Source organism: Triplophysa rosa, linkage group LG2 (genome assembly GCF_024868665.1).
Source record: "Triplophysa rosa linkage group LG2, Trosa_1v2, whole genome shotgun sequence".
Classification (NCBI taxonomy): domain Eukaryota; kingdom Metazoa; phylum Chordata; class Actinopteri; order Cypriniformes; family Nemacheilidae; genus Triplophysa; species Triplophysa rosa.
Genome location: NC_079891.1, coordinates 23455759 through 23573503, shown reverse-complemented (window position 1 = coordinate 23573503; position 117745 = coordinate 23455759). Strand labels below are relative to the sequence as shown.

The 117745-nt window shown below is 40.7% G+C and overlaps 5 protein-coding genes across 7 annotated transcripts; 3 read left to right on the top strand and 2 right to left on the bottom strand.

Moving 5' to 3' along the window:
• Positions 1 to 18044: 18044 nt before the first annotated feature.
• LOC130549183 (protein spinster homolog 3-like) lies at positions 18045 to 33430 on the bottom strand. 2 transcript variants are annotated; one of them, XM_057326396.1, is made up of 13 exons: positions 32935 to 33430; positions 31030 to 31258; positions 30881 to 30946; positions 30304 to 30440; positions 29680 to 29831; positions 29446 to 29512; positions 21866 to 22008; positions 21632 to 21784; positions 21065 to 21254; positions 20433 to 20498; positions 20039 to 20137; positions 19735 to 19906; positions 18045 to 18440 (listed from the first exon to the last, which is right to left on the bottom strand). In XM_057326396.1, exons 2-13 carry the CDS (start codon positions 31235 to 31237, stop codon positions 18394 to 18396), a joined length of 1500 nt encoding a protein of 499 aa, XP_057182379.1. In that variant the 5' UTR covers positions 31238 to 31258; positions 32935 to 33430; the 3' UTR covers positions 18045 to 18393. The 2 variants fall into 2 exon arrangements, with proteins under 2 accessions (XP_057182379.1, XP_057182388.1); XM_057326405.1 differs by lacking the exons at positions 31030 to 31258; positions 32935 to 33430 and having other exon boundaries at positions 30304 to 30427; positions 30881 to 30930.
• Positions 33431 to 36164: 2734 nt separating this feature from the next.
• Positions 36165 to 48489, top strand: ube2g1a (ubiquitin-conjugating enzyme E2G 1a (UBC7 homolog, yeast)). The gene is made up of 6 exons (XM_057356445.1): positions 36165 to 36456; positions 40673 to 40775; positions 41406 to 41503; positions 41792 to 41970; positions 42086 to 42209; positions 48376 to 48489. The coding sequence occupies exons 1-5, from the start codon at positions 36411 to 36413 to the stop codon at positions 42170 to 42172; spliced, it is 513 nt and encodes a 170-aa protein (XP_057212428.1). The 5' UTR covers positions 36165 to 36410; the 3' UTR covers positions 42173 to 42209; positions 48376 to 48489.
• A 399-nt stretch (positions 48490 to 48888) lies between these two features.
• On the top strand, positions 48889 to 64091 carry ankfy1 (ankyrin repeat and FYVE domain containing 1). 2 transcript variants are annotated; one of them, XM_057356398.1, is made up of 25 exons: positions 48889 to 48969; positions 52924 to 53128; positions 53537 to 53655; positions 55091 to 55226; positions 55328 to 55451; positions 55984 to 56133; positions 56588 to 56753; positions 56927 to 57131; positions 57227 to 57295; positions 57378 to 57577; positions 57660 to 57757; positions 57964 to 58174; positions 58434 to 58532; positions 58652 to 58805; positions 58945 to 59113; positions 59241 to 59359; positions 59735 to 59891; positions 59985 to 60185; positions 60326 to 60502; positions 61016 to 61163; positions 61273 to 61363; positions 61530 to 61654; positions 61773 to 61919; positions 62015 to 62105; positions 62230 to 64091. In XM_057356398.1, the coding sequence occupies exons 1-25, from the start codon at positions 48927 to 48929 to the stop codon at positions 62360 to 62362; spliced, it is 3537 nt and encodes a 1178-aa protein (XP_057212381.1). In that variant the 5' UTR covers positions 48889 to 48926; the 3' UTR covers positions 62363 to 64091. The 2 variants fall into 2 exon arrangements, with proteins under 2 accessions (XP_057212381.1, XP_057212371.1); XM_057356388.1 differs by lacking the exon at positions 48889 to 48969 and adding an exon at positions 50782 to 50830.
• A 31-nt stretch (positions 64092 to 64122) lies between these two features.
• LOC130567916 (neuferricin) lies at positions 64123 to 65497 on the bottom strand. The gene is made up of 4 exons (XM_057356432.1): positions 65016 to 65497; positions 64793 to 64933; positions 64505 to 64691; positions 64123 to 64429 (listed from the first exon to the last, which is right to left on the bottom strand). Exons 1-4 carry the CDS (start codon positions 65311 to 65313, stop codon positions 64252 to 64254), a joined length of 804 nt encoding a protein of 267 aa, XP_057212415.1. The 5' UTR covers positions 65314 to 65497; the 3' UTR covers positions 64123 to 64251.
• Positions 65498 to 65608: 111 nt separating this feature from the next.
• zzef1 (zinc finger, ZZ-type with EF hand domain 1) lies at positions 65609 to 105366 on the top strand. The gene is given in 54 exon segments (XM_057356375.1): positions 65609 to 66261; positions 67849 to 67993; positions 68171 to 68365; positions 69511 to 69694; positions 69914 to 70113; positions 70348 to 70558; positions 72694 to 72810; positions 73405 to 73583; positions 73829 to 73927; positions 74039 to 74130; positions 74254 to 74399; positions 74569 to 74674; positions 74822 to 75040; positions 75217 to 75308; positions 75542 to 75744; positions 75909 to 76042; positions 76776 to 76846; positions 76930 to 77044; positions 79133 to 79292; positions 79454 to 79575; positions 80476 to 80598; positions 81113 to 81282; positions 81395 to 81476; positions 81819 to 82020; positions 82184 to 82314; positions 82402 to 82645; positions 82732 to 82811; positions 82902 to 82992; positions 83078 to 83585; positions 83702 to 83866; positions 83954 to 84073; positions 84194 to 84355; positions 85378 to 85507; positions 86308 to 86446; positions 86860 to 87025; positions 87353 to 87615; positions 87732 to 87901; positions 88226 to 88367; positions 88930 to 89093; positions 89231 to 89511; positions 90201 to 90375; positions 90901 to 91033; positions 91159 to 91388; positions 91646 to 91963; positions 93446 to 93546; positions 93702 to 93837; positions 93917 to 94276; positions 94365 to 94508; positions 94625 to 94793; positions 96272 to 96370; positions 97191 to 97356; positions 98091 to 98241; positions 101197 to 101268; positions 103172 to 105366. Coding segments are annotated over 54 exon segments (9096 nt in total). The 5' UTR covers positions 65609 to 65823; the 3' UTR covers positions 103253 to 105366.
• Positions 105367 to 117745: the final 12379 nt, after the last annotated feature.

Below are 117745 nucleotides of genomic sequence, written 5' to 3'. Positions count from 1 at the left end.
AAATAATGACATGATAAGCATTACAAGACGGAAGGGACTAGTCCTGTTTGACTTCCACTGTATCATTTATCTGCATTTACATTCGTCACTGTTAAGAGGCTGAACCTCTGACTTGAGGTCCAGAGTACCAAAAGTGTGTTTTTAAAGTCATTTCTTTGACGTAACACACTAAATATTTCACTAAATTCAGCTACATTTGCAGCAATTTAAAAAAAGCAAGCTGTTCGATAATGATTTGATCAACTAACACAGTATTGTGGATGGCCTTTTAAAATCAGTCGTTTTAAATTTTTGTATTGTATAAAAGAGTATTGAATGAGTTTCAGTCTCGTCTGATCTTGACGGAGGTCATCACACTTCAGCTATTTGGTATGAATTTCCATTACAAGGGAACAAACAGATGATGTTTGAAACATGAGGAGCTGCTCCATGCAATGCTATGATCAATGGATCAAATATGTAGTGACTGCACAGGGAGAAAGACAAAGAGAAAGTGACTTTTTATAAAGAAAATAATAGAAAAAACAGACCTAATGGAAAAAAGTCAAAAAGAATATATGTAAATATATATATATATTGTTATCTTGTTGATGGAGGCTGTAGGAGAGGGACAGATGGAGATGTGCTATGACCTGCTGGTTTATAAACATGCTATTAGTCTACACACCACAAGCAAAAAGGAAAGAAATGTGTGAGAAAGGTTATAATTCAGTTTTATTAATGCATCCAACCACTGTGTAAACCACTTGTTTTTCTATTGGTAGTTTTCTTATGGAATCATATGATTTGTCAGGCTTGGCTTAGATCTCCGAATGTGAAGTTTCTGAATCTTCAGAAAGTGAATCAAATAGTTATTTTATGATTGTAATAGTTATTATGTTGTCAAAAAGATGTGTTTTGTGTTCTGCGGAATAAAGAAAGTCATACAGGTTTGAAATGACAAGAGGGTGAGTAAATGATGACAGAATCTTTTCATTTTTGGGTGAACTATCAATTTAATAGATTTAATATTACAGACATTGCATGTAATTTTATTGTAAAATAATGTAAAATTTCATTTTTGAAAGTAAAGTATTAATTTTTATATACTTTGATGCGTGTATTGTTTACCATATATTTTGAATATGGTACATGCATTTTTACAGTAAAAGTTTGTTGTATAAAAGGTCATAAAAAGTTGTTTAAAAAGCACAAATCGAGCCCTCTTTTTCTCCTTATATCTGATGATGTTATACTTAAATTATGTTTCTTCAGTAACTGCAGACGTAGATCTTGGTTCAGCTTTCTAAGCTCTCAGTGCCAACTCGTAAAAAGATAGAATGTCTTAATAGATGTAATAATAGAATTAATAGATGATAAATGAGCCACCATCATAATTCAAACAGCACTCGTGTGTCAAATTGTCTGAAAACAGGGATTTGACAGGGGCCCGGCTGCCCGGCATTCAGAAGATCTACCATTTAGTGGATAGTGTCAGAGCAGTTTAATTCCCTGTAACAACACTGTATTTTTAACTTGCTCAATTAAAAGAATCAAAGTTAATAGTTCTTATCCACAGTGCCGGGTCGAGGTCAAGTCGTGCAGAACTCCGGCTAATGATGCTTGTGGTGACTGTAGCCGTGGCGAGAGCAGCGGAGGGGGGTCAGCAATAATGCACTGAATAAGAGGGTTCTGGCAGGCTGGAGACTACAGGCTTTTTAGCTGTCACACAGTGTTATGGCCTCAAGTGGTGAATGGCCTCTGACTCAGCTAAAAAGGCCTGTGCATAAAAATTGAGGTGAGAGAGATAGAGAGAGAGAGACTGACTGATTAAGAAAGGGAAATCAAAGAGATACGTTGTGTAACAGTGATAAAATAAAGCAGAATGTATCATTCTTAAATGTGTATTTTATTTGTTTTCTAGTTTCTCATTAATCTTACTCATAACTTGCATAAGATATTTAGACTTGTTTTCAGAGGATGTATTTTAAGTTGTTTTTTAAGCAAAAACAGATACCAAAGTCAAGTTACTAAATCTTCCAGGGCATTAGACAAAGTACTAAGACTTACTATATATCTTCTGATAACAAGTCTTATGCAGTGTTTCTTTCACATTTATCTTGTTTTAGGGATTTTTAGATATATGTACTGGAAAACACTGTAAAAATACTGATAGGACTGTCGCTTCAATGCCCTCATATACAATTCACTCTTTTTCCATTACTTATGTATCATTCCCATAATAATGTCATGTTTATCTGTTTTATCTTCTCTGTATTTTTCTCATTGGTCATTCTTCTCTTGCTGATCTTGTTTCTGTTACTGTTTCTGTGTTGGCAGATCAAACTCAAGATCACAGAAATGTCTTTGAGTTCTCAGTCTGTTTGATCTCTTCTCTCTTTTTACAACTTTTTCTCTTCACACCTTCTCATCATTCTTTATTGATTCCAGCATGTTTCACCCTGTTGTGCAGCAAGCCAATACACACAGACAGTTGTGGTCACTTTCCTTGCATACACAAAATGTACATTTTCAATTCAAATACTGACCTCACAACAACGTTCAAAAAACCTATATTCTATTCTCGGGAAAGGATGACATCTGCATCTCATAGTACATATGAGCACAAAAGCACGTTTTTTTGCTTGGCGAGGGACTGAAGCATGCTGGGAGATTTACTGAAGGAATTATCTAGTTTCTTGATGGCAAGAGGGCTGGCATCAGGAATGGCTTGTTTTGGAGCATGTCTGTTCCTTAGATTAATGTTCCTCTTGTCACAACTTGAGGTGGAAATATATTTCATAAGGCAAACCTGCTTTTATTGGGAACTGTTGTAATATGTTTGGCTGTTTTGTATGCTTTTCAGTTTTATCGTGCCTGATGACAAATAAGACAAAGATTAGTTAGTATTACTGAAAAATAACAGGGGCTTTGAAATGTCTTTTTTGGCTGAAAGCCGTCTTGGTGGACATCCCTCAAATAGCTGGCAAGCTTACTGATGCCTTCCTTCCTGTGTATAGGAGCCGCAAGGCTGTATTGCAGATAATACGTTATCATTCCACCAATGTGGTTTTGAATGATAAATTAGGCTCTTTCTAAACAGGGCGCTGACATGTTCTAGAACGCTCAGCCTGCACCGGGCGTTTTCAGCGAAGCACCTTATGTTTTCAGCTGCGTAAAAACGCCTCGATGGACACAGCCCCTTACAATAAACAGTGTGTTAGTAGTTCTGTTGACACTGTGGCAACTGATAACTTCATACACACTTTCTATTGATCACCATTTTAAATAAACATACAGATACAGTATACTGTCCACAGCAGATGAACTTCAATTAGGAGCATACGCTTTGGCTGAGGTTTAGGAAGCACCTGTTTTCTGGGAAGGCATTCCATGGATTCCACTGTGAAGATATACTGTATGTGGTGGAGAACATCTCTTTCAAAGCCAGGACGTAAAAGCTCATTCGAACATGATGGAAATACCATTTCATTAGCCAAGTTATTTTGTTCTTGCCACAACAGCCTACTGAAATTCTCCGCTGTTAAATTGAAACCCACATTTTATCTATGGTCTCCCTGGCTCCGTGCTTGTACATTCCGTCCAGGCGTTCACACTGTTTTTTGGGGAGCAGGAAAAACTTGTGCCAACCTCTGGAGTCAGTGAAGATAGTTTGTCCGGCGGAGATGCATATAAAATTTCAACCTTAAAGCCTGCGTTTTAACGTCTATAGTTAAAGAGAATCAAACTTTTCTTTAACATCAATCTGTATGGTTCTACCAGGTTGTGTATTTCTGGTCTTATGGATGTCGTCTATACTTATTGAGATGGAAATAGCTGATCTGAGATGAGTTGTAGCTCCTTCCACAGCCACTTCCTGTTTGTCATTCGGACACAAGAAACCTCGAGCTGTTTTTATTCCATCTTCATCATCGTGATGTGGGAAGTTATTCTTGCCGTAGACCATGCACACAAATGCAGTGACACAGATAACTGCCTGAATATAATGTTTAGTTGAGGCACTTCAGTCCAGGCCACTTATTTTCAGACCGCAAAGACACAGAGTGGCAAAAGAAAATAGAACTTCTGGCTGTGGGCTTTACAATGTCCATCTGATGTGGCTTGGGCTTTTTGTCTTTTTTTCTTTCTTTCCCCTGATCTCCCTTCGCTTCTTGAAATAGAAGATTTATTACTCAATTATAAGTGCCGTTAGAGAAAACATGCCCTTTGTGATGCCCTGCTGGCGTTTGAGTGGTTTACTGGAGCTCTCGTGTTAAATAAGGTAACAACTTAAAGCTAAAATCATTGTTTAAAAAACAAACAAATATTAATATTTAATATTAAATTGAATGTCTACCTCAAAAGAAAAAAAGGGTTTATAAAATGCCAATAGTACTAGCTATATTATAGTGACTAATATATTGAGTTGCTGAAATATAACATGAAGTTTCATTTATTTTTATTTTTTTATTCCATTTTGTAGAATTTGCTATTGTTCTAAAATGTGGAAAATGAAGTAGTGATTTAAGTTGTAGTAACCTGCAATTTAAAGTTTTAAACAGAGATGGTGATATAAAGACAACATTTACAGATGACAGTTTTAATGTTTTAGTTTGCATATGTTTATACAGCCTACTGTACATCGCTGCAGTACTTGCGTATAGGCAATATCAGTTCTCCGGTATTGTACTTAGTAAAATGCTACATCACACACCCATTTGTTAACTTGAACATAGCCACAATTTGTCTGTAATTGCAGTATTGGTGACTGTATTTATTTTTCTGTGAAGCACAGTACTTATTACCTGTGTAAAGACATTTTATATGTTGAATATTTTCAGATTCTAAAATCTGAATCACGGTTTAACCTAACTGGAAATATGCAAAATGTTGTCAAAACAAGTGTGTACTGTATGCAAATGCTTTGTTTTGCATACAGCACTGGTTCACCCATTACATGCCTTAAGCTTCTGTTAATAAAATTTCATTCTGTTTATTAGTCTCACATAGCCAGAACATTGACTGCTGGTGCTTTTTTGCACTTAAAACCCACTAAAAACACATATATTATACCACAGGCAATAAGATTAGTTGTCACTAGCAAGTATTCCACAGTTTTATAGCATCAGGCAGTTAGCGACAGGCTGTGGGTGGTCTGTGCTCACTGAGGAGAGAAAGCTACAACTGTCTGCCTTCAAAACGGAAATGTGCGTAACATACAGCCATGTCATTTACAAGCTTGAGGCTTCAGAAGCACGTAAATATGCACATGCGCATTTTTGTTCATGTTTTTGGAGCCGAAGGGACGTCTGGAGCGTGCTTTGCAGGAAGGTAAAATCATGTCGCTGTTGACCTCTGTGACCTTTTGACCCCACTGTTTTAGGATTTGTATGTGACCATATCAATAGGCAACAGGAGGTACAATGGGGAAGAACGTCAGACTGTCAGAACATGAATCGCAGAACAGCAGGGTACTTACATGAAACACGTTCATGGTCAAAGTGTGGTCGAAACATGGACACACAAACACAGTCATATTTTATACGCTGTTACGACATTGCTTTCAAATGTGTATTAAAAACATACAACCTGTGTTTGCACTGCTGTAAAACCGATTCATTCAGATGTATCAGAGCTGACATTTCTCTCCCCAGACGCCTATCTGGAGTATCTGCATTTCCACTAGAACAAAGACACTACATTTAGACAGCAGAATGAGAAAGAAATGCATAGCTGATAAAAATAGAGAGTCTTTTATCACAGAGTTTAATAATGCATCACGCATCGTTCCTTACAGTCTGCGTCTGTAGACAGTGACACTGTCTGTCCTGCTCTGACCCTGCAGTCACACTCACAGTCTGTGTGCTGAATCCTGATTCCTACCTCTATATTTAACCCATCAGGTTCACCATGCAGGGCCACTGATGAAATAAAAATAAAGTTGGAGCCATTTCTGAAAAGTTTGGGCAGGTCAGAGGTGTGGTGCAGTTATAATGCATGAGCTTTTGATGCATTCGAGCTGTAGTGCTTACGTGGATGACGCAGGTTTGAGTCTGGCTGTGACATGGCCCGTTCCTTTCTGTCCTCTCTAAATTTATGCCCTCTCACTATAACCCACTTTGGAGAACATAAGCAACGTGGATCCTACGCTTGTCCTGAACAACATACAACATTTATAACCGAATCAAAATGTTTTCCAAAAGAAGTAATTATATATGTAGGATTTTAAAATAAAAGAATTAAAAATGAATCTGGAAGTGCTTCTGGACCAGTGTAAATATTATATTGTGACCATGAATAAGTATGATGTATCATAAGAATAAGAACGTTTTGCTATAATTCCTTGCTATGATTTATTGATAGGCCTATGTGAGCACAATTTATTTCTTATTGCTCACGTTTTGTTAATTTGTTGCTTTGTTTAAGATAAATCTGTTAGTTCTTAAACTCAAAGTTTGCTGTCCATAACAGCAGCTATGTCTCTTATTATGCAGTGTAATGTGGTATTTTGCAGTGATGGTTTTATTAAAAAAACCTGAAAAGCAGTTTGTAGGCGTCTGTAAGTTAAATGTCAGTGAGAGGGAAAATGCTCCTGAAGATGTTTACCTCAAGAGTAAAAAGTACACAGAGGCTGTAGCGCGTTCGCTGTTAGTAGGAAGGAAGAGGACAAGGTTGGCGAGTCTGACACAGCTTTTATTCCACAGAAACCAAACGAAACAGAGCACCCAAAGTAAACAGTATAAACGTCCCCGGCTTCTCTCTCAGCCTGGCTTGTGTCGCTCGGAAGTCAGCGCAGGTCCTCCTGGCTGACTGGAAGGTTTGGGTCCGTGGCAGCTCGTGTGGAGTCCGTCTCTTCTTCCCCATTGTGCCTTCCTCTGGTGCTTATATCCTCTCTCCGCGCCCTTACTGGAACGAGACACAGGTGTTGGTCGTCTGTAATTACTCCATTCACTTACCGCTCGTCTCCCGGCTCTCTCTCCTGCTGCACACCTCGCTACTCCACGCTCCCCTCGCCACAGAGGCCAATACACCTATAACCGCAGAAACAAGCATCTCTCTCTCTCTCTCTCTCTCTCTCTCTCTCTCTCTCTCTCTCTGTCTCTCTCTCTCTCTCTCTCTCTCTCTCTCTCATATTTTGCTTGCATTGTTTTTGTCTGGCGGGCTCTAGTAGAAGCACTGAGGGGAACTGCTTTGAAATCATAATCCCTTGGACGAACGAGAGGAGGATGATCGATAAGGCTGTAATGAAAGTGTTTGTGTGTATGATTCATTTGTATGATTGTGTATGTGTATGATTTGTGTGTGCGTGCGTGCCTGTGTGTGTGCACGATTTGTATGTGCCAAAGGCTGCAAACACAGAGCTGGTAAAAACTTGGAGTAAGCTTTACTGTGCAAAAAGCAACTCCTTGTATTATTGAGTGTGTTTAGTTTACACCGTTTAAAGACACTCTTAAAATAAAAACTGTGTAAAAGAAAGAAACATTTCAGTTTAGCTGAAGCTCAAAACTGAAGCACAGTTCCCTTTCTGTCAGTCTCTCGATGATGTGTCGACACAGAATGGGGAACAGAGCATATGTCGATCAAGGTGTTGCAGTCACGGGTGGCTGTGTTCTCTTTGGACGCAGCCATGACATCGTATGCTTCCCGTTCCACGCAGCAGCTGATGCCACGGACCGTCCAATCCCTGCCACGCTCACCAAACCCGTCTCCGCAGGTGCGTGATCAGGATGAGATTTCCGTCGCAGCATCGGAAGATGACGCGGAGATGTCAGCCATGCTTGCTCGGGCTGCCGCGAGCATCGGGTCCACACATCCACACATCGCTCACGGCTTGATTCCCGGAGGTGCATGAGAAGCTCACCAAGACCTGGAATGCCCCCTTCTCGGCGCGTTCAAGTCAAACGAGTTCCGTTGCCCTAACTTCCCTTGACATGGGGGCAGCTAAGGGATACGTCGACGTACCCCAGGTCGAGCGTGCCGTCACGTTACATCTTTGCCAGCAGACCGCCGCCACCTGGAGGTGGTCAAAGGCTTACACTGCTGCGGGCAAGCTGCCTCAGCTCTTCACGCCATGGCTATCCTGCAAGCCCAGGCTGTGAAGCAGTTGGACGAGGGAAGCCACAAAGTGTCACCAGAGTGGACATCGTACAGCTGGGTCGTACGCAACTCGACGTTGCATCATGCCTATCTCGTCAGTACTCTCCACTCGACGGTGCGTTGTGCAGCAGGCAGGTAAGACAGCAGAACCGCCAGCTTCCCTGGGGCCCCGCCCCCAGCGAGACAGCCGTTCTGCCAACCACAGAACCTCGCGTTGGCTATTGAGGACGATCAGTCTCAGCTACGCGATCCAGTTCGCCAATTGCCCGCCCAGGTTTCGGGGCATTTTGTTTACCTAGGAGAATGCTCCCGTGCTTCGGGCCGAGGTCACCACCCTTCTGGCGAAAGGTGTGATCGAGCCCGTCCCTCAAGCCGAGATGTTTTCGGGGTTTACAGCCTCTACTTCATCATCCCAAAGTAAGGTGGGGGACTGTGCCCCATCGTGCACTCTGAACAAGGCCATTCAAGCTCCCGTTCAGAATGTTGATGCAGAAGCGCATCCTGACATCCGCCTGACATCAGGATTGGTTTGTAGCTATCGACTTGAAGGTCGCGTACTTTCATGTCTGCATTCTCCCACGTCACAGACCATTCCTTCAGTTTGCCTGCGAGGGTCGAGAATACCAGTACAAAGTCCTGCCCTTCGGTCTGGCCCTGTCTCCTCGTGTCTTTACCAAAGTCGCGGAGGCTGCTCTCGCTCCCCTCAGGACCCGTCCCTGTGCAAGGTCAGGGAAGAGGAGCATCATGTCCTGTTAGTTGCACCCAATTGGCCCAACCAGACTTGGTTCTCAGAGCTGACGCTTCTTATGATCACTCCCTCCTGGCCGATTCCCCTGATGAAGGACCTTCTTTCTCAGGGGAAGGGTACGGTCTGGCACCCGTGACCAGACCTCTCGAACCTCCACGTCGGGCTCATGGACGGGACGAGGAGATCCTGAGTGACCTGTCTCCTGGCAGTCATGAGCACGATCACTCAGGCCAAAGCACCAGCCACTAGGCAACTGTATGCCTACAAGTGGCGCCTCTTCTCATCCTGGTGTTCTTCCCGCGGGGAAGATCTGCAGAGTTGTGCGATCGGTGTCATGCTGTCCTTCCTCCAGGATAGGTTAGAGAGCAACCTCTCCCCTTCTATGCTCGGTTTATGTCGCCGCCATCGCTGCACGCTTGTGGCCGGTAAGTTTCTCTGACAGCACGACCTGGTCATCAGATTCCTGAGGGGCATGAGGAGGATGAATCCTCCCCGTCCGCGCTCCGTACCCTCTTGGGACCTCAATGTGGTTCTCGTGGGCCTGGGAAGGGCCCCATTTGAGCCCCAAGGAGAGTGCACGCACTCTCTGTGTCCAACGAGTGGCTAGAGTTCGGGCCGGGCGACTCCAGCGTGGTTCTGGGCCTGGCTACGTGACTCCCTTCAGGGATCAGGTGATAAACTTGCAGGCGCTCCCCCCTGGGGAGGAAGACGTAAACCTGCTGTGTTGTGTCCAGTACGAGCCCTGCGCCTCTACTTGGTACACGCAGAGCTTCAGAAGCTCTGAGCAGCTTTTTGTCTGTTTTGGAGGACAGCAGAAGGGGAGAGCTGTCTCCTAACAAAGATTGGAGCACTGGATCGTGGATGCCATCAGTCTGGCGTACCGGTTCCAAGATCTCCCGTGCCCTCTGGCAGTGAGAGCTCAGTCCACCCGGGGTGTAGCCTCCTCGTGGGCACTGGCTCAGGGCGCCTCTCTGGCAGACATCTGCAGAACTGCGGGTTGGGCTACGCCCAACATTTGTAGATTTCACAACCTTCGTGTAGAGCCGATGTCTGCCCAGGTCTTGCAGTACGTCCGGCAGCCGGCTGGGCATACGCCTGCGAAGTGCCTTCTCCCCTTCATCAGGTAAGTCAGTGCCCTATTCCAGCTTACCTACTCCCCCCATCGGGTGAAGTACAAGCATCCCATCCATCACTAAGCACCTCTCTGGTTTACGAGCCGGGCGGAACGGCACGTATTCCAAGCCCAGTATAGGTAGAGTTTCCCTCACGAGGTGAACCCCTATACCTGAGCTAGTGCTCCACACGTAGTGACTCCCCCCTTGGGTCATCCTGTCTGACGTTTCCTCACTCTTGGTTCCCCTGCTGGTGAACCTGTGACCTCACCTCGGTGGACTCCACCGCTTCTGTGAACCCCTGGTTGAGGCCCCGCACTACTACTCCCATGAGATCTCCCCCACTGGTGAGACCATGTAGATATTCCACGTATTATCTCCCTACGGCAGATGTGGTCTCCGTAGCGCCGCCCGGCCGGTGTGGGGGTAGCGCTTCCCAGTGTTCCTTACAGTGCCGGGCGGCTATCTCATCTCTAGAGTAGGAAGGACTGGTGCCTTACTACACCACTGGAGGGTTACGATTCGCGGTAACACTCACTTGTGACTCGCCCAGGCCAGTCAGTGTCACTCCGCTGGAAGTCGTGACGAGGCTCAGCACCGTGGCACTTCGTATAGGGACCCCATTCTGTCTTGACACAACGTCGAGAGACCGACAGAAAGGGAACATCTCTGTTACGGATGTAACCTCTGTTCTCTGATGGAGGGAACGAGACGTTGTGTCCTTCATGACACAACGCTTAGTCGTCCACTGCAACGTCCGAGAATGCCTCTCAGGTTCCTCAGCCCAAAAGGTGAATGAATGGTCATGCCATCTTCCTTTTATACCAGTATGCACGGGGGCGGAGTCTGGCATGCCATGCCATTAGCCAAGTTCATTGGCCTTTTAAAGTACAATCAGAGATGATAGGTTCTCAAGTTCAAACCCCATTCTGTGTCGACACAACGTCTCGTTCCCTCCATCAAACGTCCCTGTGAAACGAGACGCTTCACAGAGACATACCATAAACAGTTTTTTTTTTTTCATAAGTTCATGCTTCAGCAAATTTACAGAGAGCTACATTTAGTAATGAAATGAAGGCACAGCGCAACCCGACCTCAGTGGTGGTCAATATTTTTAGTCACTGTGTCCTTTGTAATTACTCCCCGTGTTTATGTGTTTGTATTTTGGATGGCGGCACGAACACAGAGAAAGAGAGTGATACAGAAAGGAGAAAGGCTACTTGGATGCAGGAATGCTAAATACATGGGAGAACACACACCACAGTTATACTGTGTGATTAAGGGCTTGACCTCAGTTTTGGCCTCATTCTTTTGGGTTTCGGCTTTTTTAATGTGCTCTGCACAAAATGTAAAAGAAAGTAGCGAATACGCCTGAGGGGACACCAAAGATTGGCAATTGGAAGACTGAAGAGTGATATGTAAGATTAGATGGTTACACAAAAAGTGCATTTGTGGAATTCATATGAAAGTGCAGCATTGTTCTGCCAGATCATAAAGTTTTGTCAGAGAGCCTTTAATAGATCAAGCAAGTTTCTAAAAGGGAGTTCAAGGTGAATATAAAATTAAGAGAGATGTCTACAATATTGAGTTTGGAAATTGGGTGTGATGGTTAATTCTGACTATCACACCTCAGTTCAAAACTTAACAAAACTTAAACATTTTGACTCAGATATAATTTGTGACTATGGTTCAGTTTGAATAATATTTTTGATTTTCATACATGATAAAATCAACAAAAATGTATTATAATTGATATGCACTGTAATAAATACCTACACAACCAGTTTAAACCCATAATTATGCATAATGCAGTATTTATACAGTATATAATTAGACATACCCAACCTCTCTTGTCTTTGTTTGTATTCAATTTCCTTTCCAGTTATTATTAACAAACATCATTATGCGGCGTACACAGTGTGTGTTGGCAGGCTGTGCTTTTTTTTGCATATATTTGCAAATTATATGTTATTGCAGTAAACATGAACGTCACTGAAACCTTTCATTCTGAGAACAGTTTCCTTCAGCTGCCGTCGCAGCAGTAATGGGAATCCACATGCTGATAGCTGATCAGAGATCAGCACTGTTGAAGTGAATCCTGTCAGGAGTTTTAGGCATCCGCCGTTCATTAGCAGACGGTAAGCAACCTAATCAACGCATTCACAGCAGGTCTTAGTAGCAGAATAGAAACTAACACATACAAGCAGAGCTAAAAATAGCTTAATACAGAATGAAGTAAAAAACCAGATGCCATGTTTGAATCATTGAGAAAATGGACAAATGTGAAATACTGTGATGCTAAAATGTATGAGATCGTTTTTAGCAACTGTATTGTATGAAAAGAAATGTACATGTTCTTCATACAGTATATGATATAAAGTCAGTGCACAATTTAAATTATGTAATGGAACTTATTTCCAAGGGAAACAGAATTTTCAGTGAGTAAAAGATATAGGGTGGGTTTTGCATGTGTCTAATAGAAGTTAAATGGATTGTGAAAAGTGTTCTTTATGTGAAAGGTGAGAAGAAGAGGACTTAATGATGTCAGATGAAAGGTTATTACATTTTCGTGAACTTTTCACAGTCCATCACAAAATCATTCTACATAATGTGCAGAACATTCTGTGAAACTACATAACCTTGAGATCTTTAATATTGTCTGACTAATGCCATGTGAAACATTGAAATTACAGTGAAATCAATGGATAAAATCAAACTTTGATGCTTGTTATCTCAAAATTAGATTTTGAGACCTAAGCCTGGTTTTCACAGACAGGGACACATACAATGCTTGAATTGGGGGGTGGCTGGGGGGATGCGGAACCCCTGTAAGGCATTAGAGACCCCCTATAAAAGGTAAAAAATAGACTTGGGGGTCCCCCGTTAAATAATAATAATGACAAATCTAACATTTGTGAAGATGAGACGTTGTATTTCCATTTGTGCCCTTGTTGGGTTTGACCCCATGCATAATTGCTGCCTGCAGCTATATTTTATTTATGTGTTTATTATTGTTTTAACTTTTAACGCAGAGAGGTCACAATGTGTGATTTATCTCTGTGTGTGTGTGTTATTCGATATTTTTATGTATATACAGTACATGCCATATGCAACAAACTCTTCCTCTGTGTTAGCCTTTACGTGTAGCCTGTTTGATTTACCCACACAACTGTGTGCTATTAACATAGTTATAAAAATAGATACTGAAATTGGCATTGGCATTACTCTATGTCCTCTGCATTGCACAGACAGGACAGTGTGATTAGTGTTACAGGGAAACGCGTGTACAGGACTTCTGTGATGTCATTGGCCTCTCCGGACGAGGGTGATAAGACAGGGAGTGGCCTTTTCCTCCCTGGCACAAGACACACTGATAAAGGCCCTTTCATCTTGTGCCATCTGGGGCCTATCTGGCTGGATATAGAACCCTTAAACTTGTCTGAGATCAGGAAGGATATGCGGTACTATGAGCCAGCATATATTAAGCTGGATAGGTTATGGAAGCACAGCAAAATGCAATTCAACAAGAATTCCAGCATTGTAAAGCAAAATGTGAGTTATGACCACCACATATCATCATAATACTACATAAGCAAAGCTAAGGGCAGTGGAATAAACAACACAGCAAATTACAAAGGGAAACATAGTGGCCTAGGCTGCCACGAACAAATTACATTGATAAAAGGGTACGAATGGAATATATGTGGACATCCTTTATGATGAGCTTTTAAAAGCAGTTAAAAAAAGTTACAGTAAACCACAATTGAAGTGCTTATAACTTCGGACAAATAGGTGGCACTGTGGTCAAATTACAGTTTTTCTGAATTGCTAAAACACTAAACCCCATTCGCCTATTTCACAAAATGGCTACAGAGACCGGAAGTAGGGGAAACCTTTTCCCGGCCCTACTGCTGTCATAGCCATTCATTCATTCAGCTTGTTTTCTCACAGGCATTCATTTTATTTACCAAAAACAAAAGTAGCACATGTTGCCCGATTTATTCATGGTTTACTGGGAGATGTAAAAATAGGGAAAACAAACACATTTTTTTTTGAGCGATTTATTTATTATCAAGGTCCGATATATGTTAAACAAATCAGCATAAAGTGAGCGCTACATGCCTATTCTTCTGGTCTCCGCAACTGTTCTGTGTAGTGAATGGAGCTAGAGCATTGACCGGACAAGAGTTTACCCTACTTCCGGTTTATACACGTCATGCTGTGAAATAGGTCTATTCTCTGAACCAAATTCTCAATAGCCTAAACCAATCTGTCACTCTTTCTGCAAAACCTTAAACAAGTTTGGGCACTTAGACACTGTTTGCAAATCTCATGCACTCTTTTTGCAAAACTCAAAACATTTTTACACTGGATTTTCATCATTTCAATGATAAAAACTAAAGAAAAGCTGTCCAAACACACACTTTATATTTGGAAGTAATTTCCATCATATGTTTACTACATGTACGTTTTTTTGTAATCATTTTGTTGAATTGCAAGACTAGCACATCAGGGTGGAAGAGCTGTATGTTCTCCCAAGAGCAAGAGGTTATCATTGTTGATACAATGGTCCGTTAAAACAATGCCATCCGACTCCGTGAAGTTCAGCAAAGAGTTATTGAAGACAATTTAAATTTTGAAGGAATCAACAGTGTAAGCCTTTCTACCATTGACCGTGTCCTCCAACGTAACTGTATACGCATGAAACAAGTATACAGAGTACCCTTTGAGCGCAACTCCGAAAGGGTCAAAGATCTACGGCATCAGTATGTTCAAGTAAGTAAACACTCAGACATTTTCAGCGCTGATGCTTAGTACACTTCTGAGTTTCTAGCCTACAGTTACTGTAAAGTGCAATAGGTTGTAGTGGATGTAAATCAGGAGTGCATACAAAAAGACTATTGTAAAAGTCTTTATTTTCATTTACAGAGAGTGTTTGAATTGGATTATATTGAAAGGCTATGAATGGATTTTTGTTGATGAAGCAGGATAGGGAGAGGGAGAAATGTGATTGACCAACATGCAATAATGCAAGTCCCCTGGTCAGCGTGGTGGCAATATCACCCTTTGTGCTGCCATTAGCAATCATGGAGTTCTCAGTGCACATGCAACCCTTGGACCATACAATACTGAACATCTTCTCACATTTCTGTATGGTCTAAGAAATGCTTCGGTTGACCGAGAGCAGCAGAATCATCAGCATGAAGTGCAACCTGTTTATGTCGTGGTTTGGGACTATGTGAGCTTTCACCGTGGTGTCCAAATACGTCAGTGGTTCAACAACAACCAGCAATTTATAAATGTGATCCTTCCACCATACAGCCCTTTCCTCAACCCAATAGAAGAGTTTTTCTCTGCATGGCGGTGGAAAGTCTATGACCGAAACCCGTATACCAGGGAAAATCTCTTACAGGCAATGGAACTGGCCTGTGGTGACATAGACGTGCAGTCTTGTCAAGGCTGGATCCACCACACCAGAGGGTTTTTTGCCCGTTGTCTGGCAAGGGACAACATTGCATGCAATGTAGATGAAGTCCTCTGGCCAGACCCAGCTCAAAGACATGATCCTGAGGAAGAATAATCTTTCTAATATTTTCTTTTCTTCTTTTCGATAGTAACATCTACAGAATTCAACATACTTAAGTCTGATTTACTTTGTTTTGTGTGCTTTTTACTAAATGCAATACATTTTTTTGTAAATAGATGCCCTGGATGCTGTGTTCTCCATTTTTCTCTGTAGTGTCTGATGAATGCTCTGTAGTGTTTGTTTTTGACTCGTGTGTGTGTGTGTGTGTGTGTGTGTGTGTGTTCATGTTTGTATATCCCGGTGGGGACCTAAACCTGAATACACACCAACACATGGGGACTCGTGTCACCGTGGGGACCAAAATTGAGGTCCCCATGGGCAAAAAAGCTAATAAATTGTACAGAACAATATATTTTTTTAATCTAAAAATGCAAAAAGTGTTCTATGATCTTTAGGTTTAGGGGTAGGGTTAGGGATAGGGGATAGAATATACAGTTTGTACAGTATAAAAACATTACGCCTATGGACTGTCCCCACGGGGATAGTCAACCAAAGCCTGTGTGTGTGTGTGTGTGTAATATGAAAATTTTTGTTCATTCTCAATTTTCCTGCATTCCTCATGAGCCAGCGATCCAGAGGATTACGCTTACTGCACAACAGAATTCTGAATATATTTATTTGCAGTGTGTAAAGTAGCATACTCAGCTTTTTATTCATTATTTGTTACATCATAGTGAAAAAACAGGCACATCATTAAATTTATTGTTTGTGTAACTGTCAGCTTGTAGACAATAATGTGTGTTCATATTTCACCGTATGCTTACCTCACCATGTGCTAATCTATGCTTATGAAACGCACTAAACTAAACACTGACCGTGTCCGATCTTTCCCTCTCCTCCTGGCTCACCACAGCACTTCTCATCGATCGGCCCGTAAATGTATCAGCCATTGTGACAGTTTCCTGCCAGGTTCAGCAGGCAATCAAGGGAAACGCACAAACGCTCAGATAAAGTCGGCAGAAACCGGGAGGGCGCACAATACCTATTGTGTCCTAATTAAAGGTCGAGCTATTAAACCAATGGAATGTTTATCAGGAGAGATTGTAGGCATGTGCACGAGTCTGCGTCCATGTCTGTCTGTGGGCACGTTTCCTCGTTTTCATGGTTGTTCTGGTTACGTATGTACGTCCTCATCCTCGGCAGCTGAAGAATAGAGGTTGGCGCTAGAACGTCTTAAAAATTCCAACCACAAGGTCAGAAAAACAGTTCAGAACAAAACAAGGTGAAGGAAGTGTGTTCTAGCCAAAGAAAAACAAATGGCTCGACAATGGCTTTAAATGAGCTACCTTGACCTTTTGTAGTCAATAGCATGAGTTTAAGTTCAGTGTTATGAAAGGATTTGGAAGGTTGTGTGAAGTTACACGGAAAATAACGCTGTTCTTTCCTAACGTTCATGCAGGAAAAGAGTACCATTGCAAGGTGTCAGAGATAATTCTGAAAGCTTCACCATTAAGTTAAACTTGGAACTAAATTTAAATCCAGAGAATGAGGTTTAAGCACGCTGTAGATGTTGTCACAGGTCTATTTGTAATGCAATACAACTCTATAACTGTATAGAGTGTCTCAGATTATGTTTGGAAGTCTGTGTTTATATAGTTACACTTATTTTAATAGATTTATTTTATGGTTTAAATGTGTCAGTAGGGTTTGAGGCTTAGCGTGTCAGGGCTTGTTTGTGTGCGAGTTTAGATGTAACATGCCATTAGACACTGACCCTGATGACACCGGGTTTACCCGGATGACTGACAGCTCCCAGTTTCAAAACAGGCAGTGTGACTTACAGGCATAGAAATACACACACAACATGCCTTCTTATGCCTTCACACCATCTTATGTCACTTCAGTGGAGTTGAGGTCATGAGAGGAAGGTTACTAAAGAGGGTTTCTATGTTGTGTAATCCTGAGGCTTATGTAGGGGCTATCATGTTATAACATATCAAAAGTGGTTATTCAGCACCACTTTAGAAATAAATCAATAAATGAAACATTCTGAATGTTGAATACTGGTATCAGCTGATATGATAGCTGGTACAGCTCATGACACTGTTTAACATACAATACAGGACTTTGCTAACGACAGGGGGGATTTTTAATTACTTTGATCAGATTTACTAATGAGCACGTGTTGCTGGTCTCCCAAAGGTGATTCATGTGGGTTTTGAAGCCACGGTAACATTAAAGATGCCAGTCTAATGAGGAAAAGAGCATTAAGAAATGATATTGGGCGCATTAATAAAGCATTACTCTTTTTTTTCCTATTTGTTTTGGTTTCTGTAAAAGAAAGAGGTAAAAAATGTACTCCATACTGCAGTGTGGCATTAGTAGTGTAAAGATTCTGGGTTTGATTCCCTGAGAACACATATAATAAAACATGTAGCCTATACATTGACTGCATTAGAAGTCTAGAAAATGTATGAACGTAACGCTATTATTAAAAACTGGTTCGTTAAATCGTACGCATATACTGCCACCTAATGGTTCTTCACGGGAATGACAACATTTACCAACAATGGAAATGATATGAGGTAAAAAGCATACACACATTTATTTATAAAAGATACAAAGTAAAAAATATAATATTAAAATATCCTAATAATTCTTGCACATTTTCTGTTTTTGTAGTTTGGCACATACAGTATTTTAACTCCAATGTACTTCAAAAACGGTTCAAAATGGTGACAACCTTTTGCTTAAAATAAATCTGTAAAAATTAATACATTTTTTTAATATATAAAAAATCATAGAAGGCAGATTTTTGGAAAGGACGTTCAAGACTCATGCACACACACATTGATTCATTGTCATTTGAACTTCTCTCAAATTTGTCCATTGATCCATCGTTTGGTGGTGGAAATGAACTGTTTGACTGTTTAAGTCACGGTGACTCTGGATGTTGTCTGTTGTCCAGTAGACTGTCCTGAATTACACAAAATAGAAAGAAAGGACATTCATTTCTATATGCAGACCTTAGAACATCTGTGACTTTCGTCTTTATACAACCTAGCTGACCAAAATGATGAAAAGATGAAACTGTTGACAGGATTGTAAGCAACAAAAACAACTGCAGTAAAAATGTTTTACCTCAGCAAGTAGGAAACCGGTGTGTAACTAATCTCTGGATAATCTCACTGTTTTTCTCTCAAAGCATGCCTCGTCTCTTTATACATAATCTATAATGGAATTAAACTAGAATATATACACTTCCTGCAGGATTATGCTCTGTACATTTATTCCCCATCAATGGAAGATGTTCTGCAGACAACAGAGGCTTTGGTCTGAGACTCAACCTTGAACTTTGTGTGAAGATCCCATCCGTTTACGTCATAGATTTGGTCACATTTGAATCTTTTGTCAGGTCAGAGATAATGTGATCATCTGTGCTAGGTGTGTTAGGTAATAGGTGTGTTTAGAATAAATATACATTGCATCTTATACCTGGCTTCTTTTTAAATGTATTAATGGGTGTTTCTGCAACTGCGGGCACTTTTGAGTCCCAGCAGTGACATTTTTGATTTATGTCAAAAATTTGTCATATCACGCTATTTATAAATATATTCACAGTGTCACTGTCACTAAAATAAATATAATTAATGAATAATGTGATTTAATATAAAATTATATAGCATTTATAGGTCCAAACACCGTTTTTGTTCATGTCCCACAACTCTGGTCACAATATTAAGATATTTAAAATAAGATAATTGAATTGCAATTTGACATTATTTCAAATGGAATTGTTTAATATCCATATTAATTTACAGCATCGTAAATGTTTTATATTTTACTGATCATTTTTATAATTTTATGAAGCAAATGTGCCTGTCCCATACCTTTGAGTAATAGTTTTCTATTTGTTTTCTCAAAGACAAACAAGTCTAGTTTCTTTCTATGGAAACAGAAATTACCACATGAGCACATTGCTGACAGATTAGCCCACCTCACTACCTCAATCACAAGATCCCAAAAACATAAGGTAAATATCATCTTTGATTTTTTTTTATTTTAGTCAAAAGTGCCCATAGTTGCAGAAACACCCTAATACTTTTTTCCAGATATATCTACAGTTGGATTTCTATCTTCAAGAAATGCTATTAAATAATAGTTTATAACAAATTTAAATTGAACCAGATTATTATGTCTGTAAACATACGGCTGTTACAAGAAAAAGAATATGTCTAGGGAGTCTGTAGTTATAATGCTTTCATTGTTACCTGACACAAGCATCTCTGCTGCTTTTCTGTCCTCTTTGATATACAGAGAGGTCATTAGAAAAAACAGGCCACCCAGGATCCCAATGAAAGGGCAAACATAAACACTATATTCCAGTCGATGGAATTCCCAGCTTGGAGAATCTGGATTATATTTACGTAGAGCATCTGAGATCTGAAGAAAAACAGTGCTTTTTTAGCCAGAGGTGATGTGTTCTAAGCATTTCTGGATAATGAGAATACTTGCACAAGTAGAGCTTATGAACCCAATTTATGTTTTATATTAAAATGATGAAAATAAACTCACCAAACCAATAAGGTATGGACTTCCTGCATCTCCAAGTAAATGACAGACCAAAATCTGTAAGGCTTCAGCCGTCGCTCTTCTAGTTGGCACAACAACATACTACAAGATGTAGGATACAAAAATGGCCTTTTATATATATTTTTCAATTTTATGATAATATATTTTTGTACTTTTTAAGCATTTAAAAAATGAATTTTAATAATCACAATGTGTAAAATGTAGAATATTTAATTAAACAATACATCAAAGTTATAGACGACTAAATTACGGTGTATATTACATTTCACTTTTATGCAGATTTATTCAATTGCTTCAACCAAGTTTGTCGTATAGTATATACATGTGTCATTTCCGCACTTAAAGTGCAGAACATGGTGCATACAGTATGTCTTACCAGCAGAATATCAGCCAGAATAGCCCAGTTAAGTGACAGCAAAGTCTCTCCAATAGCAATGAAGGTCTGTATGCAGCACAAACATCAAAACATCAAAAGAGACAAATGTTTAGATCGTAACCTACAGTAGAAAACCAACCTGGATGCATAACACATCCCAATGTCACATTGTGCTATGCTGGTGGTTATTTGGACAAAAAATGTTTCTTGGATCTACTGTATGTTAAAGGAGTAGTTCACTTTCAAAATGAAAATTCTGTCATCATTTACTCACCCTCTTGACATTTCAAACCTGTATGAACACAAAAGAAGATATTTTGAAAATGTTGGTAACGGCACAGCCCCCTATTCACTTCTATTGTAACCAATGCAAGTGAATGGGGGGCCGTTAACAACATTCTTCAAAATATCTTCTTTTGTGATCTGCTGAAGAAAGAAAGTCATACAGGTTTGAAATGACAAGAGGGTGAGTAAATGATGACAGAATTTTCATTTTGAAGGTGAACTACTCCTTTAATATTCTTGTTGCTCCAGCATGGCACTAGTAGCCTAATTGTATTGTCATGGGTACGAATCCCACTAACATCCATCTGTTAGAAATCAGTCCAGTAAAGAACTGTCACAGGAATTACATATGTGACCGGGATGCTTTTGGATGCCAGGATGACGGCGATGAAGAAGCAGGGGGAGGAACTGAGCATGCCCACAGCACATATAAGAGGGTCTGCATTAGGCACTCTGTCTCTCAGCATCTTTGATATCCAGGTGCCAAGAAAAACTCCCACAATCCCTGTCACCACTGTGATTGTGCCAAAGATATAACTGACAAGAGGGAAAAACATTCTACGGTAAGGGAATAGCTGGTTGAAACAGTTTTATTTTTAATGTGTTATATTTTTCTTTATAACTTAACTAAATACATCAAAATAAATACAATTATAGTACACCTAGTGCCCAAAAGTGGTGTATTTTGTTGTAAAAACAAATTTAACTGCTAGTTTTTGTTTGGTGTAAAAGTGATGTCAGGTTTGATAATAAACCATTCAAATATGAGGTTGGTACAGAATACTAAAATAAACATTAAACTGTTACCAAACTAGCTTGTGATGAACCTTGACAATGTTACGTGACAGTGTTGCACAATGTTTTACAATGTGACAATAAACCCTGAGAATTAAAAAGCAGGAGACTTGCTCTACCTGTCTGAAGGGTCACAAGGCTCCACTTTGCAAGGTTCCCTGAGGCCTTGTGTAACCTGTGCACGTGACAGGAAGGTGGGGGTCCAGAAAGCCAGAGCCCCTGTGACAAAAGCCATGGCAGTCACACCAAAAGAAGACCAGACAAAACTCCGACTAGAGGGGCACAGATGTAAAATATAAGTATCATTAATGTAGAAGATACAATTACTAAGACAAGAAAAAACAGTAACGCACTTCTTCAGAAGGTACTTGATGTCCTCAATGTAGGAGGTGTTCTCCATGGGTGTTTCTGTGTATCCATCCGCGGCTCCGCGAGGAGGATTGGGAATCAGAAAAACCAGGAGGAGCAGACCCAGTGCTCCCAGAGCAGGATTGACCTAGCAATAAACACAGACAATTCAATTCCTCTAGCTGAGAGATGGATTTGAGTGAATTCACAATGGTTCAAATTTTGTTAAGGAGTTGCAAAAAACTCCAAGGATTTGCAATACTTTTCTTTTTTTTGTTAATAACTTTTCAGTTATTACTAGGGGTTTTCAGGTATTAAGCAGGGACCTGGGCCTTATCTGGAGTAAAGATCTTCATTAATGATACTTTAGACTTTAAAGCCAAAAATGAAAATTCCGTTTTTATATACTCATCCTCATGTCAATCCAAACCTGTATGACTTTCTTCTGCAGAACACACAAGAAGATATTTTGAAGAATGTTGGTAACCAAACAACATTTGACCCCATTGACTGCCATCATATGGACACAAAACCACTAAGACATTTCTCAAAATATCTTATTTTGTGTTCCACAGAAGCAAGAGTTACATACATGTTTTAAACCAGTGTTTCCCAACCCTGGTCCTCGGGGCACACCTTCCAGAATGTTTTAGTTCTCTCCCTATATGAAACACCTGACTGATGAGTTGATTCAGGTGTTTTATATAGGGAGAGATCTAAAACATTCTGGAAGGTGTGCCCCGAGGACCAGCGTTGGGAAACGTCTCGGTTACGTTTGTAACCTCGGTTCCCTGATGGAGGGAACGAGACGTTGTGTCGAACCGACAGATGGGGTTCGTCCTTGAGAACCAATCACTTCCGACTTCTTAGAAAAGGCCAATGAAAATTGGCGAATGAAATTTGCATGCCGGACTCCGCCCCCGGATATCCGGGTATAAAAGGGAGACGGCGTGCCTCATCATTCACCTAAGTTCTGAGGAGCCTGAGACCTCTCACGACTGCTGCAGTGGACAGCACGTGTTGTGGCAAGAGGACACAACGTCTCGTTACCTCCATCAGGGAACCGAGGTTACAAACGTAACCGAGACGTTCCCTCTCTGTCGGTCTCTCGATGTTGTGTCGAACCGACAGATGGGGTTCCAATGGAAAACGCCATAACACTGTGCCCTGTCACAATCTCAACGAAGCGACGGTGACTGGCCTGGGCGTGTCAGCCGTGATGCTACCGTGAAATTGTAACCTACCAGTGGGTAGGTAGGGGGTCCCAGAGCTTTCTTGAAAGGTGGGAAGGCCCCTACCTTCGGCCTCACAGGCGGCGGCCTTGTTTCTCTAACAGCGAGAAGCCGCCCGGAACCGTAAGGCCACTGGGTAAGCGCTACTTCCTCAAGCGGGGGATGCGCTACAGAGACCACTTCCTACCACAGGGAGGAGACTAGTGGAGATACCAACATGGTCTCACCGATGGGGGAGAACTCATGGGAAGAAAGTGCGGACTGAAGGAGTTAACCGCGAGGTGGAGGTCCACCTAAGGAGGTCATGGGTTACCAAGGTGGGAACCAGCATGAGGATACATCAGACGGAACCGCCCTGCTGGGGGGTTGCAACGTCTGGTAGCACTAGGTCCGGTTAGAGCTATGTTGCGAATAACTCAGGTGATACCCGGCCTAAGGGGCAGGGCTGCTCTGCCCAGCCCGCCCAAAGGAGGTGCTTGCTAGTGATGGATAGAGTGCCTGTTCTTCACCCAGTGGGGGAAGAAGGGAGGCTAATAGTATGCTGACCCCCTAGGGTCAGATACTGTCATAGGCGTACACCCTACCGGTCGCCGGTCTTGCCTGATGCCCACAAGACTCGCCGACCGGTTTTACGCGAAGGCTGTAGGACCTCGCGAAGGTGATGGGTGTAGCCCAACCCGCAGCTCTGCAGATGTCTGCCAGAGAGGCGCCAGCCAGTGCCCAAGAGGAGGCTGTACTCAGTGTGGAGAGAGCTCTCACCCAGTGGGCGTAGGCGAACTAGGACAGGTACGCCATAGTGACGGCGTCCATGATCCAATGCGCCAAACTCTGTTTGAGACAGCCCTCCCAGCTGATCTCCAAAACAGACAAAGAGCTGCTCAGAGCTACTGCGGCTCTGCGTGCGGTCCAAGCAGAGGCACAATGCGCGTACTGGACACAACACAGATGGGGTTGGGTCTTCCTCCCCGGTGGGGAGCGCCTGTAAGTTCACCACCTGGTGTCTCGGGGGAGTGGTGGGAACTTTGGGCACGTAGCCGGGCCGGGGTCTCAGGATAGCGTGAGAATAACCGGGCCCGAGTTCTAGGCAATCTGTGGACACGGAGAATGCTTGTAGGTCCGCTACCCTCTTGAGCGTCCTCCCTAGAGCCGTCTTCATCGTGAAGTGAGAAAGAGCGGCATCTCCGAGGGGCTCCAGGACCGCATCAAGGTCGTAAGAGGGTACGGAGCGTGGGTGAGGTGGTAGCCTTCCCGCGCCCCTTAGGAACCAAATGATCAGGTTGTGCTGTCCTAGAGACTACCAGCAACTGGGTCGTGATGAGAGGCAACAGCGGCTACATACACGTTCAGTGTGGAAGGGGAGAGATTATTCTAGAGTCTCTGGAAGGACCGCACCCACTTGATCAAGCAACTCCGCAGGTCTTCTCTTCGAGAAGAGCACCAGAATGAGAAGAGGCACCACTAGGCGAATCGTCACCTAGTGGCCAGGGCCCTAGCCTGAGTAGTGGTCTTAACCGCCGCAGGGGTTAGGCCACTCAGGATCTCCTCGTTCCGTCCAGGGGCCAGACATGGAGGTTCCAGAGGTCTGGCCAGTGATGCCATAACGTGCCCTTCCCCTGGGAAAGCAGGTCCTTCGTCAGGGGAATCGGCCAGGGGGTAGCTGTCATCAAGAGCATTAGCTCCAAGAACCAAGTCCGGTTGGGCCAGTATGGCGCAACTAGTAAACTTGATGCTCCTTTACCCTGACCTTGCACAGGGTCTGTGCAATGAGGCTCACTGGGGGAAGACGTACTTCCGCTTGTCCCACGGCCAGCTGTGCGCTAGAGCTTCCGTGCCGCAGCAAGGAGTACCTTAGCGGCAATGGGTGGTGTCCAGGGAGGCGAAGGGGTCTACCTGAGCCCGCCCTGACTGTCCCCAATGAGCTGGCTACGCGGGGGTGGAGTCGCCACTCTCCGCGAGGCGTCAACTGACGAGAGAGCACATCGGCTGTCTGGTTCAGGTCACCTGGGATATGTGTGGCCCTGCGGACTCCACAGGAGGAGGCGTCGGGCGAGTCGTGTTAGCTGCCATAAGCAAACGCCACCCTGGCGGTAAAAAACGCTACGGCAGTTGTGCAGTCCGACCGGACCAGCACGTGCTTGTTCTGCACGAGAGGTAGTAACCCCTACAGTGCGGGTAGCACATCCAACAACTCTAGGCAATTGATATGCCTGCGCAGGCAGGGACCCCCGTCCGTAGAAAAGGTAATTGAAGACCAAGGGGTTAGAGTGCTTCGGCAGAAAAGCGTAATCACCATCCGCCTGCTGCCGGTGTGCCACGCCTCCAGGGAACTCGACTCTGTAGCCAGTGTTGGAGCGGTCTCATGTGCATCAACCTGAGGGGTATCACCACCGTCAAGGATGCCATGTACCCAGGAGCCTCCACCCGCTGACTGCTTGAAATATTCCAGGCAGTTCAACACTGACTGAGCGCAGTGGCGCTGTAATGGAGACAGAGTTGAGTTCCATACCAAAAAAGAGTATGCTCTGCACAGAGGAGAGCCTGCTCCTTTTCGGTTGACCTGTGGTCCCAATCGATCTAGGTGCCGAAGCCCTAGGTCCCTGTGTGTACATAACAGATCTCACGAGTGTGTCAAATGAGCCAGTCGTCGAGATAGTTTAGTACCCGCACACCTCTCTCCCTGAGGGGAGTGAGGGAGGCTTCCAAGATCTTCGTGAAGACTAGTGGGGACAGGGACAGACCGAAGGGGAGGACTCTGTACTAATATGCCTGACCCTCGAAAGCGAACCGTAGGAACGGGCGATGACGAGGGGGAAAGAGACATGAGAGTAAGCATCCTTCAGGTCGATTGCCATGAATCCATCTTGACATCTGACAGATGCCAGGATGCGCTTCTGCGTGAGCATCCTGAACGGCAGCTTGAGTAGGTGCCTGTTCAGGGTACGCAGATCTAGCGACCCCCGCTCTTTTGGGGACGATGAAGTACGGGCTGTAAAACCCGTTGAACATCTCGGCTAGAGGGACGAGCACGATCGCTTCCTCACCAGAGGGGTGGCGACCTCGGCCCGAAGCACGGGGCATCCTTGCCTCTGCTGAGGTTAAGAGGATGCCCCGAAACTTGGGCGGGCGTCCGGGGAGTGGATCGCGTAGCCGAGACGGACCGTATTCCGTAGTCACCGTGACGGTTTGGGAAGCTCTTGACAGGCTCCTAGGGACCGACAGGGAGGCTAGGGGTACGTTCTGCTTCATCGACCTCCCGGGGGTGGTTCGATGGCTGGCAGTACGGATCCCTCGCCGTGGGGGGGACCCCCGGGGAGGAGATCGGCTCTGCAGTTTTACCTGTCTGGCGAAGATGTAGCACAACGCACCATCGAATGAGAGTGCTTAGGCTGATGATTATCCTTGACATTGGGTCTTGCCGCAACGTCGAGTTGCCGAACACCGTCGTGCAGAGGGTGAGAGCGGCTGTGATAATACCCAGACGATGATGTGGCACAAAGCACCGTCGATTGAGAGTGCTTAGGCTGCTGATTATCCTCGACATTGGGTCTTGCCGCAACGTCGAGTTGCCGAACACCGTCGTGTAGAGGGTGAGAGCGGCTGTGATAATACCCAGACGATGATGTGGCACAAAGCACCGTCGATTGAGAGTGCTTAGGCTGCTGATTATCCTCGACATTGGGTCTTGCCGCAACGTCGAGTTGCCGAACACCGTCGTGCAGAGGGTGAGAGCGGCTGTGATAATACCCAGACGATGATGTGGCACAAAGCACCGTCGATTGAGAGTGCTTAGGCTGCTGATTATCCTCGACATTGGGTCTTGCCGCAACGTCGAGTTGCCGAACACCGTCGTGCAGAGGGTGAGAGCGGCTGTGATAATACCCAGACGATGATGTGGCACAAAGCACCGTCGATTGAGAGTGCTTAGGCTGCTGATTATCCTCGACATTGGGTCTTGCCGCAACGTCGAGTTGCCGAACACCGTCGTGCAGAGGGTGAGAGCGGCTGTGATAATACCCAGACGATGATGTGGCACAAAGCACCGTCGATTGAGAGTGCTTAGGCTGCTGATTATCCTCGACATTGGGTCTTGCCGCAACGTCGAGTTGCCGAACACCGTCGTGCAGAGGGTGAGAGCGGCTGTGATAATACCCAGACGATGATGTGGCACAAAGCACCGTCGATTGAGAGTGCTTAGGCTGCTGATTATCCTCGACATTGGGTCTTGCCGCAACGTCGAGTTGCCGAACACCGTCGTGCAGAGGGTGAGAGCGGCTGTGATAATACCCAGACGATGATGTGGCACAAAGCACCGTCGATTGAGAGTGCTTAGGCTGCTGATTATCCTCGACATTGGGTCTTGCCGCAACGTCGAGTTGCCGAACACCGTCGTGTAGAGGGTGAGAGCGGCTGTGATAAACGCCCAGAGAGGGAGAAAACTTTTAGAAAGGTATTCTCGAACTCCCTGGGGTCTTCCCATGAGGGCCGCATTGGCTTTCACCGCGGCTGCTGATGGGGTGGTGGTCTCCTCTTCGATGTCTCGAAGAGGACCAGGGCTGCTGGGAAGCAGACGGTGCACGGGATCTCGGCGGCCAGAGGGCGGTCGAGTCGTGGCTGGGGAGGACATACGTGATATCCTCTGTCTGCTCCCTAACTGTCGAACTCGACAGTATCACCAAACAGCCCCCCCTTGCGAGATGGGTGCATCGAGAAAGCGGACTTTCTCAGAGTTACTCACCTGTGCAAGGTTCAGCCAGAGGTGTCTCTCCTGGACCATAAGTGTGGACATCGCCCGACCCAGGGCCCGCGCGATCACCTTGTTCGCCCGAGAGCGAGGTCGGTGAAGCCGCGGAGTTCCTGCATAAGCGCTGGGTCGGTCTTACCCTCGTGGAGCTCTCTCCGCGCATTGGCCTGCAGGAAGGCCATAGCATGGAGAGAGGGGACAGCTTGGCCCGCAGCAGAGTAAGCTCTCGACACCTCAGATGCCGAAAAGCCTACGTGCTTTGGACGGGAGTTTAGGTCGAGCCCCGGGGGGACATCGACGTATCCTCTAGCTGCCCCACCATCGAGGGAAGAAAGGGTGATGGAACTAGTTGACGTGTACGCGCCGAAGGGGGCGTTCCAGGTCGTACTAGGTTCCTCATGCACTTCCGGGGGAACACGGCACTGAGGGCGAGTGCGGCTTGGAGCCGCTCTCAAGCCCGATGTACCGTGTATCCAGCCGCGAGCGTTGGGAGAGGCAGTGCGGTGCACCGCAACCCAAAGCCGGCGGCCCGGGAAAGCATGGCTGACATTTCGACATCCGCTTCTTCCTGATCTCGACCCCCCGAGGGAGGGAGCTTCAAGGAATCGTCGGAGTCTGATGCCAGTAAGTCACCCTCCGATGCTGCAACAGACATCTCATCATCACGTACCGTGTCCGATACGTGATTGAGGAATAAGACGGCGGACCGTCTTATGGGGAACGGTCAGACGAGCAAGGCGAGGTGCGAACGGTCCGCGAGCCAGTGGCTGACGGATTAGCGCTCACAGTAATCCTCATATCACCCTCGCTGCTCGCCGTAGCGGACGGCAGGGCCGTAGTCCTGCCGTCACGGAACGGGAAGCAGACAAGGTGGTGGCTGAGTCCCGTGGGAACACAGCCACCCGTGACGCAACGTCTGAATCGTCAGCCGCCCGCAGTGCGGGCAGGACGTATCCACAACATCTGCCCCAGCGTACTGGAAGCAGACATCGTGTCCGTCCCCCTCCTCGATGAGTGTGTTGCACCCACGAGAACAGCGGGACATGCCACGCTGGAGAAATTTGCTCTTTTAGAGAAAAAACTCGAACACTTCTGGAACCGCTGAGACGCCCAGGGGAAGTCGCTGCAGGAAGGGACAGTCCGCTGCACCACGTCGTAGAGCCGGCAGTCTTGTAGCGAAGTCTGTTGATCACGAGCGAAGGCTCCGAAGAACAAAAGGTGAATGAATGAGGCACGCCGTCTCCCTTTTATACCCGGATATCCGGGGGCGGAGTCCGGCATGCAAATTTCATTCGCCAATTTTCATTGGCCTTTTCTAAGAAGTCGGAAGTGATTGGTTCTCAGGGACGAACCCCATCTGTCGGTTCGACACAACGTCGAGAGACCGACAGAAAGGGAACACTGTTTTAAACGACATGAAACTATCCCTTTAACTTAAATGTTCTAGCCACAGCTAACAGTGAGTTCTGAACACTCACAAATCATATTGTAGTGGAAAAAAAAGATTGGGAAAACTGCAATAAATCTTTACATGCACATTTAAGCATTCCTTCAAGTTCAAATAAGGTCGAAAATATGCAGAAGTAGTTTTAGGAAATCTAAGAATGCTTACCCTGAGTGCCCATCGCCAGTCTACTGTTGCACTGGCTATTGTTGCCCCCATTATATAGCCCAGACCACTGTGAATAAAAATACCAGAAATAAAAAAACAGTCATTGCACAGAGAAAGTAGAAAATATGAAACAAAATATTGATTATATATTGCAAATCATACGCATTTGTTTGTTACATCAGATCAAAAATTCAAAACTACATAGGACATCTATGTTGAGTGTAAGGACTTCACCTCCCAACTGGTATAAAGATATAAAAGAAAGAAATCATGAGGGTTCTCTTTGTGCCAGTGAACAAGTCGCCAATGATGGTAGGAGCTATGGTAGAGTAACTGGCCTCTCCTGTTCCAACCAATGCCCTTGTCAGGACCAGAACCCAGAAGTGCTGTGGGGAGATTTAAAGGGATAGTTCACCCAAAAAATTCTGTCATCATTTACTCGCCTCCGTGTTGTTCCAAATCTGTATAAATGTATTGTATGTATGTAACACCATTGACTACCATAGTGGGGAAAAATAACTTAAATTGTTTTGTTCTGTTGAACACAAAAGAAGATATTTTGAAGAATGTAGGACAGCAGTTCTGGGGGCACTTTTGACTACCATTGTCATTTTTCCTACCATGGTAGTCAATGGGTTCCAAAAACTGTTTGGCTACAAGCATTCTTCCAAATTCTTTCTCTGTGTTCAACCAAACAAAGACATTTATACAGATTTGGAACAACTGGAAAGTGAGTAATTCATGACATAAGGTGAACCCTCCTTTTAAAGAGATGTATTGAGTGGTTTATAGAACAAGGAGATTGGACAGTTAAAAATGAGAATCAAAGCATCTCAGACAGACATTGTTTTACTGTACCTCCCGTCCAGCGAATGAGCTGCCCAGGGTTGTGACAAGCCACACGATCAACCCAGCAATCATGATATACTTCCTGTTATAACGGTCCCCAAGATAACCAAAAACTGGTGCCAAGAACATAAAGCTACAGATAAACACTGTAAATATGTTAATATATGTCCAACGTTTTATTCATATTTCAGGCTTTGTAACAATTAAACTGATACATAATAAAGCCATGTAATATACGCTGTAAGCAGAATAACCAGCAATTTCAGTAACTGGTGAAATGCAGCTCACTTGAAAAAACAGAGAGACTGACTAAACATGAAACTGCAAACAGATTCATATCAACGTGAGATAGATAAATCTGCTGGTGCTTTCAGAAAAGGACAGATTGCATCTTTTGCAACGTATTTTACATGTCTGCTTGTGTTTTACACTGGGCTTGTCAGTGGTGCAAGCTAACAAAATTACAGAAAAATCTATTAGTTCCCTGAGGATGCACGGAAGTGCTATTGTCAAATCAAATTTTGCAACGTTCTCTTCCTTTTTGCTGTCACGTCTGTCGCAATGTACAACAAAATCAAACCGATACCTGTCTGCAGGAGGCCTGATGTGCTGTCACTAATTTGAAAGTACTTCTGGATGCTAAGCAGCACACCTGGAACCAGAACAAAGATTGACTTTAGTCATGATGAAGGGATTTTTGAAGCTTCTGTGAACGGTTATCATTGATGAGCTCACCTGCTATGGTATAACGGTCCATGTAGTTGAGCAGATTAATATAGCAGAGAACTGCCACCATGATGTACGAGCGTCTTCGAGAGATGCCGGTTGGCTGTGTGGAGGATGTATCGCCATCTGGAAACTCACAGCTTATGGAACCATAACGTACACTTAAGTGGGTTTTTGGTCTGTGTTGATCGGAAGACATGATTTCCCCCGTATCCATGGCTACTGGATGTCTTTGACTCTGTAGAAAAACAGACTTGTGTGCACTTTACAGAACTTTATAATATTAAAGCCATTTGTGTTGACTCACATGACTTCCATGTGATTCCAGGCTATCAGACAATGTTGTAGGTTTGAGGTAACCATGGCAACAATGAATAGGATAGGTCTGTTGTCACAACCAACTAATCCTATAGAATCCTAGACACAGAAGCTATTCACAGCCAATAGACAGTCAGTTAAATGCCACTTTTGGAAATAAATGTAGTATGGCTGATTTGTCTTCTTCACAGTTTTTTGAGCAAGCTGTAATTAAATCTTGTAAATTTAGGTATTAAGGTTGTTATTTTGTGCAAAACGACATTCTGATATTGTGTAGTTCGAAGATTGCATTTACATTAGTGTTGGAGGTGTTGCCAGTTTTACATATACTACAGTACTTTTATACACTAATTGTGACTATAGTTTCTCATTTAATGGAATAGTTTACCCCAAAATTAAAATTCTTTCATTATTTATTCCCCCTTATGTCATTCCAAATCTGTTTGACTTTCTTCCTTATGCAGAACACAAAAGAGGATATTTCGAAGAATGGTGGTAACCGAAAAACACTGGCCCACATTGACTTCCATTGTGTGGACACAAAAGCACAGAGACATTTCTTCTTTTGTGTCTTAGAAAAGAAAGAGTGAATAAATGATGACAGAATTTTATTTTTGGGTGAACTATCCTTTTAATACAATAAAAACAGGACAGCAACTCTTAAACCATTATCTCTAAACCAAAAAGCTGGTTGCACTAAATGATAAATTAAGCAATGAGATTTGAGTATTTCCGAAAGACATTCTGAAAGACATTTCTGCTTTAAATATAAGCAGGACCATTTCAGAGGTAACAGGAAGCACTAAAAAAGGGGTGGGACCAGGAAATGACCCAAGTCATTTTCAAACTCAGGTTGCCCAAAGACAAACGTGACCGTGCAGCATGTCAGAGTTTGGCTATGCCTTTTGACATGAAGTATAGACATTAATGCAGTTTAAATTACAAACCTGTTCTACACCATTTCCCTGCATCAGTGAATTAAGTTGCAGGTTAGGTCTCAGGTCATAGTCTACCACACTGTTTCTATGGCTGGTTATTATTAGTGACTTGCTATGCTTGCTGTTTAGTTTGCTGTAGTATTTCACAAAGATATTTTGCTGTTTATGTTTGAGCATTTGACATACATCATTGTTAGTTCTGTATTACACTCACCAACATGTTGTGAAAATGAAATGTAAACCGGAACTTCTATCTTAAAGATGATTGTGGTTAAAGTATTTACATACTGTATGAGTTAATCACAAGATAATCTTGTCTTTGTCAACTAACATGCTTGAGATTGTATAAATGAAATAAAAGTGTTTATATGCTATATCATGAAAAAATCATTTGTTTAATCACAAATCATATATATTTCAGTCCTACAAATTGTTGAATTAGTGTACGTGTTCAGGAATGAGTTCCTAAGCAGACTGACAACAATGGCACTGTTGTAGTGCAAAACCGTGTATAACTACAACAAAAATGTTCAGCGGATGCAGCTTGAAAGTTTTCATTTAGTCATTAACTTTGTATTTCACTTTACACATTCATGGTTTTGTTCCATTGAATATAAAAGTTAATTTTGCATAACAATAATTTGACAAAGTTTCTTACTTCTAAACTAATGTGCTCCAATGTCCTGTGTGCCTTTAATCCATGTTGGTTTTTGGTCCTTTTCTATTTCTTTACATTTCTTGATGCATTTGTTAAGCTGTCAGTGTTTTAGAAACAGAAGAGCATTCCCCTGTGAATCCTGCACACTGCAGGGCTATCATGTCAGAATCAAGCCCTGCCCCTTTTTAGTCACACGTCTCAGAACAGTTCCTCCTTGTGTTGCGATATAAACCACAAACCAGAAGGCTTTCAAACCCCATTTTCACATACCCGAACCGTTTCCAGGATATGACAGTCACGGCCTTTGGCATGATATGTGTTTGAGACTTTGAACAGAAACAACACTTATAATAATTTAAATGAAAAACCAAATCTTGTATTGTCTGCTTAACTGATTGAATTGTACAACCCATTTTAGTTTTACAATTCATACTGTTATGGATGAATGATTTTAGGTAAACATGATTATGTTTAGGCCTACTTCTGTCTTAAGATTTGGCAGTGAGTGATAAGCAGTTGGTTAGAATCTCTCATTTCTTCATAATTTTGGTTATTACTTATATTTATGTATTATTAATTTGTTGCTTAAACTAGAGTTGTGAAACTTGGGCTGTGTTGTCCAGATGATGAAGTCTTTCCTGTGACGTTATCTTGGTAGCAACTTTTTTGGAAAACCACTTCTGTGAAACACAAGACATTTTGAGAAATGTCTCAGTGGTTTTGTGTCCATACAATAAAAGTCAATAGGTTCCATGTTTGGTTACCAGCGAACTTCAAAATATATTATTTTGTTTTCTGCAGAAGAAAGAAAGTAATACAGGTTTAGATTGACACGAGGGTAAATGAAGAAAGAACTTTCATTTTTAGGAGAACTATGCCTTTAAATTGTATCAATAATATAGCAATAAAACTGAGATGAAACCAGTAAACTACTTTTCGTTTGTAAAACTCATTTGTAGTAAATGTAAAATCAGATTTACTCACACCTGCAAAATAAAACTATTAAACAGGTGTATCATATTTATTTAAATACTCTATACTATCGCCTAGTGGCTGAACTTGACCCATTTGAGACAGACCCTCCGTTCCATTTCGAAGGGCTCATCCCTATGCCCTAAGCCCTTCGACTAGTTTACCCTCCGGAGTGAGAGCTTTGAAGGGTTAAAGGGTGTAGGGGACCAAACAACTGTTTCTTGAAGTGCCCTTCTGCGTCATCATCCCGCGCCCATAAGGAGGCGGCATCACCACGCAAAGAATCTGCGCAAAGAATCATGGGAGCCCGAAGTGACCATCAGTTGTACCCTTCGAAATCCTTCATTCTGAAGGGCCCTTTGAAGTGGCCAGTTATGAGCACTTCGGTTTGGAACGACCCTTCAGTATGGCGGCCATGATTGTCGTCACTCCGAAGGGCCCTTCGGAGGGCGATATATCCCAGTTGGAACGCAGGGTGTCTCTCCAGGTCAGAGAATTGGGCGTGCCAAAAGGTGGAGGCGTGCCGAAAAATAGGGGAGTGCTTTTCAATTGGTTGCAAAAGCTGCCTGTTTCCCATCCGCTTAAGCGCTATTTGCCCACATCCAAAGCCATCTTTTCATTGTGGTGTTTTTGTATCGAAGATTTTAAATATGAAACCAAGAATCTGCAGTTGATTTACAAAGATACTGCAAAGGGTATCTATACTCTTTGGATACTAGGGACTATTTTAAAATTGGCCTCGACGTGTTCTGAGGTGTGAGTTCACCGTGATCACCGGGCTGTCAGCGCCCCCGAGAACAGCTTGATGTCAGCAAATACACCTAAAACTGCCCGTTGGCTCTAAGGTCACTTTAGTGGTAACATAGGATAATATTAGTTTTGGTTACATTTCATAATGGGCAATGGTTGGTCTGATGAATCTATTTGTTCCCAGACTAATCATTTTGACTGAGGTCAGAGTTTCATAACTATACATACACAGCCTAGCTGTGGGCTATGTATTTATTAGTTAAACTGTATAGTCTTGGAGCACTGCCTGTGTATTGTTTTCTCCTATTGTACAAACGTCTTATATTTTACAATAAAATATTGTGTTTTGTATCATATTTCATTTAATTAAAAATAAAAATAATCACATCAGATTCCCTAAACCACATTTAAAATGAAAACGAAAAGAAGCAGGATAGGGTTGTGTTAATATCATATTGCGTTTTATTGTAAATGTAAAATGAAGGTATGGGGATTGCATATATTGGAGTTGAACTTTTTTAGAAATAAGTGATATTTAAGGAACAGCTGATAAGTGTCACAATCAAAAGCAAATTACAATAATTATTTAAAGGGTGGTACAAATGTCTCTAAAATAACACTTACAACTGCACTAGCTGTACATTTACATTTAGCAGACGCTTTGATGCAAAGTGACTTACAGAGAGTTCAGGGAGCAATAAGCGATGTCATACAGGAGCAATAATACAATAGGTGCTAATACAAAGTTACTAGTTTCAGCAAAAGCTAGACCAATACCTGTAGAGAGAAAGAGAGAAGGTTAGTGTTTTTTTTCCTAAAAAAAATAGCTTTTTAATATAATAATTTGCTTTCCTTGGTGTCATGATAAAATAGCAACAACATAGCTGTCATACAGTAAAAGGCATTTCTACCGTTTTAGTACAACTATGATTTAGTAGCCTACATGTAAATAAAAACGTGCAGAAAGACTGAAATACTCATAAAACAAAACGACAGCTGCTTCTAAAAGAGTAAGAGCTGTTTAGTTACCTTCTGTGATCTATTATTAAACAATTTAGCAAAAAGATGACTTATCTGATACAATTTTTAGGTTTTAAGGGCTTATGTTTACAAATTCACGAGTTTGCAAACTTTGCATTACACACACCTTGCTTATTGCGACCTTCTTCCTGTTTAAAAGAAATGACGTACGTGTGTGGTTAACGCTGATTGGTCAACTCAGTTGCCGAGGAAGAACACCTTTGACCAACGAGAAACCTTTCGGCACGCCCCCTACCTTAAACCTACCCATTTCTCCAACCTGCAGAGACCCCTACTTGACCCATTTGGCAATATATTATCAGTTTACAAATAAGCAAGCCTAGCAACAAACAATAAACCTCGGAACATAAATGAATGAAATTTAATTGCTTATGCAAATCTTTCATATCTGATTCTTCAGGTTCACAAGTCTGCACTTTAAATAGCTCTGATTTCCCTCTCATCATTTTCTGCACCTATCGTACCTAGTCGTTGCTCTATGCCTTCATGTGTTGGTGGCATGCGCGTATCCGTCGCCTATAGTCCTCTCGCTCTCGGGCGCGCTTTCCTTTCGGCCTCACGGACAGTATGGCGCATGCGCACACCGGAACACAATGTTGAGCAAAACGGACTAGAGCAGAGACGGAAAGACGTGCAAGAAATCGCAAACATTTTTTTCTCCCTAGTGAAGTAAACGACTGTCGACTTAGAATATATATATACTTCTAAAAAACATGACGGAGCCCCAATCAGCACTGTTACTCAGGAGACAGCTAGCAGGTAATTTTTGGCTTTTGGCAACCAAGCTCAATGGCTAACCAGCGCTTGGAAATGCGCCGGTGCTGCTACCGAAGCAGCAGCGGAGGAGTTAGCCGCTAGTTTAGCAGCTAGCGAGCGTTTGCTTTCCTCTGCATACGTTGTTAGCATGTTAGCAGCGAAATTAGCCGAGTAGCGGCTAACTCCTCCGCTCTTTCTGCCCCGCGGACTAGCGCGATACCTCTTTGTTACTTTAACATGTTATTTTCATACATTTTTTTAACCGTGTAATAAACTACAAGCTGGTCGGTTATTGTATCAGCAGTAACGAACATATTTACACGAGTCTCGTTTTTCAGGTTTGTTGACGTGAGCGTAAAAATGTCAGGCAATTTTGAAGATGGGACCGGTTGGCCGGTTGGGCTGCTCGCAAGTCGGCTAACCCATGTTTTGACATCTGTACCCGGACGCTATTTGCACTTTAGCATCCGTCGCTATTATCGTCAGGAAAGTATGTCATTTGTCCAGTTTCAGCTTACCGCCTTATCTCGACCAATCGAGACACTGTAGTTTGCACTAGGGAGAAAGGCGATGTCAAAAAGTGGTAGATTGTGCGCATCTTCCCCGCAGCGGGGTGATCAAATCCCTTTGTTTTTCTATGACGGCTAACCGGCTAAGCTAAAAGACAGTAGACAGATGGCTGCTGTTTGAGAACCACCTTACCGGTACAGAAAGAACAAGAGACCCCCAGCCCTACTCGTGTACAGATTTACATTTATGATCCTGTTGAATTTTTTAGACTAAAGAAAATAGTCTGTTATTGGTGTCATCATTGTTCTCATTTCTTTGTCTACTATACATGCAGCCTACGCAACATGATATGCGAGTGTCAGCTTTAGCGAGCTCGAGCCAGTGGAGGATTTCTCCACGGGGCCCCATTTGCGCAGTGCAGTTAGTTGTAAAGGGTCAAACTAAGCAGATGACACGCATTCTGTTTAAATCTTAAAGATCATGTTTTATGTTAGTCCTGATCATGACAGCTGTCTCTTTGGGGACATAGAGAACAGAAGAAGCAACCCCACCCCCCTCAAATTACTCGTTTTACACTAACACGCATACACAAACAGTGGCAGCTCGCCTATTTCTTTCCGATGGTCGACAGGGAGTAGCACACCAGCCTGTCATGGGGTCAGGTTCTGCAGTGGCACTCCGGATGATTGACTGATTCAGGAATCAGTGCTGTTTTGGTTGTCTCTTTTCAGCTGGACCAGGGCGGTGAACTCACTGTAAACTCTGTGAACCCTCTGCAGGAGTTAGAGAACAAAAGCCCCAAAACATCCATTTATGTGGGATTGTAAAGATACCAGCCTGGATAAATATGGGCACAACTCAGTAGGATGTGAGATTTTAACTGCATCAGGGTTTTTCCTGGCTCAAAATGAGGCTGAGGTGGTGCCATCCTGATCTTGTACACACACGTAGGCCTACCGTACCTTTAAGTGGCTTAACCAAAGTGACTTTGAGTTTGATATATTAAAAGTTCTAACAAAATTAGATAAAAATGATTTATTTTTATTTGATTTTTTTTAATCAGCTAACTTTTCAGCCCATACATATGGGCTGAAAAGTTATATCCAACTGAATTAACGATATCCAACTGAATTAACCAGTCTTTCTAAATGAGCAAAGCTCATTCACGTCTTGCATTCTCTGTGGCTCACTTTAAATGATTCAATGATCTCTTATATTCGCTAGTGACTGAAAAGTTCAATAGTTTAAATAAATCGGTTCAAATGAGTCATTCGTGTGCAAGTCATTCTAAACGCAATGTGCGTTCATACTGGCGAACTCGCTGTGTACAGTATACGCTGATTCAACGATCCAACTGCACAGCTAAAGACATTACAATGATGTACGTCATTTTAATTTAAGAAATTTCAAGAATTTAAACGTACTTGGATGCAAAACAAACAGCCGTGGAACACAGGCTGGCTCTTGTTCTGCAACTCTTTTTAGCACCTCAGTGTGCTGATAACTAAACAGCGCCTCCACTGTGTTGCGTCGTAATGTCGCAACTGCAGTTACAAATGACAGTCTGTTAAATGCACGCAGCATTTCTTGTGAAGACTCACAACATAATTTTGGCGAGAGCCTGAGGCGGCACGACATTTGACGGAGGCGGCTGCCTCCAATTTCCCTATGCAGGAAAAACCCTGTGCATGTCTGGAAGGTTGGAGTAATTGTGTGTTCGTTGCTGTTCACCATTACAGAATCGGCGCTGTAACGATGAGATTTGTCAGAAATGGGATTTGAGTCAGTTTAGAAGAGACAAAAAGCTTCATTTGTGTTTTGTACATTTCTTCTGTGTGTCACAGTAGAGACGCTTAGTTGGAAATGCCAGACTGTCTTAGTGATTCACATCCTCATAAAAATGACACATACGTATGACTAGATGACCCAACTGTTGGTTTGTTTTTGTCAGCGAGGTGCTCATCTTTTAAAGCTCCAGTGATTTTGTTTTGCTGTCTCTTGTTAGGACACAGCAAGCTGTCTTTGCCGTGAAAACAGAATCAGAGGCCACAGTCACCAGTAGACTGCTGTTCTTTGGCTCCAGGCTCAGTCATTTGATCTGATAAAAACAGGCAAATCTGTCTTTTCTTGTTGTCTGAAATGTGACCGGAGAATAGTTTGTCTTATTATTATTCTTGATTCTATATATATTAGGGATGGGCATTTTTCAATAATTTCGTATTCGAATATTTGAGCTCATAAAAAACGAATATTCGAATATTGGTTTATTTAAATTAAGTTAATAATGACGTAATTTGTTACGTTTTTATTTAGTCACAATTTCACATCAAGCTCATAATTATCATTAAATATTCATAATGCATTAATATTATATCCTGTATATCGTTTTTTTTATGGTGAAAAAATAGAAAAATACATAACGCAACGTATATTGGCAGTCTGTGATATATGGTTATCTTGTTTATTTTGTTTTACATGTTCTTGATAATAAAAACAAGCATATAGGTCTATTTTACTCTAGTGAAAGTCTGTTCAACAAGCCGACGGTGGAAAAAACGCGCTGCTCTTCTCTAACTCCTGGTAACAAAACCCAGATCTGACAAGAATATCTGGCTTTATTGTTAATAATATTGATAATAACTAAAGTAAATGGGCTTGATATCGCATGCCGACTGTTAAGATCCTAAAAAATACCCCGCAACAAAGACGGAGCCATAGTGCTTGATTCCCTGATTACGTGACCGTCATCTGAGGAAGATATTCTGCTGATCAGCACGCATATAAATATTGTTTTCTTTGTCGTTCACGGTCAGTGTCTGTCTTGTTTAGCTTTGCATTGGATTTGCATCAATAAATAAGGTAGGCCTATTTATTTCAACTAAGGTAAGGAATTACAGCGCGTTTTATAACAAAAAAAGCATCCGTGCGAAGGAAAATTCTTGCTTTTAGGTATGGATAAATGTGCCAGTCTTATGTTAAGGCCAAATTCATTAACATTTGTTGCAGTGAAATGTACATTTTCATGTTTCAAGTTGTTGAAATTAGCATTACTTAATATATTTTTAACGAACGAATATGAATTTACTAAGAACAACCGCTGCAAACAAGTAATGGTAATAAATGAATTATTGTTGTTAATCATTTAATATTACGTTGATATTTTTATACCTAATGTAAGTAATGTTAACGAATTCTGTGGCTCACCAGTTTTGAAACATTTTAATATGGTGATGTGAGCAGAGCATAAAACGCGATCTGGGCATCCAGTGTGTAAACTTAAAATATTTAAACAAGCTTGCAATCTGAGTGAACAAAGATTTAGGAACACATACAAATGATTTTTTATATTTTCTGTACATTAAAAAATCATTACAGAAGAAGTGAAGAAGCGTTAAATAAGACCTGACTCTAAGGTCTTCTGTAACGGTAACTTAACCTTGTGGTGACGCAGTTTTATTCTTATGAAAAATAGGAATATTCGAATAGCATTTTAATATTCGAATAGTTATTGCGGATCGAATATTTGAATATTCGTGCACATCCCTAATATATATATATATATATATATGAGAAAAGCTTCAGTGATAAGGGAATAGATTCTTTTATGAGCACTTGCATGCAAGCCTGAATTGTCAAATTGAGAACAGGTTTGCCTGTCATTCTTTCATATTAAAAAGAAGCTCATCTGCATCTTGTCTGTTCTTCTCAGAATTGAACAAAAATCCCGTGGAAGGATTCTCCGCTGGTTTGATAGATGATAATGACCTCTACAGGTGGGAAGTGCTAATAATCGGTCCTCCTGATACACTCTAGTAAGTGTCTTTCTGTTGTTGTCATTGCTTACAAAAGAATGGGTTAGAATTTTAGATTTTGCTTAAAATGGGCTATATGCATGTGTGACTTCTGCGTTTCACAGGAAGAACCCTAGGCAGTTTCTGGTTGGGGAGACTTAAAGCAGAGAGAAATGAGAAAATAGTTACATTTAGTAAATGCTGTACATTGCGGCACACTTTCATAAGTTAACATTTCATTATAACATTAAAATACAGTAGAACACCACTTCTATATACCACTGCTGTGTGCCGCAATGTACAGCATCTGCTAAATGTAACTCTTTTCTAAATTTCTACTGTATTCTTTAAGTCTCCCCAACCGTAAAATGCCTAGGGTTCTTCCTGTGAAACACCAAAGTCACGCATGCATAGAGCCCTTCGCCCAGTTGTGACTGACTATGCAGCCTGATTGTGGTTTTACAGTAACATCTTAATAAAGCTATCATACTAAATATATACTTATGTAGTGCGTGGAGTCATGTTTTATCATCTCTTTTAGCGGGCAGGCCTAACTGGCACTGTTAAACAGTTTTATTAAAATGTGTCCAAACAGGTGCCATCATAATATCTTGAGTAACACATTGATCATGCTGTATTCTGCGTTTACAGTGAGGGTGGTGTCTTTAAAGCTCATCTAACGTTTCCCAAAGACTATCCTCTCAGGCCTCCTAAAATGAAGTTCATAACGGAAATTTGGCATCCAAATGGTAAGTTTGGGTTTACAGACCTTTACAGCAGTATTTATCTATCCTTGTTTGTGTATAATGTTGCAAAGTCTATATATCCCTCTCCCTTTATTTATGAAATAATTATAGATTAATATTAGACAATTGTTATGTTAATTTGACAGTGCTTTAAGCCACCAATAGGAATGCAGCACCCCCTACTCTGTTTTTAAATCCATCAAATGTAATTGTTATTAAAGGCAGTTAATGTTTAGAAATAATTTTTCATAGTTTTAGCCCTCATTCCGTGTCTGGTATCTCGTTTTGCAGTTGACAAGAACGGTGACGTTTGTATTTCAATATTACACGAACCGGGTGAGGATAAATACGGCTATGAGAAACCAGAGGAACGCTGGCTACCCATTCACACTGTAGAGACCATCATGATTAGCGTCATCTCTATGCTAGCAGACCCTAACGGAGACTCTCCTGCCAACGTTGATGCAGCAGTAAGTCAGATGAGAAGTTGTCAAGTTGTTATTAGTACAATCTGCTTTTTTGAAATGATATGAATTTATGTCATGATAAGTTGCATTTCACATTCACTTTGTTTTAATATTTCAGAAAGAGTGGAGGGAAGACAGACATGGTGAATTCAAAAGAAAAGTTGCCCGCTGTGTAAGAAAGAGCCAAGAAACAGCCTTCGAGTGATATTCATCCAGCAGCTTGTAGCTTCACTATTTTCAGGGTAAGCAAGTGGAATTTGCCAGCTAATTGAATTCAATTCAATTAGATCCATCTTGCGTCGTTGAATACGTCAAGTCACTTTCAACCAATAAAATGCCATGTAAGAGGTCGCGTTTTCATTGGCCCGCCGTGGAAGCCTATCCCTGATTGGTTGACTACTTTTGACAGCCTATAATGCATGGAACACACAAGAGGACCTCTCGAGAGCAAGAGTACCAAAGGATTCGTGGACGCACGGCACGCATTTTGAGTGCGCACACGCTCACTGAGCGAGAGGAGAGAAAAATCATAAGAGAGCAGCGTATAATTGAAAACGCGCGTCCAGTTTTGTGCATGAGCAAAGGAAATCGGCGTGCGAGCGGAGAGATTCGCGCGCTCGTATTACAAGAATGCGCTCTCGCCTTGTAATAATGCGCTCGCGACATTTTTTTCATTAAAATAACGCCATACTTGTGGAGCTTTCAACGCCAGCGTTTCACTGCACGAGGACACGAACACATAAACAAACACCATTTGTGTCTTTATAAAAGTCCGGTTAACTTTAACGCTCTTTGCGGCGTCCCGTCAAAATAAAAGTCCGGTTGACTTGAACAAGTTATAATACACTCACATTTTACCACACTACCCCCCTTAAATTTTTTATAATTTGACCACAGAGTATATTGTTTACTTTAGTAAACTGAAGTAAATGTGCTAGTAAAATTGTGCTACTTATAAAAAATAGAACTTGATTAAAAAATAGTACTTAAATTTAAGTAGACCTAAAAACAAAAGAAAAAAAGAAAATGTACCAGTAAGATACTGGTTTATTAACATTATTGTACATTATACAGGCATCGGTTATAGTTATCGGTATCGGTGAGTACCAGAAAAAAATATCGGCACTCGTACTCGGTCTTTAAAAAATAATATCGGTGCATCCCTAGTTCCATATCACTTCGCCAAGTTTAAACAACAGAAAGGTTATAGTGTAGCCTACAGGCCATCACCGCACAAAGCACCCTGTTCTTGATCTGACGTTTATAATGTCAAACTTTACTTTTAATGGAAACGTGTGCAGTTTCGTTTCAATAAACAAAGCATTTCAAAAACAAGAAATACATATGCTGAAATAAAATAACTAAATAGAAAAACAAAATGCATTAATAAACACTGATAGCCTACTGGTTCGTTTTCCTCTTCATGCTGCTTATAACTGATAACAAATATATTTTAATAGACCTACTCTTTCAAAAGTTTTTTTTTTTTTTTTACTGCTGAAGATAGAAACAATACGAGGAATAAATAATTTATAATCACTGGCTTTTCTGTCACATTACTGCAAACACTCAGGTGTGTGGGAGGTCACTCGCTCGCTCTGACGTCATCATGCAACCGTGTTTTTTGGCAAGTTTAACAATCATAGGTAGTTTAGATGGTTAGAGTTAGGTTAGGGTAAAGATTTCGTAAGACTTGAAACACCAAGGATTTAGTCAAAACCAACAAGCCACGCCCACGGATCTGACTTGAAACACCAAGGATATAGTGAGAGCCACTCACATACACCCACCACGTGGCTCAAGCTTCCGAGTCCGTTTGCTCTAACGGATGCTTGAAATGAGATGCGCAAGAAAGTAGTTCTACCATCAACAGCATTTAAAAGACATTTTTAAAATAACATGACAAACATTGAAATTAAACATTTGAACAATGTCCTGTGGTGTGGTAACCGTGGTATACGCGGAATAATTGATCGGTCAGTTCAATTATTCAAAAGTTTACGTCTTGGTCGCATTACCACCTCGGGGTGTGCATTAACTTTCTAATAATTGAACGGCCCGTCATCAATTATTCCTTACATAAAGAACTAATCTCAGCCGAATGAGGCTTTTGTAAGTTTTAGTGGATTCTCCCATTGTAATGTTGTGGGCTAACCTGTTAGAACAAGTTCATAAGGCCTGTTTTTGCAGTGGTGGTTCAAATTAAAGAGTGTTAGGTAAGAGTACTACTGACTCAGTTTTTTTACCCATACCCATAATTTTTAAAGGGGTCATATGGCGCGAACACGTGTCTTTCTGTGTCTTTGGTGTGTTATAAGTTGCCCATGCATGTATTAGACACGTAAAATTGCAAAAATTAAAGTGTCGGAACAAAAGATGCATTCTATCTAAAAGCGAATGCTCACCCAGACCTGCCTGAAACGCCTCGTGTAACCACACCCCAACAAATCCACGTCAGTTCGTGGTATGAGTTGACTAAAGCCTGGCTCAGACTACAGGAGTTTTAAAATCGTGACAGATTTCAAATTCTGGTTGCAGCACACACATAAGGAGAATCTTGACAGATTCTCTTATTTAAAATCTTAAACAAGCTCACACTCATCAGTGTACAACTAAATTACACATATTTTACATATCCATAGGATATGCAGTTTTGTAAAAGGAGCTAATAGTAACCGTTTTAATGGGTTTACTATTTTTAAATGTTGACATCACATCTACATTTGAATCTCTTTTTCAAGCAATACAAAAATAGGTTTGCCCTTTGTAAACTTGCATTTATGAATGTGAAATGTCCAGATAATAAAACGTTGGGGTGTAAAGTTGTGTTTATAAATAAGACTAAAGGTAGCAAGTGCAAAAATAAAAATTTAGAAAGTTTGATTGGAAGTTTTTTATTTCATAATTGCACATCAAAAGACATTCTAAGACACCCAAACTACAGGATAATATTAAGATTATCATACCAGAGGACGCCTCTTACGTCATCTCACCGGGAAACAGAAGTAAACAAAGGGACATCGCAAAGTTAATTTCACGTGATCTCACCTGGCAACGGTTGTGTAATGTCTTTGTCGCTCTCTGAACGATTCTCTGTCTGTCTGTCCAAAGCCGCGGGGACGTATTTTGAGCAGGGGGTGCTATAATGCTTTTTGCTAGGGATGAAGTTATGACTGTGCTTTGGGCAAGCCGCTTAAGTTTAATGTTAATAAATAACGGAAGAAAAAAAATTGTCACTGCCGAGAATAAAGATGGATGCCAATGTGATTATAAGATACAGCATAAAAACAAACACATAAACGCATGTTATCTGTATGCCTATAGCCAAATAACAATCTGTTGAACGAAACTACAAGCTGCGTGTTAGCAGTTAACTTACCCGGTACATTTAAAACCGACGCGACTTCTCCCCAGCTCTTTTCCTTATCTGTGCGGTTGTGGTATGTTTTGGAGTATACATTATATAGACAATCATGCTGTTGCCACAAGTTGTTCTTCCATCTCCGCTGTCCAACGTACCCTTGCAGGAGCTTTCGCGGTCGACATTTTTAAAGGTCTGTCAGTCACCTCCGTCACCTTGCAGATGTGCCTCTCATTGGCTGTTGCGAAAGTACCAACGTCATCACCCCGATTTAAAATCCTAAATATCAAACATGTTTGATATGATCGGGGCGGCCCCGATTTCTCTCGGAGCAGATCGGGAGGTGTAAGATTCGATCTGTGAATGCCTCACATTACGTGATAATCGGGGCCGAACCTCGGACCCGATCAAGGTTCTGGACTCGATTTTTTTCAAAGATTCTCGGGAGGGGAAATCGGGGTAAATTCTGGCCGAGAATCCTGTAATCTGAGCCAGGTTTAAGACCGCCCAAATGTATACGCAAGTCAGTACTGTCAGTACAATTGCTTTGGAACCTGATGTTCCAAATACAGTTAGGGCCATAAATATTTGGACAGAAGCACATTTTTTGTTATTTTAACTGTGTATGAAAGTGTATTCGAGTTACAGTTTTATAATAGATATTGTCTTAAAGTGCACACTCTCAGCTTTATTTAGAGTGTATTCACATCCAGATTAGCTGAAGGATTTAGGAATTACAGCTCTTTAATATGAAGCTCTCCCCTTTTTCAAGGGACGAAAAGTAATTGGACAGTTGAATCAAAAGCTGTTTTATTCACATGTATGGGCTTTCCTTAAATAATTTCTTCATAAATGAAGCATGTTAAAGGTCTAGAGTTGATTCTACATGTGGTGTTTGCATTTGGAAGCTGTTGCTGTGAACCCACATCATGGGGTTCAGGGAGATCTCCATGCAAGTGAAACAGACCATAGTTAGATTTTAAAAACACTACACATCCGTCAGAAAGATGCCAGGAACATTAAGAGCGGCCAAATCAACAATTTGGGACATTCTGGGGGAAAAAACACACCGCTGAGCTCAGTAACAAAACAATCCTAGGTGTCCATATGAGATCAAAGTGTTGGATGATGACATTATCCTCTCCATGATAAAGAAAAACATCTTCACAACTTCCAGACAAGTGAAGAATTAATCCGGATGCTTCTTTCTTCTGTTACATCACCAAAAAAACACCAGTGACCCAGTGCCTGAGGACGTCATGCATGGAAATGGAATCACACTGCCTGAACACTATTTTACTGAAGATGTTGTATGCTCATATCATGAGATATTCCAAGCCTTCTCCATATCTTTTATTCTTTTTAGTCTTATGCAGGCTGAAATTAATTTGATCTCTCCAAAAAACTGCTTTCTAGAGCTTGTTCGGCTATTTCAGAAGTCTAATCTACCCATCCTATTCTTGAGGCTTTTGCACCTTGTTGTGAACCCTCTCTATTTTTTCCTTGTATTTTTATTGTTTTGATTGACAAACATTGACATATTTACCTCTTGGAGAGTGTTCTTCACTTGTCTGGACGTTGTGAAGGTGTTTTTCTTTATCATGGAGAGGATAATGTCATCATCCACCACTTTTATCTCATATGAACGCCCAGGATTGTTTTGTTACTGAGCTCAGCGGTGTGTTGTTTTTTTCTTAGAATGTACCAAATTGTTGATTTGGCCGCTCTTAATGTTCCTGGCATCTTTTTGACGGATGTGTAGTGTTTTTGAAATCTAACTATGGTCTGTTTCACTTGCATGGAGATCTCCCTGAACCCCATGATGTGGGTTCACAGCAACAGCTTCCAAATGCACCACATGTAGAATCAACTCAAGACCTTTAACATGCTTAATTTATGACAAAATTATTTAAGGAAAAGCCCATACATGTGAATAAAACAGCTTTTTATTCAACTGTCCAATTACTTTTGGTCCCTTGAAAAAGGGGGGCGCTTCATATTAAAGAGCTGTAATTCCTAAATCCTTCAGCTAATCTGGATGTAAATACACTCTAAATAAAGATGAGAGTGTGCACTTTAAGACAATATCCATTATAAAACTGTAACTCGAAAACATATTGATACACAGCTAAAATAACAAAAAATGTGCCTCTGTCCAAATATTTATGGCCCTAACTGTATGGTAAGAAGCATTACATTTCCGTCACAAGTTTGCAGTATTCGACCAATCACTACGCACTGGTTAACTGGCCAATCATAGCGTTTCAGAGAGGCAGGGCAAAGAGGAAATACAGCGTTTTTTAACCTTAAATCGTGTTTACACATTGCATTACATCTAAAACAAACGATAATATTCGTTTTAGCCGTGTCATATGACTCCTTTAAGGCATTTAAAGTTGGATGCCTTAAAGCAGTGGTCACCAACCATGTTCCTCGAGATCGACCGTCCTGCAGACTACAGCTCCAACCCTGCTTCAGCACACCAGTCTGTCATTATCAAGCAAACCTGAACACCTTGATTAGATATTTCAGGTGTGTTTGATTGGAGTTAGAGCTGAAATCTTCAGGGCGGTCGATCTCCAGGAGCAGGGTTGGTGACCACTGCCTTAAAGGGACAGTTCACACAAAAATAAAAATTCTGGTATCATTTACTCACCCTTGAGGTGTTCCAAATCTGAATAAATTTCTTTGTTCTGATGAACACAGAGAAAGATATTTGGAAAAATGCTTTGAACCAAACAGTTCTTGGCCGCCATTGACTACCATAGTAGGAAAAATTACAGTGGTAGTTGCATTCTTCAAAATATCTTCTTTTGTGTTCAATAGAACATTTGGAACAACTTGAGGGTGAGTAAATGAAGACAGAATTTTCATTTTTGGGTGAACTGTTCCTTTAATGGACAAAAAATGAAAAAAAACTAGGTGATTCTTTTGTCCCCTAGTATAATTTAAAGATCAATCTAGTTTTACTTATATTATTACAACCTTTATCCTCTATTACGTTTTTAATATTTAATTTGTTAAAATATCTCTTTTGTCTTTGACAGGTCTCCAGTTGAGAAACAACATGGCACTGTTTTCTTGCACTCTACCACCCTATTGCTGGACTGGTTTTCATCGATTGTTGGCAGTAACAGGCTGGCATTAATAGGCTGCAGCAGAACATACGGCCATCACAGATGCTGACAGAACACGCCAAGCAAGTGCCAACAAAAAAAGAGAAAAAAAACTTTCAAATGATTATGCTTTTCTTCTTTCCAAGTCTATGAACTGATACAACTTTCAGGAAGAAATTGTAAAGACATGTACATAGCACAGACATAAAAACCGGATAATATATAATAACTGTTTCTATCCATCCAGCGCGACTTAGTACCAAATAAAATAGCAGATCTGTAGTTAGAGTGTGACATCCTAAAAACTTCATCCTCTCCTCCTACTGCCTCACATTCATGAGTCCATCAGATCTGTTACAGCTGTGAGCGGCCTCATACACTCACCTGTCAGATTGAACTAAAGTTCTGCATTTCTCACTCAGATTTGATCCAGTTGTAGGATGGGGAAGGCAGGGTTAAGCTACCATCAGAAATTATGAAGCATGCTCGTCATGTTGGATGGCTTTCTCACTCGGGACACTTCAGGTATAAAATAAATAGCTGTAAAGCATGGTCATTTTCTAATCGATTAGGTATTTCTCTGATTTGGTTTTAAATGGGTTGGGGGGAGTGCTCTAATACAAAGGATGACTGCATTCTGAGTGTCGGGCTCTGATTTTTTCCTTTTTCTGTTTTTGAAGTGAGGAGGCAGTGGCAAGGAAACCCATCAGATGTGATTTTTTTGCATGTTTTAAGTTATGTTTAGTTTTCAAAAGTGCCTCCAATTCTATTGCTTGGCTTGTTACATGCCCTGCATCAAACAGGAGCTAAAGGGAGGAACTTCTCAGAATCCTCTAAAGCTTATGTGCATATGTGAGTCTTTTCCCATAATACTTGTACCAGCATTTTGAATATCTCTTTTTGTTTGGTGTAGCAATAACTCTGTTTTGCCCACTTGAGTATGGACATGTTAAAATTGGATTTCTGGTAAGAAGCTTGCATAGGTTTTCCCTTTTTTTTCTTCTTTCTGTGGAGTCTTTGATAGGTTTCTTAGCCATGCTTTAAATGTAGGTTTCTGTGATTTCGACTGAGTGCGCGTGTATGTATGAGCGTGTGTTTGAGAAAATAAGCATGATTGTTAGGCGGTGTGTGTGTGTGTGTGCACACGCACGCGCGCGCATGCCTGTATCCCCTCTCTCCTACAATCTTTACTTCTCTGGTTAATTTTATTCTGGCTCTGACATACTACTGCAGTTCTTTTGCCTAATGTACAAAGACAAAATACCGATGTATATTTTTCATGTTATGGAAATTGTCACCTCTAGTGAGTTCTTCTAAAATATAAATTTTTTTCAATATTTGTTTGAGTGTGCTGTCTGTTCTGTTTTTGAAAGAGCTTTCAAAGTGTTGCCATCCACACAAATGTTTAATGATTTTAGTGCATATTCACCACCGATACAAGCATAACCGTTAATGTGGTTGTATCCCTTTTTTTAATGCATCAAGACCTGGCTTTTATATAATTCACTGAGTGTATTTGTGTGTTTTGTGGGGTTTTAAATATGTCTGTTAAGATTAAAGAGAGATTAGTCAACATGAAGTGTTAAACAGATGCTTTTAAAGTCCCCGTGAACCGAAAGTTGCGATTGTTTTTACTTCCGTATTTTGACGCATTTTCGAGTGAAATGGAATTTCTAATGATACAATTGTGGGCGTGGCTTTCGTCTTTCTCTGCGATTTGATTGGATGTATAAAAACAGCTGTTGCATTTTGAAATGGAACTGGCAGCAGACTGACAGTTGAAGGGGAGGAGTTAACGGATGCGTCGCCCAAGCCGTCTAACATACGTCATTCACATTTTAACTAAATATTATAAGGGCACACAAAATTTGAAAAGAATGACCCACATCGATAAACTATTTTTAATAAAAGCTGCAATATTTCATGAAGAAAATGGCATTGGCATTTTTTATTTCACTGGGACTTTAATGAATGTGCATTTCAGATTGCCATTGAGCATCAAGTTGGTCCAGTGATACTTGTATACAACATGGTCCTCCTATTTTTAGAAGAGGTTTGAAGAATTTTTGAATGTGCAACCTTAATGTCCTGAAGCAAATTTAAGGCACACACATTGGATGTTTATCAAAATATAATTAACTGAAAAGTGCATATCGAGGACAACATGTACAATTGGTGCACCCATTGTTGCGGTATATTTAGCTATCTTAAAGAATTTCCATTGATTAAGATCTGTAAATGAACATTTACGTAACTTTAAATCAGGCGGAGAGAGAGAGCGCGCGATTGTTTATGCACAGTACACACACTCCTCCTAAATCAAAACCAGCCTCCCGTGATGTCTCGCGATATCAGTCGATGAGCCACGGATCCAACATGGCGGAAGGTATGAGAATGGTTTCTTTCTTATCTTTTACGCCCTTTCTGTTTAAGAGGTAAAGCCGCTGTTTCCCTGCGCGATGAGCAGACCTAATGTTGCATTGAATTGTATTTACCACGGTCAGCTGGAGATAAATATCGCATCGCCCGGTGTTTAACAAGAATAATGCTTAGATAATGTTTTTCCTACTAGCTAGTTGCAAGTCAGGTGGTGGGCTGGGCGGAGGCAGTAACAATTCGCCGGGTGATTTGATGTATTATGTAAAGAAATCAAAAACAGAATACTTTTTTATTTTTAAAATGTTCTTCCAGTTCCTCGTGTTTACCACGATGTTTGTCGTTTATTACAGCACGTGCAACAACGTGATTTTGTGAGGACGATTGTTGGTTGGAGCAGACAGACATTGTCATCTTCTATCCTCGTTTTGCACTGCGATTTCTAATTATTGCATATAATTTGCGTTTTTAGTCTTTAACATCAGTCTTTATCACCTTCAATGAAATAAAATCACCTTGTTATTCTAACTTAAATGTAAATTATTTAAATGGCAAATAATGAACTATTTAAAGCGTTAGTGTATAATGTTAGTAGAATAAATGAATTCATGTAAAGATCTGCCATGTTGTTTGAATAAATAATGTGCATAGTTGCGACCTCGTAACAGGCTTGCAACCGTTACTTTTTTGATCAGAGCTCATGCCATTTCCTTTCTTTATCTTTACACCTCAGCTGTAAACCATACGCAATGTACCAAAACACTATAGCTACATCAGTGGTTGTTAACGCTTGTAACCCCTTTAAACACTGTAAGAAGCTTTCGCAAATTTTCTCACGTAAGGTTACTGTATTAATTGTCATCTTTTTCAGTGCGTAACACCAAGCTGTAGCAGTTGCATACAATAGTATCATCTCTATTGTAAAACCTATTATTTGTCATGAATTTTACTCAAGTTCCTGATTCCTCAGAAAGTGCATAATTTCTTGTTGATGTGATTGTGAAATTTATGAGGTGTTGATTCATGTAACTACTTGCAGATGACATAAGCACTAAGCAGGTTACAGCTCTCTGGGGTTTTCTCGCATTTGATTGGCTTTTTAAACACTTTATGGGACCTATTTGGACAGCTCTGTGTTGCTGACTGCTAAGGAATCTCAATTCTTATATCCATGCAAGAGGCAAATGGTTCACATATTAAACAGAGAGCATGCTAATCCTTTGCCTACAACACAGGCTAAATGGTTTGCAATGACTAGGGCAGGACTTTTTTCACTAGGAGTAAATTGTAGGTTTTAATTGTTTTTTCCCCATATATAACATTTTGAACAAAGGTCAGATATATTCTATTATCTTCCTGTGCTAATGTGGAGCAAGTGTAAAATGTTGCCTCAGCATTCTGGGCAGACGCCTGCAGAAATAAATTCAGAGGAAAGGAAGGAAGCTGGTGTGTTGTGGAATGTAGGTTAAGCTGTAAAATCCAACAGATACAGATCCAAGGCAATGGAAGAATTACTGAATTCATGGTACAAAGTTTTAAGTTGTTATTTTAAGGTTTGAGTGTAATGAAACTGTCCTCAAGAGGACATGTGAACTCCTGGGTTTGTGGTTCTTGTAAATTGGACCCTGTTGAAATGAAAGTTTTTACATGAAATGCTAAAGAGATTTTTGCTCATACATCTATATAATAGTCTTACTTTTTTACATATTAGAGGTGTTTCAATACATGTTGTATTTTTTGTATTCTGATATATCGTTATCGTGCCACAATATATCTATGTTTTACACCCCATCCGTCTCTCATCTGTATTTGCTTGGGACGCTCTTCCATTTGCTCAGCACTGTCTGTGTCAGCAGATTTGTTATTTGAAATGGTTTTGTCCTTCTCTTTCATGGTATTTCCTATTCTTTCGCTTCCCTTTTGCTTGACTCGTCATACTTCTTATTCATCTTTCTTATGTCTATCTCAATCACATCCCCAACTCCTTTACTCTTCTCTTTCTCTCTCCTTTTTCTGTTCAGTCTTTTCCTCACTTTTTCCTCACATGCTTGTTCCCATTTTTTACCGGTTTTACACTTCACCGCATCATTTTTATTTCCGCAGAGGAGGTGCAGAAATTGCAGAAGCACCTTGCTCTGCTCAGGCAGGAGTATGTGAAGATGCAACAGAAGCTGGTGGAAACGGAGAGGCGGTGCTCCATATTGGCTGCCCAGGCCTCTCTTCCAGGCTCCGCCTCCCAGGCCAGCGACTCCTTCATCAGCCGCCTGCTGGCCATTGTGGCTGACCTCTATCAACAGGACCAGTACAGGTGAGATCTAGGATGAACGGATGTCAAATGTGAAGTATAGTTAGGTCAGAGGTTGGGTAAATCTTACAACGAAATGTCGATTTTTACCCAGAAATGTATTCTTTCTGCAGTGCGGTATTCTCATTGCTATACAGAGAATATAATCAGAAATAAAAATCATCCTGTCTGTATATAATGATCTTTTCTTGAATATGGTACAGTTTAATTTCTGCTCACACAATGATATAAAAGTTATAAAAAACTTTAATGTTGAGAAGTGGTTATATAGTTGCAATTCTTTTATTACACTGTGTACTCATGAGTTTACAGAATGGCCTCTTTGTGCCCCTCTGAGACAAAACATTACATCACATTATATTGTATCAAATGACTGTGTATTTTACAGAGAATTTTGTATTACTCTCCTAGTGATTTAAAGGTGAAGATCGGAGAGAAGAGGCTCAGTGCTCATAAATTTGTGCTGGCTGCTCGGAGTGAGGTCTGGAGTTTGGCCAACCTTGCCTCAACCTCAGAACTGGACCTCTCAGGTAATAGTTTTCTTCGAACTCTAATAATAAGTAGGTTATCTACGTATATTGTATTTGTGGTGTTGTTTGCTTTTCTTTCTCACTCATACAAAATGCCAGTGCTGTTGAACAAACAAATGCCTGGCATTAAAGGGTCATGAAACCCACCCTTTTCAGCTACAGTCTACCTGTTGTTTTGAAAAATGCAACTAAAATGGGCGTGAACGCTGTGAGAAGAAGAGTGGGGGAGTGGGCGGGGCACGAGAGAAAGTGATCCGATTCCATATCTTAAAATATATTAGTCAATACCTGTTTTATACAGTCTATTGTCATAACACGAACCATACTTTCAAGCTACAGCGGTATTACAGAAACCACTTTTGACAGTTACCGCATTTGATGGAAAAGTCCTCAGGTCACGGTACCGCATTCCTGACACAGACTGCCTTCATGAGCGAGTCCAAAAGTCCACTTGTCTCCATTTCAAAAAGCTTTCCTGAGTAAAACAGTTTGCTTCTGTTCCGGCCTTACTCGCATCCATGACGAGCAGGCTTCAAACCGGCGATCGGTCCGGCATGGGAGACGCTAGCATTTGTCGCAGGGTTACCAACCGTTTGTTTGCCATCGCATTTCACTGGTCGGGAAACCCCCTTTCGTCAGTGTCGGAAGTCCCCTCCGTCTGTTTGAGTTCAGAATGTGACACAGCTGTACTGGTCCTCATGAGCTCCGGACCACCGAGAGCTCCAATGACCATGCGCACCTGTTTCTGTGCGCCACAATTTCACCAGTCATGTATTTATCACTTTCAGATTTATTTACCTTCCCCCAGATTTATACCGCATATAGTGTATTTCACAAGTGATAATCCACGGCTAGCCGTGCATTAAAATCCTTTAATGCACGGCTAGCCGTGGATTATCCCGCTTATACCATGGTTATTTGCCAAGATAAAGCTTTTATTGATGTTTACAGTGTAATTTTAGATCAAACGGGTGAAAATGACGGTTATTTTGTCAGTTAATTTTAAATGTAATCAAACTGACTGACCATGGTATAAATAAAAATATACTTTTATATATCGTTATCGGAATAACTCCTGGTAAGTGTTCTGCTTAATATCATGTGCCATGAACGCCTCTCTCTGAAGGGTCAGATAGAAACGCACCAGGCGCTGTCATGACTCATGAATAATTAAGAGAAATGTCTTCTCATTGGAAAAGAAAACACAGTCTCATGAATAATTATGAGACACCGACCCGTCATCAATGTACTATCGTACGTCGCCACATCACATCCTTTGACATTGGCCAGATGAAGATTTTAAACCCAGAAAGTAAAAATAGCGCAAAAAACCTCAAAATGAACTAGTTTTCTCTACTGTAATAACTTACAGTTGCTAACATTGTTTTCTATGAATCTGTGCCATCCAATCTGTCGTTTCTGTTTCACTTCCTAGAGGCCAAACCAGAAGTCGCTATGGCGATGCTGCGATGGGCGTACACAGATGATCTTGAGTTGAACGGGGATGATGGTTTCCTTATCAACCTGATGAAGTTAGCTAACCGCTTTCAGCTCCAGCTCTTGAGAGAAAGGTGGGAACACACTTTTTATCAACACATATGACTGGGTGAATGTTTCATGATTGAGGATTAAAGTGCACAGTGAACTCTAAACCGATTGTTTTCAAATGCAGATGTGAGAAAGGTGTGATGTCATCAGTGAATGTGAGGAACTGTATCAGATTTTACCAGACCGCTGAAGAGCTGGACGCCACGACATTGATGAACTATTGTGGAGAGATCATTGCCAGTCACTGGGTGAGTCACATGAACAGAGTCATCATCTTCAATAGACTCTTCAGACTTAGACAGGAACAGACATATCTATACTGTCGTAAGTCTTAGTAAGCTAACATAGGATGCGGTGTGACACGGCAAAACACAGTAGAACCGTTATAATCAGTGAGTTTGAACACACTGGATGTGGCAAGACGCGACAAATACAGAAAGTAAACTTGTTTGTGTAAAACATACTTTCTCAGTCGACTCTCCTTCATGATTGGGACCTGCTTTATGACTCATAAATCCCCAAAGAGCAATGATTTATTCTCAAGGTTATGTTTATGACTGGGATTGTAAAGGATGTCTTTCTGCTGAGTGAACCAAATGCATCAATATGAGCTTAGCAGACCTCGAGCAAGACCTTGATATAGTCACCTGCTGTTTTGAAGGAGCAAAGGCTTGTGGGAGACTTTTTGTCTTTCAAGTGTATGTGTATGAATATAGATATCAGCATGAGCTAATTAATCTCATACTTTCTGTTTTTTCTTGTCCACCATCTCTTAAACAGGACGACCTTCGAAAAGAGGACTTTAGTACCATGGATGCTCAGTTGCTCTATAAGATGATCAAATCCAAAACAGAGTACCCCCTTCATAAAGCTATTAAAGTGGAAAGAGAAGATGTGGTTTTTCTTTATCTAATAGAGATGGACGCCCAGGTAAAAAGCCAGGACTGAAATAGCATTTTGAAATAAACTGCGTTTTTAAAGGAATCATTTACTCACCTTTGAGTTGTTCCAAATCTGTATAAATGTATTTGTACTGATGAACATAGAGGAAGATATTTGGAAGAATGCTTGTTACCAAACAGTTCTGGAACACCATTGACTACTATAGTAGGAAAATTACTTTTTAATATTTTTGAACACAAAAGAAGATAATTTGAAAAATGTAGGACAGCAAACAGTTCTGGGGCACTTTTGACTACCATTGTCATTTTTCCTACTATGGTAGTCAATGGGGTCCAAGAACTGTTTGGTTACAAGTATTCATCCATACAGGTTTGGAACAACTAGAGAGCGAGTAATTCATGACAGAATTTTCATTTCATTTACCTTAACAGATAAGCTTGTTTATTGAAATGGACTAATGGGATCTCTTTTTTAACCATAGTTACCTGGAAAGCTGAACGAACTGGACAATAATGGCGACTTGGCGCTGGATCTGGCTCTGTCCAAGAAACTGGAGAGCATCGCCACCACACTGGTTAACAACAAGGCAGATGTAGACATGGTGGACCAGAGTGGCTGGAGTCTTCTACACAAAGCTATCCAGAGAGGTGCCTGGTGAATTTATATCTGAACTAATTTTGACACTAAAAGTTGCATTACCCATTACGTTTCTATGAGATTTTTTAAATTAAAAGTGCTCTCACAAATCTTTCAGGTGCTATTTGTTTCAAAAAGCGAAATACTTTCTCTGTCCCGTTTCTTTTTCTCTTTGGCTGCTTAGGGGATGAATTTGCCTCCACGTTTCTGATCCGTCACTCCGCGCAGGTGAACGCAGCCACGGTGGGGGCAGTGGAGACACCTCTGCACCTGGTCTGCTCCTTCAGCCCTAAAAAACACAGCGGAGAAGTCATGGCTGGCATGGCCCGCATCGCCGAGGCTCTGCTCAAAGCAGGAGCTAACCCAAACATGCAAAACAGCAAAGGACGGTGAGTAAACAAATTCATTGCATCACATGTTGCTTCTGCACTGATGTCTTTTTAGTTGAATATTTGTTAACTGTTTTTAACGCAATCTATATCAGAACGCCTTTACATGAGGCTGTGGTGTCTGGAAATGAGCCCGTCTTTAACCAGCTCCTTCAGTGCAAACAGTAAGTTCAAAAATGTTTTTCTCTTTTTCGTGACTTTCGCACTGAAAACATTCTGGTATGTAATATTTCTCCTTCTGCTCAGTTTGGATCTGGAGTTGAAGGATCATGAAGGCAGCACCGCACTGTGGTTGGCCCTGCAGTATATCACCGTGGCCTCTGACCCCTCCGTGAACCCTTTCGAGGATGAGGCTCCCGTTGTGAATGGAACGTCATTTGATGAGAACAGCTTTGCAGCCCGGCTCATACAGAGAGGAAGCAATCCTGACGCTCCAGACTCCAAAGGTACCATACAGATTCTTGTAAAAAGAAAATGCATCTAGAGGTGCGTTCCCTGATCAAATGACTAATGGTGGCGTCTTCTCAGGGAACTGCCTCATGCAGAGAGCTGCTATTGCGGGAAGCGAAGCAGCAACCATCTTTCTGGCCACACATGGAGCTAAAGTCAATCACACTAACAAATGGGTGAGTCTCATGATTTAGAAGTTAGAAATTGGATTAGAAAGAAATTATGTTGAATAAAAATTGTCCCACCATTTAAACGTTTAGACACTATTGCTATTTTCCTCTTTATATGCTTTTAGTAAAACTATGAAATCTATAGAGGATGTGTTAGAACTTTATCTATTATTTACCCTTTACTTATCTCTTGTCACAATTTGACATTTTAGGGTGAGACCCCGCTTCATACAGCGTGTCGCTGTGGGCTGGCGGGGCTGACAGCAGAGTTGCTCCAGCAGGGTGCCAATCCTAACCTGCAGACCGAAAGCCCGCTGCCTGACGGAGGAGAGAAGAGCCAAGGAGTCTCCCTGCAGAGCCCACTCCACCTGGCCATCGTTCACAACAACCCTGATGTGGTGTCTGTCATACTAGAGCAGAAAGGTGAGTGAGTGTCAACAATATTGTGTTATTGAATGTATCATAGCACTATAATATCATTTTTTATAGCACTATATGCTTTTTGGAGAGCATTCCTGAACGTAGCATGAAAAACTATTATTACATTAATTTTTAGTACAATTGAATACTTATCAAATACCACGATATGACCATCTGTACTGTACCACAATATCATAATAGTACTTTTTTTTCTAAAAAGTTCATTCTCTTGTCACTCATAACTGTCCTTTATCTCTAACAGCCAATGCACTACATGCCACCAACAACCTGCAGATCATCCAAGACTTCAGTCTCAAAGACTCCATGGATCACACTGTTCTAGGTCTTGCGCTCTGGACTGGTAAGTTTTGCTCATTGATAAAAATATTTTTTAGCAGATACGTCCAGTGCATATGTACAATGACACTTGTTTCTTACATCTTATGTTGTATTTTTCTTTTACCCGTCTTACATTGACAGGTATGCACACTATTGCTGCACAGCTTCTGGGTTCTGGAGCAGCTATAAATGACACCATGTCTGATGGACAGACACTACTGCACATGGCCATTAGGAGACAGGACAGCAAGAGCGCCCTCTTCCTGCTAGAGCACCAAGCAGATATCAATGTCAGGTACTACATGCGGTTTGCGATAACTTGTATATAATTGACAATTGTATGCATTTTTTCAGTATATGTGTTACCTGGTTGTTGAACTCATGACCCAGCTTGAGAACACCACAAATAACACATGCCCGCTGTTTTCTTCCAGGACACAGGAAGGGCAGACGGCCCTACAGTTGGCCATAAGTAACCAGCTCCCATTGGTGGTGGATGCCATCTGCACCAGAGGAGCCGATATGTCGGTGGTGGACGAGAAGGGTCATCCTCCCCTCTGGTTGGCTCTGGAAAAGGGTCTGGAAGACATCGCCTCCACACTGGTGAGAACTGAATTTAGTTTTTGGATGAACTTAACCTAAATAGTCAAGTTTCGTAAGAGTAGATTCTTCTGTCACTTGTTTAATCATTCAGGTTTATTATGGGTTGATTTCACGTTTTTTGGATTAGGTCAGACACGGCTGTGATGCGACCTGCTGGAGTTCAGGGCCTGGAGGATGTCAGCAGACTCTACTCCATAGAGCCATTGATGAGAACAATGAGGTTTCTGCTTGCTTCCTCGTACGCAGGTTTGTATTCTTCAACTAAACCTCAGCAGTGTTTTTTGCTTGTGTGTGATATCACCGTTTATAATGATACGATCGTCCAATGAGACCAACCTTGGTGAAAGTGAAAAAAAGTGACCTATTTGTAAGTTAGGGTGACCCATAACCGAAATGTGACCTTTGCATTCAACCCATCTAGTAAGTCTTGAACACACACACACCCGGAGCAGTGGGCAGCTATCACTGCAGCTCCCGGAGAGCAAATGGGGGTTAGGTGCCTTGCTCAATAGCACGTCATTCGCTACCTGCTGGCCCTGAGAGTCGAACTGGTGACCTTCTGGTTACGAGTCCGACTGTCTAACCACTAGGCCACAACTGTTTTTTTGTGTGTGTTTCCAGTGGCTGTGACGTAAACAGCCCCAGGAGGCCCGGTCCTAATGGTGAGGGAGATGAAGAGGCGAGGGACGAACAGACCCCTTTGCATCTGGCTGCATCCTGGGGTCTGGAGGAGGTGGCACAGTGCCTTCTGGAGTTTGGAGCCAATGTGAATGCACAGGTCTATACAGATTTACCACAGACAGATGCAGCACCTCACTATAATTCTTTGTCCTTCCTCTCTGACAACTGCTGTGTATTTCTTTGGATGCAGGATTCAGAGGGCCGTGCTCCCATCCACATCGCCATCAGCAACCAGCACAGCGTCATCATCCAGCTGCTCATCTCCCACCCTGAGATCCGTCTGAACATTCGAGACAGACAGGGCATGACACCGTTTGCCTGTGCCATGACCCACAAGAATAACAAAGCCGCTGAAGCTATTCTCAAGAGAGAACCCGGTGCTGCCGAACAGGTGTGTGCGCACATACAGACTACCGTAAGAATGTTGCTATCAAAGAGTTGGAGGTCTGTGCGAGCGCTTCATTTATTTGTAAGATGATTTCCTTGGATTTTGTTCCTGATCCACATTCTTTGTTGGTGCTAAACAACTAGGTGGACAACAAAGGGCGGAATTTCCTGCACTGTGCCGTTCAGAGCTCGGACATAGAGAGCGTGCTCTTCCTCATCAGTGTACAGGCCAACGTCAACTCTAGAGTTCAGGACAGTGCCAAACTCACGCCGCTGCACCTGGCCGTGCAAGCAGGATCTGAGATCATCGTCAGAAACCTGGTAAAGTACAACAGACAGTACATACTACAGGAAGCTTATGTTAGATGTGTGTGGCCGCTTGTGTAATGGGATAGTTCACCCCAAAAATGATCATTCTGTCATCGTTTATTCACTCTTATGTGGTTCAAAACCTGTGTATGACTGATTTTGAGAAATGTCTCCATGGTTTTGTGTCTATACAATGGATGTCAAGTGGGGCCAATGTTGTCTGGTTACCAACGTTCTTTAAAATATCTTCTTTTGTGTTCTGCAGAAGAAAGAAAGTCATACAGGTTTGAAATGACAAGAGGGTAAGTAAATGATGACAGAATTTTTGGGTAACCTATCCCTTTAAAAGAAGTTTGGGTCATGAGTCTGTGTTACCCACAATAGACTGCATAAAGCTCTATACCCACTACATTTTCGGTTTAACCTTCGAACCCTGGTGATTTAGCATTTATGAATGGAAGATTATTTTGACTATGGTAAAGTACTAAAACGCCTTTACGTATTCTCTGATCTTTTGGTTTGTAGCTCCTGGCTGGTGCTAAAGTGAACGAACTAACCAAACATCGACAGACAGCACTGCATCTTGCTGCACAACAGGATCTGTCCACAATCTGCTCTGTCCTGATCGAGAACGGAGTTGACTTCGCCGCCGTTGATGAGAATGGAAACAACGGTAGCCTTCAATGCTAAACTCAGATTTCTGTGAAATGTGTCCGTGTAGTCAGTGTAAATCTGTGAAATTTTACAGAAATAGTTTTATGACCTGTTCTTTATCCTACTAGCACTCCATCTGGCAGTGATGCAGGGGCGTCTCAATAATGTACGTGCTCTTCTTACCGAGTCCAACATAGATGCAGAGGCATACAATCTCAGGTCAGGACTTGAACATCCCAAGTCTCACTCTACACTTACATACAAAATATATAATTACAAATCTACAAAATATAAGCAGTCATGTCGTTTACTAATCCTGGCCTGTTCTATAGTACATTGATCTATCACTAATCTGAATAGAATTGTCCTGTTTTTATTTCTCTAGAGGTCAATCACCCATGCACGTCCTCGGCCAGTATGGGAAAGAGAACGCGGCAGCCATCTTTGAGCTGTTTTTGGAATGCATGCCCGAGTATCCCCTGGATAAACCGGACAATGACGGGAACACAGGTTGGTGGAGAACCACTTATTTTATTTCATGTGGATTATAAATGAACGAACCGACTAAAATAAATAATAATAGCGTCATAAAAACTAGCTTGTCAAATCATTTTTCTCCTTCGTACAGTTCTTTTTTTAGCCTATATGAAAGGAAACGCTAACTTGTGCCGTGCCATCGTGAGGGCTGGAGCTCGACTTGGTGTCACTAACAACCAGGGCATCAACATCTTCAACTATCAAGTTGCCACCAAGCAGCTTCTTTTTCGTCTGCTAGGTGAGAGCCTCATGCTTTATGTTTCCTAGACATTTTGTGTAGGTGTGTAGCGACTGTAAAAATATGTCAACATTTTGTCATTTTGAATGGTGCAGATATGCTGACCAAAGAGCCCCCGTGGTGCGATGGATCAAACTGCTACGAATGTACAACCAAATTTGGAGTCACCACCAGAAAACATCACTGGTACATAGCCATCTTACTGACTTGAGTACAAAAATTCAATTCAGTTTTATTTTTCAATTCAATTTTATACTATATTCTTCCACCTAATAAAGTTTTTTATTTTGTCATCGTTTTTCTCTCATAGCCGCCATTGTGGCCGTCTGCTCTGCCATAAGTGCTCTATAAAGGAGATCCCCATCATCAAATTTGACCTGAACAAACCCGTGCGTGTATGTGACATCTGTTTTGACGTGCTGACATTGGGCGGTGTGTCCTAACACGAGAAAAGTGAAGGACGGGTACCAGTCAAGCCGGGCATGAACCTGCAGACTGGGCCCGGCACTGAACCAGGAGGTGGAAGAAATGGGAGAGGAAGAGCCCTTGAACAAAACCATTCCATTCTTGTCAGAGGAAAAATACAATTATAACTGTGTTTGTTCTAGCAGTAATTTTAGAAGCAAACTATTATGTGTTGAGGATACAGATTAAACATAACGGAATTCAGATTTAAAGCTTTTATCCAGGCTGTCGGTGGCAGAAACCAAGACTGCTATCACATGAGATGACAACCACCATCTACTACTACAGAAAGAACAATGAGCTGAGACCATAGAGGTTTTAGAGAGGGCTAATCGTGCTATATGAGGACTTATTGATTTAGTTATTGCTTCACATTTTCCATCAGAAATGTTTCTTGCCATCATAACCCCATGGCTGTTGTTTTTCGTTTTGATTTACACCTTCACACTCTGGTTTAGGAGGGAGATATGTAACCTCTATCATTTGATCATTTCAAAGAAGTCTAAGGAGCCAAGTACACGTTGTGTGTGTGTATTAAATGCTGCTGGATATGAAGGGATCTTAGGTAGCCTTGTTCGTGTGAAGCCTTAATCATGCTGTGCAGAGGGTCTCGCCTTAAATTTTGAACACATTTCCATCTCTGCGCAAAGTAATGCGCAGGAAATGTATCTTTCTCCGGGATTCAAATCAAAACACTAAAACGGGGAGAGATTTTCCGTCTTGTGATCTGTCTTTTGTTATGCGAGTACTGACTTGATCATTTAATCATTGATTAATCTGCATATTCAGTAGACTTTATTTTAGCTGATCCATTAGTGTTTACGTAATACTAAAATTGTGAAATGCTCAAAATGAGACGCAAAGGTTTTAAAGGGATAGTTTACCCAAAAATGACATCATAATTTACTCTTATCATGTCAAACCTGTGTGACTTTCTTTGTTCTGCAGGACACAAAAGATATTTTAAAGATCGTTGGCATCAAACAACATTGAACCCCATTGACTTCCTGTGTATGTACACAAGCAAAATAATTTCTCAAACTATTTTTGTGTCTACTAAAGAAAGAATCATATGCAGGTGTTGAACCACATGGTGGTGAATAAATGGGCGAATTTTCATTTTTGGGTGAACTATCCCTTTAAGTGCAGAATTGTGATATGCTTACTATGCATACGCATGACATAATTTGCTTGTTATAGCGTGTTTGTCATCGATGCATCAATATAATGTTTTGTTATTTTCTGATCACCAAAGGATACGTTCCAGTTAATGTTTGCCCGGCAGGCTATCTCTGAGGGGCTGCTTGCTTGGTCATTGTTTTCAAGTTTTCTCAAGTCACATTTTAAATGCTTTTTATTCCCATGCTTAACCGGTGCACTTTATCAAATTCATTTTTTATGATCATATTTCAAAATATTTTTTGTTTGTTTGTTTGGAGGGCCGAGTCCACAGACTGTTATGGTATTGTTCAATTGTACAGATATATGTATAATATTTTTGACCACTACAACTGTTTTGTACTTAATGCAGGTTGTGCTTTTGTCTATGTGACAAACTTAAACTTTGGCCTCTGTTTAATCTTTTCTGCACATTGTATGGTATCTGTATGCTCAGATATTTAGCCTGTCGCCGCCTCTAGTATCCTTTTCAAGAAAGGGAGGACAACTTTACATAAAGGACAACTAAAAAAAGTATAAAATTGTCGTCTTATTTAATAAACAATTACTTACATTGTAAATTGCTATTTAAATAAGAACAGCATTGTTCATTTTAGCATTACACCTGCTTTGATAATTCATAACAAGGTGATGGTTTTTAAAACCCAAACCAATCGAGCAGCTCTTGGAGAGTGACAAAGCTAGAAATTCAGTCTTTGGTGATACGACAAGAGTCTAAGTGAGGAGGACAGTCCTTGTATTCTCTCAGGTTCCGGTTCTCGGAATGGATTGGATTGGATGGTTGGATACACACGCATCGGGAGTGGCCGGATCCAGGGGTGAAGAGCATTCTGGGTACTCCGACCCAGTCTCTGTGAATACCACCGCTAGAGAAAATCAAAAACACTTGTTATATCCAATGACAGATGTACACAGGACAGCAGATATAGAAAGAAAGTTACCTCTTTTTAGAGCACCATACCCGTCCCCCACTGGCTTCAATCCATTCTGAGTTACAGGATGGGTAAAGCTGCATCTCATTCTGAGCCTGAGCCTTTTTCTTCAACCCATCTGATAAAACAGACTCCACCAGCCGCAGAGCATCAGTGGGCTGCCCGGTTTCTGCGTAGAACCGGCCTATCAGTTTACCTGCAGCACAGGGGCCATACAGAAAGAGAAATATTCAGTAGATGACGTCAGACATTAAAGTTCACATAATGATGAAAAACCCCAATTGCTGTGGTACCCACCAACTGGAATGTAGTCCCTCTGATAAAATGACAACCAATCATGAAGCGCCACAATCTGTGGCTCAGAGAAATCTGAGACGTCATTAGATAAGCCGGTGTCTGTGAAATCACCTGTGATAAACGCCCTCGATGCATCTTTACCTGAACAAACACACAAGTCAGTGGAGAATGCAAAGCAGTGCTTTTAACGTCACCACTTACAGTATACGTTTATTGAATTAACCTGTAAAGAAATGGTAACCGCCGCCAGGTCCGTAGTGTTTCCTCCCACGTTCAACGTCAAACACCTGTCCTAAGATCGCCAGGTACAATCCCTTACTGTTCGGCTCTCCGTTGTATAGTGACAGCTCGTCTTCGGTCAGCATGCGCTCCGGTGTAAAGGATGACAGATCACTGACCGACTGCCGCAGCCACGACTCCAATACATTTACCACATTGCCATAGATCGGAAATGCGAGCCACTCGGGCACCGTCCACACAGCCAAGACTACTGAAACAAGAGGTATTAAATATTTCAACATTGTGTATACAATGTATTCCGGCAAGACACCAGGCAGTCAGCATTTAAAATAAAAAGACCAGACGTTCCGGACATCATCATCACATCGTGCATCATATGTTTTCGGAATGCGCATGCGCACACATCTTACGGAAGTCATTTAATTTTGAGCTGTGTAGTATGATGTATCCCCGTTTATTTGAGTTAAAATCTAATTTATTTGTTTGCCGTGCTGCATTAAAAATAAATAAACACATAAACATCACAACACCCAAAAAGAATCATTGTAAATACTGGAGGTGAGACGCTAGGGGGCGTGTTAGTGCAGCGGGCGTCAACGGACCACACGGAAGGGACCAAAGTTTTTGCTGACAAACATGACGTCAGCTGGCGGAGCCCGTCAATGCGGTAGTGACAGCGGAGGAACGCGCTGACTGGCAAAGCAATCTGGACTGGCCAAACCAGACACTAAAACAAAACTTAAAACCCGGGCTGAAGGCTATCGGCAGAGAGCCCGAGGCCGCAGAACAGCATGGGGAACGCAGAGAGCGGCTGTGGCGCTGGAAGCGGCGATGAAGAGGATGTAGAAACGGAGAGCCCGGTTTTCGCCGAGGGCAGCCCGGCCTCTGCGGCCACAGGCACCAGGGCTGGCAGCGGAGGTGCAGGCGGTGGCGGTGGCGGAGGAGGCTCCGCTCCGGGGAGAAGCGGAAGAGGATCCGCGAATATGCCGGCGCCTAGCTACGGTCTCCCCACCCCCGAAGCTCTGCTAGAGCAGGTAAAGCTGAGAGAGGCAGCGGCCCGTATGAGCGACTCGTGGGTCGCCATTTCAGAGTCGGTGCTGGCGCGAAACGACAGCGCTCTGGTGCGCTGGCTGGAGGAGCGGCTGAGCCGCGGAGAGGAGTCCGTCACCCTGGAGCAGTTCTGCGAGATGCTGGAGAGCAGAGATGCGCCCAGAGAGGATTGCGAAGAGGTATCGTTAACCAGGAACCTATATAGATGATGAATTACATGGTGGGCACTGTGTCGTGTATCCCAATTTTTAACAAGATTGAAAAGTTGTACATTTGAGCAAAGCACTTAAGAAAAGGTTGCTAGTCTATTTAAGTCTTCAAGTTACTTAAATGGCGAATTGTTAGGTAGCCTAACGTAAACCAGCATATTTTGTACTGCAAAACTACTGACAAACAACTCAGAGTCGTCAAATTCACTCCACTGCTTTCTGTCTATTTATTTCAGTGGTCATGCTGTGTAATCTTTATGTTTGCAGTCTATTTGCTGACTGTCTCAAAACCAAGTTAGCTGTCTATCTAGGGATAATAGGTGTGTCACCCTCTGTGGGCAGCTTCTCATTTTGTGGCCCTTAAAACGGCAGTTGCAAGGGTTTGTTTACACTGACCAGAACATATTGCTCCTTAACCTATTTTTGGTTAACACATGGGCACTAAACCGGCCTGACTGGTTTTCATGTGCTGTGACAATCAACAGCATTGATTAATTTGTTCACATGTGCCTAATGTAAACACAATGAAATTAGCTGCATAGGTGTTGCAAACATAGCAACATGCTTTAAATGAAATCCATATCAAGAGCATACTAGATAGATTTGTTATCTGTGATTGGCTCACAGTACTCTCACAAAATGTCCATGGTTGGGGTGATATCAGATGTTAACCATAAGTCTTTATACCACAGTGTCTTTTAGAAATGCCATTATGATATGAACCATAAGCTGTTTACCATTAAACCAACTACAATGTCTTGATGTTGTGTGTTTTAGGCTTTATTCCAGTAGGTCACTCAATGGCGTTTTTTTCTAATTCGCCAACTAACATCCCACCAATACATATAGACACCAATAGAGACTCACAGAGACCATTATACTATAGTTTCCAATAAAACCAATACAATTCCTATTGTCATTGTTAAAGGGATAGTTGACGCAATAATGAAAGTTATTTTATCGTTTACTCACCCTCATGTCATTCCAAATCTGTTTGTTGTTCTTTTTCATCTTAGAACCCATACAGTATTGGACCCCATTGACTTCCATGGACACAAAGCCTCCTTTCTCAAAATATAATCTTTTGTGTTCCACAGAAGGAAGAGTCATATACAGGATTTGTATACGGCATGAGAGTGAATAAATTATGACATCATTTTTTATTTTTGGGTGAACTATCCCTTTAAATCCATTAGGATTTCTATATTTTTTCCATTAGGGCATTTTCCATGGTACCTTGCTCAAAGCACATAGTTGCACTATGGTACCTGTTTGTTTTCTGTATTGCCTTGTATTATAAGCTTCTTAAAAAGGCTTCACTGCTTTAAGCATGACTCTTTCATTTGCTTTTCAAATGAATTGAATGCTGACTTGTGTGTTTGGTAGAATAGTCAGCCAATCAGATGGAGCTATAGATGCCAACAGCGACTGTTGGTTTTATCTTTGTCACAACCTCCTTTTGATTTTTTGTGTCTTTTCCCATATATGTGCTACCTGATATTTGTACCACAGGATGCACAGACAAAAAATTTAACTTTTGTAACTTGTGTTGTACAGGCCTTTGGTCAGTTTGATGCTGAGGGCGATGGAATTGTTGATGTGGAGAACATGCTGATGGTACTGAAGAACTCCAATGGAGCCAATCTGCAGGGAGAACTCAGTCATGTGATCAGGCAGCTCCAGGCATGCTCTCTGACACCAGGTGGGGGAGCGGAGCGGGCATGAAAATGATTACTGATTTCAATGTTTCTCCTCAATTTGGAGGCTAACATTCATGTTCTTGGCAGCATGAGTGGAAATTCACTGTTGTAATTATGCAAGTTATAGACAATTATATGTTTTGTTGTACCTAATTTCTGTCCCCTCCACGCTTCTTCAGGATTTGTGGATATCTTTTCCAAGTCCAAGGACCGTCTTAAAGCACATGCCTCCAAGGTCCTGAAGTTTTTGCACAGGAACCGCATCCCCAGCAGTGCCATCCCATTCCCTGTGCTGGAGGGCTACAACAGCATCTGTACGATGAGGTCATCTGTAGTGCAGGACTTCCTGGATTGTCTGCTGCAGAAAGAGAAAGGTGAAAATGAATGCCATACAAATATACAACCCAGTCTGTTTTGTTTAAACAGTGAGAAACTGAGAGTGCAAAGTGTATACCAGTATTACACTTGAGTCACTTTTCCACAGCCAGACCAAACTGTTCTTCTCATTAGCTGCTTTCGCACCAGGTATAGCATAGTTACGAGGGTTTCATGGTAGCTGAGATGTAATGTAGACATTACAGTTGCGATTGAAAGAGGACTGAGAGATGAAATGTCCTATTTGCAATTGCTAGTTGCACAAGATGGCACCAATGAGCTTTTGGGACGCAAGGATCGGCAGACTAATTTCCGGTCCTATTTCACTGTATGGGAAAATGAGGATTTTTGGCAGGCAAATATGGGTGTTTTTTAATTAAAAAAAGAAGGTTATATATCAGCAATATGACAGATCCTTTTTACATTGCTGAACACTTCGTTAAGCCAAAAGAACTCGATAGTGTTATACAACCGGAAATTAGTCTGCCGACCCTGGCGTCGCAAAAGCTCACCAGTGCTTGTTCAACTAGCCCATAATACATACAGCATCACACAGACGGTGATAAACAATGCGCAGACAAAGACATTGCTGAACTAAAACCATTCCCAGTTCCTGTGGTGCGAACACAACAATGAGCGGCTTCTTCCGCCAAATAGTTCTGGAACTACAAAAATGTTCCTCCAGTGCAAAAGCCATAACTGCTTAACCGTTCAATTCTGTGCCAATCCGGCCCTGCCTTTACAGATATGGTTTCATTTTCCACTCTTTGGCAGCTTTGGAATGTAATATAAATTCGCCAGTTGTTGTGTTGGTAACAAGTTTACAGACTGTATTTTGATGTAAAAAGCAGTTGGTTATGAAGGAAGATATTTTCTTTTTACCCATTTACTTGGCTCAAATAGTTTGCTCTGTCAGCTAAAGAGAAACTGGTTGCCAGGCAACAGACAATTGACCAATCCTGAGTGGGCAGAGAACGGATTGTAATTGGGCTGTGCCGATTGCCATTCCTATATGATCTTATGTATGCAAACACCTGGAAAATAAAGTGTTTGGGAAACCTGTCTTAAAAAAAATGACAAGAGATTTAGTGTAAAGCCGCTGCTGGCACGCTGTTCATCATTTACTTTTTCTTTCTCCTCTCAGATCTAGACATCCAGTACAGGTCAGAACTGAATCATGACCCTGACGTGGATAAGGTCAAAGTGGTCACGCAGTGTTACAGCTTTATCGAGGCTTCGTCCAACAGTGCTGACATCCCCAAACTGACCAATGGAGAGACTGTGTCTTTCTGGCAGTCGGACGGCAGCGCTCGCTCACACTGGATAAGGTAAGCTACTCAACTTACTTGTGTATTTAAAAGGAATTTAGATAAATATTAACTTGTGTGTTGCTTAGTGTGTAAATCGGGAACGTTTAGCTGACGTCACACATTCCTTGGCTTTTGTTTATCACTTGGTTATTTACTTTCTCACATGAGTTTCAGAAACCATAAACATTTTGTGATTGATCAGTACCCTCACTGCCTTGTACCCTCATTCTTGCACAGGTTAAAAATGAAGCCAGACATAGTATTGAGACGACTGGCCATTGCAGTAGCGTCAAATGACCACAGTTACATGCCTCAGCTTGTGTCCATAGCTGTGGGGAAGAACCAGCGATCCTTGCAGGAGATCAGAGACGTGAGGATCCCGAGTAATGTCACGGGATACGTACCGCTGCTGGACAACGCCAACATCACCCATCCCTGTAAACACCCCCATATACAGCAGAATTTTCTTATTGACAGTTTGGAAGCAAATTTTAATATTTTTTTCTGCAATTGTATTTAATTAAGCTAGCAGAGTAAAATGTCCATTCTTTATTGTGTTTTAAATATGTACTTAAGTTATGTCCATGTAAATATTATCATTCTAGAAGACTTTCTAAACTCACACGAAGGCAAATCTTTGAGGATTTAAGCTCTTTGTCTCACTCTCACAGATATTCAGATAAACATTAAGCGCTGCCTGAGCGATGGCTGTGACACACGTATTCACGGTCTGAAGACAATGGGCTACCAGATCACCAAGAGCAAGGAGGTCTCGGTATCCGACGCCTCGGCTATATGGTATCTGTCACTGCTCACATCTCTGGTCACTGCTTCCATGGAAACCAACCCGGTGCTTGCACAGACCGTCTTACAGAGCACACAGTAAGTCAGGGAGAAACAGATAATTTTTCTTCTCTGAAAGAGTGGTGGTGATTGCATTATACTAGTTTTGTTATTGTCACACTTTATAGCCTTGTTTCCTGACTGGAAGCTGTATTTTTCCACTTTCTTAGCCTCCCTTTACAGTTATCATAAAAAGTATTAGTTTTACATTAACAATCACATTTTTAGTTGTGATAAGTTGATGATAAGTTAAAAAGTTAATGGCTTACCCATACAAAAAAATTCTAGGTGTAGTAGAGTGTCAGATGGTAAAACTATGGTATTATATAATAAAAAATGATATAATATATTCTATTTTCAGATGAAGTTTACTCCAGGGTTCTTAAATAAAAAATACTGTATTACTTTAGTACATGTTCTAGAATCAAATAATTCCCATAGTACAAAAAACAATGAGAAACATCGAACAGAAACATCGAGTGGAGAGATCCACCTATGGGAAGGGCATTCGTACCTGACCTCTGCAGAAGCATCCAATTGCACCAAGTCTGGCTAGACAGACAGAAGCGCGCAGCCAATGCCAGGTAAGGCCCCACCCCCTTACCTGAGAACAAATAAGGTCTGCCTGCGCTGCTGTTCTCCAGTAAATATATTCGCTTCTCGTCCAGCAAGCTGAGCAAAGCTGGTGGATCTCTCCACTCGATGTTTAAGAGAGCTGGGGTTATAGGAGTAACCTATTGTTCTCTTTCATCATCTCGTGTTCGAGATCCACCTATGGGAGAGACATGGACAGCGCCCAATACAGTGAGGTTCCTTAAGCCAGAAAAAGACGGTCACCCCCAAGGATGATTTAGGGGCGGTGCTCGACACATCCAAAAATCATGCTCCTGTCAACCCTAATCCACACACATAGCTGTTTTGCCGTGCTACAAAACAGGGTGTTACAATGTATATGTGTTAGTCCTGAGTCTTTTTATTTAGGAGTCGAATGGCTTGTGGAAAGAAGCTGTTGCACAGTCTGGAGGTGAGGGCACGAATGCTCCAGTACCTTTTTCCAGAAGGCAGAAGGGTGAAAAGTGCATGAGAGGGGTGAGTGGGGTCAGCTACGATGCTGGTAGCTTTACGGATGCAGCGTTTGGTGTATATGTCCATGATAGAGGGTAGAGAGAGCTGGTTGCTCTTCCAGAAAGCACTAGTCATGGTCATATATGTCTGTAATGCATGAACAGGAGAGAGCATTCAGCCTCTGATGCTCCACAGAGGGAAAAGGCGGAGGGTGAAAAGCGGACAGCTCCAACACCTCCGATGTGAACGCAGGGAAGCACTTAGGCATAAAAGCCAGGGTTGGCTTAAGAAAAACCTTATCTCCACTCAGAGAGAATTAAGTGCACGAGGGATGTACTGAGAGTGCATGTAGCTCACTAATATGTTTGGCTGACGCCAAGGCCATAAGCAAAGCCGTCTTGAAGGACAGCAGCTTCAAGGAAATACCTCCCAGGGGCTCAAAAGGAAACTGAGACAGGGCCTCCAGCACCATGGAGAGGTCCCATTTAGGGACAGTTTTCCTGATGACTGGCAAGGAGCGACGGGCACCCTTCATAAATCTGCGGATTAAAGGATGCTGCCCGACTGTTGAGCCATCAAAGCCTACATGACAGGCAGAAATAGCTGCCAGGTAGACCTTAATTGTGGAAAATGACCTGCTTTTATCCATAAGGTCCTGTAAGAAACACAAAATATCAGGAACTGAGCACTGATGTGATGCGAGACCGTGCCCATAACACCACCCTTCAAACACTTGCCACTTACAACCATATAAGGACCGTGTAGAAATGGCCCTGGCATTTTGTGTCCGTACAGAGATCGCAAGAAGCGAATGTCAGCTGGAGAACAGCAGCGCAGGCAGACCTTATATGCTCTCAGGTAAGGGGGTGGGGCCTTACCTGGCATTGGCTTCACGCTTCTGTCTGTCAAGTCAGACTTGGTGCAATTGCATGCTTCTGCAGAGATCAGGTACAGATGCCCTTCCCAAAGGTGGATCGCGAACACGAGATGATGAAAGAGAACCTGATAAACTATTTCTAAAACATTGCAGTAATACCATGGTAATGTCATTTTATTGTTCTGATGGATTCCTGTTAAATTAATTTAACTGTTTTTTCACTGTTCTCTAGGAAAGCCTTACAGCATATGCCACCCCTGTCGTTAACGCCGTCTTCAACCGAGTTCCCTAAATTCTTCTCTGCAAATATTCTAGAAGAGGTGGATGGATTTTTACTGCGCATAGCAGAGTAAGAAACAACTCTTTACAGTCAATTAGCACAAACTCAGCACATGTTTATGTCTGTTATTAATAAGTCAGAGTAGACAGGGTCTGTAGTAGCGACAAACCCCTTTTTGTTGTAATTATACAACACAGGTCAGCTTGATAATAATGGAATACTGTTTTCTATCAGGGGGTAATTTCATTTGAAAGTAATTGTACACTCGGCCCTTCTCTTAGAGGAAGTGCTTTACTTTCAACTATCCTGTTATCTCTCTCTCTCTCTCTCTCTCTCTCTCTCTCTCTCTCTCTCTCTCTCTCTCTCTCTCTCTCTCTCTCTCATCTCTCTTGACCTTTTTCCTGGTGCTTGCCCATTCTGTATCAAGGTTGTGTCATTGTGTACTGTCTTTTTATGGCCAGATGGTGTTGCATTTGTTGTTTGTTTGATTTTTCTAACAAAAAATACAGTAATGTTTAATGTGTGTTGTAATCTGGTTGAATCTTATTAGTCTAATTACTAATTACTCTACTAATTTCTCTCTCTCTCTCTCTCTCTCTCTCTCTCTCTCTCTCTCTCTCTCTCTCTCTCTCTTTCTCTCTCTCTCTCTCTCTCTCTCTCTAGCTGCTGTGTTTCTCCTGAGGCTGAACTGACTCTTCTAGCATTTGCTCTGGCACGAGGCAGCGTGGCTAAAGTCCTCATCTCTCTGTCTGGTGTCTGCCAGCATCAGGACTCTGAATATAGAGCATCCGCATTGCTGGCCTCCATGGCGTCAGTCCGGCTCAGATTGCTCTTCCGGAATGGTAATGCACAGTAGTTGGATAATGATCTTAAGCTTCTAAATCTGATATTGAATCCAATCTTTAGACTCATCTTGAGATTCGTAATTCATTCAAAAAATTGTCATGCTTTGTGTTTAGTTTATTTTCCGTTCGTTTAGTTTTGTCCGTTGCAGAACATTAAAGAACATTTGGTTTTTATTTTTGATGGATTAGCTGCATTTGCAGTACAGCACTATAACACATATAAACATGGTGTTCATGTGCAGGTAAACCCCTTCAGCTCCATCTTCAGGCGTGTGATGTCAAAAGTAAAGAGGAGAAGTCTGGTCCAGAAAACATGCTAACAGAACCCAACACTGGTGACGGTACAAACACCATTCATAACATACAGCCCTCCTGATCTTGCATTCAAAATAGGACTTCAGAGATACTTTATAACCAAAGTGCGTTAGTGAAATACCCATTTGGGGTTGCAGGTTTCCTGACAGAGAACGGAAAGAGGAAAGCCAGTGTGATTCTGTCCACTGAAAACCAGAGCTGCTTTCAGGTCACACAGATCAAGATGAAAGTGAGTCTTATTATTTGCCTTTATAGTCTTTTAAGAGTATGTTTTAGTATAAAAAACTGGTTGATCTAGTTTTCAAAGTCTAGTTTTGCTTTGCATATTCATCCCAGCATTTCTTTACCTCAGGTGCGTAAAGGGGCAATCGGTGCTAAATGCGGCCTGGTGTTTGCGTACAATGACAACGAGGCCTTTGATGCAGAAAAACACTTCAAACGATTCAAAAAGTATGATAGCTGGGACTACAAAGACTACAAAGAATTTTTCCAAGACAGGTTTGTCAAATTTTCACTTGGTTAGTTTGAAGCAAACACTTGCAGAACATTTATACACCACATAAGACAGCTGTAAATTCATTAAGAATGATTCTGAGTAACCTCTTACTGTTACCTCCGTATCCCATGCATATACATACATTCACACTCAAATTCATACACACTCCAGCACAAGGACATCAGGGAAGAGTGAAGATGATCCGCTGGGCTGGTTTGAGCTGGAGGAGGACTGGAATGACGTGGATATCAAGCTACAGCAATGTCGAGTATCCAAAGTAGGATTTCTTTGTTTCTATCTCTAGATTTTCACCTGTTTATCTGCAGTAAATAGACAATTCAGGTTTTGATGGTGTTCTTCTACAGTAGGTAATAGACATTTGTTTACTAACCCTCTCTCTGTCTGTCTGTCTGTCTTTGTGTAGTTCCTCATGGTGAAGTTCCTGTGCACTAGGCAGGACACAGCAGAGCGGTTGGGGGTTCAACAGATGTGTTTTAGTGGCTATTTGTGTCCAGACTTGGAGCGGCTAGAGGATGTTGAGGATCTGAGCTTTCAGACAGAGGATAACAAGTCAGGCCTGGTCACAGGTCTCACACTCATGAAGAAGACCCTTTATTTCATCCAGCAGCTCACCAGAGACATGGTACATCTACCAAACCCCTGATTTGTTTAAACACAACTCTGTATTTCATAATGCAGTTTTTCCATTCACTGATGTTGACTTTCGATTATAGCTGAAATTCCTGAATTCTGTCACATAATGGTATCTACGTTTGAATCCATGTCCAATGAAATATAAACCCAGAACCTTATTTACAGGAAGCCACTTTGTCCAAGCAGAAGTCCCTTCTTGACTTCAGTGACCTTAACCTGCTTCTGTTCTGGGATTTTTACCGCAAACTCAGGTCAATGTGAGTACAACTGTAAACATGTAGTTGCACATATAGTTTATAAAAGCTATTAGAATGAATTAAACACGTTTTTGCAACTGTAGCTACTAGCTTCAAGACGTCTTTAAATAAATAGACTCTGTTGTGATTGACTAACTTCTTTCTTTGCATTTAAAATGACCTTATCAATTTGAAGCTTTAATGCGTTTAGTCTATGTTTGTGTCTTATAATATGTGTTTATGCTTGTGTTCAGTGAGGGAGAGGAGGCATTGAAGACACGGGTTCTTCTGCTTCAGCTGCTTCAGAACTGCTTCTCGATGATGCCCAACCTGACAGAGTCCCAGTCCTCAGAGACAGCGACCTCATCGTCAGCATCAGCGTCTGCCTCGCCCTCATGCAGAGCAGACGTACACCCTGCTGAAGCTGTCGGGGAGCTTTACAATCACTTGTGTCAAGGTGAGACTCTCAAACGTGCTTTCACAGTTTATTTTTAATGTCGTGCTGCAGGTCACGTTCCTCAAGCGCTGTTGTGTTCACAACTATAAAGCTCAACTATGCTGTTCGGTGTGATGATGATAGTGATGGTATTAGAGAGTAACAGTAGGTTATGTGCTCTGCAGTGGTGGATGGGCCTGAAGGTGAGACTGCGGTGGAGAAAGCTCTGAGGAAAGAAGCTGTGAAAGCCATTCTCAATGGAGCTGCTATCTTTTATCCTAACAAACAGAGCAGGAGAGACAAGCTCTTTCACATGATGGTAAGACTTTGTTTTTACTTATTTGTTAAGTTTATTCAACGTTTGGGATAAATAGTTCACTCAAATCAATTGTGTTGATATGTCACATGTCTTTTAACCTCACTATAAGAAGTGTTTGACCAGCTGCAAATAATTAGACAATACATACTGAAATCTGAGTTTACTCAACTAATGGCATAAAATCCACTCAACTCATTAAACATTTCTCTTAACTCAGCACTGAGCTTTCCGATGCAAAACTGAAACACTTGACCCAAAGTATTTTGATATACAGTATTTCACCCAAAAAAGAAAATTCTGTCATCATTTACTCACCCCATTTACTGTTCCAAAACTGTGTAAAATTCTTTTGTTGAACACAAAAGAAGATATTTTGAAGAATGTGGGAAACTACACAGTTCTTAAGCACTATTGACTACCATAGTAGTTTTTTTTCTGTACTATGGAAGTCAGTAGTGCCCCAGAACTGTTTAATTACAAACATGTTCCCAAATATATTTCCTAGTGTTTAGCAGAACAACGAAATTTACACATGTTTACTAAAGGGAACTATCCCTTTAGGTTAAGTCTATAAATAATCTTTATTAGCAACAAGTTGAGGACTGATAGAAATCAGTATGCACAAAATAATAAATTTGCTCTTGCTACTAAAAAATCTGTGAGAACATTTTTAAGATGGATTTTACAGTGAAGAATTTAACACTAGCAGTTTTTGTTTGTTTTTTTTCACTAGAAAAACATAACAGAGGAAAATCAACCAGAGTCTGTGAAACTAACATTCGAATCACTCTGCAATTACTTCAGGTATCAAACTCCTCCATCTAGTTCTCTTTCATATAAAACTGTAAAGCATTCTCACACATTGCCGCACGTTCATCTGTTTCCAGCGATCAGGACCCCAGAGGTCTTCTCTTGCTGCCCCCTAAAGGAGCCCTGTCTGACTTCAATATCTCACCCATTCTGACAGTCATGGACACTATGCTCATAGTAGCCACTGGAGAGGTATGTTCACCCATGCTGACAGCTGCCAACTTCGTCTGGTCATACAGGCTCTGTGGATAGCCGACACGTGCCCAGTGTTGGGTGTAACTAGTTACTAAGTAATTAGTTACTGTAATTTAATTACTTTTCCCTTGAAAAGTAAAGTAAGGGATTACTCTTATTTTTTCTGTAATTTAATTACAGTTACTTTTGATGTAATTAAACTAAATACTTTGTGTAATATATGTGTGTGTAATAGTGGAAATGACATCAAAATTCAGAGTCTAACTTTAAAATCTGTGATTTAATGTATAATTCTCACATTTGTAATAATTTAGTGAGTTAATAATACTACTTTATGTAGTTTAATATTATTTATTTGAATGAATTAAAAGAGCCCTTTCATGTCTATCCTTGAATCACTTAACTAATCAAGGTTGATATAGGATATAGAAAGTAATTAGTAATAAGTAACTAAATACTTTTTGGAGAGAGTAATTTGTACAGTAATCTGATTACACTTTTGAATATGTAATTAGTAACTAGTAATTAATTACTTTTTGAGAGTAACTTACCCAACACTGCACGTGCCTCACATGTTTACAAGTTATTGAAGTGATCATATGGTGCGAACACGTGTTTTTCTGTGTCTTTGGTGTGTTATAAGTTGCCCATGCATGTATTAGACACGTAAAATTGCAAAAATTTAAGTGTCGGAAACAAAAGATGCATTCTATCTACAAGCGAATGCTCACCCAGATCTGCCTGAAACGCCTCGTGTAACCACACCCCCACAAATCTACGTCAGTTCGTGGTATGATTTGACTAAGACCGCCCAAATGTATACGCAAGTCAGTACTGTCAGTACAATTGCTTTTGTACAAATCTGCGCGTTTCAGAGAGGCGGGGCAAAGAGGAGATACAAACAAGCACGGTATGTGGAAAATACAGCGTTTTTGAACCTTAAATCGTGAATACACAATGCATTACATCTAAAACAAACGATAAATCAATATCGTTTGATATTGATAAATATAAACGATAAATATTCGTTTTAGCCGTGTCATATGACTCATTTCACATCTGTTAGCTGACACATGTGTTGTAATACAGAGTAGAGGTCTTCAGGGAGGACTCGAGACCCGTATATGGTCTATATTTTACAGGTCAGCACTGTGCGTTTGTTTAGTAACGTTCATCTCGTAAAATTAGTGTGAGTCTGGAAATAAGGGAAAAACACGAGCATCCTCAGCTGTCAGCAGCAAAACTCCGCTGCAGAATTACTGCACGCAGTCTGTGATCATGGATGCCTTCATGAGTGATATGGGGAAAAGCGCGTATTCCACTTTTTCCTCATGTTTATAATAATGAATGAACCGTCTTGTTATATCTAAAAATTTTGGTCAGACTCGGCTCAGAGAGCACAGAGATGATAGCAAACAAGTGCTGCTAATGTCAGCGGTCATGGATGGCATTAAACGAGCAATCATTATTGTAGATCAACAGGGCAAACAGCCAAAGATTTATTTTACTTGACTCAAGAGAGAAAAACAACGCAAACGTGCAAAGTTGCTGTCATTCGTCACCGTGACAGCAAGCAGACTTTTGAAGCTGGAATAATGAATGGAATTTAACATGGCCGTTCAATTGGCGAGAGAGGAATAACATGAATGAAACCAATCATGCATCACAGTCAGGGAGGCAGAAGGCCACTTACAGTAGATAAGACAAAAGGTTTTTATATTTTCGAAACTTGTTTACAGATTGAATAGAATATGTGCCGACTGGGTCGAGTCGGGTCCAGCCGGGTTCGGGTCCAGTTTTCAAATAATATGCGGGTCCGCGTCGGGTTCGGGTAGTAAATTTATGATTTTTCTCAGTTCTGCACGGGTTCGGGTCCAATTTTAAAATGATTAGACGGGTCCGGGTCGAACATGTGTAGCACAATCACGGGTCTCTTCGGGTTTGGGTCCACATGTTTGGACCTCTAATACAGAGTATCGCTTGTGATGTGACGTGTATGTCGACAGCAGCTCTTCTTTGGTTACAGCAGCTTTGTAAAGAGTAGTTTAATGTTTAGTAATGCAAAACTGCCCCTCGGTCTTTCAGTGTGAGGTGTTGATGCAAGAGTCCAGAAAAGGGTCTATTTGGAGGGTCCTGCTGTCGCTGTTCTGGGCTCTCCAGGGAAGTCTGCTCTCCTGGTGTTTCTTGCAGATCAAAGGAGGAACAAGCACCTCTGCTGAACTGGCTCGGGAAATCCTGCTCAAATGTGAGCATCCTTCTTTTGTTCTTTCAGACTGGATTTACAAAGCCCTTCAAAATGCCTCAAAGAATTTAGCAATTTCTATTATAGATGAAATTTCAGGGTAGTAACTGCACAGCTGTTTGTCACTTTCTTAACAAATCTGTGCTGTTTCTCTTGACTTGCAGATGTGGAGCAGTTCCTGGACGGCACCAGAAACATACTGAGTTCTCTTATCAACCGCTTCTCTGGAGCCGATATCACAGAAAAACTCAACGGATCCATCCTGGCCATGGCGACCCGGCAGCTGGTAGCAAACACTTCATTTTACTTCTACAAACTGTTGCTGTGTCTGAAACCGCTCCGTATCTGCTATATAGTGCTCTATATCGGGTGTCCGCTATTTTGTAGTGGTGTCCAAAACCTGAGTAAACTACTTCATTCTCTACATTTGTTCACTCTTTTTTCATCCACAATGCACTCTGATTTTGAGTGTACAGTCGATGTACACTCATAGCTCGCTCACTATTTCCCATGATAAATCACGAGACGGCCACTTGATTAGAATCTGCTCGAGGACACTGACCGTTAATGCCATGAATGTATGATTATACACACACTTGCTGTGTTATAGCAAGCGTCCTGGGGTGTGGCATGACACTATCATGAACATTAAAGTCCCTGTGAACCCGAAGTTGCGATCGTTTTTACTTCCGTATTTTGACACATTTCCGAGTGAAATGGAATTTCTAATGAGAAAAATTGTGGGCGTGGCTTTCGTCTTTCTCTGCGACTTGATTGGATGTATAAATACAGCTGTTGCATTTTGAAATGGAACTGGTAGCAGACTGACAGTTGAAGGGGAAGAGTTAATGGATGCTCCGCCCAAGCCGTCTAACTTACGTCATTTAAGATAGATAGTCATTACAGAAAGGAAGTGCATTTTCAGATTTTAACTCAAGATTATGAGGGCACACAAATTTTAAAAAGAGAATGACCCACATTGATAAACTATTTACAATAAACGCTGCAGTATTTCATGAAAAAATAGGCATTGTCATTTTTTATTTCTCTGGGACTTTAAATACAGCCAATCAGAACAGTTTTCTGTTTGCGCGTAGACTAATAATCACAGTCTATGATTAAAAGCACTGTGATCTTTGAAGTGTGTTTTGACCCAATGTGGTGTTTGTATTGTGTCTTGTCGCAGACAATCTTTCTGTTGGAGTTGTGTGCTCTGGATATTCCTCATTGTGTGCTGCTGAGGAGATTCTACCCTCTTGCAGGCCTGTTGAAGAATCTGGCCAACGACACAGAGGAGATCTTCTGTAAGGTCAGTCCACTGTGTGCTGGTTCCTGTAGCTTAACTGGTAGAGCAATGTGCCAGCAGCACAGAGGCTATGGGTTTGATTCCCAGGAAATACATACATACTGATAAAATGTACAACTTGAATGCACTGTACATCGCTTTGGATAAAACATCAGCCAATTGCATAAATGTTGATGTAAGGCATTTCGACATGTTCAGGTATTTGCACTCAGGTAAATACAGTTAAAAGCATAGTTCATGCAAAATGTACATGATTTTATGTTGCTTCAAAAGAAAAGCATCCCAAAGTATACATAAACAAGTATACATAGTATATATAAACACTTAAAAGGGACTGAAAAAAGAAAACACCTGTAGTCTGAAATCTCCAGATTCCAGTGTGAGAAATAGATTATTATTTTGTGGAGACCTGATCCTTTAAAAGAAATAGATTTGTAATCATTTTTATCACATTTTTAAAAAGGTAATGTATTGACCTGTAAGTGAATAAGTGAAGAAAAGGGTTTTTGTGCTGTAGGTTGATATGGAAGGCTCTCAGCAGACTCAGCAGCCTGTCGTGTTGAGGACGTGGAACATGGAGTCCCCTCATAACTATGAGAACAGCAGACATGAGACCACCATTTTCGTCTGTCCTGGAGCCACGTCCTTTGAGGTGGAGTTCGATGAACGCTGTGAAACAGAGAAAAGGTGGAAGATCTGATTCTAAAATGTTCTGCTGCCACCTTCTGGCAATAGCTGACTTACAGCAAAAATTAATTATACTGTCATTGCTTTGAGACTCATTGATTTTTTTTTGTAGATACGACTATCTGGAGTTCACTGATGCTAGAGGAGGAAAAGTGAGATATGACATGAAAGTTGGCACAGAGAAATGGCCAAAGGTGCGAGAAATGTTAATGAGAGTATTACTACTTGGATGATAATGTAGATGTGACACATTTTAATTGTTAACTTATTGGACTTCTTTAAGTCTGCACAGGTTTATTGTTTTTTTGTTTGGTATCAGTTTATTGGCTTAAGGATTTTATTGTATTTCTGAATAATAAAAATAAGCCTTATGTATGATTAATAGAGCTGAATGGGTTTTTACTTTAGATTTTGTATGTTTTATGCATTCTCATTTTTTAAAGAAATAAAACAGCATTATATTGTACAAACATAAATTAGATTAATAGTAAACTACCGTATAAAATAATGCAAATATATCTTTTTTTTTTTTTCAGAAAGTGACCTTTAAAGCGGGTCCCCAGCTGCAGTTTCTCTTCCACTCAGACAGCAGTAATAACGAGTGGGGTTACAAGTTCACTGTGACAGCGTACGGCCTGCCAGACGTCACCGTGTCCTGGACCTCTGACATGCAGCTGCTTGTGTCCAGACTGATGGGTCGTCTGGCCTCACGCACAATGGCTTTAAAATCACCTTACGGTAAGAATACAAACACTTTACAATTGTGCCAAGACTGAGATGCGCCTTATTACTTACGTATGTTCCTACCATGTTTATCCAGTTTATTAAGGCAACGACTAGGATCTATCTTTTGTATCGAAAATTTACTTATAATTATATCAATCTTGTCTTCCTTACGAAGAGATCCGCGGAGTGAAGGAGTTGCCTGCAGGCGTGATGAACCATGTGCTGTCTTCTCCTCTCTGGAAGCCTGTGTTCAGACATGGTCTGAGTCAGTTTCCCAAAGATGCGCCCAGCGCAGACACTGATCAGGTGACGGTCTAAAAGTGTGTGCGTGTGTTGTCTAAATCATCAGCTGTACTCACTTCATTACATTCATCTGTAAAATGTGGCCTACAGGAAGCATCATCTCCTTCAGCAGATGAATTGGTGGAGTTCTTGAGGGAGTTTTCAAGTTGGGATCCTTCACAGGATGCCTCTGACGGCAGGACAGAGCTCATGAGAGCTCTTATGATGACCTGCAAGAAGCAGCCAATCAGAAACGAGATTGCTGCGGGATCAAAAGTGGACCAGGCTGTGAATGCCACGTGGGGGGCAATGATGTATCACACACCTGCGCTTCACCATAGTCTCAGGAGCTTTGGTAATTCAGTATTCATTCATTTTATGATGTAACCACACAACACTATTTGTTTTTAGACTTGATTAGATATTTTCTTCTCCATTTAGTATCTAAAAACGGTCAGAGCGGTCTTAGTGAAGACATCCTGCAGGTCTACTCCCTGGCCGACAGCATCAGAACATGGATGGTGTGTAAATTGTGCTTTCAAAATAACTTCTCTAAAACTCAAATACATTTGAAAAAGTCCTTTCCTACCATTTTTTGTCCTCTTTGATAGTTGGAGATGAAACAGCGTTACCTTGTGGGTAAAATGAATGAACCAGCGGAAAAAGAGGAAGGACAGAATGAGGTTACGATGGAGTCACTTGGTTAGTATTGCAACAATACAATAAAAAAAACGATTGTCTGACTAGGTTTTATTTTTTCATCTCTCTCTCTCTCTCTCTCTTCCAGCTGAGATCTGCATCAGTAGAAGTTTGTTCCTCTTTAAATTCAGCCCAACTGGTGGAAACTCTTCTCCAGAACAAGAAGCTTCCAAACCAGAAGAGGGCGCCTGCGCTGCTCATCTTCTCCGATCCGTTTCCACATCCGAAGCAGACTTCCAGCCCAGCCCCTCTCCCTCCATCTCGCAGACCCCCGAGGGCACAGAAGCAGCGACACCCACGGGGCTCGCTCCCCGGGCACAGGACCTGGGCTTCTCTGCATCAGGCGAGGCCGGGCCTTCCAGCAGTGTCAGTACACAGGTTTCCGGAGGATCCTCCGAAAGCCTTCAGTCTCAAATAGGAGAGCCCACATCTCCGTTAGTCTTCCCACGTAAAGCACCTTTCAGTCGGGGACGCCTGAGGCTCCTTTCCTTACGGTCTTTGGAGGAACCTCGCATGGCGCCGCCTGTTAAAGAGCGTTTCCCTATTCTCAAACACATTCTCAGCTTTATGAAGGACATGGTTATCAGTGAAAGCAGGTATTGGCCCATGAATGAAGTTTTGGTTATAGAGTTTTGCACCTTGCTGTGTATGGTAGCGTTTCCATGATGAGCTATAATGAAATGTCTCTTTCTCGCTCTCTCTGTGTGTGCAGTGTTCTTCATACTCTTGCCCTGAAAAAGGCCCAGGCACTGAGCGTGTGAGAGGTTCTGGAGATCATTCAGCAGTGCATACTCACCCTGGGGAAATCGCACCTCTTCCAGGCTCCCTGTATCCTGTTTCTTCAGGAACTTTTGGCATGTCAGAAAGATTTCACCAAGTATGGCCCTTGCCATAAAATCTGTAGCTGTGGTCATTTCTGATACAGATATCATATCAATATTATAACCCCATTTTTCTTTCTCAGTTACTTCTCTCAGATGGCGGGAAGTGGAAAGGAGATGAGGGAGCTGGTCAGACACTCATATCATCTGTTAGTGCTCATGTTAGTGGAGGCGGTGCAGGGCTTCAATGCATTGAATGAAAAGTGCGTTCTACCTCTGTTACGCTCTAAACATTGCCATTCTATATCATAATCGCAAATTCCTGTTGACATGGCTGTTTACGTGTTGGTATCTGATTTCCAAATATATTCTGATGTCCTCAGGGTCCTGCTGCCTGCCCTGTCATGTGTGCAGACGTGCTTGCTGCATTTACTGGATATGAGCTGGGAAGCAGAAGATCTGTCACTGTTTCTGGACATCAAACTGCCTGATCTTCTGCTCACCATGTCTCAGGAAAACATCAGTGTGCATGACATTGCCATCAGGTATGTGCACAGAATCAAAGGAATCAGAAACCAGTAAACCACAGTCTCACATGACTGGTTAACCTTAATAGGATAATTCACTCAAAATTCTGTCATAAATTAATCACCCTCTAGTTGTTCCAAACCTGTATGAATTTCTTTGTTCGGTTGAACAGATATTTCTCTGCAGATATTTGGAAGAATGTTAGCAGCTGACATTTCTGGGACACCATTGGTTACCATAGTGGGGGGAAAACGGTAGTCAGAGGTGCTCTTGAGCTGTTTGCTTTCCTAAATTCCTCAAAAAAATTTCTTTTGTGTTCAACATAACAAAAAAATTATACATAATTTTTCCTACTATTAGTGTTGTCCCAGAACTGTAAATTGCTAACATTCTTCCAAATATCTTGATTTGTGTCCAACCGAAAAAGAGAATGATACAGGTTTGCAACAACTTGAGAGAAATTGAAAAAAAGATTTTCATTTTTGGGTGAACTATCATTTTAAGTTTGAGGTTGATTTTTATAAATATATATATTCTGTTATTATGCAAATAAAAGATAACGAATATTGTATAATAATGAAAAATGTGTCGAAAAGTATTGTTTTTTATTCGTAACATTTCTTTAAGCATGTAAACTCAAAGTAAATAGTATTTATTTATTTTCTTTTTTAATTTAATTTTATAGGAATTTTCGATTACACAATAATTGTTTTTATTTTTGCATACAGGCAGACATACAGGCTATGAAGGATTTTAATTTGTGTAATATATACAGTACATATAAGCTTTTTTACAATAAATAAAAAGGTCTGTTTTCAAATTTAGTTTTCAGCATTGTCAGAATCCATTATTACCTTTTTTGCATATTACATCAAATTCTGCCGATTTTTGGGATGCATTTCGTGAGCTGTTGTTATGACACTAGTATTAGGTCTTACAAAATGAAGCTATACCTAATTTTGCATCTGTGAAACTTCAATGTGTCTATTGTTTAATTTGACATGTCTAATATCTTCCTCTTGGTTGTGTTGTGATGTAGTCAGTGGAAAGAGGAGGATGAGATAGCAGACTACGAGAGGAACTGTGAATGGATGGACGAGTGTTTGGATGGCATGTTTGAGAAATGGTTTGACAAGATCGGCCAGGCCTCAGTGGAGGACAAGAGAAAGGTACAAACATCACTAGCAAAAACGATATATCCAGCACTCTTTACCATTACAAATAAATGGTTTTACAATAAAAACAATGTCTGAAAAGAACACTAAAGGCCAATTGCTCTTTATTGTAGAGTAAATGTAAGTAAATAAAACAAACGTAAATGGAGGTGAAACCTTAATATTAATGCGTGTTGTGTCTTTTGAAAAACAAGTGTCACCATGTTCCTGGAAACCTTAGGCTTAGATCATGAGGTTTTGATTTAATATTTGAGCTCAGCAAACACAGGCAAATGTCAGCACTCACATGAATGCCTCATCATAACACAGATAGTCACCAGAGCAAATATTTGACACTAATTTGGTCTCAAACACTTACCAGGTAGTACATCTGGTTGAAGTTCTCTGTCTTTTAGAAAAGGCATCAGATGAACAGTGCATTTTTGCCACATTCAGTGCCACATTCATTTTGTACTGTTAATGCAAATCTCCATCTGTAAAATGTATAAATATTTTAAGCCTTTTGTTTATTTATGTGGTAATTAACAGTGTAATTAATAGGATAATGTACTGTACAAATGATTACACCCCCTTTAAATATTCATCTCAGCAGCTCAATTTTTCTGAGATTTGACTGTGTAGCTCTACTTGTGTAAGTCGGTCGGTCATTTTTGCAAAACTGTATACGTGACAGAAGTATGACATGAAGCAGAAGGGCTTTGTATTATCCTGAAGGTAGTTTATTTTGTTATAATAACCAGCTAACATTAACATTTGTATTGTTTATTTTTATCTACTGACTTTGATCTTTTCAGATGCACATGTTCATTGCACGCTACTGTGACCTGCTGAATGTAGAGATCTCATGTGACGGATGCGAGCGCATTGCTCCGTGGCATCGCTACAGGTGCCTTCAGTGTACAGATATGGATCTGTGCAAGACCTGCTTCCTCAGTAAGCCAAACCATTTCAGATGCATCTCTTTTTTTTCCTTTTGCCTCAAGTAGCTTGGTTCCATAAACAAGCTCACAAGACAAGTCTATATTTTATAACAGGCAGCAGTAGATAGTAGATAGTTTGCCCAAAACGTTTCTGTCAAAATTTCTGTCACATTTATGTTATTAAAAACATGTATTTGACTTTTCTTCCGTGAAACACACAAAACAAGATATTTTGAGAAACGCATCAGTGGTTTTGTGTCCATACAATGGAAGTCAATGAGTGCGAATGTTGTTTGGTTTCCAACTTTCTTTCTTCTGCAGAACACGAAACATATTTTGAAGAAAGTCATACAGGTTTGAATAGACAATAAGAATTTTCATTTTTGGGTGAACTATCCCTTTAATGGCTCTGTTGTTTCCGTTCAGGTGGTGCTAAACCAGAAGGTCACGAGGATGACCATGAGATGGTGAACATGGAATATGCCTGTGACCACTGCCAGGGCCTTATTGTGGGCAGTAGGATAAACTGTAACGTCTGCGAGGACTTCGACCTGTGCTTTGGCTGTTACAATGCCAAAAAATACCCAGACAGGTAAAACGCACTATTTTATTAAAGCATTCACACGTTTTTAACTTTTAACACGGTTTTTAAAGAGTTTTATGTTGCATTTCATTTTATTAATCATTTTTAATTTATATATTTTAATTATAATTTTAATAATTGTTTAGCACTATGGGTATGAGGCTGGTGCTTAACAATTCAGTACGTTTTATAACCATACAGTATATTTTTTATGTATATTTTGATTCTTTTTTTTTTTTTTAACTAATAAGCATATGGTTCAAAATACAAAGAAAATTATTTGTTAGAAAGTGTAGCAGCATTAATGACATCACTGCTCTTTTCCTCCCTCTCTAGCCATCTTCCCACCCATCGCATCACTGTATACCCTATGGTCACCATCCGCATCAGTGACCGTCACAGACTGATTCAGCCCTACATACACAACTATTCCTGGCTTCTGTTCGCCGCTCTCGCCCTGTTCACCTCCGAGCTGGTCAGCGAGAGAGAGCAGGAGGGAGAACCTCTAGACGATGTCACCCTGGGTTATGCTAGCGCTCTGCAAACCCGCTGCTCTGACCTCATCAATGAGTGCCTGCTGAAGGGACAGACTGGGAAAGGTGGGAGACACATTGTATTCACATTATCTGTTCATTTACTGTGAGCTTGTAACAAAAGCAACATCCCCATGGGTTTTGCCCACCCCTCGAATCAGTGTCTCTGTGTGGTCCTGTAGGTCTGAGAGCCTCTGCCCTGCTGTCTCTGCTTTCATCGAATGAATCGGCCACAGAGAGTGAAATGTGTCCCCAAACACCCGGCTCCTCTCAAGACATCAGCAGCGCAGACACTTCATCTCTGCCCAGCAGCACCACAGCCATCTGCTCACCGCCGCCATCTACAGACAGAGTCAGTTACTTTTTGACACCAGTGTATCATAGGGACAGTGCATCGCCCTCACGTTTTCTGAACCCGTATGACTTTCTTTCTTCAGAGGAACACAGAATGAGATAAATTGACTTCCATTGTATGTTGACAGACTTTGTCAACATTCTTGACCATTTCCATACTGTGTTCCATGGGAGAAGTCATACAGGTTTGAAATAATATGAGAGTGAGCAAATAATGACCGAATCTTCATTTTTGAGCGATCTCTTCCTTTAAAAGGTTCATGAGGTCATTTAAACTAAATGTTGGGCAATATTTAACAACTTTTTTTATTTGTCCCTAAAGAAAGATGGCGGAGTAGAGGGTGAGGAGAAGGTAGAGGAAAAGAAGAGAAGGAAGCTAGTCTCTCAGGACACATTCGATTCGTCCAGTGCGAGTCAGACACCTTCTGTGTCTAGTGAGGAAACATTGTCGCCTGGAGTCGGAGGTAAATACCCCATAGTAGCAGCAAATACTGGTGTTTATTGCAGGAAATGTTTGACCTTTCATTTAATCAAAGTTATGTTGTTGTTAAATTATGGTATATCATCTTTAAAGGTCCAATGTGTAATCGACTGAGAGAGATGTAATAAAATATACATAAATGCAATATAATATACATAACTATGTCTTCAAAGGTGTATAAAGATCTTGCGTAATAAAGCGTTATTTTTTTATTACCTTAGAATGAGCTATTTCTATTTACATGCACCGCAGGTCCCCTAACATGGAATTCACCCTGTTGTTTCTACAGTAGCCCTAAGCGGACAAACTGCTCTACAGAGCGCATTTTGTAAATACGTTATCTCTTCAGCAAAGAAACGTAAATGTGACGACATCTTAGTGCTGTCTCAACCACCCTGGTGCTTCAAAAGGGAGAGGGAGTGAGCTGTTGGTTGCAATTCACAACCTCACCACTAGATGCCGCTAAATTTCATATAGGCCACTGTACCTTTGAAAGTTAAAGATCGTCTATTTTTCATATTTGCTTTTCATGTTGTGTTTGTCAGAATCAAGTGGAGACACTATCACATCTCCTATTTCAGACAACATGGACGCATATAAAGACCAGGAGAAGACAGCCAGAGGACCCCTACAGGAACACGTGTTTGCTGAATGCTCCCGAGAGAGAATTCTGGGATTGTTGGCAGCCATGTTGCCACCAGCCAAACCAGTAAACACAAGCTTCAAGTTTCATTGTGCCCTTTTTATAGATTATTTCTTAGTTCATACAAAGTAATTCGTCCCGCATTCCTATATCAAACCACAGTCTTTTATACGCGTTTAATCTGTTACCTTTGACCCCTGTAGGGCACCACACAATCTTTGTCCAGTCTGAGTCCTATTCTGCCATTGCTCTTTCGGGTGGTCATCTCAAATGCTGGCTGTCTGAATGAAACATACCACCTAACTCTGGGGCTTCTGGGGCAGCTTTTGCTGAGAATCTCTCCACATGAAGCTGATGCGGCTGTGACTGAGGCACTGACTGACAAATTTGAGCTGCTGACCCCGGGAGATGTAGCAGCTGTTGATGTGCAGGGCTGGAAGACCACTCAGTTGCTCTTTAGTCTGGGTGCAGTGTGTCTGGACAGGTAGTTTATTGTAATCTTTTTGTAATATGCAACATTGATAATACATTATGTACATTAAAGTTTGAATGTTTAGGATCATAGAATTGATGTTGTTTTATTTATATTTTCTCCAAATTTTAGAATAGTAGAAAACTCATCAAAACTGTAGAATGAGATAAAGGGAATCATGGGTAATCATTTTGTTGTGACTGAAACGATGTTATATTGTAGCATCTTGAAAGTAAACACCCTTTGCCCAGAATTAGTAAAAAAAATGTAATTTTTTGAGATGCTTTTTGAAACAGTTTGAAAGAGTTACATGTTGACTGCTTTCTCTTCATTGTTCAGTCCAAGTTGTCCATTCTGAAAACAGTTATAATGAAATCTTGTTTCGTTTCGAAAGAAATTAATATGTAGGCACAAGCATCATTCCTTTCTTCAAACAACAAATTTCAAACACTCGTGTGCCTTTAGATCAAAGAAAACATGTCAGTCAAGAAAATGAATGCTAGTTAATAAGATATGATGTATAATTTAAGGAGTATATAACTAAATGATCATTTTACAGTTGGTACTGCGGTGACTTGGTAGCCTATGTGATCATGACACAGGGACCACGATGCTCGAACAGAACCCACTTTAAAAAAACATAAAAAATATGATATATGTATCTTTGCAAGGTATTGTTACACCCATCTTTGTGTTGCTAGCCGTATCGGTTTGGATTGGGCTTGCTCGGTGGCAGACATTTTGAGGAACCTGAACGTTTGCCCTCAGTGGTGTGGAGTTGTGGCATCTTTCACAGATCACTGCATCCAACAGTTACCGCGGCAACTCAAAAGAACCAATCTCTTCACGCTGCTGGTGCTCGTGGGCTTCCCTGAGGTATGAAGATGTCACACACCCACGAAAATAATATAGCCAAGAGGAATGTGTTGAATTACTGCTGCCGATATGAAGTTTTTACTGCACTTATGCTTTTTGTTGTCTTTATGTTGTTCCAATTGCTTCTATTGTTTACCTCATTTGTTAACATTACTAAATGTAAATGACCCAAATTGAAGAATATTGAGATGATATAATTTCTTTAAACTCGTATTTAATCTTCAGTAGAAAAAGCAGCATTAGACTGTAAGTTTAGTTCATTTTTGTGGATCAGTTCAAACTTTCCATTACGCTGAATCGGATTCAAAATTGTGATTCAGTAATTAATTGCATCGTCACTCAAAAATACCTAGTCTTGTGCATTATAATGCTTTAGCAAAAATATATGTAAATCATTGTAATCTTTAACAAAGCATTGTTATGTCGGTGCATGCAGCTATATCTTCAGCCCTAATGTGAACAATCCTATTTGATTATGTAAATTAAAAAAATATATGCTTTTAACCGGGCGTCTTCTCATTTCAGGTGTTGTGTATGGGGACTCAGGCTGTGTTCATAGATAACGCCAACGAAAAGCATAACATGATTCTCCTTAAACACTTCACTGAGAAGAACAGAGCGGCTGTGGTGGACGTGAAGACGAGGAAGAGGAGAACAGGTGCGGGAACAGCAAATTCGCCATGTTAATGCATCTGGCCAAATTGAAATGACCCATGATCACTCGGACATTAGTAGTAGCAAGTGTACTTGCTATATCCTTATTTCTCGAATATTTCTTCTCAGTGAAAGACTACCAGTTAGTCCAGGCACATGAGTGCAGCACTGGCAGTGATGTAGAGTCTGAGGGCCGAGCGGCATCCCCTACCTCGGCCCACCTGAGTCAATACCTGAAGAACTTCATCTCCATCGTCAGTCACCTTCTGCAAGTGGGGGTGGAGAGCAGTGCCCAAGATGCTGTGGAGGCCACCTGGGTGCTATCTCTCGCTCTTAAGGGACTCTACAACACACTAAAGGTATGCAAGACACTGGATTTAAATATTTGATATAGTATAAAAGTTAGCTGAACATTTGAAGTCAAAATCTTATGTACATTATAACAAAGTAACATTTTTAATGATGTATGCAGTCACTTTTCCTCAGATTCACGCAGATGTTATGGTAGTGTCGTTAATAACATTAACTCTGAACATTTCCTACTTAAAAATGTCCAATTGCAACTTGGTTTAATATTTATCTCTTGCATTAACGTATGTCTTGCTGTCTCACGCAGAGGCATGGTGTGGCTCTGGCCCAGGACGCCACTCAAGGCTCTGGTCTTATGCAGCTCCTGGTCCGTAAGTGCAGTAAGGGCACAGGCTTCAGCAAGATGTGGCTTCTGCGAGACCTGGAGATTCTCTCTATCATGCTGCACTCATCCAAACGAGAAATCCACTCTATGGCGGAGGACGGAGACACAGAGACGGATGGAGAAAAGGGAAAAGAGAAGGAGCACGATTCGGATCACTCCAGCTGCTGCGCAGACGATGTGGATCCAAACCGACCGGATCCGCTTGAAGGGCTGGATGAAGAGACTAAGATGTGTTTTCAGGTCGGAGTGTAAACATTCATCTTCTGTCTGTCGTTTCGGCATGCTAAATCATCATCTGTTCTTTAACTGACCTTAAAGTGATAGTTCACCAAAAAATGAATATTCAGTCATCATTTACTAAACCCTTTTGTCATTTCAAACCTGACTTCAGACTTTCTTTCTTTTGCTGAACACAAAAGATATTTTGATCCATGTTGTTAACTGGCCCCCATTTACTTGCATTGGTTTTGTGTCCATACAATAGAAGCGAATGGGTGCCGCCACTGTTTGGTTACAAACTTTCTTCAAAATGTCATCTTTTGTGTTCTGCCGCAGAAAGAAAGTCATACAGGTTTAACATGACAAGAGGGTGAGTAAATGATGACAGAATGTTCATCTTAAGACGTTTAAAATGTATTTAAGATTTGAGGCCTTTAAACCGGAGGTATAGTTTCCGTTTTACACGTACGCGAGGGACAGCGTAAAGTGCGTGTGATGTAAGTTTCGTCATCAGAATATTACGCGTGTACTGTACGCGCACCACTGGAATTTTGTACCTCGTGTACATAGTAAGCACAGGTCGCGCATGCGCATTCTATTTCTTGCAGTATTTCCTGTATTTACCAGAATTTCCCGGGAGCGTCAATTCAAGGTAGTTGAAGAAAACCTGACCCCTATAGGCCCAGAGAGGTATTGCAATATGTCGTAATGCGCATGCGTCAAAACCCATGTGTATTGTGATTCAAAGTAAGTGTACTTTGCAAGGCTGTGCATTCGCGTACACGTAAACAAAAATAAGTATGCCACGGGCTTAACACTTAGTATGACAATTAAAAGTTTAGAAAATTGACCAAATTTTTTTCAACTATGGCACATTCAAAATACATGTTTCTGGAGGCAGAGAGAGGGTTTGTACCCAAGAGATTGTGACTCTTAAGGCAGAATTTTTTTATGGGTGTTGCTGAATAGTTTACATTACGATATGTGTAAAATTAGCACAATATTGGTAAACCTGTTTTTTTTTTATCAAAGTTATTGTCAATACTGGTGGTATACTGTGACACCCCTATTTTCAACATTTTAAATCAGTCAGGTAACCTAAAAATGTTTGAATTGTTGCTTTTTGTTGGCGTCTGTGATGTTAGGGCAGTGTTAAAAAGACAGTAGAACTTTACAATAAAGTGCTATTTGTTAATAGTATTAAATGCACTAGCTAACATTAGCAAACAATGAACAATTTTGTTTTTCAGTATTTATTTATCCCTGGTAATGCTAATGTCAACACAGTTATTCATGTTAATTCATGGTGCATTAACTAATGTTAGCAGTGACTATGTTTGATTTTAATAATGTATTAGTAAATTCTGAAATTAACATGGACTAACATTAATAAATGCTCTTTTAGTATTGTTCGTTGTAAGTTTATTTTAGCTAATGCATTAACTAATTGTTAACAAGAAGCACCTTATTGTCAAGTGTTACTGATATTTCTTTTACTTCCAGATTACCCATGATGCACTTAACGCCCCACTGCATATCTTGAGAGCCATGTATGAGCTTCAGATGAAAAGGACAGACTCTTTCTTTCTTGAAGTGCAGAAGAGGTGAGATACTCTTTATAATTCCTGTTGCACAGTAACAAATATTATATGATAAGCGAACACAACCACAGATACAGTATATTGTGCATAACATATTATAGACTGTAGTGGTATAACGTAAAAAACACGAAATGCTTCCACATCTCATCATATCTCAGGTTTGACGGTGAGGCTATCAAAACCGACGAGACAATTCGTATGCTGGCACAGAAGTGGCAACCATCTAAAAGACCTCGGTCTGAGGAAAGAAGCACTAAGGCAGTAGATACAGATATAATCGTCGTGCCCTGTGTGGTAAGACCGAGCAACATGTTTAACCACGAAATCTATCCATTTTGAGGTCAAAAGCTAATCACTTCACTTTGACCTTCAGTCTAAACCCACCAGGTGTGAAAAAGCCACAGAAGAAACAAACGTGGTCACGCAGAAGCTCATCACAAACACTGAGAGCGACCTGCAGCTGAGTTACGCCAAACAGCGTCGCACTAAAAGCTCGGCTCTGTTGCACAAAGAATTGGACGCGCGCAGCAACAAAGCAGTACGACAGTACCTATTTAAGGTGAATGAGGCCATCGCCATCCTGTATGCGCGGCACGTGTTGGCCACGCTGCTGGCTGACTGGCCCGCTGACACTTCCATTAAAGAGGAAGACCTGGAGCTGAGCGGAGCTTCACACATGGCGTACATACTGGACATGCTCATGCAGCTGGAGGAAAGACCAATGTGGGAGAAGGTGAGAGGAATGTGTGGATCTGTAGCTTTTCTTCTTTGCATTTAAAGTACTGGATGTGAGCTTACAGTTTTTTTATGTTGTGTGTCAGATCTTGCAAAAGGTTCTGAGGGGCTGCAGCCAGAGCATGCTGGGTAATCTGTCACTGACAGCGTGTCAGTTTATGGAGGAGCCTGGGATGGCAGTGCAAGTCCGGGAATCCAAGCACCCCTAAGACAACAACACAAACTTTGGGGTATACTTTTTCTCAGAAACCATCTCAGGATTTTTATTTATTTTTTCAAGTTTTTTCAATAAAGACAATGATTGCCAACAGTGTTCCCCGCTGAGTGTCGTTCCTTCTGGTTTCAGGATAAGGTGCACATTCCCGGGGCGATCTACCTGTCCGTGAAGTTTGACTCGCGCTGTCACACAGAGGAAGGATGCGATGAGCTTCTGATGGCCAGCACCAGTGACTTTCTTCAGGACATGCACACTTTCAGTGGTTCACATCAGAAATGGACAGACTTTGAGATTCCAGGTGAGAGTATGGCATGTTTGGTTGGAAATCCAGAGAAAAATCATCTATAAAACGTATGGATCCATTCCAGTTCATACAGAAATGTTCAATTTCATATACAAAAGACTGGGCATTAGTAAAACATCTATAAGATAATACAATGTTTGTGATTTAGTTTGCAATTTTTTTCGTTTACATTTACATTTATGCATTTGGCAGATGCTTTAATTCAAAGCAACGTGCATTGCATTATACTATACATTTTGATTCTGAGTATGTGCAATCCCTGGGATCGAACCCATGACTCTGGCATTGCTAGCGCCATGCTCTAACCACTGAGCTACAGGAAAACCTGTTTCATCAGAATGCACACCCCATAACACACTAGGGATGTGCAATTAATCTTAATTTATTTTCCGTTTTTTTCAATTTGGCTTCCGATAATAACAAAAAACTAAATAATCTAGGTAAAACAATTATTTACCACATTCCGTTGTCAGCACGCCCGTTTCTTTTAAGAGGTACACTCCTTCCCTAACTAACTGTCCAGAGGCTGCGGCTTGTTTGGTTTAGTTAGTTAAAGGGGTCATATGGCGTGAATACGTGTTTTTCTGTGTCTTTGGTGTGTTATAAGTTGCCCGTGCATGTATTAGACTCATAAAATTGCAAAAATTTAAGTGTCGGAACAAAAGATGCATTCTATCTAAAGGCGAATGCTCACCCAGATCTGCCTGAAATGCCTCGTGTAACCGCACCCCCACAAATCTACGTCAGTTCTTGGTATGATTTGACTAAGACCGCCCAAATGTATACGCAAGTAAGGTGGCCGTACCTGTCAGTACAATTGCTTTGGAACATGATGTTCCGAATATGGTAAGAGGCGTTACATTTTCGTCACACGCTTGCAGTATTCGACCAATCACTACGCACTGGTTAACTAGCCAATCATAGCACACCTCGCTTTTCAGAGCGATGAGCTTTGTAAAAAATCTGCGTGTTTCAGAGAGGCGGGGCAAAGAGGAGATACAAACATGCACGGTATGTGGAAAATAAAACGTTTTTTAACCTTAAATAGTGTATAAACAATGCATTACATCTAAAACAAACGATAATATTCATATTAGCCCTGTCATGTGACCCCTTTAAGTTTAATTTATTTTGATATAAATGATTTTTATTTATTTATGTATTTATTTTTCATGTATAAATGCATACATTTTTTTAAATGTATGCATTTATACTTTATATAATACTATAATATAAATACTATATTTTATACTATATATGTTTTTTTATCTAGTAGATTTATGTAGTTAAATCTACTGTTAAAAAGACATGTTTTTCAATTCAAGAAATACATGTTAAATAAATCTCAATTGGCCAAAATATTTTTTGCGTTGTGAAGCAGCCCTATGACATAAATGTGCTGATGTACACTGTAAGCATAGGTACAAGGAAGAATGAATAGAATGTAAATGCGTTCTTCTTATCTCTTGTAGGGGACACAGTTTACTACAGGTTTATATCAGATATGAGTAACACAGAATGGGGCTACAAATTCACTGTGACTGGTGGCCATCGAGGGCGCTTCCAGACCGGTACGTATACAGCTCATTTATTTACAGACTCTCAACTTCTCTTGATGTCTGACTCTGCTGTCCTCTAGCCAACGTTTGCTTTATCATCTACTGTCATCTCCCACATGTCTGTTTACTGTCCTCTAGATAATCATCTAAACCATCAAAAACATTTTATTTTCCTTCGGTTTCATTCAGAGTGCATCAACAGTACCATCATTTAATTCAGGACTCATATTTCTGTTCATAAAATCTTTAAGGGATCCAATGTCAGTGTCCTATACGAGAATCCTTTTTGAAAGCAATTATTTTACTGGTGGTATTATTAACCTTCCGGTCTCCGGATGCCGAGATTTTACCCAAAACAGTCCGTTCGAAACTGATTGAACTCCATTGTACTTAATAGATGGCACAGCAGAGGTAAACTAAATTCTCACCCACAACATGGTCGCCCACCTTCGCAAGTCTTTTGAGCGGGTGATTGATCACAACTGTCAGTGTTGGGTCACGAGTCGCTGTGAGCTCCTCGCCTGCGTCTTATCCGCCTTTTAATCAAAGACTTTATAGACTCGTGCACCTTCTGCTCTGTTCCTGAAACTATTATTCCGTAATGCAATATCAAATGGGTTTTCCAGCCATGGAAGGAGTGGGTCTTTTATAGGGTCTGCCAGCTCATTTATTTGTTCCCAAATGAGGTTTGGCGAGGTAAATAAACCGAATGAAACAGTCCGGCATGTTCAGGCTTAGATGTCTGATGTCTGTTCTCAACACGGTTTTACATTTGGAAAGTAATTTCCTTTGCATGATAACTAATGATTAAAATGTATTTGTTTTAATCTAGGTTTTGAGATCTTGAAGCAGATGCTAGCTGATGAGCAAGCCCTCACTCACCTTCCGCTTTACGACATCTGGGAGTGGCAGGTGGGCGTGGCCTGTCGTCAAACAGGAAACCAGAGGCTGAAAGCTGTTCACCTGCTACTGCGGCTTCTACAGTGTCCGTCTCAATGGTGTGCGCCTTTTAGGTCCCTTTAAAAGTTGATCCATGTCTTATCTATTCGTTTTTTTATGAAATCAACAAATTGCAGACACTGTCCTTCAATTCTTACACCCGTCCCACTATTCTAGACGGATGAGTTAGCACCTTTCCTCGTGAAACTGGTTCTGTCATGTCTGCTCTGTACTTTGTGAACTGCAGGTGGACCTTGAACCAGTTTTACCAAGCTTCAAGCACCCTTTATCTCTTTGTGATGTACTTATTATAGTATTCGTGTTTTGTAGAGAGTTGAGGTTGTAAAACAAAACTTACGAAACTGCTGGTGTCAACCGAATTTGATGACATCATACTGTAGGAAGTGGCCAGATGCAAATAATAACTATAATATCTCATTGGTGGGTTTCCTTAAAACCACGGCTGTATATCAACCCCTGTTTTTGGTTGGTGGAGTATTCTGATTAACAAAGCTTTTGCATAATGCATCTGACAGTGGCTTTCTGCCTTGATTGTTCCCATGGCAACAAGGTCACATGTCAGAGTGCTTTGCATGGCGTTTGGACACAGTTACATCATCATCGACAGACAAGGGCATGTGTAAGAGTAGTAAAGAGATGGACGTGTGGTGGAGCGCATGCAAATGGCCACCTGCCCTTTGAACGTGAAATATGATACGGCACATCAGTCGACCACGTACTTATAATGTGAATTATGATGAATATTGAATATGAATATTTTGTTCTCTTGCAGGGGATGTGACCTTACGCTGCTGAAGCCACTGTGGCAGCTCTTTACTTCTATGGAAGGTGGTTTGAGTCAAGACCCCACCAGCATCACGGTTCTCCTTCCTCTCCACCGTGCTCTCACTGAGCTCTTCTTCATTGCTGAGGCCAAGGCCATGGTGAGTCACCGTCCATCCAACATTCAACCCTGACTATTTGCCTGTCGGATGATCTTCCTGAACCGAGACATGAGCAAATGTTCTCAGGAGATGTTGTTCTCTTGTTAAATAAGACCTTTTTATTATATTATATGACACATACTCAACCAATGAAAACTTTGAAGCCACATTTATTTTTCCTGCATTTCCTGTTACAGTAGAGGAATGGCATGTTTATTATTGTGCGGTAGCGAATGCTTGAGAACAGGCCACTAGAGGGCACTAACACACCTTGGTCACATACAAAATGTGCCTCAAGAACACTTAATTCTGAGACATCCAAACACAAGAGAAATGCACACACCACATATTGCATACCTACATAGAGCCACGTCAGGTAAACCCGTCTTTCCTCATTCATACCGATCGAGGTGCTTCCTTGTTTCTCTGAGCCTGTGAATGGGAAGAAAGAGCCCATTTATGAGCATAAATCATCTTTTAACAGCCAAGTTGGACCGAGAGTATGAAGCGGTTAGGAACCGGGATGTTTAAGTGAGCATTAGCTCGGGGAAGTGACAGGAAAATGGATGGAGTGAGTGTTCTGTGAGAGCGTTGAGTGGTTTCTCCCATCGACGCTCGGCACTGTTTCGCCTCATTATGAAGAGACTTAATTTCTGCCCACAACCACAGGGCTTCTCAGAACTCCACTGACCGGATAGATTTCAAGCTTCTCAGCAGCCAGACGATCAGAAACGGCCCAGATGGAGGTTTAATTTAGGCGGAATGGATTTAAACAATGGAGCTGATAATACTGTGCGCTTATAGAAAAGAACAAAAAAAAGGTCAAACAAAGTTAAATCGCACAAAACAGTTCATTAGCAAGCATTTTTGCATTTCGACACTGTCCTTCCAAAACCTCGGATGTCCAAATTCACTGTTTTTCCGGAATTGGAAAAGGCTGTACTTTTAAAGGATTAAATACTGAGTTGAAGAGCACTTTTTAATACTTTTTATTGGTTAGATATTTGCAAAACCCAATGACAAAGGGTGACTATAAGAATAAAATATTACGCAATATGGAGATACGAGGTTTCAGAAGGACAATAGCGGTATGTTGGATTAAACCATAGAGGAAAAGCATTTGCAGGAGAGTTTTCATGTGTACATTTTCCATACTTGCAGTGTCGGAAATGAGGTGGAAAGAAAAAAACAGATAAGACGTTCAGACTCGTTCTCTCTTCCTCTCCAGTTGTGTAGTAACACTTACTTGTGAGGGATGATAAAGCCCCACGTTCAGAGGAAGTGGTTTAGAATGTGTTCTGACATGATAAAAACAAGCCTTCAGAAAGCGACAGTCTCTCAGCTAAAGTCTATATGAGGCCTACTGTGGAGAAATGTTTTGTCTATGTGCAGTTCATCTCAAATTGGTGTCAGTGTAAAGAACAATCTTACTGGTTATGAGCTCTCGCTAAGGATATAAACTTGTCTGACTAGACAGAGGAGTGCTGTATTGTTTAATGTATCCCATCAGCCATATTGTTAAAGCCATAATGTTTTTGTAGTCACCTTGAGGTAAAAGTGACCTGAAGATGTCAACTTAAAGGGATCATTCAACCAAAAACTGGCTTTCAAAGTCTGTGTGACTCTTTCTCTGGGGAACACAAAAGAAGATATTTTAAGAAATGCTGTTTTGCGTCTATCCAATGGAAGTCGATGGGGCCAATCAATGTTGTTTGGTTACCAACATTCTTCTTTTATGTTCTGCAAAAGAAAAAGAGTCGTACAGGTTTGGAATGACATGATTTTGAGTAAATTCATTTTTGGGTGAACAATACCTTTAACTATACCAACTCTTGAAACGTCTGAATTGAAGGACCTGCTTCTTTATCTTCATTCAGTTTACCCTTTGTTGTTATATTAAATGCATGCCTAGCCTAGCATGCTAGCACACGAACACATTTTAACATTACATTGACATTTATGCATTTGACAGATGCTTGTATTCAAAACTACTTAAAGTGCATTCAAGGTTCGAACCCACAATCTGTGAACTGCTAGCATTCATTTTTGCCATTCAGGTTTTGCAATAGCTTACAGCAATCATCTGTGTAATTGTGCTTTGTGTATTCATTCTGTTTACTGTCATAGTATCCAGGTTTTTGCTGTTTAACGCTATTTGGAGAGGCTTTGTTTATCAAAATCCAGCATAATAGGTATGAGCAGAGGCAAAATATTCCGTTTTCCGCTCTCGCTTTCCATGCTGACAGCTACTCTCGGTTGTATGAAAAATTCTCTTGGCATTGTGCTGACGCGTGCATCATCACTATAGCAACCAATGTAGATGCACCAGATATTGAACAAATGGATCAGGTTGCAAAACGACAGTGCAGATGGTCAGTCCTAAAAATCAGATTTGAAAACCAAATCAGATTTGCATGCAGGAAAGCCACAGTTTATCTTCACATGAAGATGTTTTCAGACATTTTAGTACTCTGTTCTTTTTAGTACTCTGTTCTTTTTAGTACTCTGCCTTTTTTCACATGTTGTGGTGGTGTTGGGCTTTACAGTTCCAACTACAAAAACCTTACTTTGTGAATGTAGACTTTGATCGATGGGAGAAACCCAGAAGAGTGCAGATAGAAGAGCGAGAGAGAGGTGATTTAGAAAGTGTCTGGTTTGATTCAGAATCATGTCATTAACAGCATGGTGCTGTTCCAAACCTCAGATTAACACCACTTATTGAACTTATTGAAGAGTGTTGGCAAGTCTTTGGTAAATAACAGTGTTGTCCAACTGGTATTGCACTTGAATAATGTCTCTGACAGCCTCTCTGCTAAGTTTTTCTTCTCTGCAAGTGTTAAGGGATAAGTTCAAGTAAAGTGTTTTCTTTGTTGATGACAAACAAGTGCTGAAGGTGTCAAATTCACGTAGTGTTTGGATGCTGAACTGCTGTGTTTGTTTTTGTTTGTCCATCAGGAGCAGGGCATTCTGCAGGAGTACCTTCTTGCTCTCACTACCAATGAACAGCTGGTAGTGCGAACGGCACAGGTAAGACTGCCACAGTTTTATTGGACCTTAAAGGGATAGTTCAGTCAAAAATACAAATTCGTTCATCACTTACTCGCCCTCATGTCACGCCAAACTTGAATGAATTTCTTCTGAAGAACAGAAAATTAGATATTTATGAACGATGGTATTCAAAAAATACTGGACCCCATTGACTTTCATTGTATGGACATAAAACCACTGAGACATTTCTCAAAATTTGTGTTCCACTGAAGTAAGAGTCATATACAGGTTTTAAATGACATAAGGTTAAAAACTGTAAATGACGATACGTTTTTTATTTTGGGGTGAGCTGTTCCTTTAAATGGCACTAGGAACAAACGCTGTTTTATGAATTCAGACCAAGCTTCAATAGTTTATGTACTGTATATGGATGTGTTGATAGTTCACCCAAAAATGAAAATTCTGTCATCGTTTACTCACGCTCTTGTTATTTCAAACCTGTACGACTTTCTTTCTTCTGCAGAACACAAAAGAAGATATTTTGAAGAAAGTTGGTAACCGAACAGCACTGGACCCCATTCACTTCTATTGTGTGAACACAAAACCAATGCAAGTGAATGGGATCCAGGTAACAAAATTCATCAAAATATCATTTTTTGTGTGTTCTGCGGAAGGAAGAAAGTCATATAAGTTTGAAATAAAACGAGGGTGAGTATAAGATGACAGAATTTTCATTTTGGGTGAACTTTAAGTCAGTGACATTAGAAGACAATATGCTGTTTGTAATAAATCTTGCCCCATGATGAAATCCCACTTATGAAGTTAGAGAGCTAATGTGTTCTTGTTTAAGTGTTCATTCTGAGAGTCACAGAAGATTTACAAAGGCGTTGGTTGACCACATATAGTAGCCTAAGATATGGCTTCGCTTCATGCATTAACTTGTCCACAAAGCCGCTAACTCACTTGAGGCACAGGAAACCACAGCGTCAGCTATACGTGTAATGTGAATGTTTTTATAATGTTTCTGACAAATGGCAGTATCCAGTGGCCCAACATACGTTTATGTGCAAACCATTTCGAATGACAGATACTCAACTCCATTATGCAGCGTTCCATGAAAATTGAATGGCAGTGCACAAATATACAGTGTTGGCTTTGTTTGTTTGTTTGCATAGTGATCCTCTTCTTATGAGAAAATAGTTTCTTCTTATCTCTGTAAGACTTCTAAAATTAAAGCAGACTATGTTCACATCACTTATACTGGCAGTAGTGGAATAATTGCCTTTGGTGAAATAAACATTTGCACTCCTCATCACATGATAGCTCAAACCAAATATTATACTAAAACCGGCAAACATTAGAAAGGACTTTCATGAAAACAGCTGTGCTGGTTCTCACACCAGACTTATGAGTTATGCTTCGTCCCTTCATTTTGCTTTCAAAGCTCAGAAGTACAGTACATGTGTATGAGTGAGTGTGTGTGTTTGTGTGTGGGTTACGGGTTATTTCAGTTACATTTGCTAATTAACCCCATTATCATGTTTGTTGTAGTACAATAACAGTAAAATGTGTAGGATGGTATTAATGTTTTTATCTCGTCCAAAGCACCATTTGGAATAACAACAGCACACGTATTATGGCTAAACAAGTGGTTTGTGTTTTTTGATTTTGTAATGTTTCAACAAAATATGTTTTGTGTGTTACTGTGCCAAAAACGTTTGAAATGGACAGAACACAAGTAACTAAAGTGTAATAATTGTGTGAGATGAGCGTGTGGGTGTCTTTTTGCCAAGGGCCACAGGTGCGTGAAACCGTTTGATAAATTGGCCGCAATATTTTGCCTAATGGTTTCTCTAGCATTCTGCCTTTGTGCACCCTTTGTTCTCTTCGAGTACTCATTCACTTGTCTTTATATCTTTCTCTCTTGTGTCTTATTGCACAGGCGCTGAAAAACATAGCAGCCATCAGCCTGGCCATTAATTACCCAAATAAATCCACTAAGCTGCTCAACCTGTCCCCCTGAAAGAGAGATGAAAGAATGAGAATGAGAGGAGGGAAGCCTGCCAGATGCCCACAGGAACGGTCCTCCTCGGTTGATGGCTGTGATGGGATATCGTCTTCCAGAAAAATCCACCTGCAAATCCAGCCCTTCGCTGTTTAGTCATTAGGTGGGGGGTTAGAGTGACGTCTGCCATCATATTGGTACCAGTTATGGCCATCACGGACTCTTTTGTGAATCATCTCGGTGTTATAATCAGAGTTTGATTCATAATTGCCAACGAAGGTGAAGGATGTTTTTCTTTTTTTGCTTGTTGTACCTCAGCTTTAACAGTAAAATCTGTTTGGTGAGGCGTGCCAAATGTTTCCTTCTCATCCATGCGCTGCTCCACGTTTTTTTAAAAGTCACCGAGGGTAAGACAATCGATCAAAGTGAAAGCAGGTCACCTTTTCTTGCCTCGCGCACCCTCCGCCGTCTCTCCCTGGACACGCCGCCTAAAAATATGAAGCTGCCAGTGCATTCTCATTCGTCAGAGTGGCCCGAAACCTCAAACTAGAGTGAAACAAGGTAGAGTGCTCGCTATATATAGATATCTGTCCAAACCGTGCGGCCTTCTCTTGATATTCACTTTCAATAGGTTGACTGTATGTAGTTTGAATGTTACACTTTAAAATCAGCTGATGTTTAAAGTGATGAAGACTGGATGACATGAAAATAAGTCTCATTACATTTGTTTATGATCACTTTATGCATGAAAGATGATGTTCCTAAGAGAAACGAGTTTGATGTGCCAATGCAAACACACAAGGCTCTGTTTGACTTAGCTCAGAGCGATCTCTCCACTCGTGGATTAGTTGAGAAATCGATTAAAAATTCTCCACACTAAATAGTTTTAGATTTGAGACACCGTGCAGATGTGTTCTTTAACTTCAAGTACAAGGAAAGTCAGTGCTGTCTTACATTGTCATGTCCCAGATTCTTAACACACTTATAATGCTGCATACCACCATTTCTGTTGATAGAGAATATAACATGGAAAGTTGAAATATCGGTTGGCATATCGGTTCACTTTAATATTGGTTGATAATCATAAAGATTTGCCTTTTATCTAGCCAACTTGATAGTCATGCACCATTTTAACAGTTGTGACGTGGATGTGTTCCACTAACTTCACATATTGCTTAAAAGTATATTATTACAGAAATGTTCTTGGGTAAATATGGAGTGAAATTTATGATTGAGTGAAATTTGTTGCTATTTTGCAGGTCAGTGAAAGGTTATTCTAATGGTATCTAAATAGTATATTTTATTATTTGTTTTTGTTTTTCCCTTGAGCTTTTTTATGGAATCATAAGTCATTTCAGCTTGGCTGTTCAGGTCAACGATCATTATTTTTATTTCAGTTTGATTCTGTTTTAGTGGATAAAAGAGTTGAGAGAATTGTTGGGGATATTTAAGCCAAAGAATTTATTATTGATTAAAAGAGAAGCATTTTGCGCAAATACATATTTATCTTCCAGAAGAACGTTGTCAGTGACAGTTTTCTGGGGGTCTTATATTGAGGTGTTTGGTGGTAGTGGTGGTGTTGTAATAGAGATCTGTTCTGAGGAAACGCAGATCCTTTAGTCCTTAATGGTTTTGTTTACATGTGTAGTATAGAGCACATGCAACTTTTGTTGCTCAGCCTCAGTTTGGGTGGATTTTAAAACGTTTGACAGGAAGACTTCCTGTCTGAAGCCTCAGATATTAACAAACAATGTGCCTATGTTTGAAGCAATCCTAATTTAATCTTCATGTCATTGTAAAGGTGTTCTCCAATTATATTTTTAAAGAAAATGATATAGTTTGATTTTGAGCATTTTCTATTTTATTTTTATGAATGTCTCTCGTTTTTGAGTTCATGACTTAGATATTGCTTTGAAATTGACATTGATTGAATGTACATAGCTGTGAATATTGATAATTGCGTAAATAATTGATCTGAAAATAATCAGCCCATCACTTTAAAGACATGTATATTGTTGTAAGCTTTCACTTTTGAATTTATTTGCTTTGTCATGCAAAAAGAAACGACAAAACTATGCTATGGGTTGGTTGTTAAATTGTTTTTAATTAAAAAAGCAAGAAATTCAATTGCATGGAAGGTTCACCCTCAATTCATTTTATGTAAAATTACTTTATAGGGTCAGTTTTAAAAAACATAATCTGTTCTGTCTGTTGAAAAAATGACCGTTGATTTGAAAGAAGGGCATTATTTTTCCTTTAGGAATAAAAAAAACGTTTTATGGGGTTTCTAAAGCATTTAAACTTGTTTAACCAGGTTTAAATTATAGATTTTATATTGATAATTATGGACCATCAAAAGCATGTATTTTTACTGAATTTCCATGTATAATGTTTTTTTTTTTTTTTACAATTTGACGGTTTTATTAACATATTTTTGAAATACAACAAAAAACATCATATTACAGAAAAATACTGCAAATTTACAAGAAAACATGTCATTTTACGGGAAAACTGTTATTTTCAATGTAATGCTGGTGCCCCAGCTGCCGAAAAATTTCTGTTTTTTACAGGATTTTTTTTAAAGTCTGTTTTTGAAATGCAGTGAAAAACCATCAAATTACAGTAAAAAAAACACACAAATTTACTAGAAAACCGGAGAAAACCATGTCATTTTACAGAATATTTCAGTCACCACAGCTGCCAGAATTTTTTTTACAGTCTATCCAGCAAGCTTAAAGTTTTCAAACACTTATTGCAGTTCCTTATGTCCTGTTTCTGTTCTATAACAAAGACAAATTTCTTATATGTTTGTGTTTGACCTAGGCAAACACTCTGACCCTCCCTATAGTACTACAAATAGTCCCTCCCTTGTCAGCATTTTCTTCCCTCCTAGAATGTAAACCATCTGTTGTGTTTTATTTTAACCATTCACCTAAATATAGTCTCTATGTCTCTTTCTTATAAACAAACACACGTGCACGGTAGCCCCGTGATAGAACCACACCCCAGCGACTGAAACTGTAAAACTCATCCTCCTAATGTATAGGTCATTCCATTAAATAAGTGCCTTTAAGTTTAAGATAGATTTCAAAAGTACATTTTGTAGGAAATTAAATATTCTGCAAGCAAAAAAGTGAGTTTTGGTGTTAATAGATGAACTAATTTATTGTATAATATATGTATGAGAATATGTAATTATATAAATATATATATATATACACACACAAAATACCTTTATATGTGTGAGAGGCACAAATGGCCTGGATATGGACGATATCAGCACAGCATTGTAGTACTCCACATTTTCACTCGCCATAAAACTGCCACCGCGTTCCTCTCGGTCGCTCTCTCTCTATCCATTCACAGAAGAGCTGAATGACGGATACGCCATTGATGGGGGTGTGGGGTGGGGGATGCTGGAGAAGACGGTGATGATTCAGTGGCGCTCTGAGCTGTAACAGCCCCCACAATCCCTGTGAGTCAGCTCCTCACACCCCCCACCCACCTTCTCCTCTCTTCAGCCACGGCTCCCCGCCTTCCTACGAGTTGGACACCACCAATAAGACCATGCAGCTGCCACTGCAGAGGGGGTAGATGATGCAGTCATCCGATGGGGACGTGAGACAGTGGGTTTGATGAAGTATAAATAGACGGGGACTCTGGATGGCGTGAAACTCGTTCCTAACACCTACGGCTCCGATATGGAAAACGGGGAAAGAGGGAGTGAGATAAAAAGAGGAAAGTAAAAAATGGAGGTTTAGTGAAGATGTGGTGAATTTAAAGGGATAGTTCACCCAAAAATATAAATTCTGTCATCCTTTACTCACCCTCTTGTCATTTCAAACCTATATGACTTTCTTCTGGAGAACACAAAAGATGATATTCATATAATGAGCAAATCTAAATGCACATCATGACTATAAAATGATGTCACAGCAGCCCATGATCACTTAGAAACCAGTCAAGCAAATTGCTCTCCCAGTTCATTAACCCAATCTGTCTTTAAACGTTTCAGACACTTTACTGGTGAAATGAACCGCCTGAGCCCTGATGTGATTTTAATGTCCAACCGCAAAGTTAAACAGCAGCAGAAAGAGGCGAGTGAAATGAAGCTCCTCGCAGTGAGTGTGTGCGCTGGCTAAAAGCAATAAAATACTGCAGGTTTGATTTACACGGTGTCTGCAGATGCCAGAATGAGAGAAAAGGCTTGTTTTGTGTGTTTGCGGGAAGAATATTTGCATTTGTTTTCAATTCTCTGTTGTCATGCTCCATTGTAATGCCTGCGGGCCGGAGTGAGATGATCTGAAGGTAAGAAACTCTCCTATAAACTGGAGTCAACTGCCCTCTGTCTTTTCAGACATACTTGAGAAAACACACACACACAGGTTTCCATGTTATACTATCTGTGGACATAATCATTTTTATACTGTACAAACTGTATATTATATATTCGTCTCACGCTACCCCTAATCTTTCTGCATTTCTACATTTTTAAATAAACACCATTTAGTATGATTTTTTAGTTGGCTGTTTTCCACAAAAAATATCCCCAAAACATCAAAAATGACTGGGATTACTATCATTTGGTCCCCAAACTGTAAGGACCACACACACATTTTCTCTTTTAATGAATAGAGAAATCCATCAGTCAATCACACTGCATTTCACTCAGCTAGATGTTTTTATTGTGACTATCTCTATTACTGTGGATTATATATCATATAATATATATAACATGCACTGTGTAATGCTTAATATCTTTTACAAATTCTGAGGTATGTAAAAGAATATGTGATATGCTGAACAGACTACAGTGTCAAAACAAATAACCTCTTTGATCAATGAGGTCAAATTCATTGCATTAAACTCAACGTCCAGTTATTATTTATGAAACAAAAAAATGTAATTGTAATTTAAATGTGGTTAATCTGATGTGAAAAATGACAAATCTTGATTTATATAGCTTCCAGTCACCAATCACATACAGAGCCACATCCACCCACTATCTACAAGTAATCTGGTAAAACATTTCCCCATCATATCACCAGAGCATAAATGACATCACATCCGATGCACGCTGTCACAGACAACTAAGAGCTCTTCATTAAAGGAAAGCCCCATCACAATACTAATGAGGCCTACTTCCTGTTTCCCCAGCGTCACTTCTTCGGAGACCTGCCTACTAATTGGCTTGTTTAAATAACCCACGAGAGCGAGACCCCACTCAGCCTTTTAACCCAGATTTAATGACATCACAGAGAGATGCAATAAACTATTTTAGATTCGATTTCTCCTTTATGATTTCTTTGATTCTTAATAAGGGCTTTTGGGTATAACATGGAGGCCTTGTTGCTGTGATCCGCTCCTCTCATTTACTGTCAAACCTCACAAGCTCTGGTCAATTAAAGGACCAATGTCTGATACATAAGCAAACAAACGGGTGATAACTTTGGAAGGATGTGTCTGATGTGACTTCCGTGACATCTGAAGGCATCTTGCGTTGTTTATCAAAAACTGAAAGAAGTGTTATGTTTTGAATGATGCTGTGCTTTCAGTGATGTCAGGAGGTGTCATGGCAGCCTGCAAGATTTTCTGTCAAAATGCTCAAATATTGGGTTACTTTTTGACTAAAACTGATTTGAGAATGTGGAAAGTGATCAGTGAGCTACATAGATTTGTCATTTTTCATTTGTTAAAGTCAGTCATAATAAACTGCCAATATGGTGTATTGACTTTGCATTTATATTTAGTCCAGTGTGTGTTTTCTTGGAAGCTCTATTGACAGAAATGCAATATTATATACATAACTATGTCTTTGGAGGTGTATAAAGACCTTACATAATAAAGCGTTATTTTTTTATTACCTTAGAATGAGATATTTCTATCTACATACGCCGCGGGTCTCCATTACATGGAATTCGTCGTGTTGTTTCTACAGTAGCTCTAAACGGACAAACTGCTCTACAGAGGCGGCGTTTTGTAAATACGTTATCTTTGGCAAAGAAGCAAAAACGTGACAACATCTTAGTCCTGTGTCAGCCTCCGTAGTGCTTCGAAAGGGAGGGGTGAAGTGAGCCGTTGGTTGCAATTTGCAACCTCACCGCTAGATGCCGCTAAAATTCATACACTGGGCTTTTAAATGATCTCCTTTTGTGTTCCACAGAAGAAAGTCGTTTCAAACGACGTGGGTTTTCTTTCTTGTTTTATTCATCCTATTCCTTTAAGAGATTTATGCCATTAAATCTTTAAAAATATTTAATGTTGCAAGTGTTTCAATAATATACTGTAGAGCTGAAAATGTTAGAAAATTAGTTTCTCCATTTCATGCACCATTTCAAGTAGAGCACCTGAATTTCCTCGAATGCGTTACCTAATGACAATAAAAGAAATCGAATCCAATCTGTTTTCCCGTGATTATGCTGACAAGAGTTATCTTCATGCTTCTTTACACTAAATCAGCTTATAGAATAACATTCATCAATACGAATACCAGTCAGCACACACACACAGATCAGAGTTATGCATGGAATATGGAGTGAAAAGATTATCTCCCAGACTTAGTTAAAGTGATTTAGAAAGTTTGATTGAATATACAGTAGATCTGTGTTAAACCTCAAACCCCTGTCCCTTCCACTATTCTCTCCTTCCATAAAAATGATACAGATGAAGTCTAACAGGAGAGAGGGAAAAAGATTCTCTCAGCAAATGCAGGACGAGAGGAGCGAAATGCAGGTTAATAAAAGAGCAAGACTGAGTATAAAAAGTCCAGAAACATTGTTTGACCTTTTCTTCTCAGCTGCCCACAAATGTCTATCCACTCAAAGTAAAGCTGTGGGTGGAGACGTTCTCTGAGATCCAGTCTTTCTTTCACTATCTCATGCTCCTTTATTTTTTTCTCTGATTTGCAGACTCTCCCCAGAGTCTGTTGCGTAATGCCACCTACTTCCCTGAACTTCAACCACTCGAGGGCTACACTGCATGAGTTTGATTCATTACCACATTCAAATCTCTACAATACTGAAGGAATAAATGTCCTGCTCCATAGGTTTATTTCTATTATAAATCTTTTTAAAGCATTTGAGATTCATTGAGTAGTGACGCTAGCCGTAGCTGTGCTAATATAAAGGCTGAGGTGAAGTTCTGCTTGTATCTCCTTGAGTGTGACCTTTACCCTCTTATTTTTGTACAATTTGAAAATGTAGTAGAAGTTTTCCTCTCGAATACAAACCTTGATAATTACAAGCAAAAAACTGACCTAACTGCAGTGCATGTTTCTCCAGAGCGTCATATTTAGGTCTGTCTTTAAGCTTCATATCAGAGTTTTTCATTTCAGTAATGTTGTAAACAGAGTTATCGTTTTAACATGCTCTCCATCCTTTCTTACAAAGACTGTTTGGCCACTAAAATATGTGTAAATGCTTATAGACTGCACTTGTGAATCAGGTGTATTTACAATAATATTTTAGAGCAGGCAAACAACATCAAGAGAATGACAGGTAACAGGCCATAATGGTCATTTTAAGTTAAATAAATCACATAATTGCGTCACATGACTAAACAAACAGTATCATTTTTATCTCCATGTGCTTGTTCACACTACAATGTAAAAATGGCATCTGGCAGAGAATTTTCTAAAAGTTTTGTTTTTGCTGGGCTGAAAACATTCTTTCAGTGTGAATAGAAGGCAAAAATGTCTAAAAATGATCTGCCTTCAAATTTATCCAGATGAATTTAGATGTTGTCTCAAGCTCTCGATATCCCCTATTTCTCTTTCATAGTTCATTCCTTACGGCCGTTTTCTTTACAAAGTATAATTTTAAGCACAGATTTCTTTTTAACTTGCTATTGATAGATATGAAACTGTAGCACTCTTCCACCTCTACAGAGTAACAGGGTGTCATTTGTAAAGACTTCATGAATGTTCAGTGACTGTAAAAGTACATTCATATGAAAGACTGAAGCAAGAATTTGAAAGTGATGTTAGTATGATAAAACTGTGCAGCTCTGAGGTCTCTGCAGTGGGACGGTAACCTCAAAATATCACAACTCTGCAGTGATGTATAGGGCTATAGAACCGCAGTAACCTAAAACAGAAGAACAGCGACATTATACTTAAAACATATTCTGCTAGCTTTCTTAAGATTTCCCTTTTGTTAGATTGTTTTTACTTTATTCTCTTTTGTAGTTTTCTAGTGAACTAGGGCTAACCTTTGGTTATGATGAAAAATATTCAAGAAGTAGGCCTTGCAATCACAATGTACAGTGTTTTAGTCTACGTAATAGTGAGTAATAGTATTTCATTAGATTTTCAACTGATTTCCAGTCTGTCACAGAGATGAGACAATGAAGACATGTCCAGCTCACCAACTCAAATATAATGCAAATGACTGCGGTTCTCTTTTCTCTTCATTCTTTCTGGTAGTGTTTCTGAAAATCTATATTGCCCCTCTACACAATTCTCAAATGTTATAGTTCATAGTACACTTCTGTTGTTCAGTTCTTGTTCCACTGAGAACTTTAACTGCGCAAGGAAGACAAAAGTGTGGAAGGAGAATGTATAGGGACACAAAGATTTTTAAGATGCATTTGGTACACTTTTATAATGATAACTGGTTTTGCTTGGTGGCCACTGGCCATGACCTGCACTGGCTTCACTGACTTACAATGCAGTTTTATCCATCTCACTCAGAGCAGGGAGGATATATGCTCTTCTTGGCAATGGTGAGAGGTCACCTTCATTAGTAATAGGTTCCTTTGGCAGTTGTCCTTATTTTGTGCATGGAGTACTGACTTAAGAGAAGCGGATACAAAAGAGAACTGATACACCAAAATACATTAAATAACATGCTCTGTAAAATCTGTAATGTTACAGAATTTTTCAGTTATTTAAATTTGACAGTTTTTCTGTGTATAATCCGTGTACGGAATTGTAATGTTTTTATGCAGATTTTTCATGTAGCCTATTTTTAAAATACGTAAAAAATGTAAAATTACAGAAAAGACTAATTTTGCCCGAAAAACGGGGAAAATATGTAAATTTTACAGAGAATAAGTGTTTTTTAACGGGTTATTTCTGGCACCCCAGCTGCCGGAAAATTTGTGTTTTTTTACAGGATTTTTTGTTACAGGTTTACGGACACAAACCGTAACTTTTCAGAAAAGACTGCAAATTTCCTGTAATTTTACAGGGGGGGAAATGTTATTTTACGCTTTATTTCTGGCGCCCCAGCTTTTTTACGGGATTCTTTTACAGTGTAGCGGTTATTTAAAGAGTTCACTTAAAAATTTGAATTCTGTCATTATTCAGCATCGTGTCATTTACAATGAATTAGTTCAAGCTTGACCGCTACTTTGACGTACAATAAAGGTGTAAACAGCTATCCATGCTCCTCATCCATTTTCAGAGTCTTGCATATGTGGACAGCTAGCATGCTTTAAAAAAACGTTGATAAAATGCACATTATGGATTCCGACGTATTTGGACTATTTGTTTTTTTTCTTTTCAAAAAATTGGATTGTGTGATATTATTATTATTAGCATTTCTTCGAACTGAATAAGTCACGCGTGACGTATTGATCTTGTATTGGTCACATGTCGTCACATGATACAAACTCACAGGTCAGTGGTGTAAAGTATTGGAGTAAATGTACTTAGTTACTTTACTTAAGTATCTTTTTGGCTACTTTGTAGTTGTACTGAGTATTAAAGATATTAGCAACTTTTACTCTCTACTTAACTACATTTTTGAACAAGTATATGTACTCTTTACTCCACTACATTTGTAATGACTAATGCAATTACACATTACATTTTGCATGACACCTATCTTATAATTAATATTGCCATTTACAGGGCAATGAAGGTACTACAATCTTGTGGATTTTGCCCTAACTTACAAAAACTTGTCAACATGGCTTCTTTATGTGAATATGAGTGCAGTATCAGGTAGATGTCAATCGCTGGCGGTTTATACACGGTTAGCCCTTACCCGCTATTTCTACAGTAATATATTGGCAACACTGTTGCCAGCTAGTTACTGTAGGTCACACATCTACAAAAGCTCTTATTTTTAAAACTAACTCTTCCTAAATGTGCTCTAAACATGTTTGCTCAAAATTTGACCATGTGGTGGGACTATTGCCATGAAGTGATGTAAACCAGTAAAAAGAATGTATAGTATTTCAATTTTCAAAAGTGCTCTCACACTATATAGACAAAATATTAACCTATAGAATGAGTCGGACACAGAGAAATGAACAATCCACATATGAATCTCAACAATGGTGACAATCAACTGAACAGCTTCATGCTGCAATGCATGCTGGGTACATAGTACAAAACTCATTCATGATTGTTTGTCACCATTGATGAGGTTTGTATGTCAAGTGTCTAACTGTGTCTCAATTGCAAAGAAAGATTTTCTGACAGAGATCTTTCCATTATAACATGTAATCACTTTACCAAACATATCTTAATAAATCTTAAATGCTATATTATTATTATTTAATGATTGAATTCTTTCAGATGTATCTTCAGTTACTAAGCAAACATAAAGTTGCGGTTCCTGTAAAGTCCCTTTCAGTGTTATTGTATAAGTGTACATTTTAAAGCTACAAGAAAGTCAAAGAGTCCAACCAAAGCAAACACTGATCGCCATAATGGTGACTTAAAACATAATTGAACCACTATGAACTCGAGTTAAATCTCAATAAGATCTTACACAGATGACAGAAATAAAGTGAAAGTGGTGTCTGTAATATGTGAAGATGTTATTGATGTTTGTGTTTAATTCTCCTCTGGTGAAATCTTGACAGATTTATTGTGTTCATCTGTTATTTACACTTGTTCATCTAAGACTGTGTGACTTAAGTGCGTTAATAGATTCTTTAATAATGTATCTTCAAACAGCCATTGCAGTAGTTTACTGTAAAACACCTACAGTAACTAGCTGGCAACAGTGTTGCCAATATATTACTGTAGAAATGGCAGGTAAGGGCTAACAGTGTATGTGAAATGAGGACATGACTGCAGCTGGCGATGAGGCCCAAACCAGCATGTCCAGTGCAAAAAGGCTTTGACTTTTTAATTCTACTTAACATTATTTTATTTATCTGTTATATTGAAGAGACCTTTTTGAAGGACTTTGGTTTACTTATGAGCACTTGAGCTTAAATGAGACTTAGGGTGTTTGTAATGACGTAGGTTATGGTGTCGACCATGATTTGTTGCAATTTTGAGGTGTTCAGTCTTATTATGATTTAAGAAAATAAATGCGATTGCTCACCTCACAAATCAACTGTTTCTAGTTTTTCACTGACGTGTCTCTTAAGTGTTGAGGACTAGTGCTGCTTTGAGCCTACATTCAGTATGAGTAAAATACTCAAGTACTGTTAAAATCAGATACTCTAAGACTTTTACTGAAGTCGTTTTGGAATTGGTGACTTGTAACTTGTAATGGAGTAATTTTCACTGCAAGGTATCTGTACTTTTACTTAAGTATGGTTTTCAGGTACTCTTTACACCTCTGTCACAGGTCAGAGTTCACCAAACTTGAACTTAGGAATGCAGTGAAGGGTTTTTATTTTGCAGTAACTTGCATTTGCAGTCTACCACATGCACATGCTTGTAAATGGAAGTCAATGGAATGTAAGGTCTAGTGTGACTCTGTCCTTTTATCTTCACTTGGAGGTCTCATGCTGCATCACTAGAGCTCGACACGGCACGCTCCAGAGGAAACGGATGAAAATGTTAAAACATGACCGAGTGTCAACTTTCGGCTTCTCATTCCATGAGCTTTGTCTCAACCAAAAAGACATGACCTTGCCACATAATGGCCATAAGAAGTGAAAGGTCTTCATAAAAGGTTAACTCTGACACCCTTAAATGTTCTGAATGTTACTTGTGTTTTCTAAGAACAGGACAGGACATCACAGCAGATACCTGGTCGGTTCATTTGCATATGTTTTTAAAGAGAGAAAGAACACGACAGCTGTCTGTCTTTCTGTTCTGTCGTGGACAGCTGACCACAGTGTTGAAAGGATCTGTCGAGAACACCTGCATGGACACAATGAAAAACACCTTTTCACAAGCCTGTGTTTCATGCACATGACTGTGACTTCTTACCCATAAAAAGAACATAGGGGGTAAAAAGGCGCTAATGGCCCCTGCTGTTATTGAACACAAGGCAGAGAAGTGCATACCATGAAAATCAAAAAACTGCTTTCCTGTGGCTCAGTGGTTAGAGCATGGCGCTAGCATTGCCAAGGTCATGGGTTCAATCCCATGCAGGGCATTGCACATACTCAGATACAACGCATAGTATAATGCAATGTAAGTCGCTTGGATGAAAGCATCTGCTAAATGTAAATTTAACCGTAGTTATTTATGTAACATGTCTTATAAGTAAGAAAAATTACAAGTGAGATCCCTTTAATATATCAGATGTTTTTCAAGAGAAGATTTAAGTCACCTGATTTTTGGATTGTACTACAAAATGAGAGAAAAGACAGCAGTTTTCATATATATTCTTATATGTATCCAGACTTTAAACTATAGCAAGGTTAATAGCAAGATTAATACTTTACTCCATTAAATGAACAGTAATCCAAAAATAAAAATTCTGTCATCATTTATTTACCCTCATGTCATTCAACACCTGTATATGACTCTGTTAAACACAAAAGAAGATATTGCGATAAACGTGTTAGTGGTTTTGTGTCCATACAGTGAAAGTTAATGGGGTCCAACATTGTTTGCATACAAACGTTCTTCAAAATATCTTATTTTGTGTTCTGCAGAATAAAGGAAGTCATACAGGTTTGGAATGACATGAGAATGAGTAAATGATGAAAGAATTTTCATTTTGGGTGAACTGTCCCTTTAAGTCTCGCTCGCTAGACACTGACAGTTAACTGGTGGTTCTGAATGCTAGTGGAGCTTCAGGAGAACTAACAGCTCATCTAATACGTTCGACTTGTGAATTAAATTAGCCTTTCTAGGTGTTTTCAGCTTACTGCTCTTCCTGTGGTTGAGCTCTGGTTAAAAACAACCATTCTGCTAAGTGCTAATGACATAATTGAAGCAATTAGCTGCTTTATTGACCGGCTTGTTTGATACAGACCACACTCTGTATGAAAGTGTGGGTTGTGTGAGGGGGAAAATGGACTGTCCATGTGAGTTGATCGGCATCAGAAACGAGTCATTTCTATAACTTTCAAATCTCTTTCCATGAACGGTTTTCCAGAGAGTTGAAAATAGTTTGATATGGCTTAAGTATTCGGATTATATTGTGTTTGATTGAAGTAGAAGTGGAATTTTCCTACTTTAAATCTTTAGCCATATTGTGCTCTGTTGTCCAATACTGTGGTGATGATGATGTAGATGAAAATATTGAGGATGTGATGATGTTTTTAATGCATGGTTGGGTCAAATATGGACAGAACAAACTGTGGGTTATAATCCTGTTAAATAAACCAGCATGCTGGTTTTGGTAGCTGGTAGCATGTAGATGGTTTTAGCTGGTTATGTGCTGGTCCTTAGCTGGTCATGAGCTGGTTTAAGCTGGTCATGAACTAGGAGCTAGTTGCTTGGGACCATCTTAGGACCACCACATGACCATCTTAAACCAGCTAGCTATGCTTAAAATTAACAGGGATATGAACCTATGCTGGGTTGTTTTTACCCATTGTTGGTAAATGTAGAGTTTAACATGGTACTGCTAGCATTTCTTTTACAGGTTTACAATTATCAACAGAAAACATGATTTGTTCAACACACTCATGTCGGCAAATGTTTGCTTAAGACATTTTAGCATGTAATGTGGGGTAGTAATTTTTCCTCAGAGATCCCTTTTCTTCAAAGTTAAAATCTAGAAGATCCAGACTATATGCTTCATAATGTGCATTGCAAAATCCCTTTGGTTGGCAATACAAATATAACTCTATTTCAATTCCTGACATCAAAGGTTAACATCTGTGGCTCTAGGTGATTATCTTACTCAGGATCCTCAATGACATTTACATTTTGTGTCTTTGGGCTGTTAAATAGCAGTGCCATTTCAAAATACCATCTGCACTCTATAAAACCAAACATATGTTCGTTAATACATGAGCAGCATTAGGAATTTCTGCCTTTGGCGGAAACTTATCCAAAACCAATTATGTTGCATTTAAGGCAAGCTATTTGCCATCATTTGAATTTCTAATGATTCAAACCCACAACCTTGGTTTTGTTAGTATGGTGCGCTTCAGGTTACTGCAATAGTAATATGGCTGACGCTTGCTTTAAAACTACATTTCCCAGCACTTCAAAGCTCTGATCTAACTATTGATTTGTGCCTTCTGGTGTCTCCTATACCAAAAAACTCATTTGCATGTCTGAGGTCATTTGTCATTTGCATTGCAAAATCTGCATTATATGTCAGTCTTCTTCTCTGTCCACCCATCTATCCTTTCAAATATTGCATTGTAGTTTTAATTAAAAAAATACCATAAGGATAATATATATCTGTA

Bases quoted from the DNA above. Each gene is read 5' to 3' on its own strand.
- LOC130549183 (XM_057326396.1), bottom strand. From the start codon at position 31,237: ATGGATACGGGGGAAATCATGTCTTCCGATCAACACAGACCAAAAACC. The intron at 21,785-21,865 runs GTGCGTTACTGT...GTGCCCCTCTAG, and splicing joins ATCAAGTACCTTCTGAAGAA to TCGGAGTTTTGTCTGGTCTT. The intron at 21,255-21,631 runs GTAGAGCAAGTC...CCCTCTTGTCAG, and splicing joins CCTTGTGACCCTTCAGACAG to TTATATCTTTGGCACAATCA.
- ube2g1a (XM_057356445.1), top strand. From the start codon at position 36,411: ATGACGGAGCCCCAATCAGCACTGTTACTCAGGAGACAGCTAGCAG. The intron at 40,776-41,405 runs GTAAGTGTCTTT...CTGCGTTTACAG, and splicing joins GGTCCTCCTGATACACTCTA to TGAGGGTGGTGTCTTTAAAG. The intron at 41,971-42,085 runs GTAAGTCAGATG...TTAATATTTCAG, and splicing joins CTGCCAACGTTGATGCAGCA to AAAGAGTGGAGGGAAGACAG.
- ankfy1 (XM_057356398.1), top strand. From the start codon at position 48,927: ATGCTCGTCATGTTGGATGGCTTTCTCACTCGGGACACTTCAG. The intron at 55,227-55,327 runs GTGGGAACACAC...TTTCAAATGCAG, and splicing joins CTCCAGCTCTTGAGAGAAAG to ATGTGAGAAAGGTGTGATGT. The intron at 58,806-58,944 runs GTACTACATGCG...GTTTTCTTCCAG, and splicing joins CAAGCAGATATCAATGTCAG to GACACAGGAAGGGCAGACGG.
- LOC130567916 (XM_057356432.1), bottom strand. From the start codon at position 65,313: ATGTTGAAATATTTAATACCTCTTGTTTCAGTAGTCTTGGCTGTGTGG. The intron at 64,934-65,015 runs GTTAATTCAATA...GTGTTTGTTCAG, and splicing joins CGGTTACCATTTCTTTACAG to GTAAAGATGCATCGAGGGCG. The intron at 64,692-64,792 runs GTGGGTACCACA...CCTGTGCTGCAG, and splicing joins GAGGGACTACATTCCAGTTG to GTAAACTGATAGGCCGGTTC.